The sequence below is a fragment of the Microcebus murinus genome, chromosome X (genome assembly GCF_040939455.1).
Source record: "Microcebus murinus isolate Inina chromosome X, M.murinus_Inina_mat1.0, whole genome shotgun sequence".
NCBI lineage: Eukaryota > Metazoa > Chordata > Mammalia > Primates > Cheirogaleidae > Microcebus > Microcebus murinus.
In genome coordinates, this window is record NC_134136.1 from 32,101,973 (window position 1) to 32,246,151 (window position 144,179).

Sequence of the window (144,179 nt, forward strand, 5' to 3'; positions counted from 1 at the left end):
TTCACCAACAACCCAGTGGATATAGGCACATGTGTCACTCAGATGTGATGTTATCATTTCACTTCCAGAAGTCCTTTTCAGAAGACAGCCTTTCTATGAATTTTAACACAAAATGTACAAAATGTTATCTTACTAACTCTACTTTTGTCATACATTGACAACCTCTTTAATATCTAGCGACTAGATATAAAATTGGGACTCATTTGTCCGGTATATATACAATATATACAATACAGAAAAGTTAAATGAAATGCACATAACGTACAGGGCAATGGATAAGCTGAAATTCTCTAGTGTACACAAGCAAAACACTCTTTGCAATTTCTTCCCTTCTACCTCCCTCAACCTACTGAACAAGTACAGAGAATGTACGGTTCACAGAGGTGGATTAACAGTTCCACTTCCAAACATAATATTTCCCATCAGTTTTTAAAAGCTATTTACAAAGTGTTATTTTACTACTTCTACTTTTAAATACATCAAGCACTTCTAAATATCCAGAAAGACTAGATATTTCATATAAGAACTTGTCCACTATGTACACAGCACTGTTAAAATTGCATGCACATAGCAATGGTTATAATCTGAAGTATTATCTAAATATGACCATTTTGGCCTTGAACCATTCCATTTCCTTCTCTCTGCCTTATATCCAGTGGACAAGTACAGGCATATGTAATGCTTAGAAATGGTCGAACAAATTCATATCCAAAAGTAATTTACAGAGGACAAGCTTTCCTATGAATTTCAACACAAAGTGTACAAAATGTGCTAATTTTACTAACTACTTTATCATACACTGGCAACCTCTTTAACATCTAGAGACTAGGTATTACAAAATTAGGACTCATTTATCTATTATATACACACAGCAAAACAAAATGCACAAAACATAAGAAAACTGATACCTGATAATGTCCAAGTATGAACACACTAGCATACTACCTTTTGCCAATTCCTTCCCTCCCACCTCCTCCAAACCACTGAACGAGTATAGATGGTACTATACTGCTCATAGAGATGGTTTAACAATTCTATTTCCAAAAGACAGTATTTCCTGTGAACTTTAGCAAAAAGATATTTACAAAGTGATATTTTACTACCTCTACATTTAACATACGTTGGGCACTTCTAAACATCTAGATAGACTAGATGTTTCAGGTAAGGATTTTATTTGTCCACTATATACACAGCAGTTGTGAATAAACTGCACACATATAACAGTTATAATTTGAAAGTATCTTCAAAATATGAACATTCTGGCCTAGAACCCTTCCCTCCTCCACCAACCCAACTCAGATTTTGAGAAGACAATCTTTCCTACGAATTTAAAAACAAAAATGTACAGACTATATTAGTTTACTTATTCTACTTTGTCATACACTGGCAACCTCTTTTAACATCTAGAAAGACTAGATGTAAATTAGGACTTGTTTGTCCTTTATATACACTATATTCACAGGTAAGACAAAATGCACAGACATAGGAACTACGGTTAATCTTGCCTCACTATAAGCGCACTCGCCTAGAGCTCTTCCTTGTCCTCCCTCCTCCCCTGAACCCCTGCACAAACACAATGTGTACTACTCAAGAGGTGGTTTGGCCATTCCTCCCCCAAATTTCATATGAATTTTAACAAAAAGGTATTCACAAAGGGTATTACTACTTCTACTTTTAACATATATCAGGCACTTCAGAACACCAAGAAAGACTAGATATTTCAAAAAAGTACTTAGTTTTGTGAACTATATATACAGTAATGAGGAATAAAATGGAAACACAAAACAATGCTTATGATATGAAAATGTCTTCTAAATATGACCAGTCTGGCACAGAATCTTCTCTTCCTTCTCAAGGTTTTCCGCATCATGTTCTTTAACCCACTGAACAAACGTGGACAAGTGTCACTTCCAGAGGTGGTCTAACAGTTCCATTTCAAAAAGTCATTTCCAGAAGACATTTTTTCCCTATGATTTTTTTTTTTAACAAATGGGCATTTACAAGATGTGTTATTTTCTAACTCTATCATACATCGGCAACCTCTTTACATCTAGGAGGATCAGATGTAGTAAACGTTTTCTTTTAAAAGGTTGGGGGGAAAGTTGAGAGCAGCCTTTTCATATTATATACACAGGCCTTCTTCTATAATCGGCCAGTAAATCTTCCCAAAGGCTGGTGGGCATTTCCAAATGTGGTTATGTTTTTTTTTCTTCCGTCTGGTGGCAGAACGAAGACCAACCGCCCAGACCAACCGCCGGAAGGCCGGCTAACCGCTCCACCCGTCGTCATCCCGGCTCCGCTCACCTTCCAGGCCCGTTAAGGCCTTTGTCCGTCCTTGTCAGGACTAAGTAGGGCGCGCCCCGTTGGGACAGAGCGGGCACAGCAAGACCCAGATCTGCGCCGCTCCACGGCCCAAGAAGGTGACCGAGCTTGCGTCCACAGACCGGCCTTCTCGGGCTCTCCAAACCCTAACGGCCCTCCGGCCCTCCCCAGCGTTTGAGCGGTCGCCATGCTTCTCGCCCCGCCACACACGCGGTCACCCGAAGGCGCCGCGTTGTGGAAGCTTGGAAGGGGCTGAGCCTCGGCCGGGCAGGGCTGGGCCAAAAGACCAGGCGGCCGGCGGAGTCCGGCCTCTGAGAGGCCGCCGCCATCATCAGGTCACCAAGGTGGGGTTGCCAGAGACGTTCGCTGTGCTTCTAGGCCTGGGCCTCTCCGGAGGGCAGCCACAGCGAGGGCTCCGGGTGTCTGCAGGGCAGAGGCCGCGGCCCCTCCCGGGGTGGCCTCGCTCACCCGGAGCCGGAGGGAACTGGCCGCTGCGTGTCCCACCATGCTCTGCTCTCTGCCGGAACCAAGAGAATAGATTTTAAATGTTCTCACCACAAAGAAATTATAAGTATGTGAAGTAATGCATATGTTGATTAGCTTGATTTAGCCATTCCACAATATATGCATATTTGAAAACATCATATTACACACCAAAAACATAATTTTTATTTGTCAATTAAAAATAAAATCGGCCAGGTACAGTGGCTCACGCCTGTAATCCTAGCACTCTGGGAGGCCGAGGTGGGAGGATCACTTGAGCTCAGAAGTTTGAAACCAGCCTGAGCAAGAGTGAGACTCCTGTCTCTACTAAAAATAGAAAGAAATTAATTGGCCAACTAAAAACACATACAAAAAATTAGCCAGGCATGGTGGCGCATGCCTGTAGTCCCAGCTACTCGGGAGGCTGAGGCAGGAGGATTGCTTGAGCCCAGGAGTTTGAGGTTGCTGTGAGCTAGGCTGACGCCGTGGCACTCTAGCCTGGGCAACAGAGTGAGACTCTGTCTCAAAAAAATAATTTAAAAAGCAAAATGAGATCATGTCTTATACCTTATCATATAATAAGAATGCTTAGTACATGTCAGTACTTAGGATAAAAGATCAGATAAAAGCAGAAACAAAAGTGACCAAAAACCAGAATATTAAACCGTATATACAGAATGATGGTGTTTATATTAAATATATGTGTAATGTACATGCATACACAGAAAAAACAATGGAATCAAATAACGTGAATTTCAATAGTGATAAAATTGCTGGGCATTGATTTTTTTAACCTCTGCATTTGGCTCAATTTGTACAGATGAGTATGGATAACATTTATGATAAATGTGTAGGCAACTAAAATATCTACTACTTAAGAAGTATTTCAGAAACAAAATAGAGAGAGCCATAAAATTAGTCCTGGGTAAGGAAAACTTTACTCCTCCCTGATTGCATCCCCTTTGTTCTCCTCTAGAGATAATTACTATCCAGATTGAGATGATTATCATTCACACACATAGCTTTATCCTTTTACTCCATAAGAGAGCTTCCTAAACAAAATATTGTTTTGCATATTTTCACTGCTTCACTCAGCTTCTTGAAAATGTAGCTTTAGGTGTTCTGCCATATTTGATGATAATTATTGGCTATTATTCCTGGAATGCTGATTTACCCATGTACTCTTTATCCTCTTCTTTTTATATAAATACTTCTGTAGTTTTGTTTTCTAGCACATTCATTTCTATTTTTACTTTTATCTATTCTTTCTCTCTGCATTGTTTTAGTTCATATTGTGGTTATTTTTCTGGCTTTTGGAATTGAAAGTTTATTTGTTTCCATTTTTATTAACATAGGTACTTAATGCTTAAAAATATTTTCTAACTACTGTAGCTATAGATTCTCATATGTTTTGCTTTCATTATTATTATCATTAAATTGTACAATTTTAATTGATATTTTTATTTGGGCCCAAGATTTAATCAACTCAGGTAGAGTTAAGGTTCATGAATGTTCCATGTTCATCTGGAAGATTGGTGTTTTGTCTAATCTCAGGCTTCAAAGTTCCATATGTCTATCTATAAGATCTACCCTTGGGGTTATATTGCTTAGATCTTCTCTATACTTACTAAATATTTTTTCACATCAATATTCCTAGATTGAGGGAAGTGTTAAAATCATCTATTATTAGTGTGTTTTTCATATTTCTTCTTGCTCCTCTTGTAATTTTTACTTCATGAATAGTTTTGCTGTGTTACTGGTATATAAGTATTAAAAACTAACACCTTCCTAGTGAATTTTGCCTTTAGCATTATCATCTGCTTTTTTGTCTCTTTTAAACCATTTTGTTCTCTCTATTTTTCCCTCTTAAAATATCAAGATTATAAACCTTGATTTTTTAATTGCAATTTCCTGGTGTGTGTTTGCTTATTTTAAATTTTCAGCTTACTTGAATGTCTTTGTTTGTGGTATGTCTCTTGAAAATCAATACTTGTGGATTTTACTTCAATAGGTAATCTGAAAATCTTTTTATTTTAATAGGTAAGTTATACCCATTTATATTTTGGATATGATCAATATATTTGGTTATTTGGGCTCAGTTCTGTTCTATAGTTTATACATACATATAAATTATATATACAGTTGCACTAGGTCTTTCACTAGGTCATCTATTTTATTTGCTCTCTCTTTTTATGTGACTTTATAATGCTGCTGCTCTTTTCTAGGGGTTACTTTTACATTAACTTCTAAACAACTCTAATAATCTCCTTAATATGGAAAGAACTCTTAGTAATGAACAGAAAGATGGGTAATGCCATCAGCACATAATTCACATAAAATGCAATATACAGGCCGGGCGCTGTGGCTCACGCCTGTAATCCTAGCTCTTGGGAGGCTGAGGCGGGCGGATTGCTCAAGGTCAGGAGTTCAAAACCAGCCTGAGCAAGAGCGAGACCCCGTCTCTACTATAAACAGAAAGAAATTAATTGGCCAACTGATATATATATAAAAAAAATTAGCCGGGCATAGTGGCGCATGCCTGTAGTCCCAGCTACTCGGGAGGCTGAGGCAGGAGGATCACTTGAGCCCAGGAGTTTGAGGTTGCTGTGAGCTGGGCTGACGCCTCGGCATTCACTCTAGCCTGGGCAACAAAGCGAGACTTTATCTCAAAAAAAAAACAAAAAAAACAAAGAGGGTGTCTACTTTTTTAAAAAAAATTATGATCTATATGTAAAGCTTTTTATTGATACATACTATTTGTACATATTTATGGGGGACATGTGATCTGTAAAGTTTTAAGTCACAATATTGTTGAAATTGAAAAACACCATCTAAATTTAAACAAAAACACCCAGATTTGTCTGAAAACTTTGGAGAAAATACTTGGAACCCTCACATCATATATGGGGTTGGGACCCATGATTTGTGAAACACAGCAACAAAGGGTTTGGCAAGTAATTTCAACAGAAAATCCACATACAAATAAATATAAACAATAAAAATGTTAAAATATGCCAAAACCAACAAGAACTAATGAGATTTGTAAATTTAAAAGTCCTGAGAATAAAAGTTCAGTGGAAAAGACAAGTTGTAAAGGAACATGGGACTGTGATTGCACTTGTGGAACAGACTGTGTGTGTAGGTGTACGTGTTCGTGTGCACCTCGCCTGCAGGGACACGTCTGGAGAGTATGCACCATCCTATGGACAACAGACACCTTGGGGTCAGGTGATAGTAGTTGGGCCAGCAAAAGATGCAGGATAATTTAAATTTGTAAATTTACTTTTGTGCAGTGTTTGAAATTCTATATTCAGGAAAAATAGTATTTTGATTTAAAAAAAAGGAAAAGAACGTACTTGTGATCAGAGTGACAAAAGTAATGTGCATATATATTCCATATATCCATTACTTTAGAAGAGCATTCATTGATTTAATTTCATGGGGAAATTAAGCAGATAAAAACAACTGAATTCACTCTTTATGTGTAAGTGTGTGTGTGTGTGTGTGTGTGTGTGTGTGTGTGCGCGCGTGAGCACGCCCACGTCTAGCTCCTCTAGCCCTATCTTCTGACATACAGGTCACAGTTGCTGCAGTACCAGGCCTGGACTTCCAATCTCCAGTTTAGATATCCCAGAAAAATGTGCTATTTTTATACCCCATAGAAATGAAAGATACAGAGGGATTGCTGGCCGAGCGTGGTGGCTCACGCCTGTAATCCTAGCACTCTGGGAGGCTGGGGGGGGGGATCACTTAAAGTCAGGAGTTTGAAACCAGTCTGAGCAAGACCAAGACCCCATCGCTACTAAAAATAGAAACAAATTAATTGGACAACTAAAAATATATAGAAAAAATTAGCCGGGCATGGTGGCGCATGCCTGTAGTCCCAGCTACTCGGGAGGCTGAGGCAGGAGGATCGCTTGAGCCCAGGAGTTTGAGGTTGCTGTGAGCCAGGCTGACGCACAGCACTCTAGCCTGGGCAACAGAGTGAGACTCTATCTAAAAAAATAAAAAATAAATAATGGGAATGATTGCTAATCCGATAGGCAACAAATCACCTCTTATCATTGTTTTCATTATAACTCATTTTTGCTACCCTCTAGAATTCCTTCCTGTGTTTGTTGAAAGAATGGTGTTGCTAAACGGGCTAACAAGAAAATAAATTTCTAACTGGCAGCCACTTAGTAGTTAGCCACTACTAACCCTGCCTCTAAGGTTAGTAGCATGAATATCTTTCCTACAGAAATGTTTACCTAGCAATTAAAAGAAGCTGAGCAGACAAAAGAAGGTATAAATCCTCATTAACATTCATCAGAGCTGGTCAATTCACATTCCAAAAGGAAAGAAAGTTTCTGAGAGAGGGGAGGAAAGGGTAGACTATAAGATGGACTGTCATCAAATTCACTACCTGTGAAAAGGGCTTTTTTTGGAGTATTATTTAAGCAGGCTTGAAAAAGTTCCTGAACGGACAACAGGAGTGTGAACTTCCCCTGCTTCCTCCAGATAGTACCAGATGCCTCTTGCTATCAAGAAGAGAGAAGAAACTAATATCTGCTATCAATCTGCTATGTGAGAAACAGAAAAAAAAAAATGCAGCTTCACAGCCACTTTTCTTATCAGTCCACTGAAGCAGATTTTTTTTAAAAAAGCCATTTTTACCCTTTAAAAGTACCAAGCAACTTTTCTCACGGCCTGACATTTCTTTCCTCCCTCTGGGTTGTGGCCACTCTCTCTTTCTCTCTGTCTGTCTGTCTGTCTGTCTGTCTCTCTCTGTCTTTATCTCTCCCTCCCTCCCTTCCTTTCTTTCCTTCTTTCTTTCTCAGGAAAATAAATAAACTTTTACTTCTGTATATCCTAATCACTATCTGAGAATTCTTTCTCCTCCCATGTGTGGACTTCACACCCTAACACGTGTGACATAATGAATTTTGACAACCCCATGTTATTCGGACTGTTCTGATATTCCCTATTGTCTACACTGTGGATGGCAGGTTTTCAAAGTTCGTACACTGCTAAAAGGCACAGTTCAGGGCATACATAGTTCACATGGTTGTTTGCATTGATGATCAAAACGAGTCCTCTTTGACCACAGCAAACTATACTGGGAGAATTCTAGTACTGTGATAGCACGCCATGGCGGGTGTCTCATTGTGAGTGTGTGAGTGTGTGTGTGTGTGTGTGTGTGTGTGTGTGTGTGTGTGCTAACACCCACATTTCCCTCTGCTGCTTCTGCCCCTTGATTGGTTGTGTCTCATTTGGTTTCCCTTCTTAAATTCAGGCCCGAGCAAGCCCCCGTGTCTACTGAAAATAGAAACAAATTAATTGGACAACTAAAAATATAAAGAAAAAATTAGCCGAGCATGGTAGCACATGCCTGTAGTCCCAGCTACTCGGGAGGCTGAGGCAGGAGGATCCCTTGAGCCCAGGAGTTGGAGGTTGCTGTGAGCTAGGCTGACGCCACAGCACTCTAGCCCAGGCTACAGAGTGAGACTCTGTCTCACAAAAAAAAAAAAAGAATTCAGGCCCAAAAGTGAAGAAAGGGAATTATTAAAATATCAGCCGGGTGTGGTGGCTCACGCCTGTAATCCTAGCACTCTGGGAGGCCAAGGCAGGCAGATTGCTTGACGTCAGGTGTTCGAAACCAGCCTGAGCGAGACCCTGTCTCTACTATAAAATAGAAATTAATTGACCAACTAAAAATATATATACAAAAAAAAAATTTAGCCAGGCATGGTGGCGCATGCCTGTAGTCCCACCTACCCGGGAGGCTGAGGCAGGAGGATCGCTTGAGCCCAGGAGTTTGAGGTTGCTGTGAGCTAGGCTGATGCCACAGCACTCACTCTAGCCTGGGCAACAAAGTGAGACTCTGTCTCAAAAAATATATATATTATTCATTATAACCAGATCCTCATCAACATCCCTCACTACATCCTGAAGATAAACCTCTAAAAGGGAAATGCTGGTGCAAATGTTGTGCACCTATGTAGCCTTTTAATAAGTATTACCATACTGACACCCATAAAGGTAGTGCCATTTAAACTCCTCAAGTAGATTCATATGAGAAGGCCCACGAGAGGTGAAGAAAGTACTAACAATGATATACTATCACAGAGGGAAGGCCCCAGACTCTGTTCTAGACCCACTTTCAAAGCCATTGTCACAGTTGTAAATGTGGAAGTGATCAGATGTGAATTGAGTTTTGCACACAAGGGCAACCTGAGGTAGCATGAGTGGACTGGGGAGTGTACTGTCATTGCTTGGAGTTAGAACATGGAGTAAGCAGGGCTGAGATACAGCTACAGTTTTATATATATTCATGTTTATATAAAACATATACATCAAGGACTTGTATGAGAAAATTTGGTCATTACTGTAGTCCAACAGAATATCAGGCCAAAACTGTTTTTTAACAACTTTCTTTTATATAATTTACAGAAAATAAAATTTGTGCATTTAAGGATACAATTTGATGATTCTTAGTAAGTATGTAAAATTGTGCAACCATCACCATAATTAAGTTATATATATATTATTTTTTTAGACAGAGTCTCACTCTGTTGCCTGGGCTAGAGTGCCATGGCACCAGCCTACCTCACAGCAACCTCAAACTCCTGGGCTCAAGCAATCCTCCTGCCTCAGCCTCCCTAGTAGCTGGGACTACAGGCATGCGACACCATGCCTGGCTAATTTTTTATGTATTTTTAGTTGGCCAATTAATTTCTTTCTATTTTTAGTAGAGATGGGGTCTCGCTTTTGCTCAGGCTGGTCTTGAACTCCTGGGCTCAAACAATCTGCCCACCTTGGCCTCCCAGAGTGCTAGGATTACAGGTGTGAGCCACCGCGCCTGGCCTAGTTTTAGATATTTTTACCACCTCAAAAAGTCATACTATGCTTGAATGCAGTCAATCTCTGCTCCCACCCCAGCCCTAGACAGTCACATATATAGTGAAATTATATATATACATAATTCATATGTATTTATAAACAATAAAACAGAACTAAGTTTAAAGGACCAAATATATTGACCATATAAAATATGTAAATGGGTGATTGATTTCTGTTACAAGAAAAAGATTTGCATATTGCCTATCAAAGTAAAATCCAAAACTATTTATTTTCAAGAAACATACCTAAAACAAAGGTATTCAATTATGTCAAAAATTTAAAAATAAATAAATATATACTAAGAAATTGCAAATAAAAAGAAATAAAGAGTTACAACCTTGATATTTAAGAGTGCAGCATTAAGAGCAAAATGGATTTTAAAAGACAGAACATCTGATAATGTTAAAAGGTAATATTCACTAGGAAGATATTAGTTGTTAACACTTATGTACCCAGTCACACAGCAAAAATATTCAGAGAGGAAAAACTACAGGAGAGGCAGCTCTGAACTGCTGAACTGAAAAATTAATTAGAGGCTCTCAACAGCAGAATGAATCAAGCAGAGGAAAGAATCAGTGAGCTCAAAGACAGGCTATTTGAAAATGCACAGAGTGCCGTGGCGTCAGCCTAGCTCACGGCAACCTCCAACTCCTGGGCTCATGCAATCCTTCTGCCTCAGCCTCCCAAGTAGCTGGGACTACAGTCATGTGCCACCATGCCTGGCTAAGTTTTTCTCTATATTTTTAGTTGGCCAATTAATTTGTTTCTATTTTTAGTAGAGACGGGGTCTCACTCTTGCTCAGGGTGGTTTTGAACTCCTGACCTTCAGCGATCCTCCCACCTAGGCCTCCCAGAGTGCTAGGATTACAGGCGTGAGCCACCACACCCAGACTATATTAATGTTTTTAATTATCATATGTACCCTGAAAATATGTATATCTAGTATGCATCAATAAAAAATAAAATTAAAACAAAATTAATATTCACTTAAAAAAGAGTTAGATACTCTTGCTAATTCCCATTTTATAGATGAGAAACTAAGGGACAGAAAGAATGAGGACTTTTCTCAAGACTGCACATTTAGGGAGTGGGACAGCTTGGATTTGTGTTCAGTACATCAGTTACTCAGGGCATGAGAAACTGTCAAAGATTTGTTAAGTGAAAGAAACAATTTGCACAAGCATGCATATTTTAGAATGTCAATAAAAATAATACCAATTATACTGATGTATTTATACAAAAAAGTGGACCTTGTGACACTTGGAGACTATGACCTTGGAGAGGACATTCATTGCAACACTGAGTTCAGAAGACATAATGAAGTAGGATAAGGAGTTAGTGGGGGCCAGGCGTGGTGGCTCACGCCTGTAATCCTAGCACTCTGGGAGGCCGAGGCGGGCGGATTGCTCAAGGTCAGGAGTTCGAAACCACCCTGAGCAAGAGCGAGACCCCGTCTCTACTAAAAATAGAAAGAAACTAATTGACCAACTAAAATATACATATACAAAAAATTAGCCGGGCATGGTGGCGCATGCCTGTAGTCCCAGCTACTCGGGAGGCTGAGGCAGAAGGATCGCTTGAGCCCAGGAGTTTGAGGTTGCTGTGAGCTAGGCTGACGCCATGGCACTCACTCTAGCCTGGGCAACAAAGTGAGTCTCTGTTTCAAAAAAAAAAAAAAAGGAGTTAGTGGGAAGTGAAGAATGTTGACAGGGAATATTGAAAACTCGTTTTAGAGCTTTAACTTTCAAGGGGGAGAAGGAGAGAGATGGAAAGGGAAAGAAAACAAGACAAAAGAGAGAAAGTGGAGAGGAGGAGAGTAGAGGAGAGGTATCCAATCCTGTGGCTGAACAGGTGATAAGGGTTCCAAGGAGGGATTTTTGAAAATCTTTAATTCCCTGAAACTTGGACAAGATTAAAAGTTAATACAAATAGGCCAGGGGTAGTGCCTCTCACCTGTAATCCTAGAACTTTGGGAGGCAGAGGGGGGAGAATGGCTTGAGACCAGCCTGTCTCCACTAAAAATAGAAAAATTACCCGGGTGTGGCAGTGCGTGCCTGTAGTCCCAGCTACTCAAGAGGCTGAGGCAGAAGGATCCCTTGAGCCCAGGAGTTGGAGGTTGGAGTCAGGTCTGATGATACCACTGCACTCTAGCCCAGGTGACAGAGTGAGAACCTGTCTCAAAAAAAGAAAAACAATAGTCAAAAAGTTAATACGAAGAAACCAAGTCATCTCAGATTCAACCTTTGGATTTGCCTGTATATTATTTCATTTTTTTACTCTCTATTTCTACTTTAGAGCTCATGAGATGCGTCCAGTGGATAGTTTGGGTTTTGAGCTCAGTACATATTTAGTTATTAGATAATGAAGGAATGGAAAATTTCATGTCAAGGAAATGCTAGGAAGTATTAGAATTTTGCCTCTCAGGGAGGCAGCAGGTGGCTTAAATCCAGCGTGATGTGGCTGAATAATGCATGATCTGAGGACCCCTGTTCTAGTGAATGCTGGACTGGTCCAGAATATTCCTATAAATATTTTAACATACAGAGCAGTCCAGAAGCAGCCATGAGGCAAACAACAAACCTTGAGTTCTTGGTGGAGTCTATCACAGAGCTTACCAGGTGAGTTCACAGACATGCCTGGCTTCCCAGTGTGGGGAACTGAGTTTTGGTCTGATCAGAGGCATGATGTTGTAAATTTCTGATGACATCCAAGAATAAAGAGAGCTTTCTGTCTCTTAAACTTGGAACTCAAGGGATATCAGAATGAAAAAACAAGCACCACATATACTCACCATCAAATCGGTGTTAACTGATCAATTCTTACGTGCACATATAGCGGTGACATTCACCAGGTGTCAGGCAGGTGGCAGGGGGAGGAGAGGATGTGTATATTTCACACCTAATCCAGGGATGGATACGTTGAAGCTCTGACTTGGGTGGGACAAAGGCACTATGTGTAACCTAAACATTTGTACCCCCGTAATATGCTGAAATTTAAAATAAAAGGACATCGGAGAGAGAATTGCTTCCCTTATCTACAACTCTGTCCTCTCATTAGAAGAAATGATGAGAAATGACTTTTCACAATACCTCTTTGTCCCTGAGGCTCAGCCAACCCCTACTGCTGTGTCCCAACATTTCAAAGGCCATTGAAGTCCGACTCCATGTCATAAACTCTGGACAGATTTTCTCATTTACCCTCTGGGCAGCTCTGTAAGGATGGTATAGACAGTCCCACTTCACAGATGACCAAGCTCCGCTCACAGAGCCTAAGTCACCTCCCCTGATAAGTGGCAGGATTGGAATGAGGTTCCAGCCCTCGCCCTCCATAGGGGACCCTCAGCAGCCTCCCCTTTAGAAGATGGGCTTCCAGGGCTTGAGAAATGGTCAGGTTACACTCTCTTGCTATTGTGTCCCATGGGTCTTGACTCAACAACTCCTTGTGGTGACAAAGGAAATAGGGGAGATAAAATCCCTATCAACAGCTAATTTTGAATTATTCTAAAGTTTCTCACATTTTGTCTTCATGCCTCTTGGGCTCTGAATGATCTAATGTCTCTAGGGGCTGCTCTTATAAATTCCAAAGGTGGTGCTCAACTTTTTAAAAAAATTATGATCTGTAAAGTTTTTGTTGCTGTTGTTGTTGTTGTTTGTTTTTTGTGTATTTTTGAGACAGTCTTGCTCTGTCACCCTGGGTACAGTGCAGTGGCGTCATGATAGCTCACTGCAACCTCAAACTCCTGGGCTCAAGTGAGCCTCCCAGAGTGCTAGGATTAAAGGCGTGACCCACCATACCTGGCCAAAAAAAAAAAAAAAATTCTGTATTAATAAAACACTGAGAATTCTCTGAAAACTTTGGAAAAAAATATTTGCAAACTACAACTCCTATATAGGATTAGTATCCATGATTTATGAAACACACTAACAGATTGGCAAGTAATTTCAGCAGAAAATTTATATAAAATGTACATGAACTTTTAAAATCCAGTAAAACTACAAGAACTAGTAAGATGCAATTATAAATCCTAAGAAGAATATCAAGTAGAAAAGACAAGTTGCAAAAGAAGATGAGAGCTGTAATTCCACTTTTGGAGCAGACTGTGTGTGTAAGTAAACATTTGCATATGCACCTCACCTACGGGAACTTGTCTGGAGAACTTGCACCATCCAGTGGACAACAGACACCTATAGATCAGGCAATGGAAGTCGAGCCAGTGAGAGATGCAGGATAATTTAAATTTACTGAAGTGCTTTTGTGTCGTGTTTCAAATTTTGTATTCAGGAATAAAATGTATTTAGACAAAAACTTGAAAATAGAATGGACTTGTGATCAGATCAATAAAGGTAACATGTACATATATATTCCATATATTCCTCACATTGGAAAATCATTCATTAAATTCAATTTCATGGGAAAACAAAACATTAAAAATGGATTGACTCTGTGTGTGCGTGTGTGTGTGCGTGTGTGTGTGTGTGTGTGTGTGTCTAGCTATTCTAACTCTGTCACCTATAGTACAGTTCACAATTGCAGCTTTATCTTCAGACCAGGACTAGCTTCTGATCTCAAGTTTAGATAGCCCACAAAATGAGTTGGGTTTTTTTGTTGTTGTTTTTGTTTTTTTGAGACAGAGTCTCACTGTGTTGCACAGGCTAGAGTGCCGTGGCATCAGCCTAGCTCACAGCAACCTCAAACTCCTGGGCTCAAGCGATCCTCCTACCTCAGCCTCCCGAGTAGCTGGGACTACAGGCATGTGCCACCATGCCTGGCTAATTGTTTTCCTATTTTTAGTTGTTTGGCTAATTTCTTTCTATTTATAGTAGAGATGGGGTCTCACTCTTGCTCAGGCTGGTCTCGAACTCCTGAGCACAAGCAATCCTCTCGCTTCAGCCTCCGAGAGTGCTAGGATTACAGGCGTGAGCCACCGTGCCAGGCCGAGTGTTATATATCCCAGAAAAATGATAGATACATAAGGATTGCTGCGGGTAAGTCAAAAGTTCCAGAAAACTGTGGCTGGTCCCATTAATCAAACTCCCAACCTTCATTCCTTCGTCCCGGGTGCCAAGTCCCCAGGTCTACTCCCAGAGCTGCAATCCTCGCACTAGCCACCAGGAGGCATCACAACTATTTCCACGCTTGGTCTTTTTTAATGAAAAGAGGTAAATTTTGCAAAAAGGAAGAAATGTCATAAAATTTTTGTTTATTGTGATACTAGTTCTATTTGGGAAAAAATCACATGTATATTAACACAGTTCTATTTCCTGTTGTCCCTAAATCTAGATCGCATTCACTGATGTTTCTCTTCCCTCATCAATGTAAGTTGAGGTGTCCACACTGTTAAGTTCCCTCCCAGAGAGCAGGACATTCACCCTCCCTTACCCACCCCTGTACAGGCTTCCTAGACCTTCTCCCACCTCCTCTCAGTCATCTCCTCTCCAGGACACTATGGACACAGCTGCCCGACCCCGCTCCGACGCCCCCATCCTCTTTCAGTCACCCTGCCCTGCACCGCCCTGTGCCTGCTGGGGACTGCCAAGGTGTGCCAGAGCTGCCTGGTATTTCACCCTATGGATGCTCTGTAGCATGTTTTTACAGTCTTTTCCCACACCTATCAGGGTTTTTTTTTCTTTGAGACAGAATTATAATCGTTCTGCAGTCAGTTTCATAAACTAGATTTTAAGGGAGGATATCATATTTTTTTTGCTCCTTCCACTTCACTGTAGAGAATTTGATAATGGTGGTATGTTGGTGTCATCCTATAGCGTTAAGTCTGAACTGCAGCTTGAACATGGCTGAGCTGGAAGGTGGGAGGGAAGGGCTGTGGCCAAAGCACACCACAAAGAGCTTTCTGGAACTCTGGGTGGAAAAGAGGGCATTCCCAGGGTACAGGGATACAGACAGCCAGCAGACAGAAAATGAAACCTCTTACTAAGCTGAAGAGAGAAGTCTATGTGAGAAGAACAAAATAATCCTTTCTTTTTTTTACCCTTCGAGACCTCTGGATAAATGGCTACAGATCTACATTAGCAAAAATGTAACCTGACCACTTAATGATCTTTGTGACCTGCCTTTGGCCTCATTATGATCATATTTCCATGAAAATACATTTCTGTAATAACATTTTAAATTTCTTTCAAAAAATTTTTGTTTCCTTTTTTCTTTAATCAGCCGGGTGGTTCTTCATGTGGATGCCCCAAAATTCACTTCATTAGTATTCTAGTGATAAAAGTTTAGTTGCTTTACTATCTTTTTCCTTTTACAAGCAATAGTATCCTGCACATCCTGCTATATATACAAAAATCTTTGTAAGCATTTCTGTAAAAAAAACAAAACAAAACAAAAAAAACTTCCTGAAATTGTTCTTTTGAAATCCTGGAAACTATAAAATTTTGTATTAACTTAATGAATTCCAAACACTATTGCTAAATTGTATTATATTCCTTACATCACAGTATGTAAGGAGCTGTATCTTCACACATTGGAAATGTGAACCATTGCTAATCTGACAGGCAACAAATCACCTCTCATCGTTTTCATTATAACTTGTTGCTCTCTTCTACAATTCCATCCTGTGCTTGTGACATAAGTTTTCACAACTCCCTGATATTCAGAATGTTCTGATGTTCCCTATTATCTACACTGTGTGGATAGTGTCTTTTCAGAGTCTGTGCCCTGCAGAAGGGCACACTTCAGGGTACAGTTCACAAGTTTGTTTCCACTGGTTAACTGAGTGTGTCCTCTTGGATCCCAACTCCAAGTAAAGGTATAGAGTTGTGCAAACATCACCATAATCAAGTTCTAGATGTTTCCATCACCCAAAAAACTCTCATCGCACTTGAATGCAGTTAAACCCACACCCGCTCCCAGGCTTAGGAACCACATATATGCTTTGTGTTTCTGTGGATTTGCCTATTTTTGACATTTCATAAAAATGAGCTCATACAATATTTGGTCTTTGACATCTGGCTTCTTTAATTTCACATAACATTTTTAAGGCTTATTCATGTTGTAGCATGTATCAGTACTTCATTCCTTTTTATCAGTGCATAATACACTATACTTTATCCATTCATCAATTGGTGTACACTTTGGTTGTTTCCGAGTTTTGGTGATGCTACATATATTCATGTGAAAGTTTTTATGTAGACATATTTTTTCATTTCTCTTGAGTATGAACTTAGGAGTGGAATTTCTGGGTCATGTGGTAATTCTCTGTTTTGACAATATAAGGAACTCTCAGAATATGTTATTGACCCTGGCAGTCTTGAGGAGTTCAGACTTAGTCTGTTGTGTTTTCTCATGATTAGACTGGGCTTATGGATTTTGAGAAAGAATATCACAGAATTGAAGTGCCCTCCTCATCGTATCATGTCTGGGTTTGTGTGATACCAACATAACATCACTGGTGATGCTGTCACCATGTGGTAAAGGTGGTGTTTGCCAAGTTGCCCAGTGTATAGTAACTTTTTCAATTTACCTATTAATACTTTGTTGTATAGAAATGAGTCACTAAGTCTGACCTGCCCACAGCAATTGGGGCAGAACTGAGTCTCATGGAGGACAAGTAGCTTCAAATACTATTTGGAATTATTCCATGAAGACAGTTTGTCTTCTCATATTCATTTCTTTATTAATTCAAACATTTATGGCCAGGCACGGTGGCTCATGCCTGTAATCCTAGCACTCTGGGAGGCTGAGGCCGGAGGATCGCTCAAAGTCAGGAGTTCGAAACCAGACTGAGCAAGAGTGACACCCTGTCGCTACTAAAAATAGAAAGAAATTAGCTAGACAACTAAAAATATATAGAAAAAATTAGCTAGGCATGGTGGCACATGCCTGTAGTCCCAGCTACTTGGGAGGCTGAAGCAGGAGGATTGCTTGAGCCCAGGAGTTTGAGGTTGCTGTGAGCTAGGCTGACGCCATGGCACTCTAGCCCCGGCAACAGAGTGAGACTCTGTCTCAAAAACAAACAAACAAACATTTATTTATATCAGTATAGATTCATGTATACTTATTTGAAAGTAAGGATTTTTTACTGAATGGAAACATGCCCAAAGAAATTCCAGCATCATGATTTCTGTGGTGCACTAAACAAATTTTGACTATACAGTCATAACTCTGCAAAAGAGTTCCCTCTCACCACAATTATATTTCACTACCATTATATCTTCTAGTTATGGTATATTAGTGCTTTTAGACAACATATTTAACCATGGAAAAGTTCAGAAAAGCATTATAATTTCAGATGATTTCATTGCTTACTTGGTAACCCTTTGAGAAAGTAACAAACAAGGCAAGGTTATTGAAGTGGCCATAAAAAACTTACTTCTAACATAAAGTAAAGTAAACCTACTTGCAAACTCCTTTCAAAGAAGCAAAAGTACAAAATGTTGGGTAAAATATGTGCTTCATTTGAAAGCATATTGTCTATAGCTCAGCCTTCTGGTTATCTGACCGTGACTTTATGGAAGCTATTCTACAACTCTAGCTTTTTAAGTAACTGACAGCAGTACAATATAATCTTTATCTATACACAAGCAAATGAATTCTGTCTTGGGGAAAGGAAACCATTTCCTCCTGGGGAAATACCTGTTTGTCTCTATTTCAGCATTTATTTCAATACTCTCCATTTATAAATGTGACAAAGAGATGGCCATTGTGTTTATGGAGGTGCATTTCAGTGGAGGGGTGGGGGGAACAGAGCCCAATTAGACGAGGTTGAGTACTGAGGTGTAGGGACGTGCAGGGGAATATGAGTTGAGTAATATTCCTTCAATAATAAATTAACGATAGCTTACTGTGACTTTTTTACTTTATAAACTTTTCGACTCTTGTAATAATACTTAGCTTAAAACACAAACACATTGTACAGCTGTACAAAAATATATTTAGTAGAGAGAGGGTCTCAGTTCTTGCTCAGGCTGGTCTCAAACTCCTGACCTAAAGCAATCCTCCAGCCTTGGCCTCCCAGAGTGCTAGGATTGCAGGCTTGACATTTCATAAAAATGGGAAATTTTTATGAAATGTCTTCTCTGCCAAACAAATGTACTTTATATTTCATCTCCTTCAATCCTAACAGCTATTCTGTGATCCTGACACCCACCATAATGACCATTGTTCAGATCAGGGTGCTGCCTTTAGAGGAGTTTATGTAAATCAGGGAGACACCTTTGTTATCTCCTGATCAGCTTCTAACTCTGGAATACTCTAAAGATTTATCATTTTCTCTTGATGCCTCCAGGGCTCTGAATGATCTCATCTCCCTCCAGGCTGACAGTGTTTCCCACAGTGTTGTATAACATTTTTTTAAAAAATTCTAACCTGTATAATTTTAAAATCACATTATTGAAATTAAAAGTCTTTCTAAATGAAAATAACACTAAAGTCTTATTAATACAATGGAGAAAATATTGGCAAAGTACATCTCAAATACTGGGATATTATCCATGATTTGTGAACCACATTCTATAACATGACTGGCAACAACTTTCAACAGAGAAATCTCATTAAAATATACGTGAATAATAAACATGTTAAAATATGCCTAAATTACAAGTACTAATAAGGCACAAATGTAAATTCCAAGAATAATATTACATGGAAAAAACAAGTTGCAAAAAAAATTAGTACTATAATTCCACTTTGGGAAAATACTGTGTGTGTAGGTGTATATATTCACATACACTTCTCCTACACAAACACGACTGGAGAGTATGTGCCATTCTGTTCACAACAGCAGCATTCAGGTCAGAGGGTAGGAGTCAGACCAATGAGAGATGCAGATTATTTTCAATTCATAAAGATACTTTCATATATTGAAATTTTGTATTCAGGAAAAAGCATTTTGATAACTGCTTATGAATAGATTGACAAAAGTAATGTGCAATGTATTCATTAATTTAAAATGCATTCATTGTTCAATTTTATGGAGAAACGAAGTAGATAAAAATTGAATTGATAACGTGTCTGTGTGTGTTTCTGTCTCATTTAGCTTTATCACATGAATAAACACAGACGCAGCTTTACCTTGAATTCAGGCAGGGGATGGAACCAAATCTCACTTTTAGATAGCCCAGGAAATGATAGCTATAGACAAATTGCTACCATGAACTGATTAATTCCGGAAAACTATGATACCTTCTTGCAGTCAAGATCCCAACCTCCCCTGCTCCCTTCCCCCTTCCACTCCCCCCTCCCCTCCCACTCCTCCTCCCCCCTCCTCCTCTCCCCCTCTCCCCCGTTCCCCCTCCCTCCTCCTCCTCCTCTCCCCCCTTCCCCCTCCCTCCCCCCTCTTCCTCTCTTAGCCACCTGGTCTGAGCAGCTCAAAGCTGCAATCCTGCATCTGGCCAACAGATGGCATCCATCTCTATTTTAGTTTTTCTTTTAATAAAAAGGAGTACATTTTGTGAAGAATAACAATGAACTTGGAATGGTTTGTTTACTATGTTAACAATTCAGTTTGATAAAATACACCTGTATATTACAGCAGTTCCACTTGCTGTTCACCCCAAATCTATAATTGCATTCACTGATTTCTCTTCCCTCATCAGTATAGGTTCACGCGTCCGCACTGTAGAGGGCTCCCACCCAGGGAAAAGTGTGTTCACCCTCCATTGCCCATCCCTGTACAGGCTTTCTAGACCTTCTCCCACTCCCTCTCAGTCATTCCCTCTGGAGGACTACAGACATAGCTGCCCAGACCCTTCTCGGCTGCCCCTATACTCTCTCACTCACCACCTGCCTACAGTACCTTGCCCTAAGCCTAAAGGGGACTGCCTAGGTACACTAGTGTTTAATCCTACAGATGCCCCAGTATATGTGTTTACTCTTCTTTTAAATTGTAAACAAATGTGAAACTGAAAGAGATAATCCTTCAAGATGGCTCCTGAGGAGCTAACTAAAGTCAAAACACAGCCAAGTGGCTCTTGGCTGAGTAGAAGTCACACACCTACTTGACTTCCGGAAAACTCACACCTTTTTAACTTTGGGACTTTCAGAGCTCACTTGAGCTAACCAATCAGGGTTCAGCTGCATTAACCAATTGGGCTTCAGCTGTATCAACCAATGATAACTGAGCAAGTTTCAATCCTTCATTTGCATAAGAACCTTTGCTGTAAAACACAGCTCTCATTTTGTTTGCCAGAGCACACTTTGTTTTATTGCTGTGTGCATACTATTTCCAACAGCCAGTCCTTCAATATGGATCCTGACTGGTTATCTAGGTCAAGTTAATGCAGAGCCAAGCAGCCATAGCCAAGTACACCTCAAACTGCACTGAGTTTTAGAAAACCTCCATCTTTTTAACTTGTGGGGTTGAGCTCTACTGACCAATCAAAAATCCCCTGTACCAACCAGAAATCCCCTGTACCAACCAATCAGAAATAAGCACATTTCAATCCTTCATTTGCATAAGAACTTTTGCTGCAAAACCCAGCTTTCATTTTGTTTCTTGGAGCGCACCTTGTTTTACTGCTGCATGCATACTATTTAAAACAGCCAGTCCTTCAGTAGGGATCCTGATTTGGTATCTAGGCTAAGTTAATATGCAGCCAAGCAGCCATAAGCCCAGTACACATCAAGCTGCATTGTGAGTTTTGGAAAACCTGCATCTTTTTACCTTGGGGGTTAAGCTGTACTGACCAATCAGAACTCCTCTGTACCAACCAATGAGAACTAAGCAAGTTTCAATCCTTCATTTTCATAAGTATCTTTGCTGTAAAACCCAGCTCTCATTTTGTTTGCTGGAGTATACCTTGCCTTAATGCTTTGTGCATATTATTTGCCACAGCAGTTCTTCAGTATGGATCCTGACCAGTATAGGGGTCAAGTTAATACACAGCCAAAGAGCCATACGTCAAGTACACCTCAAATAGTACTGTGACTTTTGGAAAACCTGCATCTCTTTAACTTGGCAGTTCAGCTGTACTGACCAATCAGAAATCCCCTGTATCAACCAATCAGAACTAAGCAAGTTTCAATCCTTCATTTGCATAAGAAAATTTGATGTAAAAACCCACCTCTCATTTTGTTTGCTGGAGTGCACCTTGTTTTACTGCTGTGTGCATACTATTTAAAAGAGCCATTCCTTCAATATTAATCCTGACTGGTTATATAGGACAAGTTAATACACAGCCAAGCAGCAATAATAAACCCAGTACACCTCAACCTACTTGTGAGTTTTGTAAAACCTGCATCTTTTTACCTTGGGGGTTAAGCTGTACTGACCAATCAGAACTCCCCTGTATCAACCAATGAGAGCTAAGCAAGTTTCAATCCTTCATTTGCATAAATATCTTTGCTGTAAAACTCAGCTCTCATTTTGTTTGCTGAAGTGCACCTTGTTTTAAAGTTGTGTGCATACTATTTACAACAGCCAGTCCTTCAATATGGATCCTGACTGGTTATCTAGGTCAAGTTAATGCAGAGCCAAGCAGCCATAGCCAAGTACACCTCAAACTGAACTGTGAGTTTTAGAAAACCTACATCTCTTTAATTTGTGGGGCTAAGCTCTACTGACCATTCAGAAATCCCCTGTACCAACCAATCAGAACTAAGCAAGTTTCAATCCTTCATTTGCATAAGAATCTTTGCCATAAAACCCAGCTGTTGTTTTGTTTGCTGCAGGGTACCTTGCTTTACCACTGTTTGCATACTATTTAAAATAGCCAGTCCTTCAATATGGATCCTGACTCGTTATATAGGACAAGTTAATACACAGCCAAGCAGCCATAAGCCAAGTACACCTGAACCTATACTGTGAGTTTTGGAAAACCAACATCTCTTTAACTTGGCAGATCAGCTGTATTGACCAATCAGAACTCTCCTGTATCAACCAATCAAAACTAAGCAAGTTTCAATCCTTCATTTGCATAAAAACTTTTCCTGTAAAACCCAGCTCTCACTTTGTTTGCCAGAGCACACCTTGTTTTACTGCTGTGTACATGCTATTTACAACAACCAGTCCTTCAATATGGATCCTGACAGGTTATCTAGGCCAAGTTAATGCAAACTCAAGCAGTAATAGCCAAGTACACCTCAAATTGCACTGTTTTAGAAAACCTACATCTTTTTAACTTGTGGGGTTCAGCTGTACTGACCAAACACAAATCCCCTGTACCAACCAATCAGAACTAAGCAAGTTTCAATCCTTCATTTGCATAAAAACTTTTCCTGTATAAACCCAGCTCTCATTTTGCTTGCTGGATCGTACCTTGTTTTATTGCTGTGTGGATACTAAGCAGACAGTCCTTCGATATGGATCCTGATTGGTTATGTAGGCCAAGTTAATACACAGTCAAGCAGCCATGAACTCAGTAGACCTCAAGCTGCACTGTGGGTTTTGGAAAACCTGCATCTTTTTAACTTGAGGATTAAGCTATACTGACCATTCAGAACTTCCATGTACCAACCAATCGTTATTAAGCAAATTTCAATCCTTTATTTGCATAAGACCTTTGCTGTAAAACCCAGCTCTCATTTTGTTTGCCAGAGCGCATCTTGTTTTACTACTTCGTGCATATTATTTAAGACAGCCCGTCCTTCAATATGGATCCTGACTGGTTATCTAGGCTAACTTAATGCAGAGCAAAGAGCCATAAGCCCATACACCTCAAACTGCACTGAGTTTTAGGAAACCTCCATTTTTTTAACTTGTGGGGTTCAGCTCTACTGACCAATCAGATATCCCCTGTACCCACCAATCGGAACTAAGCAAGTTTCAATCCTTCATTTGCATAAGAACCTTTCATGTAAAACCCAGCTCTCATTTTGGTTGCTGGCGTGCACCTTGTTTTACTGCTGTGTACATACTATTTAAAACAGCCAGTCCTTCAATAGGGATCCTGACTCGGTATCTAGGAAAAGCTAACATGCAGCCAAGCAGCCATAAGCCCAGTACACATCAAGCTGCATTGTGAGTTTTAGAAAACCTGCATCTTTTTACCGTGGGGGTTAAGCTGTACTGACCAATCAGAACTCCCCTGTACCAACCAATCAGAACTAAGCAAGTTTCAATCCTTCATTTACATAAGTATCTTTGCTGTAAAACCCAGCTCTCATTTTGTTTGCTGGAGTGTACCTTGCCTTAATTCTTTGTGCATATTATTTGCCACAGCCAGTTCTTCAGTATAGATCCTGACTAGTATAGGGGCCAAGTTAATACATAGCCAAAGAGCCATACGTCAAGTACACCTCAAATAATGCTGTGACTTTTGGAAAACCTGCATCTTTTTAACTTGGCAGTTCAGCTGTACTGACCAATCAGAAATCCCCTGTACCCACCAATCAGAACTAAGCACATTTCAAGTCTTCATTTGCATAAGAACATTTGATGTAAAACCGAGCTCTCATGTTAGTTGCTGGAGTGCACCTTGTTTTACTGCTGTGTGCATACTACTTAAAACAGCCAGTCCTTCAGTAGGGATCCTGACTTGGTATCTAGGCTAAGTTAATATGCAGCCAAGCAGCCATAAGCCGAGTAAACATCAAGCTGCATTGTGAGTTTTGTAAAACCTCCATCTTTTTACCTTGGGGGTTAAGCTGTACTGACCAATCAGAACTCCTCTGTACCAACCAATGAGAACTAAGCAAGTTTCAATCCTTCATTTGCATAAGTATCTTTGCTATAAAAGCAGCTTTCATTTTCTTTGCTAGAGTGCACATTGTTTTACCACTGTGTGCATATTATTTGGAACACCCAGTTCTTCAGTATGAGTAGTTTGGGGCCAAGTTAATACACAGCCAAACAGCAAGAAGTCAAGTGCACCTCAAATTGTACTGTGACTTTTGAAAAACCTGCATCTCCTTAACTTGGCAGTTCAGCTGTACTGACCAATCAGAGCTCCCCTGTACCAACCAATCAGACCTAAGCAGGTTTCAATCCTTCATTTGCATAAAACCTTTTCCTGTAAAACTCAGTTCTCATTTTGGTTGCAGGAGCGCAACTTGTTTTATTGCTGTGTGCAAACTATTTAAAACAACCAATCCTTCAATATGGATCCTGACTGCTTATTTAGCCTAAGTTAATACACAGCAAAGCAGGCATAAGCCTGGTACACCTCAAGCTGCATTGTGAGATTTGTAAAACCTGCATCTTTTTAAGTGGTGGGTTTAATGTACAGACCAATCAGAACTGCCCTGTACCAACCAATCAGAACTAAGCAAGTTTCAATCCTTCATTTGCATGAGAACCTTTGATGTAAAACCCAGCTTTCATTTTGTTTGCTGGAGTGCACATTATTTTACTGCTGTGTGCATATTATTTGGAACACCCAGTTCTTCAGTATGGATCCTGACTAGTTATAGGGGCTAAGTCAACACACAGCCAAACAGCTATAAGTGAAATACACCTAAAATTGTACTGTGACTTTTGGAAAACCTGCATCTCTTTAACTTGGCAGTTCAGATATATTGACCAATCAGAACTCTCCTGTACCGACCAATAAGAATTAAGCAAGTTTCAATCCTTCATTTGGATAAAAACTTTTCCTGTAAAACCCAGCTCTCATTGTGGTTGCTGGTGTCCACCCTGTTTTATTGCTGTGTGCATACTATTTAAAACAACCAACCCTTCAATATGGATCCTGACTGCTTATTTAGCCTAAGTTAATACACAGCAAAGCAGCCATAAGCCTGGTAAACCTCAAGCTGCATTGTGAGTTTTGTAAAACCTGCATCTTTTAAGTAGTGGGTTTAATGTACAGACCAATCAGAACTCCCCTGTACCAACCAATCAGAACTAAGCACGTTTCAATCCTTCATTTGCATGAGAACCTTTGATGTAAAACCCAGCTTTCATTTGGTTTGCTGCAGTGCACCTTATTTTACCACTGTATGCATGTTATTTGGAACACCCAGTTCTTCAGTATGGATCCTGACTAGTTATAGGGGCTAAGTTAATACACAGCAAACCAGCTATAAGTCAAGTACACCTCAAATTGTACTGTTACTTTTGGAAAACCTGTGTCTCTTTAACTTGGCAGTTCAGCTGCATTGACCAATCAGAACTCTCCTGTACCAACCAATCAGAACTAAGGAAGTTTCAATCCTTCATTTGCATAAAAACTTTTCCTGTAAAACCCAGCTCTCATTTTGGTTTTATTGCTTGTGCATACTATTTAAAACAACCAATACTTCAATATGGATCCTGACTTCTTATTTAGCCTAAGTTAATACACAGCTAAAGAACCATAAGCCCGATACACCTGAAGCTGCATTGTGAGTTTTGTAAAACCTGCATCTTTAAACGTGGTGGGTTAAACAGTACGGACCAATCAAAACTCCCCTGTACCAACCAATCAGAACTAAGCAAGTTTCAATCCATCATTTGCATGAGAACCTTTGATGTAAAATCCAGCTTTTACTTTGTTTGCTGGAGTGCACCTTGTTTTATCACTGTGTGCATATTATTTGGAACACCCAGTTCTTCAGTATGGATCCTGACTAGTTATAGGGGCTAAGTTAATACACAGCGAAACAGCTATAAGTCAAGTACACCTCAAATTGTACTGTTACTTTTGGAAAACCTGTGTCTCTTTAACTTGGCAGTTCAGCTGCATTGACCAATCAGAACTCTCCTGTACCAACCAATCAGAACTAAGCAAGTTTCAATCCTTCATTTGCATAAAAACTTTTCCTGTAAAACCCAGCTCTCATTTTGGTTTTATTGCTTGTGCATACTATTTAAAACAACCAATCCTTCAATATGGATCCTGACTGCTTATTTAGCCTAAGTTAATACACAGCTAAAGAGCCATAAGCCCGATACACCTGAGCTGCATTGTGAGTTTTGTAAAACCTGCATCTTTTTAAGTGGTGGGTTAAACAGTACGGACCAATCAAAACTCCCCTGTACGAACCAAATCAGAACTAAGCAAGTTTCAATCCATCATTTGCATGAGAACCTTTGATGTAAAATCCAGCTTTTACTTTGTTTGCTGGAGTGCACCTTGTTTTATCATTGTGTGCATATTATTTGGAACACCCAGTTCTTCAGTATAGATCCTGACTTGTTATAGGGGCTAAGTTAATACACAGCGAAACAGCTATAAGTCAAGTACACCTCAAATTGTACTGTGACTTTTGGGAAACCTGTGTCTCTTTAACTTGGCAGTTCAGGTACTGACCAATCAGAGCTCCCCTGTACCAACCAATAGGAACTAAGCAAGTTTCAATCCTTCATTTGCATTAGAATCTTTGATGTAAAACCCAGCTTTCATTTGGTTTGCAGGAGTGCACCTTGTTTTACCACTGTGTGCATATTATTTGGAACACCCAGTTCTTCAGTATAGATCCTGACTTGTTATAGGGGCTAAGTTAATACACAGCGAAACAGCTATAAGTCAAGTACACCTCAAATTGTACTGTGACTTTTGGGAAACCTGTGTCTCTTTAACTTGGCAGTTCAGGTACTGACCAAACAAAGCTCCCCTGTACCAACCAATAGGAACTAAGCAAGTTTCAATCCTTCCTTTGCATTAGAATCTTTGATGTAAAACCCAGCTTTCATTTGGTTTGCAGGAGTGCACCTTGTTTTACCACTGTGTGCATATTATTTGGAACACCCAGTTCTTCAGTATGGATCCTGACTAGTTATAGGGGCTAAGTTAATACACAGCGAAACAGCTATAAGTCAAGTACACCTCAAATTTTACTGTGACTTTTGGAAAACCTGCATCTCTTTAACTTGGCAGTTCAGCTGTACTGACCAATCAGAGCTCCACTCTACCAACCAATCAGAACTAAGCAAGTTTCAATCCTTCATTTGCATAAAAACTTTTCCTGTAAAACCCAGCTCTCATTTTGGTTTAATTGTTGTGTGCATACTATTTAAAACAACCAATCCTTCAATATGGATCCTGACTGGTTATTTATCCTAAGTTAATAAACAGCTAAAGAAGCCATAAGCCTGATACACCTGAAGCTGCAATGTGAGTTTTGTAAAACCTGCATCTTTTTAAGTTGTGGGTTAAACCGTACAGACCAATCAAAACTCCCCTGTACCAACCAATTAGAAGTACACAAGTTTCAATCCATCATTTGCATGAGAATCTTTGATGTAAAACCCAGCTTTCATTTTGTTTGCTGGAATGCACCTTGTTTTACCACTGTGTGCATATTATTTGGAACACCCAGTTCTTCAGTATGGATCCTGACTAGTTATAGGGGCTAAGTTAATACACAGCGAAACAGCTATAAGTCAAGTACACCTCAAATTGTACTGTGACTTTTGGGAAACCTGCGTCTCTTTAACTTGGCAGTTCAGCTGTACTGACCAATCAGAGCTCCACTCTACCAACCAATCAGAACTAAGCTCCTTTTAATCCTTCATTTGCATGAGAACCTTTGATGTAAAACCCAGCTCTCATTTTGGTTGCTGGAATGCACCTTATTTTACTGCTGTGTACATACTATTTAAAACAGCCAGTCCTTCAATAGGGATCCTGACTCCGTATCTAGGCAAAGCTAACATGCAGCCAAGCAGCCATAAGCCCAGTACACATCAAGCTGCATTGTGAGTTTTGGAAAACCTGCATCTTTTCACCTTGGGGGTTAAGCTGTACTGACCAATCAGAACTCTCCTGTACCAACCAATCAGAACTAAGCAAGTTTCAATCCTTCATTTGCATAAGCATCTTTGCTGTAAACACTGGTCTCATTTTCTTTGCTCGAGTGTAACTTGTTTTAATGCTGTGTGCATATTATTTGCCACAGCCAGTTCTTCAGTATGGATCATGACTAGTATAGGGGCCAAATTAATACACAGGCAAACAGCCACACGTCAAGTATACCTCAAGTAGTACTGTGACTTTTGGAAAACTTGCATCTATAACTTGGCAGTTCAGCTGTACCCACCAATCAGAACTAAGCACGTTTCAATCCTTCATTTACATAAGAACCTTTGATGTAAAACCAAGCTCTCATTTGGGTTGCTGGAGTGCACCTTATTTTACTGCTGTGTACATACTATTTAAAACAACCAGTCCTTCAGTAGGGATCCTGACTTGGTATCTAGGCTAAGCTAATATGCAGCCAAGCAGCTATAAGCCAAGTATACATCAAGCTGCATTGTGCGTTTTGGAAAACCTGCATCGTTTTACCTCGGAAGTTAAACTGTACTGACCAATCAGAACTCCCCTGTACCAACCAATGAGAACTAAGCAAGTTTCAATCCTTCATTTACATAGGTATCTTTAATGTAAAAACCAGCTCTCATTTTGTTTGCTGGAGTGTACCTTGTTTTAATGCTTTGTGCATATTATTTGCCACAGCCAGTTCTTCAGTATGAATCCTCACTAGTATAGGGGCCAAGTTAATACACAGCCAAACAGCCATACGTCAAGTACACCTCAAATAGTGCTGTGACTTTTGGAAAATCTGCATCTCTTTAACTTGGCAGTTCAGCTGTACTGACTAATCAGAAATCCCCTGTACCAACCATTCAGAACTAAGGAAGTTTCAATCCTTCATTTGCATAAGAACCTTTGATGTAACACCCAGCTCTCATTTTGGTTGCTGGCGCGCACCTTGTTTTACTGCTGCATGCATAGTACTTAAAACAGCCAGTCCTTCAGTAGGGATCCTGACTCGGTATCTAGGATAAGCTAATATGCAGCCAACCAGCCATAAGCCCAGTACACATCAAGCTGCATTGTGAGTTTTGTAAAACCTCCATCTTTTTACCTTGGGGGTTAAACTGTACTGACCAATCAGAACTCCCCTGTACCAACCAATGAGAACTAAGCACGTTTCAATCCTTCATTTGCATAAGTATCGTTGCTGTAAAAACAACTTTCATTTTCTTTGCTGGAGTGCACCTTGTTTTACCACTGTGTGCATATTATTTGGAACACCCAGTTCTTCAAGATCAGTAGTTTGGGGCCAAGTTAATACACAGCCAAACAGCCAGAAGTCAAGTGCACCTCAAATTGTACTGTGACTTTTGGAAAACCTGCATCTTTTTAACTTGGCAGTTCAGCTGTACTGACCAATCAGAACTCCCCTGTACCAACCAATCAGACCTAAGCAGGTTTCAATCCTTCATTTGCATAAAAACTTTTACTGTAAAACCCAGTTCTCATGTTGGTTGCTGGAGTCCACCTTGTTTTATTGCTGTGTGCAAACTATTTAAAACAACCAATCCTTCTATGTGGATCCTGACTGCTTATTTGGCATAAGTTAATACACAGCTAAAAAAGCCATAAGCCGGATACACCTCTAGCTGTATTGTGAGTTTTGTAAATCCTGCATCTTTTTAAGTGGTGGGTTAAACCGTACGGACCAATCAAAACTCCCCTGTACCAACCAATCAGAACTAAGTGAGTTTCAATCCTTCATTTGCATGAGAACCTTTGATGTAAAACCCATCTTTCATTTTGTTTGCTGGAGTGCACCTTGATTTACCACTGTGTGCATATTATTTGGAACACCCCATTCTTCATTATGGATCCTAACTAGTATAGGGGCTAAGTTAATACACAGCGAAATAACCATAAGTCAAGTACACCTCAAATTGTACTGTGACTTTTGGAAAACCTGCGTCTCTTTAACTTGGCAGTTCAGCTGTACTGACCAATCAGAACTCCCCTGTACCAACCAATCAGACTTAAGCAAGTTTCAATCCTTCATTTGCATAAAAACCTTTCCTGTAAAACCCAGCTCTCATTTGGTTGCTGGAGCCCACCTTGTTTTATTGCTGTGTGCATACTATTTAAAACAACCAATCCTTCAATATGGATCCTGACTGGTTATTTACCCTAAGTTAATACACAGCTAAAGCAGCCATAAGCCTGGTACACCTCAAGCTGCATTGTGAGTTTTGTAAAACCTGCATCTTTTTAAGGGGGGAGGGGGTTAAACAGTACAGACCAATCAGAACTCCTCTGTATCAACCAGTCAGAACTAAGCAACTTTCATCCCTTCATTTGCATAAGAACCTTTGCTGTAAAATCAAGCTCTCATTTTGTTACTAGAACACACCTTGTTTTACCGCTGTTTGCATACTATTTCCAACAGGCAGTGATTCCATATGGATCCTGACTGCTTATCTGGGCCAAGGTAATGCACATGCATAGCCAAAGAGCCATAAACCCTGTATACCTCAAACTGCGCTGTGAGTTTTGGAAAACCTACATCTTTTTAACTTGCAGGGTTCAGCTCTACTGATGAATCAGAACTCCCTTAGTACCAACCAATCAGACTTAAGCAGATTTCAATCCTTCATTTGCATAAAAACCTTTGATGTAAAACCCAGCTCTCTTTGTTGGAGCCCACCTTGTTTTACCACTGTGTGCATACTATTTAAAGCAGCCAGTCCTTCAATATGGATCCCAGCTGGTTATCTAGGCCAAGTTAATACATAGCCAAGTAGCCATAAGTCCAATACACCTCAACCTCCATTGTCAGTTTTGTAAAACCTGCATCTTTTTACCTTGGGGGTTAAGCTGTATGGACCAATCAGAACTAAGCAATGTTCAATCCTTCATTTGCATAAGAACTTTTGCTGTAAAATGCAGTTCTCATTTTGTTTGCTGGAGTGCACTTTGTTTTACTGCTGTATGTATATTATTTGCAACAGCCAGTCCTTCACTATGGATCCTGAGTGCTTATAGGGGCCAAGTTAATACATAGCCAAACAACCATAAGCCACGTACACTTCAAGCTACATTGTGAGTTTTGGAAAACCTACATCTCTTTAAACTTGCAGGGTTCAGGTCTACTGACCAATCAGAACTCCCCTGTATCAACCAATCATAACTAAGCCAGTTTCAATCCTTCATTGCATAAGAACTTTTGTTGTAAAACCCAGTTCTCATTTTGTTGGCTGGAGTGCACCTTGTGTTACCATTGTGTGCATACTATTGAAAGCAGCCAGTCCTTCAATATGGATCCTGACTCTGTATCTAGGCCAAGTTAATACATAGCCATGCAGCCATAAGCCTAATACACCTCAAACTGTACTGGGAGTTCTGGAAAACCTGCATCTCTTTAAATTGGTGGTTCGGATGTACTGACCAATCAGAACTCCCCTGTATCAACCAATCAGAACTAAGTCAGTTTCAATCCTTCATTTGCATAAGAACCTTTGATGTAAAACCCAGCTCTCATTTTGTTTGCTGGAGTGCACCTTGTTTTACCGCTGTGTGCATACTATTTACAATAGCCAGTCCCTCAATATGGATCCTGACTGGTTATCTGGGCCATGTTAATATACAGTCAAGCACTCATAAGCTGAGTACATCTCAAACTGTACTGTGAGTTGGAAAACCTGCATCTTTTTAACTTTGGGACTTTCAGAGCTCACCTGAACCAACCAATCAGAGTTCACCTCCCTCAGCCAATCAGAGCTCAGCTTTAATAACAAATCACAATTAAGGAGTTTTCAAAGCTTGATTTGCATAGACTCACCATTTTGGGAAGCTGAGCAAGTTCCTTAGCTATATAACCCAACCACCACTTTGCCTCTGGAGTGCTTCTTGTTTGACCACTGTTTGTATACTGTTTGCTGTAGTAAAGTCTCTTTCCTCCACATTTCATTTTAGAGAACTTTTGTGCACAACACTTACCAGTTTTTCAGATGTAATCATTCTGTACATAGGTTCATTAACCCTTTAAGTGAGGTATCACTTTTTTGCCCATTTTATAAACATTGCAGAGTTTGGTAATGGTGGTACGTTGGTGCTGCCTTGTGACAGAAGCCTGAATTGCAGCTTAAATATCACTGAGTAGGAAGGTGGGAGGGTGTGGCCGTGGCTCAAGCCCACCCTATAAAGCTTTCTGGAAGTTTGGGTGAAACCAATGCATTCCCAATGTTCATGTTTACTGATGGCCTCCAGACAGGAAGTTCAATCTCTTACTGTCTATAGAGCAAACCTTTACATGAGAGGAATAAAAAGATTTATTTTTATATTTATGCTTTTAGACTTATGGATAAATAGCCATAGACCTATAATTTTTATAACACACATTTACTCCTATTGTGACCGTCTTTTCCTATAAATATATTTCTATAACACTTTTTGATTACTTCCCAACAAAATTTTAATATGTTTAATATGGACTTGCTCTTTCATCATATAATGCCCTAAACTTTACTTCCCCGGTACCTTAGTTGTGAAAATTCTGTTCCCTTACATGGTTTCTATTAATATTACAGATATTAGTATTCTTAACACTCAGCTATTTTATATGCAAAGATCTTTTAAAACATTTCTCTGTAAGTTCCTGAAATGTCCTTTCTAAACAATGGAAATTATAAAAATTTTTATTGACATAATAAATTCAAGATACTGTTACTCTGAGCGTAGGAACTCATAGCATGGATTGAAAAAGTATGCTCAACACAAAATATTAAAATAGTTTTATTGAAAGAAATTTTATTTTACTCTACCAAGCGAGGGAAGGGTGGGATACAACAGAAAGAGAAGTTTCAGCAGGGAGGATAAGGAGTTCAAGGTTTCTATTGGGCATAAAGGGGGGGGGGTTATTCCTGCAAGCCGATAGCAGAAGATGGCTGTGAAGCACCTGTGTCTGTTTTTCCTTTTTCTTCCTCTATTCTGTGAGGCTGGCTCACCAGGGTCCTTAGAATGTGGTCTGTCCAGAGTTGGGGTTGGCCCAAGGCCCCCTCCCTTTATCTGCTCAATTCTTTTCAAGTGCTTTGTAAACAAAACTCTGCAGGTGGACAACCTTAAAGACAGCAACTTGAGCCACAGGTGCTTAAACAAGGGCCTAGGATCTTTCTCTTCAAAGGAGCAATTATGTCCTCTTTTTTCTTTCTGTTAGTTTCTTTTTCTCTGTTAGATAGTGAAAGGTGGCCTTACTAATAACCTATCTAACAGAGGAAAATGACCTAACAGAAAGTCAGGGAAATAAACTCATAGCACATTATTGTCCCTTTGACAAGGAAACTCACAACACAACTGCCTTTTGCTTGTTTAATTAAAAACCTGTGGCCTAACCCATTATCTCCAAGCGTTCTTTCTTAGCCATGAAGAACCCTAAGCAAACAATAGTACAGTAGGGTTGCCAGCTCTCTGCCTCAGTTCCTACCAAAAAAGCAGATTTCAAGGACGTCAATAACCCATCTTCACAGAAAAAGAAAATGATACAAAGAACTCTGTGAAATCTCACAGCTACTTCTGTTATCAGTCTGTTGAAGCAAAGAAAAGGGGCATTTTTACCCTTTGAACACAGCAAATAACTTTCCTCAGCTGCCCCAGCACTACCTTCTACATTTTCTTCAGTGTCTCTCCCTCCCTGACTCTCTCTCTCTCTCTCTCTCTCTCTCCCCCCACCAACCATCTCTATTTTTTTTTTTTTTGAGACAGAGTCTCACTCCATTGCCCAGGCTAGAGTGTCATGGCATCAGCCTAGCTCACAGCAATCTCAAACTCCTGGACTCAAGTGATCCTCCTGCCTCAGCCTCTTGAGTAGCTGGGACTACAGTGCATGCCACCATGCCCGGCTATGTAACCATCTATTCTTGTAGACAGAATTAGGTAAGGTTCCCCTGGAAACCTCAAAAAATGAACTGTATATGTAATTCTCTAACAAAAGACAATTTGATGTAACAAATACTGATGCAGGACTTCACTCATAGTCTCACAGTTCATGGGAATGCTGGGGACCCCCTAACTCCTCCATCATTTAAACTGCACTTTGTCTCCATCTCAATCATTTCTTCATCTATATTCTTTCTTTATTTTCTATTATTTCCAAATCCCTTGCAACGATCCTGCCTTGGGACCTATTTTGCTGGGAGAGTAGCTAACTCTCAGCAATTGTTTTGTTCCAGTGGTTACTTTTATATTAAATCCTTAACTATACTACTTAATACACTTGATATGAAATTAAGTCTTACTGATGAATAGAGAAATGGTCGAATGATATAAACAGATAATTCACATTAAAAAATATAAATACAAATTAAACTTTCAAAAATATACCAAATTACCATAGCTAAAGGAATGCAAATTAATACCCTAGGCTTTCATGCTTAGTGAGAAAGGAAAATTGCTGAAAAATATGTATAATATGATAACTTTGGGAAAAAATATATGTAAATGAACATGTTTTGTGTAATATAGTAATGTGTAGAGCCATGGCTGCCCCTTAATAAATGTGTGTGACCCTGTAGTAGTGAGTTACCCTTAGTGAACCTGACCTCACTCATCTATAAAATGGGCATAATAACATTTACTTCAGAAGCCCATTATGAGGAGAAATGAGCAAACCTACAGAAAATATGTGATACATGACACTTCAATAAATATTTGTATGGTCTCCCCTGTGAGCTCCCTTCCACAAGAGATGGATTAAATATGAACATCTCGGCCGGGCGTGGTGGCTCACGCCTGTAATCCTAGCACTTTGGGAGGCCGAGGCGGGTGGATTGCTCAAGGTCAGGAGTTCGAAACCAGCCTGAGCGAGACCCCGTCTCTACCAAAAATAGAAATAAATTAATTGACCAACTAAAAATATATATACAAAAAACTAGCCGGGCATGGTGGCGCGTGCCTGTAGTCCCAGCTACTCGGGAGGCTGAGGCAGTAGGATCGCTGAGCCCCGGATATTGAGGTTGCTGTGAGCCAGGCTAATGCCACGGCACTCACTCTAGCCTGGGCAACAAAGTGAGACTCTGTCTCAAAAAAAAAAAAAAAAAAAAAAAAAAAAAAAAAAAATAAATATGAACATCTCACAGATATCAATTGGATTTGAACCATCAGGAAAAGAAATGTATACATATTTATATACTGTATAAATATATATATATATATATATATATATATATATATTGGCGCCATTTCTTTGTAGGGTGAGATGCCTGAAGATGGTGAAAATGAGGAAGTAAATTATTTCCTTCTTAATTTTCATTTGATGTCCTTCCTTACCAACTTCTTTTACCTTTTATTTGGACCCTGGACTAACAGCCTGCCACTGAGACCCAGAGAGGAGACAGTAAAGAATGACAGAGCATGGAGATGGGTCTGCTGTATAACACACTAAAATTAGGGGACCTGGACCCCAATACCAGATCTCTCTTTGTGTGCAGGACCATGGAGAGCCACTTCCCCTATGCTGGCCTCAGCCTTTACATAGGAAAATATTGCATATTGCAATGGTTAGGGACATGGGCTTTCAAGTCATTAAAGTGAGGAGAAAATTTGGGCACATTTTAATCACCGTTTTCTTTTCTTTTCTTTCTTTCTTTTTTTTTTTGAGTCAAAGTCTCACTCTGTTGCCCAGGCTAGAGTGCCGTGGCATCAGCCTAGCTCACAGCAACCTCAAACTCCTAGGCTCAAGCGATCCTACTGCCTCAGCCTCCCAAGTAGCTGGGACTACAGGCCTGAGCCACCATGCCCGGCTAATTTTTTCTATATATTTTTAGTTGTCCAGCTAATTTCTTTCTATTTTTTAGTAGAGACGGGGTCTCGCTCTTGCTCAGGCTGGTTTCGAACTCCTGACCTTGAGTGATCCGCCTGCCTCGGCATCCCAGAGTGCTAGGATTACAACCCAGCCTTAATCACTGTTTTCATGATTCTTAGGAAATAAGTCTCCAGATAAATGAAACCTATATGAAATATATGTGTGGGAGTAACTACACAAAAATGATATGGTCTTCAAAATTAATGAGTGTTGAGGCTGGTTATTATTTATCTTTGGACTTGACTATGCTTTCTACATAATGAATTAGTATGGATATCCTTTGAAGTCAGAATTAAAATTCATTAAAAGATTTGTTAGGAAATATTTCACATGTACAAAAATTATAGAATGTAAGATTTCTATGTACTCACGTTGGCATATATAATATTACATATGCAATTAAAACTCACATTGAAGTCTAATGTAATTTAAATCCTCCTTTTTTCTCAGAGGTAACCAATATGCAGAAATTAGGTTTTACATTTTTAAGACATTTCTCTGTAATTTTATTGCATACGTATATATTTGTAAGTGACGTATGCTATTTTTTGTGGCATGGTTTTATCTGTAAATGACTCGCTACCTCATGGAAAAAGGAAGGAAGAAACATGAGGAGAACAAATACACAATCATGTCTCATCGCTGGGACCTGCCATATATGCCTCCTTGTCATGTACACTCTTTCAGACTTACTGAAATAGACACGCTTATTCTCTTAGTTTATGTGCTGTTGGGAGCATGAATATCATCAGCAGATTGTATTTTCAAACCTTTTTTGCCAGATGTGTTCTAAGTCTTAGAGTTTCCCTAGAGCCAACTGGCCTAAAACAATGTCTCAATGTGTCCTCATATAAAACATATTCCCATTTGTCTAGGTTGAATTTTCTGTTTTCTATTCTCACTCTAACTCCTCTAGGCCTGTCGTCTACATCCAGAACCTAACTTGAAGTATGCTGGCGAAAGAAGACAGGGATTGTGTGCTTTAGTTTTCATGTGTCCAGATCACTAACCAAATCCCATTTAGAACTCGATCTGATTTTGTATTGCAAGTGCTGGGCATGTGTAGATTTTCCCTCATTTTTATTATTTTTAATAGCACAGGTAAGTCATTTCACAGGTGTTTTGATTCACATGTGTCGATTGCTCCTGGGTCCCTGAACTGAATGGGACTGTGACTCAACTTTTCCCCCCACACCCTGCTGCTGTGTTAGGATTCTCCCCCTCTGGCAGCTGTGGCGCTGAGCCCTGGGCGATTTCATGCAGCCCCTGCCCCTTTCCCTCCCCTGTGGCAGTCATTGCTTGGTTAAGCAGCTAGGTATACAGATGATCCTGCTGTCAATCCAAGGGGCTTCATTTGGAACAGTGCAGAGAGAAGCATGTTGTCAAACTACTTTCATCTCATGACTTCACTAAAGTCCCAGGATGTGGAGACATCATCTGACTGCTGAATGTAAAGTTCATTGGAGAGACATGCTTGCCCTTCCCCTGGGTGTCTGTAATTTCCCTGAAGCTGCCCAGTTGGGACTGTCACGTGGGGAAAGTCACACGTTAGCTCTGGGACTGCCTTAGTACCTCGTTCCCTTGGCTGAAGCTGAGTCACCTCCCTGTGGGAATGGGTGGTGATAGTTATCCTAATTATTATTTTCACTTCCAAAACCAACACACTTTTGTTGTAGATAAAATGGAAAAGTTAGGAAAGCCAAACAAATATTTCATTAGAAACCATTAAAAGGCTACTGCTTATGTAGAAGCACCGCTAACCTTTGATTATATATACAGTCATGCCTGGCTTAACAATGGGAATGTGTTCTGAGAAATGCATCCTTAGGGGATTTCATGATTGTGCAAACACAATAGAGTGTACTTGCACGAACCTAGGTGATATAGCCTACTCCACACCTAGGCTATATGGTATGGCCCATTGCTCCTAGGCTACAAACCTGTACGGCATGTTACTATATTGAATATGGTAGGCAATTGCAACACGATGGTAGGTATTAGTATATCTAATCATATATAAACACAGAAAAGGTACAGTACAAATATGGTATAAAAGATAAAAACTGGTATACCTATTGGGGGCACTGACCATGAATGGAGCTTGAAGGACCGGAAGTTGCTCTGAGTGAGTGGTGAGTGACGATGAAGGCCTAGGACATTACTGTAGACTTTATAGATACTGTACACTTAGGCTATGCTAAACTTACACAAAATATTGTTTCTTCTATAATAAATTCACCATAGCTTACTATAACTTTTTTACTTTATAAACCTTTCGATTTTTTAACTTTTTGACTTTTTTGTAATAACACTTAGCTTACAACACAAACACACTGAAAATCTGTAGCAAAGTATTTTCTTTCTGGTCAGGTGTGGTGGCTCATGCCTGTAATCCTACCACTCCGGGAGGCTGAGGCGGGAGGATCGTTCAAGGTCAGGAGTTCAAGAGCAGCCTGAGCAAGAGCGAGACACCGTCTCCACTAAAAATAGAAAAAAAAAATAGCCAGACAGCTAAAATATATGTATAGAAAAAATTATCTGGGCATGGTGGTGCATGCCTGTAGTCCCAGCTACTCAGGAGGCTGAGGCAGGAAGATCACTTGAGCCCAGGAGTTTGAGGTTGCTGTCAGCAAGGCTGACACCACGGCACTTTAGCCTGGGCAACAGAGCAAGACTCTGTCTCAAAAAAATATTTTCTTTCTTTACATCCTTATTATATAACCTTTTCTCTATTACATTTTTCACTTTTTAATGTTTTTTATTAAAAACTAACACACAATAGCCTCTAAGACTACACAGCCTCAGGATCATCAATATCACTGTCTTCCACCTCCACATCTTGTTCCCACTGGAAGGTCTTAATGGGAAATAACACATTGTCATCTCCTAGGATAACAATGCCTTCCTTAGGAATACCCCCTGTAGGGCCTTCCTGAGCATTTTACAGCTAACATTTTTTATAAGTATAATAGAAAGAGTACATTCTAAAATACCGATAAAATGTATAGTATAAACATACATAAACCAGTAGCATAGTCCTTTATTATCATTATCAAGTATGATGCACTGTACATAATTGTATGCACTATACTTTTATACGACTGGCAGTGCCGTAGATTACATATCAGCATTACCACAAACACAGGAAGAATGCGTCACCCTAGGATGGTTACAATGGCTATGAAGTCACTAGGCAATAGAAATTTTTCAGTTTCATGATAATCTTGAAATTAGCAAGATAATTACCATCATATATGTGGTTCATCATTGACTGAAATGTTATGTGACGCATGGCTGTATATTGTTTTCATAAATTGTACTATGCAAATATAACCATGCATATTTAAGGATGGAGTGAGATGATCTTCTGCTTAGCACTGTACAAACTGTTTTTTTCCACACACATCAATATGAATGGCAGTCTATGCCAACCAATATAAATTCACATAATAATAAAAATGGCAATATGTTAACACTGATAAAAAAAAAGGATAATATTTATTGCCACCTTCTTCATTTCCAGACACTGCTGTTCATGCTGACCCTATATTTACTCATTTCAACCTCCTCACAACCTATGAGGAGGAGCTAATGTTGCCTGACTTTAAACATAAGGGAACTGAGGCACAGTGAGGGCAGAGCCAGCAAGTGGTGACACTTAGATCTGAACACAGCCTGTGTGGTTCCCAAGTCCCTACATATAGCCAGAATGTGCTACTGCCTCTCATATGATAAGAAGACCAACCTTACTGTCATCAGGGCACAGCACATTAAAACAAATTAAGGTTCCACGTTTCTTCTTAGTTAAGTAAGCAGAAATTTAAAATATTGATAGCAATTTGTGTGGTTTAGAATTTGGAAGAAATATGACCGGTAATGCTGTACAAAGTGCTCTCCCAAAATCTTGGCTCTCTTCCTGTACCTCAGGGATGTTCCAGTTCTATGATACAATGAATAGCTTTCCTATGGTTGGCAACACAGACTCGTCCACCTACTTATGTTTCACAGGCATTTTAAATTTTTGTATAATTGCAAGATAAATAATGCTTATTATTGTCAAAAATGGATGACATCTTTAAAAAAACAATACCCAAATCCTACCACTCAAAGGTAAGCCCTTGTAATTTCACCTACATTACATTCTTCCACAAGTTTTCTTTTGCACTATTTATATATTTCTGTAAGTATGCATGCATGCATTTATATATTTACATACAGAAGATACATCTTGAATTTAGTTTTGTTACTTGTTTTACTCACTGTATTGGGTTGAATTGTGTCCCCCAAAAAATGTTGCAATCCTAACCCCTGCCATACCTTGTCAGTGGGGTCTGTGCAGATGTAATTAAGCTAAAAGATCTCAAGATGTGATTATTTAATGACTGACATCTTTATAAGAGAAAGGAGAGGGCTATTTGACACACACAGAGAAGAAGACCTGTGAAGAGGAAGGCAGAGATTGGAGAGATGCTGCCATAAACCAAGTAAAGCAAGAGCTACCAGAAGCTGGAAGAGGAAGGGAAAGATTCTCACCTTGAGACTTTGAAGGGAGTGTGGACCTGCCTACACCTTGGTTCTGTACTTCTGGCCTTAGTTTCCCACTTATGAACTGGGAAATAATAAATTTCTATAATTGGTTATGGCAGCCCTAGGAAACTAACACATTCACTAACAACATATCACATTGTCATTGCTTGTGAATAAACATTAGTCTATAGCCTACTTTCTCATGTCTAAAGTGATACTAATGCCAATAAGATATCTAAAAATCAATAAAGATGACTAAAATTTATTACATACCATATGAGTTTATGTATTGTCATTCAGTGCTCATAGCACTCTCACAAGATAGAAACTGTGGCTAATCCCCATTTCATAGATGAGAAACTGAGGGACAGAGGGAAGGAGGACTCTGCCCAAGACTGCACAGTTAGGGAGTGGGACAGCTTGGATTTGTGTCGGCTACCTCATCTCCAGAAACTGTCAAACATTTGTTGTTAGGCGAAAGAAGCAGTCTGCACAAGCATGCATATTTTAGGAGGTCATTGAAAGAAATGCTCATCATGTTAATATATTTATACAAAAAACTGGACCTAGCTGCCGGAGCCAGCCGGCGACGTGCGGCACCTGGAGTTAGGGGGCGAGGCTGAGAAATGAAGAGACAATAAAAAGATGGGGACAGGAGGATGGAGTCCTTGGTGACTGCCATGCCTCGTTTATTTCAGTTGCTATATTTATACAGATAAGAACAAAGGAGAAGTGAAATGCATTGGAACAGGTGGTACATGTCTTCATTAAACCAGAAAGCAAAACAGTTCTTGTTTTTTCTCAACCATGCATCACTTTGATAGCCCCTTTCTCTGCTTAAGCAGTTTTCTAATCTACAACTTAACTTTCTTCTGATATCAATAAAGCTACAAATACTCAACTATGATCACTCAGACAGTTCAAGGAAAAGAGCACCCAAGTGTAATTAACAATTCTGGGAAAGGAGTGTGCAGGGCCTCGGGGGGGCTATAAGCTATGAGGGCTGTGTGCACAGGATTACTTCAGTGGCCTTCTATAACTGCTACTGCTATCTCCAGCACCCTCCGTGAGCTAGAAGAAAGGTCAAGAATGTCAGAGCTCTGAGTCAAAGCGCCAGGTGCTATGTCTCAAGGACCCCAGTGTTCCGGGCAGCAACCGCACTTTAACTCTCCCGTGTCCGGGACAGCTCCCAACACCTAGCAACAAAAAGGTGGCTTGAGACCTTGGCAAGACAATGATCATTGGATCATTGCAATCCCGGGACTGAAGCCATAGTGCAGTGCAATAAGGAGTCAGTGGGAGCTGAAGAATGTTAACAGAGAATATAGGAAACTCTTTTTGGTACTTTGAATTTGAAAGGGAAGAGAGAGACTTACAGATAGACACAAGGATATTTATAGAGAAAAGGATCCTGTGGCTAAATGGAGATAAAAAGTTCACAGAGGAATTTTTTTTCAAATCTTCAATTCCTTTAAAGCTGAGCAAATTTGCAAGTTCATGTGAAAAAGCCATCTCATCTCAGATTTAAGCTGTGAAGTTGCCCATATATTCATTTCCCTTCTGACTTATTTATTTATTTTATCTTATTTGCCTTTTATTTTATTGGGAGAATATGTGACACCTCCAGTGCAATAATAGGGGTTTGATCTCAATATATATTTAGTTATAAGTAAATGAAAGAATGGACAATTGTGGAAAGAAATGTTAGTAACAGTTGGATTTTTTTCGCTCAGGGAAGAAGCCATAGTTGAAATCCTGGTGTGATTGTGACTGAATAATGCCTGATCTGAGGACCCTACATTGGTGACTGCAGGATGGCTCCAGAATTTTCCTATAAATATATTAACATATCAAGCAGTCCAGGAGCAGCCATTAGGCAAATACCAAACCTTGCTTCCCTGGTGAGATCTGTCACTGAGCTCACCAGATAAGTTCAAAGACACCCGTCTTCCCTACATGGGGAACTAGATTTGAATCTGATCAGAGGCATGATGTTGAACAGCTCTTATGAGATTATAAAACACTCAAGAGTGTAGACAAGCTTCTGTCTCTAAAACCTGGAACTCAAGGGATATCACAGAGAGATTTGCTTCCCTTGTCTAGAAGCCTGTGTTCTCATTAGGAGAAAAAATGAGAAATAACTTTTCACAATGCCTCGTTAGTCCTGAGGCTCAGCCAGCCCTTGCTGCTGTGTCCCAACATTTCAAGGGCCATTGAAGTCCCACTCCATGCCATATACTCTGAACAGGTTTTCTCATGTACCCTCTGGGCAGCTCTGTAAGGATGGTGTGGTCAGTCCCACTTCACAGATGACCAAGCGCAGGCTCACAGAGCCTAAGTCACCTCCCCAGATAAGTGGCAGGATTGCAATGAGGTTCCAACCCTCGCCCTCCCTAGGGGGCCCTCAGCAGCCTCCCCTTTGGAAGATGGGCTTCCAGGGCTTGAGAAATGATCAGATCACACTCCCCTGCTATTGCGGCCCCACAGGGCCTCACTCAACAGCCCTCTGGGTGATGAAGATGACAGAAAAGATAAAATCCTGGCCTTTGTGCCAAGAGACCTGGGTGCAGGGTCCCAGGAGGTGGTTGATCCCTTAAGGGGTGAGTGGGCTCAGGCAGAAGCTCAGGTGTTGCCCTTGGGATGGGTGAGTCAGAGGAAGCAAAGTAACATGTACTGACCTACTGTAAGCAAATATACTTTAAATTTCATCTCCTTTAATCCTAACAGCTATTTTCCTTTAATCCTTGCAGCCACCACTATGACCATTATTCAGGTCAGGGCGTTAGGTCTGCGGGAGGGTAAAAAGCTGGCAAGGAGTTGGCTAAGGGCAGAGAGTGGGAAGAGGATTGCAGCTAGTAACCAAATTGTGACCAGGAACTGTTCCCTGCTGGGAACATACATTAGTAAAAAGTTCCTAGTAACCTTTAACTGACACAGAGCTCATTACAATCGAATTAACATAACATGGGTGGAGCTTCATGGAGAATTTTGGAAAATACATATGTACCCAAAGGGAAACTGTTATATAACCTACCCTGTGATGTAACCTGTCCTGTGACCTGTTATATGACACCAACATGTACTCACGCCCCAAAAGTGGGAAATGGAAACCAATCCTGCTAGAGGAAAGGTGGGACAAACTAGTGGATTTATAAAAGGCAGCATGTGTTCAGCCTCAGGTGCCTTTCTCTGCTCCTGGAGACTGACCCATTGCAATCTCTCTGGAGGGTATTTTCACTTTGTGTACCTTCCTTCCTTCCTTTCATTCTTTCTTTTGTGTGATAAACTGTTGGTATAAAATTGCTCTGTGTTTGTGATCACTCAGTCATGGGCTCGACTCAATACAACTACTCATTCTTGAAACTGGGAAATGGGGGACCAGTGAACATTCACACAGACGAATCTAATGAGGGTGCTGCTTTTAGGGGAGTTTATGTAAATCAGGGAGACACCTTTGAAATCTCCTGGGCAGCTTCCAACTCTGGAATCCTCTAAAGATTTATCATTTTCTCTTGATGCCTCCAGGGCTCTGAATGCTACAATCTCCCTCCAGGCTGACAGTAAGTCTTCCCCACGGTGTTGTATAACATTTTTTCTTTTTAAATTCTGACCTGTTTAACTTTAAAGTCACATTATTGAAATTTAAAACACTTTCTAAATGAAAATAACACTAAAAACTTGCTAACACTAAGGAGAAAACACAAACTACATCTCGGATAGTGGGTTATTTTCCATGATTTGTGATCCACATTCTGTAACAACATGACAGGCAACCATTTTACACAGAGTAATCTCATTAAAATATAATAAATATGTGAAAATACACCAAAACCACAAGTGCAAATAAGGCGCAACTATAAATTCCAAAAATAACATTAAATGGAAAAGATAAGTTGCAAACAGAAGTTAGCACTGTAATTCCACTTTTGGAAAACACTGTGTGTAGGTGTATATATTCACATACACCTCACCTACAGGGACACGTCTGGAGAGTATGCACGATTCTGTTCACAACAAAAACATCTGGGTCCGAGGGTAGGAGTCAGGCCAATGCAAGATGCAGATTAATTTCAATTCATAAAGATACCTTCATATATTAGTTGAAATTATGTATTCAGGAAAGAAAGCATTTTGATAAATGCTTATGAACAGAATGACAAAGGTAATGTGCAATGTATTCATTAATTTTAAAATACATACATTATTCAATTTTATGGAGAAACAAAGTGAACACAAATTGAATTGATAATGTGTGGGTGTTTCCGTTTCATTTAACTTCAGCAGCTGAATGAACACAAGTGCAGCTTTACCTTCAATTCAGGAAGAGGATGGAACCAATCCCAGTTTTAGATAGCCCAGGAAATCATGGATATAGAGGACTTACTACCATGAGCCAAATAAATCCAGAAAACTCTGATACCTTCTTGCAGCCAAAATCCCAACTTCCTCCCTCTTGCTGAGCCCCCTGGTCTGAGAGGCTCAACGCTGCAATCCTGGATACGGCCACCAGATGGCATCAGTCTCTATTTTGGTTTTTCTTTTTTATTAAAAAGGAGTATATTTTGTAAAGTGTAACAAAGAAGTTGGAATGGTATATTAACTATGTTAACAATTCTGTTCGGTAAAACTTACATGTATATTAAAGCAGTTCCATTTGCTGCTCACCCCAAATGTACACTGCATTCACTGATCTAAATCTTCCCTAATAAGTGTAGGTTCCGCTGTCCACACTGTAGAGGAGTCCCTCCCAGGGAATAGGGCCTTCACCTTCCACTACCCACCCCATACAGGCTTCCCAGACCTTCTCCCACCCCCTCTCAGTCATCCCCACTCTAGGACGCTGGACACAGCTGCCCTGACCCTACTCTGATGTCCCCATCCCCTCTCAGTCACTTCTTACCTGCCCTGTACTGCCCTAAGTCTTATGGCTACTACCAAGGTACATAGAACTGTCTAGTGTTTAATCCTATGCATGCCCAAGTATATGGATTTAGTCTTCTTTTACACTGTGAACACATGTGAATCTAAAAGAGACAATATTTCAAGACGGATCCTGAGTGGCTAACTAGGCCTAAATTTAAAACAGAGACAAGCAGCGACTGACCGACTAGAAGACACACACATACTCTGAGTTCTGGAAAATCCACATCATTTTAACTTTGGGACTTCAGAGTTCACATGAACCAACCAATCAGAGCCCACTGCCTCAGCCAATCAGGTCTCAGCACATTGGCTAATCAGGGCACAGCTGTATTGACCAATCAGAACTCAGCTGTATCAACCAATCAGAACTAAGCAAGTTTCAATCCTTCATTTGCATTAACTGACCAAATTGAAAAGCTGGGCAAGAACTTTTGCTGTACAACCCAGCCCTCGTTTTGTTCTCTGGAGGGCACCTTGTTTTACTGTTGTTTGCATACTATTTACTTAATAAAGCCTCTTTCCTCCAAATTTATTTTTGGAGAACTTGTGTCCACTACACTTATGGGTTTTTCAGACAGAATCATTCTGTACATAGGTTCATACACTGGGTTTTAAGGGAGGTATCATATTTTTGCTCATTGTATACACCTCTTTATGGAGTTCAATATTGTGGGTACATTGATGCCCCCTCGTGACAGAAGCCTGAATTGCAGCTTGAACATCACTGAGCGGGAAGGTGGGAGGGAGGGGCTGTGGCTCAAGCCCACCCTACAGGGCTTTCTGGAAGTTTGAGTGGAAACGAAGGCACTCCCTGTGTTCAGGAATAGTGACAGCCTCCACACAGAAACTTCAGTTTCTTACTATGCTTAATAGAAACCTGTAGGTAAGAGGAATAAAAGATCATTTAGATTTTTATGATTTGAGGCTTCTTGATAAATATCGATATACCTATAATTTTTATAACCCATGTTTGCCCTGGTTATGACCATCATTCAATGTAAATACATTTCTATAAAATATTTTGAATTACTTCACTAGAAAAAAATTTAATATTTTTCATATGGACCTGGTCTTTCATCATATGATGCTCTAAACTTTTTTTTTTGAAACAGTCTCACTCTGTTACCTGGGCTAGAGTCCTGTGGCGTCAGCCTAGCTTACAGCAACCTCAAACTCCCGGGCTCAAATGATCCTCCTGCCTCAGCCTCCTAGGTAGCTGGGACTACAGGCACATGGCACCATGCCTGGCTAATCTTTTATATATGTATATTTTTAGTTGTCTGACTAATTTCTTTCTATTTTTAGTAGAGACGGGATCTCACTCTTCGGGAGGCTGGCTTCGAACTCCTGACCTCGCGATCCTCCCGCCTCTGGGGCCCAGAGTGCTAGGATTACAGGCGTGAGCCACCGCGCCCGGCCTGATGCTCTAAATTTATTTCTCCACTAGGGGTCCCACGTGTGTTCCGGCCCCGCTACTCGGGGGAGGTGCCGGCGCTGCGATTAGTGAGCCTGCCCAGGTCCAGAGTGCTGAGGTGTTCTGTGGCCGCAAAGACATCACCATGCCTAAAGCACCAAAGGAAAAAAGTGCAGGACCGAAAATAAAGGTCATCCATCCGCATGGTAGAAAAGCAGCTAAAATGACAAGAGAGGCCCACAAACAAGAAAAGAAGGAAAAATTGAAGAAGGAAAAGGCCTTGCGTCTCAACCTTATTGGTGAAAAACTCAAGTGGTTTCAAAATCATCTTGATCCCCCAAAAGTGAGATATTCAAAGAAAGATGCTTGTGAATTAATTGAAAGGTATTTAAATCGATTCAGCAGTGAGCTGGAGCAGATCGAGTTACAGAACAGCATCAAAGGCAGGCGGGGAAGGCGGCACTGTTCCCGGGAGACAGTCATCAAGCAGACGATGGAGCGTGAGCGGCAGCAGTATGAAGGTTATGGCCTCGAAATTCCAGACATCGTGAATCCGAGTAATCTGAAAACTTTTAGGGAATGGAATTTTGATCTGAAGAAATTGCCAAACATCACAATGAGAAAAATTTGTGCTGATGACGCATTTCCCAAGAAGTGCAAGAAGAAAACTATTATAACGGTAGACGAAGACTTTCGGGCTTTGGAACGAAACGATGAATCAAGTGACTCAGATGAGGAAATGACTGCAGTGGCCTAATTGTATTTCCTTGAATTGAAAACTTACAGGTTTGAGACCTGTAAGTTACACTAATTGATTATTGTACATAATAATGTTGAGATGCAACATTGTTGAGAATTTGTTATTTAGTTCATTTTTGTACATGATGAGAGTCCCATTTGCAGTTTCAAACATGGTGTTAGGATTTTTATTTAGAAATGAAGATTGCTTTTTCTTTACATTAAATTGATAAAATAGAAGTGATCTGCAAAAACTGTTTAATCTGAATTTTGGGGGTGAGGAGCAATATGAGTGAAGACAAAAAATGTTTTACTTTTTTTCTCATGTGTATTTAGGATTATGTAACCTGATATTTTAGAAAATGGACAGTAACCTGTTTTCTGAAAGGTTCCTGTGGATACTTCTTGAGCTGTGATGACAGCAAAATTGTCTTTCAGCAATTGTGTCACACTAATTCTCCTCTTAAACATTAAGCCTATTTTCTTTTATTATAAAATAAGGGGGAAATGGGATATGGAATTTGCATACATTTATGGAGTGCACATTATTATTTTCTAAGCCAGAGTTAAATGGTAAAAACAACAAACTGATTATTGATCTCCCAAAAAAATACACTTTATTTCATCCATTACCTTAGTTATGAAAATTCAATTCCCTTACCATGATTTCCATTATTATAGACATTAGTACACTTAACCCTCAGTGCCTATATATACAAATATCTTTTTTTAATTCTTTTTTTTAATTATATAATCTTTACATATTTTTTTCTTTTTTTTATATTCTACAAGGCTTCTGGAAATATATATACAAATATCTTTTTAAACATTTTTTATAAGTTCCTTAAGTGTCCTCCCCAAACCCTGGAAACTAAAATTTTTTATTAACATAATGAATCAAAATACTATTACTAATTTATATTCCTAACATCACAGTAAGAAAGTTCCTGTTTCTGCACACTTTAGAAAACTACGAATAGTAGCTAATCTCATAGGCAAAACTCATCCTTCCATTTTGTCTTCATAATAGCTCATTTTGTTGCCTACCAAGAATTCCATCCTATGGATGTGACATAATCAATTTTCATAACCCCATGTTTTCCAGAGTGTTCTGATCTTCCCTATTATCTACATTGTGTAGATGGCATCTTTTCAGAGTTTCTGCCCTGCTGAAGGGCACACTTCAGGGCTTAGTTCAAGTGGCTGTTTCCACTGGTGAGCTGAGTGTGTCCTCCTGGAGCCCAGCAATGGTCTCATGAGAATTCCAGTATTGTGATCACACAACATGGTCAATATATGAGTGTGTATGTAAGCGTGTGGGTGCGTGTCACTCAACACACAGCATTTCCCTCTGCTTCCTTCTGACTTTCCATGGCATTGTGTCCCCTTGGGTCTCCTCCCCTAAATTCAGGTTGTGAACAGAAGTTCTCCAAAAAGGAATTTAGAAGAAAGAGACTTTACTCCAGTGACCAGTTTGCAAATGAGGAAGATACAGAATTCAATATAAAACAAAGGTGCTGGCCCAGAGAACAGGAGGGTTTGTCCTTCAGATCAACTTATGCAATTGAAGGATTGCAACTTGCTTAGTTCTGATTGGTCGATGCTTGCTAAGTTCTGATTCCTTGATGTAGGTAACAGGCTACTGGGTGATTCACGCAGCATAAACAGGAAGAGGCAGCTATGATAGTCCCAAAGTTAAGCAGAGGTGCGGGTTCTCCCGGAACTTAACTGAGTACCTGTGTGACCTCTAGTCAGCAAATGGCTGTTTGGCTCTAGTTTTAATTCAGGCCCAGTCTGCAACTCAGAATTCATCTTGAGGGATTGGCTCTTTCAAGTTTCACAAGGCTCAGAAGTAAAAGAAGAGAATTATCAGAATGGCAGTCCGTAAACTAGATCCTTATCTGCGTCCTTATCTACACCCTGAAGATAAACTGATGCAAGGTAAATGGTTGGTGCAAAGGGTGCGCACCTATGGAGCCCTCTGATAAGTATTGCCACACTGACACCCATAAAAGTAGTGTCATTTAGACTCCCCAAGAGAAGTTATGTAAGAAAACACACAGGGGAGTGAAGGAAGTAATAATGCTGGCATCCTGGCACAGAGAGAATGACCTGGATTTTGATGTGGCCCCACTCTCAAGCCATTGCCACAATTGGAAGATGAGAAAATAATCAGAGGAAAATCCAATTTTACACAAGTGAAACCCAACGTAAGATACAGGTTGGAGTTAGAAGAGAAAGGTTTCTGCTTGGAGGAACATAGGAGAGAGTCAGCAGGGCTGGGATACAGCTATAATTTTATATAAATTACATGTTTATATAAAACATGCATTATGTCACGAGGCGGGTGGATTGCTCAAGGTCAGGAGTTCGAAACCAGCCTGAACAAGAGCAAGACCCCATCTCTACTATAAATAGAAAGAAATTAATTGGCTAACTAAAAAAATATATATATATATATACAAAATTAGCCGGTCATGGTGGCGCATGCCAGGTACTCGGGAGGCTGAGGCAGGAGGATCACTTGAGCCCAGGAGTTTGAGGTTGCTGTGAGCTAGGCTGATGTCACGGCACTCTAGCCTGGACAATAGAGTGAGACCCTGTCTCAAAAACAAACAAACAAACAAATAAATAAAACATGCATTATGGCCTTTGTATGAAAATTTGATCATTACTATGGTACAACAGAAGCCCAGGACCATATGATATTTTTAACGGCTTGCTTACAATTTACAGACAACAAAATACATGCATTTTAAAGGTCAAATTTTATGATTTTTAGTAAATATATAGAGTTGTGCCACCATCTCTGTGATCGAGTTTCAGATATTTCCATCACCCAACGAAGTCCAAAGGTGCTTGAACACAGTGAAACCTGAACACACTCCCAAACCCAGGAACCACACATATGCTTTATGTCCTGTGGATCTGCCTATTCTAGACATTTTCTATAAATGGGATCATACTCTATTTGGTCTCTTGCATCTGACTTCCTTCATCTCTTTTTTTTTAACATCATCTTTTATTATATTACAGTCAATAAATATACTTTTATATATGAAATCATTATAGACTTCATATTTTAAGGCACTAAATCTCCAAAGTTAAGGAACCTATTATTATACTTTGCTCTCTAATTTCTTTTTTCCTTTTTTTTCTCTTCATGCTGCAGTAGTGCACTATGCTCTTGAATTTCAAACACCAGAACATGAGAAGGAAAACTACCGACTTAGTTTTGAATTTGCGAGTTTACATTTAGTAGAATAATTAAGTACCTTCAGAAATCTCAAGTAAGAAATTAATAGGCCAGAGGCCTAACTAATATTCCTGACATGGTTTGCTTATCACTTGGTTTATTCTTATAGGTTTGCCTTTTTATTTACAAATCTGAGTGACAGTTCTAGCTTTAGAGGGTACAATCGAGCTAACAGACGGGACACATCTGCTCACTCTCTGGAACTCTGCATGTGTATCTTGCTTTAAGCTGCTAATCATTCACATCTTGAGCCTCTTACTGAGCAGAGCGTGTTTATCTGTGCACGCACCGTTTCTCTTTCTGCTGGGATGACTTCCTTCATTTCACGTAATGTTTTCAAGGTTCATCCGTGTTGCAGCATATATCAGTACTTCATTCCTTTTCATTGCTGATTAATACACCATATTCGACCCATTCATCAATTGATACTGGTGGCATGTGCCACCAAGCCACCAAGCCATGATCTGGGTTGTTTCTACTCTTTGGCTATTATGAATGAGAATTCTGCGTACACTCAGATACAAGTTGTTAGCTGTTATGTAGACATATGTTTTTGTTTCTTTTGGCAGCGTACCTAGGAGTGGTATGGCTGGGTCATCTAGTAACTGCTATTAGCCATTTGAGGAATGGCCAGACAACTCTTGTAGGCCTGACAGTCAGGAGTACAGGCTTAATCTGTTGTTTTTCTCATGAATAGACTGGCTTTAGGGGTTTTGAGAAAGAATATCACAGAGTTGAAGTGTCCTTCTTATCACATCATGTCTGCGTTTAAAGAACACTCTCAGGATGTCACTGGTGATCACTTTCATCACTTGATTAAGGTGCTGTTTGCCAAGTTTCTCCACTGTGCAGCAACTATTTTCTATCCCTACACCCTGTTCTTTAGAAGTGAGTCACTAAGTCAGCCCTGCCCTTAGGGGGCTTAAACTTCACTTCCTGAAGTGCCAGTAGCCACATATATTATTTAGAATTATTTGATCAAGACAATTTTCTTCTCTCACCGGTTTCTTTATCAATACAAACATGTACTTATATTAGCATGCATTCATGTGCACTTTAACTTTACAGTTGGGATATTTTACTGAATGGAAACAACCCAAAAGAAATTCCAGCATCATGATTTGTGTGGTGCAGGAAAATAATTTTGACCTAACAGTCAAGAGACCACAAGAGTTCCCTCTACCACTATTATATTTGAGCACAGGGCCGGGCTCAGTGGCTCACGCATGTAAGCCTAACACTCTGGGAGGCCGAGGCAGGCGGATCGCTCAAGGTCAGGAGTTTGAAACCAACCTGAGCAAGAGCAAGACCCCCGTCTCTACTAAAAATAGAAATTCATTGGTCAACTAAAAATATATAGAAAAAATTAGCAAGGCTTGGTGGCACATGCCTGTGGTCCCAGCTACTAGGGAGGCTGAGGCAGGAGGATCACTTGAGCCCAGGAGTTTGAGGTTGCTGTGAGCTAGGCTGACGCCACGGCATTCTAGCCTGGGCAACAGAGTGAGACTCTGTCAAAAAAAAGAACAAAAAAAAAAAAAAAAAAAAAAAAAAAAAGAAGGAAAAGGGGAAGGGAAGGGAAGGAAAGGGACTCCAGAAAGTGTAGTATGGGTCCTCTCTAAACTTGACCTCAACATATATCACTGAGAGACACTCTTAACACATTGACTGCCACACTAGGGAAAAAAATTTCCCCAGAGCCACGGTGTTTTATTACAAAAATAGAATAAAAACTTCAAAAACAAAATGATCTTTTCTAATTTAATGGAAAATTTGATATTTTTTATTGTTTTCTCTGTGTGAGTTATAGGCAACTTGAAAAATAGTTCATGCAGCTCAAGGTAAAGAAACGTGTGAATTACATATGCTTTAGCCGGACCCAGGCTCAAAAGTAGAGTGAGTTAAATACAATTCACATGGCAGTGAATGTGTTAATCTCCTAGGCTTGCACACTGTTCTGAGAAGCCCCCAGAGGCCACACACACACACACACACACACACACACATCCATCCTGGAGCCTACATGCTAGCAGCAGCACTTGGAAAACTTGCAGTTTCATGTGCCGTCACTCATTCTTTTGTTTGTTTGTTTTGAGACAGGATCTCACTCTCTATCTCCCAGGCTAGAGCACCATGGCATCAGCCTAGCTCACAGCAACCTCAAACTCCTGGGCTCAGGCAATCCTGCTGCCTCAGCCTCCCAGGTAGCTGGGACTACAGGCATGTGCCACCACTCCCAGCTACATTTTTCTATTTTTAGAAAAATTATTTTTAGCTCACTAATTTTTTCTTGCTCAGCCTGTCTTGCTCAGGCTGGTCTCAAATTCCTGACCTCAAGGAATCCTCCCACCTTAGCCTCCCAGAGTGCTAGGATTACAGGTGTGAGACACTGTGCCTGGCCTCACTCATTGTTTTTAGGCTGCATATGAAACGAGATCCCTTTGCAATAAAAAAAAATACATGTGATTATCAGAGCATCTTGTCTACAAGGGAATTTTTAAAGTCATCTTAATATTGAGCTAAATATGATGACAGTGAAAAAATTTCCACTTGTTATGTCATCAAAGTGTAAAAGAAACTATTGAGGATTCCAGTGTGGTGTGTGTTGGGGGAAGTCTACACTGTCTCATACTGCTTATGTGGATGTCACTTAGTACAACCTTTCCAGGTTGTTTTACCAATTTCTATTACAGTACAGACCTCGAACTGCATGCATCTGAGGTCTGCTTCCTCAAGCACTCATCCTCAGCATGACACCTGTCCCTCACCATATAGGTCATCTAGGGACTCCACTTTCTACAGCACTGGCGCAGGCTCCCTTGTCTTTCTTTACACAGTAGGAAACTGAAGTCCAATGAGGTTCTCTGACTTGCAGAAAGAGAGGCAGGACGAGCAACCTGGCTTCAGAGGTGGAGATACAGACTTCAGTAGTGACCAGAGTCAGCACGAACGCAAGATTGATTGATTACAGTGTGATGTGCAGTTCAGTGTCACACAGTCTGCACGGGGACATGTAGGGTGCCAGGCTCTGCTTTTTCACTCAGTGCAGGATGCTCCACAGCCAGGTTTCTTAACCTCTGTACATCATTGTTCCTCCAGCTACAAAATGGCATAGAGATCACAGCCTTTACCTCCCAGGAATGCTGCGGGAAATACATGACATAGGAAAGCACCAGTGTTCAGGAAACATGAGTCCCAATGGCTCTCTGAGGTCATGGGTCCTGCCCTTGTATGGGACTTTATGTTCCTTCCACCCTATGATGATGCCCAAATGGTCATTCAATTACCAAATAATACAAGGACTTATATAATATTTACTCAGTTCATCAAACACAGATTATGATATTCCCCAGTCTAGATTGGAAAATAGTTCCTTGGAAATCATTGTGTCTTTCTTCCCATCTAAGGTATCAAAAGTGTTTTCCCAGATGGGATCTCACTAATCTCTATATGGAGCTGAGAGGTGTGACCCAAAAACAGCCAACACAGGAGAAAAGACTTACCTAATGCCTTATAAGGTGCCTGGCTCTGAGTGTTCTATTGCATTGTTCTTCTGCAAAGCCTCATGTTGCTGGGTTACATTCTACGTATTTTTCTTGAGAAATTAACATAGAAGATAAAAAATGGGATGAGAAAGTACATGAAATAAAGTTAAATAGGCTGATGGTTTCAATGATTTTCAGCCGTATGAAACTGGTTCAACTATTGCTTTCCTAAGTAATCTGACAAATCACTCCCACACAAAGTAATGACACACGAGTTAATACATGATGGAAACTTATACACTTCCCTTAACACTTCCATGTGATCATTATGTAATCATGCTATTTGGGTTATGCCAAATCTTCTTTAAGGGAAGGCCTGGTATGGGATAGGAAGGGGACTAAGATCTATTGAGTACAGTATGTACCATATGCTGTGTGTGATGCTTAAAATATTTTGTTCTTTTGCTTCTCAGAACAATTGCCTTTAATAGCTATAATTGTTTCCATGTTACAAGTGAGAAAAGGCAAACTCAAAAATATTATGTAATTTTAAAAATTCATGCTGTTAGCATAGAGATCACAGAAATCCTAATCCTGAACCAGAGCTCTCTTCGTATTAGGTACTGCATCCTTTCACTTTGTGGCCAGGCAGGACTTAGGAACAAGTGTTTTTGAACTGTCTGTGCATGTTATCCTTGACAATTCATGCATGTTTGGATGGGCACTAACATTTTTCTCACTGCAGGTAGACATTTTCAATAAACATAAGAGTCTAGATCTCAGAAGAGAGACCTAGGACATGAATTTTTGTTGTAGTGTCTAGCAAATAATATTCACCCAATAAAGACTTGTTAAAATAACAGATCTATGGATCAGTGAAGGGTATCAGATTTAATGCATGTCGAGCTCCTGTAACAAAATATCAAAATTGACAAAATGTGTAAATGGTTCACAGATGAAGAAATGCAAATGGCCAATAATCACAAGAAAATGCATTCTAGCTCACTAATAATTTAAGGAATGCAAATGAAAGCATCTTTTTTTTGAGACAGAGTCTCGCTTTGTTGCCCAGGCTAGAGTGAGTGCCGTGGCGTCAGCCTAGCTCACAGCAACCTCAAACTCCTGGGCTCAAGCAATCCTCCTGCCTCAGCCTCCCCAGTAGCTGGGACTACAGGCATGCGCCACCATGCCCGGCTAATTTTTTTTCTATACATATTAGTTGGCCAATTAATTTCTTTCTATTTATAGTAGAGACGGAGTCTCAATCTTGCTCAGGCTGGTTTCAAACTCCTGACCTCGAGCAATCCGCCCGCCTCGGCCTCCCAGAGTGCTAGGATTACAGGCGTGAGCCACCGCGCCCGGCCCAAATGAAAGCATCTAAATGTCCTTTTATCACCTATCATCTGACAAAATGTAAAAATAGAAGGAACTGAATAAGAATGAAAAAATTCACAGAAGAGAAATGTGAAGTGTATGTGTGTGTGTGTGTGTGTCTGTCTGTCTGTCTGTGTGTGGAGGGGGGTGGGAGGGGGCCCAAAGAGACAAAACAAATGAAGGAAACAGAAACACACCTACAGTTAGAAATAAACTTAGCCAAATATTATAATGACAACAAGCATACAGATGGTTAAAGTAAGAGTGCTCAGACATTTCTGAGGGAGCTTAAATTATTGAAATCAAGCCCCAAGGAATGGATGTTTAAACATGTAATGGAAGGAAAATTTTTCACATGTACAAAACAGGCAGATAAGAGGGATATTGCTGCAGCACTGCTGAGTTTTGTTGTTTAAAAAAGGAAAAAATAAGAACCATTCTAAATATCCATAAATACACAACGAACATGAATAAAGGTTAAGAAAAACATTTCTACTTCTCTATGGGCTTCAGGGCAAATGGAAGAGGAAAAAAAATCTTTAGATTAATTCCAGAATTAGCTGTTAATCAGGAAATAACAAATTTGCCTCCTTGATTTACATAAATTTCCCTAAAGGAAGCAACCTGATCTGAATATTGGTCACGGTGGTGGGTACCTTGAATACCAAGTTTCCCCAAAAATAAGACAGAGTCTTATATTTATTTTTCCTCAAGAAGACACCCTAGGGCTTATTTTCAGGGGATGTGTTATTTTCCCCTCAAAGCCTCAGCTTGCAGCACGCACAGGATGGCCGGGACCTGACAGGGGGAGCTGACCTTGTTGGGGCTGCCCGCACCTTTTGGGTCACCTCTGGGATAGTAGCTGTCACATGGGGCAGATGAGAAGGGCTGCTCGTCTTCTTTACCGCTCTGTGACGAAATGCATGGGTTGTGCAGATGCGCTGCGTAGCCACGCCCATCACTAGGTCTTATTTTCGGGGTAGGGCTTCTATTGTGCAAATGCTTAGAAATCCTGCTAGGGCTTATTTTATGAGTAGGTCTTATTTTCGGGGAAACATGGTAGCTGCTCAGATGAAAGGAGAAGAAATATAAAGGGCATTTGCTTTATAGTAGTTCAATGTATATTACTTTCCTTCTCGCTAGCTCACCTGTTCCAGGGGCAATACCTTGGGTCTAAAAGTCCCTAGCCGGTCTGCCTTTTTTCTCTCCACCTTTCAAAGTCTTCTTTTTTTTTTTTTTTTTTTTTTTTTTTGAGACAGAGTCTCGCTTTGTTGCCCAGGCTAGAGTGAGTGCCGTGGCGTCAGCCTAGCTCACAGCAACCTCAAACTCCTGGGCTCGAGTGATCCTTCTGCCTCAGCCTCCCGGGTAGCTGGGACTACAGGCATGCGCCACCATGCCCGGCTAATTTTTTTTATATATATATCAGTTGGCCAATTAATTTCTTTCTATTTATAGTAGAGACGGGGTCTCGCTCTTGCTCAGGCTGGTTTTGAACTCCTGACCTTGAGCAATCCGCCCGCCTCGGCCTCCCAAGAGCTAGGATTACAGGCGTGAGCCACAGCGCCCGGCCTAAAGTCTTCTTACATTTGTTTTATATATAATATCCAAGGATTTTAGCTATACCTGGCAGGACTAATAGGGAGAAGCAATATCTGTTCCTTCTGGTCCTCAAAACAGAAGTCCTTTCCTCCCTGTTTTAAGTAAAAATGTTTATATTTACATTCTTCCCTTTATTAAAAAGTACCTCCATGCTATTCATACCTTTATGTATGTTGATTTTTTTCCACTTAACATTATATCCTGGCGGCTGGCTCATGCGTGTAATCCTAGCACTCTGGGAGGCCAAGTGGGGGGCGGAGATCTCTCCAGGTCAGGAGTTTGAGACCAGCCTGAGCAAGAGCGAGACCCCGTCTCTACTAGAAAAAAAAAAAAAAATAGAAAGAAATTAGCTGGACAACTGAAAAAAATATATAGGAAAAATTAGCCGGGCATGGTGGCACATGCCTCTAGTCCCAGCTACTAGGGAGGCTGAGGCAGGAGGATCATCACTTGAGCCCAGGAGTTTGAGGTTGCTGTGAGCTAGGCTGACACCACAGCACTCTAGCCCAGGCAACAGAGTGAGACTCTGTCTCAAAAAAAAAAAAAAAAATCATATCCTGGCGATCTCTCCATAGCGATATGTGTAGATTTTCATCATTATTCTTTAGGACTTGCTTAGTGTACACCTTTGTGTGGTTGTATGATTGTTTATTCATCACACAATTGATGAATATTTGTTTCCATTCTTTTGCTATTCAAATACTGCCTCAATGTATACAGTACCTCCTCTTGTTACTACACAGAGGAAGAAATGGCCATACTTTAGGAACTGCAGTAAATAACTGAGAGGATGTTTAGGACTTACGAATTTTTGATGTAGCTGGGCATTTTTTTAAAGTAGTGCTAATTATCTTTTATTATGTGAATTTTGAATGGTTTAACAAAAGGTTTGTTTTTGTAGAGATTTTAAAAGTGGGGAGAATACTAGAAATGACAAATGTTATCTAATGATTACAGCCTTAAAGATAAAAATCCTTGTTGAAACCTTTTTTTAAGTACTAAATTACATAGTCTTAGGCATTAACATGTTTGTGGAAGACTATAGCAAATATATATAGAATAATTTGAGTGAATACTCCCAATTAGGGATTATAGGCTCTATTTTAACTGAGTCACACTGCATAGGAACTTAGAACCTAACTTTTATAGGTTATCAAAACCTTTGCCACCATTGCACAATTTTGTCCTAATATATATAAAACATTGTGAGGCATGTTAAGTTACAGTTTGCACAAGTTCATCTCATTTGTATTTTAGTGATTTTTTTTCTTCTAACCATTTTTTTCCCAAACAGTATATACATACATTCAGCGTTTATTTCGTAGGCAGTAAAAACTATCTGAAGTTATTTCCATTTATCAAAAAGTAATAATTTCGCGATAATTACATACTGATGTTTTTAAAAACCCAGCAGTTACTTTAACTTATATTTAATAACTTGTGTTAATATTGAGTAGCATGAATTCTGCATTGAGAAATTGAATAATATACAACTAGTAGTTATAAGTTCTATCAAAATGAAAATTATTTCTTTCAAAAGATATATTTATATTAGTTCTTGAAGAATAGTCATAACTAGATTAAGATTTGTGTTTCAGTTTAATAGTTTGAAGTGCCTGTTTGGGATGATGATAGGCAATTCAGATGAATTTGGGAAAAACAAAGTTATCTGCAGAAATGTCAATTATAGAGGGTTACCACCACCACCCCCTCAGCTAACTGGGTTACAATAATACTTTATCCAAAAGTTTCCTATTCCACTGTCTTGTGTTTTCATGTTGAAAATACGTTTGCATTTTTCCTTTGAGTGCCAATTTCTTACTAGTACTGTTTCTTAATGTAACATGTTTACCTGGAATGTATTTTAACCATTTTTGTATAGTGTAAACTGAAACATGCACATTTTGTACATTGTGCTTTTTTTTTTGTGGGACATATGCAGTGTGATCCAGTTGTTTTCCATCATTTGGTTGCGCTGACCTAGGAATGTTGGTCAGATCAAACATTAAAAATGACCACTCTTAATTAAAATTAACTTTTAAATGTTTATAGGAGTATGTGCTGTGAAGTGATCTGAAATTTGTAATATTTTTGTCATGAACTGTACTGCTCCTAATTATTGTAATGTAATAAAAATAGTTATGGTGACTAAAAGCAAAATAGTGCCTCAATGAACACCTGTATCTATTATCATATCCATGTCTAACATCTTTTTGTGTCATTACCAGTATAACTCTTAATTTATGTATGTGTGTGTGTGTGTGTATATACACACACATATGTATGTGAGTCAAATTGTAAGGACATATATATTAAATTGCTTGATTTATCAAATTCCCCATCATAGTGATTGTATTAGTTTCCTATGGCTACCGTAATAAATTACCACAAACTTGGTGTCATTAAACAACAGAAATATTTTCTCAATTTTGGAGGCCAAAAGTCCAAAATTAGTTTCACTGAGCAAAAATCAAGGTGTTGGCAGGGCTGCACTCCTTCCAGAGACCCTAGGGGAGCCTCCTTATCTCTCCTAGCCCTTGGTGGCTGCTGGCACTCCTTGGCTTGCTGGTACCTGCATCACTCCAGTCTCTGCCCCCTTGGCCACACTGCCTTTTCCTCTTCTCTCCATTAACCCTCCCTCTGCTTCTCTCTTAGAAGGACACTGATGATTGCATTTAGGGTTCACCTGGATAATCTCCCCATTTCAAGATCATTAACTTAATCACAACTGCAAAGACCCTTTTCCATATAAAGTTAGATTTATAGATTCCAGGAAGTAGGATGTGAATATCACGTTGGGCAAATATTGAGCCTACTACAATGATCATACGATTTGTATCCCTGTGAACAGGGTAGGAAAGCACATGTTTTTGCACAGTCTCATCCACCCAGTGTGTTGACAAACATTGGCTCTTTGCCAATCTAATAGCTGAGAAATGGTATCTTAGTGTAGTTTTAATTTCATTTCTCTTAGGTACAGCAAGCTTAAGCCTCTTTTTGTATGTTTAACCACTTCGGTACGGCGCTCACCAGCCCTGAAACCTTGCCCACAGCCGGCACTCACCATGTGCACGATAGTTTGTGCTGTGCATTGACCACGAATCCATTTTGCTCTTGTGTGATGAGGAAAGCTTGAAAGCACTGAAAGCTTGTTTTACTTTACAGGCTTTACTTGTAATGTAAATCAGAATAGGTAACATATACACATATGTTTTCATTACGTTATTTTTAAATGCTCACAATTTTATTTTGATAAATGAAAAGTTAGAAAAGTCATATCACGGCTGTCGGCTAAAGTCGCTGTGCACGTTCATCTGTGGCTATAGACTGTAGTCGACGCTGGTACCAAAGTGGTTAAAGACAAGTTACTTTCTTCTCTGTTTATATTTCTTACATGTATTTGTTAGGATTGTTGTTTTTTAATGCCTCTATATCGATAAGCACTTATATGGGAGGGATAGTAACACTTTGTTAAAGATAATAGTTGGAGATGTTCTTCCCAGTGTCTTTCTAATTGACTACCATGTTTTTGCCATGCAGTTATCACTATTATGTTTATATCATTGAATATATCAATCTTTCTCCTTCCTGCTCCTGAATATTGATTCTTAGTTAGGAAAGTTTCTTCCACTTCTGGATTATAGATGAATTCACCTATATTTTCTTCTAATGCTTATATAAATTCATTTTTTTACATTTAATTCAGAACCATTTGGAACTTACCCTACTGTAAGATGGAGAAATGGATCCCTTCTTACCTTTTCACTATATGGTTATCTAACTATCACAATTCCACTTCTTAAAATCATCCATCATATCTCCACTGATTTGAAATGCTACCTTCATCATATTCTAAATTTCTAAGTATAATTGTGCCTATGTCAGTGTATTCTATTCTATTACATTAATCTTTCTGTCAATTCATAGGCCAATAAAATAAAAATCTTTTTTCCCCAGTCACATACACCATTCTCTCAGGCATAGAAGGAGATGGGAATTTCTGTTGGGAGGCTGTCAGTTTCCATGCACACTTGGAGTAACCCCTTTTTCATCCAGACTTCCAGAAAGCTCTTGTCTGGTTGCTTGGGCCACAGCCCCTCCCTCCACCTTCCTGCTCAGCCATGTTCAAGCTGCAGTTCACACTTCTGTCACGAGGGGGCACCAATGTACCAACATTATCAAACTGCTTTACAAAGACGTGTTTGCAAGGAGCAAAAAAAATACAGCACCTCCCTGAAAATCCGGCTTATAAACCTAAGTGCAGAATGATTACAATTCTGTCTGAAAAAAACCTGGTATGTGTAAAATAAGACTGTGAAAACATATGCTCCAGGGCATCCATAGGATGAAACACCAGGTAGCTCTACAGCACCTTGGCAGTCTTCAGGAGTCTTCAGGGCAGCACAGCACAGAATAGGCAGGAGGTGACTGAGGATGGAGACACTGAAGCAGGGTGTCCTGGAGAGGAGATGACTGAGAGGGCGTGTGAGAAGGTCTGGGAAGCCTGTACGGGGTGGGCAATGAAGGGTGAACGCCCTGTTCCCTGGGAGGAAGCCCTCTACAGTGTGGGCGCCTCAGCCTACACTGATGAGTGAAGAGATAGATCAGTGAATGCAATATAGATCTGGGGTCAACAGCAAATAGAAATGCTTTAATATACATATAAATTTTCTGAACAGAATTGCTGTCATAGTAAACCATTCCAATACATTTGTTATGCCTTGCAAAATGTTCAGTGTCACTGCAGTGCACCAGAGATTCATAGATGACCCCTCAGCTTTTTGTTCTGTCATGTGGAGAAATGATGGTTCTGTTTTCTGAGATCAGTTGTTCCAAGTACTTTTGAGACAATGTCAAGATATTAGGCCGGGTGCGGTGGCTCACGCATGTAATCCTAGCACTCTGGGAGGCCAAGGCAAGAGGATCATTCAAGGTCAGGAGTTTGAAACCAGCCTGAGCAAGAGCGAGAGCCCGTCTCTACTAAAAGTAGAAAGAAATTAATTGGCCAACTAAAAATATATAGAAAAAATTAGCCGGGCATAGTGGCTCATGCCTGTAGTCCCAGCTACTTGGTAGGCTGAGGCAGAAGAATTCCTTGAGCCCAGGAGTTTGAGGTTGCTGTGAGCTAGGCTGACACCACGGCACTCACTCTAGCCTGGGCAACAGAGTGAGACTCTGTCTCAAAAAAATAAAATAAAATAAAATAAAAAACGAACAAACAAGCAAACAAAAAGATATTAATAATTAGGTTATCCAACAGTGGTTACAGTGAAAAATGAGTGATTTTTAAAAACCATCGAATGATGAATAGGATTCACTTGTAAGATTATGAAACTTTTTTTGTTTTTTTTTTTGAGACAGAGTCTCTCACTGTCACCTGGCTAGAGTGCAGTGGCGTCATCATAGCTCACAGCAATCTCAAGCTCCTGGGCTCAAGCAATCCTCCTGCCTCAGCCTCCCGAGTAGCTGGGACTACAGGCATGCACTACCACACCTGGCTAATTTTTCTATTTTTTGTAGAGATGGGGTCTTGCTCTTGCTCAGGCTAGTCTCAAACTCCTGACCTCAAGCAATCCTCCAGCCTCAGCCTCCCAGAATGCTAAGATTACAGGCATGAGCCACCACCCCCTGCCACATATCTGGTAAGAGGATATATAAAGAATTCCTACAACTCAAGAACAGCTACAACAACAACTAAACTAACAAGGTCACAATTCAAAAATTAGCAAAAGGGTTGAATGCATATTTCTTCAAAGAATTTATACGAATGGCCAATAAGCATGTGAAAAGAGCTCAACATTGCTAGTAAATAGGGAAATTCCAATCAAAACCACAAAAAGAAACCACTTCTCATCCATTGGTGCTATGGTTATTATATACATTTTTAAAAAGTAAAGGAAAAAAACAAGTGTTGGTAAGGTTGTGGAGAATTTGGAACCCTGGTGCATTGCTGGTGGGAATGTAAAATGGTATAGCTGCTGTGAAGAATAGTATGGCAGTTCCTCAAAAATAAAACAGAATTACCATATGATGCATCAATTCTACTTCTAGCCTTCTAGCTACATAGCTAAGAGAATTGAAAGCAGGGACTCAAACAGATACTTGCACGCCAATGTTCATGGCAGCATTATTCACAGTAGCCAGGCCGGGCGCGGTGGCTCACGCCTGTAATCCTAGCACTTTGGGAGGCCGAGGCGGGCGGATTGCTCAAGGTCAGGAGTTCGAAACCAGCCTGAGCGAGACCCCATCTCTACCAAAAATAGAAATAAATTAATTGACCAACTAAAAATATATATTCAAAAAAAATTAGCCGGGCATGGTGGCGCATGCCTGTAGTCCCAGCTACTCGGGAGGCTGAGGCAGTAGGATCGCTGAGCCCCGGAGATTGAGGTTGCTGTGAGCCAGGCTGACGCCACGGCACTCACTCTAGCCTGGGCAACAAAGTGAGACTCTGTCTCAAAAAAAAAAAAAAAAAAACAAAAAACAAAAAACACAGTAGCCAAAAGATGAAGGCAACACAAGTGTCCATTAACAGATAAATTGTTTTTTTTTTAATTATGGTATATACACACAAGGAATATTATTCAGCCTTAAATAGGAATCAAATTCTGATCTACGCTACAACATGGGTTTATAAACCTTGAAAATATTATGCTACATGAAATAAGCCAGACACAAAAGGACAAATATACTATGATTTCACTTATATGAGGTACTTAGAATAGTCAAATTTAGAGACAGAAAGTAAAATAGTGGTTTCAGGGACTGAGTGGAGAATGGGGACTTATTCTTTAACCGGTATAGAGTTTCTGTTAGGGATGATGAAAAAATTCTAGCCGGGCGTGGTGGCTGACACCTGTAATCCTAGCACTTTGGGAGGCCGAGGCGGGCGGATTGCTCAAGGTCAGGAGTTCGAAACCAGCCTGAGTGAGACCCCGTCTCTACCAAAAATAGAAATAAATTAATTGACCAACTAAAAATATATATACAAAAAATTAGCCGGGCATGGTGGTGCATGCCTGTAGTCCCAGCTACTCGGGAGGCTGAGGCAGTAGGATCTCTGAGCCCCGGAGATTGAGGTTGCTGTGAGCCAGGCTGACGCCATGGCACTCACTCTAGCCTGGGCAACAAAGTGAGACTCTGTCTCAAAAAAAAAAAAAAAAAAAAATTCTAATGAAAACAATGATGAAAGGTGGTTTGTTGCCTATCAGGTTAGTAATGATTAATATTATTTCTAATGAGAAGAAAAAACAGACACTTTTGTATAGTGATGTTAGGGATATAAATTAGTACCATATTTTGAATATTGTGTTAATATAAAATATTGCAGTATTCCTGGTTTTAAAAGAACAATTTGAAGAATTTATAAAGAAATGCTGGCCAGGCTTGGTGGCTCATGCCTATAATCCTAGCATTCTGGGAGACAATGGCGGGCAGATTGCTAAGGTCAGGAGTTCGAGACCAGCCTGAGCAAGAGTGAGACCCCATCTCTACTAAAAATAGAAAGAAATTAGCTGGACAACTAAAACTATATAGCCATCAGTATTAGCTGGGCATGGTGGCGCATGCCTGTAGTCCCAGCTACTCAGGAGGCTGAGGCAGGAGGATTGCTTGAGCCCAGGAGTTTGAGGTTTCTGTGAGCTAGGCTGACGCCATGGCACTCTAGCCCAGGGGACCGAGTAAGACTCTGTCTCAAAAAAAGAAAAAAACTTACAAAATATTTGTATACAATATTTGCTTACAAAAATATTTGTATATATAAGAGCATGGCCTTAAGTATACTACTGTTGTAGGGCAGAGGAATTTGTAGGACAGAGGAAGGGCAGAGGAATTCTTCCAATTGTCAGGAATTTACTTGGGTGGGGCAATGAGCTAACCGCAAACCTTTGCTTCTGGTCATTGCTTGCTTGCTACACCGCTGTATGGGGAATTATGGGATGAGGTCATTGAAGCATGGGCGACTGGCCCATCAGGCAATAGAGGGCAACCAACCCGCCAATTATTTCAAAAGGCAATAGTGGGCAACCAATCATTTTAAAGGTCAACGCATGATCCATGCGTAGTCGGCTTGTGCGCAGCTTGTGCACCATGGGGATAAAAGGCATGCCGTTGTTCCGGTCGGGGTCCTTGCCTGCGAGAGTGGCCACTGCGTTGGTGCTCTGGGGCTTGGACCCTGGCTAGCCAGAAAATAAACCTCCTCTTGTGTGATTGCATCCTCGATGTCTCTGCTTTTCTGTCCGGTGGGGCTGTGGAAGGTCGGTCCCTAACACTGTCTGTAATAGAAACTATGGTAAGGGAACTACATTTTCACCACAAAGGAACTGGGGAAATAAAGACTGGGGCATCCCCTCGCTGCAAAAAAAAAAAAAAAAAAAAAAAAAAAAAAAAAAAAAAAAAAAAAAAAATAAAGACTGGGGCATCATCACATGATGAAATACCTGGTCTACATAAAAAATTAGTTTGTTATAATTTAAAATGTCATTTAAAAATATATTTACATGTTCACTACTGTACTTGACTAGTCTTAAAAATATATATATATTTACATGGAAAGATGGTCATAGTAAGTATAAACGCAGGTTGCAAAAATCATAAGTAGTACGAATCGATATTTGCTAATATAGGTCTCCAGTTATTTATCTGTAAGTCCCAAAGCACAAAAATATGCAAACGATTTTTTGTTCCTCTCACACATTTTTCTGTAACATTGAAAGAGGCTTCAAAATCTGTCTAGATGCCGTCAGTATTCCTATCCCCTAGAAACGGCCCTTTTCCACCCAGGATTCCAGAAAGTTCTTTGTGCTAGGTTCAGGCCTCAGCCCCCCTCCCGCCTTCCTGTGTAGCGATATTCAAGCTGCAGTTCAGACTTCTGTCACGAGAGGGCACCAGCGAACCGCCATTATCAAATTCTCTCCAAAGACAATGTCTGCAAAGACGTTTGCAAAGACGTTTCTAGGGGACAGGAATACTGACGGCATCTAGACAGATTTTGAAGCCTCTTTCAATGTTACAGAAAAATGTGTGAGAGGAACAAAAAATCGTTTACATATTTTTGTGCTTTGGGACTTAACGAATAAATAACTGGAGACCTATATTAGCAAATATGGATTCATACTACTTATTATCAAATTCTCTACAAAGACAATGTCTGCAAAGAGCAAAAAATACAATACTGTCTGAAAAAACTGATAGGTGTAAAAGAAGACTGTAAAAACATATACTCCGGGGCATCCATACAATGAAACACCAGGTAGCAGTAGCAGGCTATAGAAAGGTTCCTGAGAAAGGATGGCCGCTGGGCACGGTGGCTCACGCCTGTAATCCTAGCACTCTGGGAGGCCAAGGCGGGCAGATCGCTCGAGGTCAGGAGATCGAAACCAGCCTGAGCAAGAGCGAGACCCCATCTCTACAAAAAATAGAAAGAAATTAATTGGCCAACTACAAATATATAGAAAACATTAGCCGGGCATGGTGGCGCATGCCTGTGGTCCCAGCTACTCAGGAGGCTGAGGCAGGAGGATCGCTTGAGCCCAGGAATCTGAGGTTGCTGTGAGCTAGGCTGACGCCAGGGCACTCACTCTAGCCTGGGCAACAGAGTGAGACTCTGTCTCAATAAATAAGTAAATAAATACTCAGAAGTTTTAGTTCTTGTGGATTTTGCATATTTTAATATGTTTATTGTTCAGGTATATATTTATCTGAATTTTCTGTTAAAATAGTTGCCAACTGTTTTGTTACTGAGTATGTTTCATATATCATAGATACTAACCCAATATCTGACATTTAGTTTGCAAATATTTTCTCCCTTCCTTTAATACAATTTTTAGTGGCTTTTTTTTTTTTCTCATTTAGAAAGCATTTTAAATTTCAATAATGTGACTCTAAAACTATACAGGTCATAATTTAAAAAGAAAAAAAAATTGAAAAACACCTTGAGGTGCACTTACTGTCACCCTGAGGGGGGGAGATTAGAACATTTAGAGCCCTGGAGGCTTTAAGATAAAATGCTGAAATTTAGAGTATTCCAGAGTTAGGAGCTGATCAGGAGATAACAAAGGTTTCTCCTTGATTTACATAAACTCCCCTAAAGGCAGCAGCCCTGATCTCAACAATGGTCATAAAGATGGGTACCTTGAATAGCTGTTAGTATTAAAGGAGACAAAATATTTGTTGAAATTACTTGCCAATCTCTTTGTTACTGTGTTTCACAAATCATGGATCGTAACCCCATATATGAGGTGTGGTTTCCAGATATTTTCTCCAAAGTTTTCAGGCAATTCTTCGTGTTTTTGCTTACATTTAGAAATTGTTTTTCAATTTTAACAATGTTGTGACCAAAACTTTACAGATCACATGTACCCCATAAATATGTACAAATACTATGTATCAATAAAAAAAAACTTCATAGATCATAATTTTTTTTAAAAAAAGATAGACATCCCCTTAGGAACTTATAATGGCAGCCCCCAGGGAAATTACATCACTCGGAGCCCAGAAGGCATAAGGACAAATGGAAAAAACTTGTAAAAACTTCAGAATAATTCAGAATGAGCTGTGGATAGGGAGTTTCTCTAAAGGACCCTGATCAGAATAATGGGCATAATGGGTACCTTGAGTAGCTGTTAGGATTAAAAATGATGAAATATAAAGTACATTTGTTTACAGCAGGTCAGTGCATATTACTTTCCTTCCCTCTGGCCTACCTGCCCCAAGGCCAATACCTGAGCTTCTGCCTGAGCCCACTTCAGGGGACAGCCCATTTAGGGGCCCTACTCTCAGGATTCTTGGCACAAAGGGTGGGATTTCATCTCCTCTGTCATCTTCATCACCCAGAGGGGTGTTGAGTGAGTCCCGTGGGGTCACAATAGCAGGGGAGTGTGATCTGACCATTTCTTAAACCCTGGACGCCCATCTTCTAAAGTGGAAGCTGCTCAGGGTCCCCTAGGGAGGGCAAAGGCTGGAACTCATTGCAATCCTGCCACTTATCTGGGGAGGTGACTTAGGCTCTGTGAGCTGAGCTTGGTTATCTATGAAGTGGGAATGACCATACCATCCTTACAGAGCTGCCCAGAGGGTTAATGAGAAAACCTGTCCAGAGTATAAGGCATGGAATGGGACTTCAATGGCCCTTGATATATTCAGACACAGCAGCAAGGGCTGGCTGCGCCTCAGGGCTAATGAGGCATTGAGGAAAATAATTTCTCATTGTTTCTTCTAATGAGAATACAGACATGTAAATGAAGGAATCAAATCTCTCTCTGATATCTCTTGAGTTCCAAGTTTTAGAGACAGAAGTTTCTCAGTATTCTTGGGTATTCCAGAAGCTCATAAGAGCTGTTCAACATCATGCCTCTGAGCAGATCCAAATCCACTTCCCCATGGTGGTAAGACAGGCCTGTTTGTAAACTCACTTGGTAAGCTCTGATAAGTTATACCAGGAAAGCAAGGAGTGGTGTTTGCCGAAGGCTGCTCCTGTTAATATATATATAGTAATATTTTAGATCCATCTCACAGTCACTAGTGCAGGCTCCTCAAATCCAGCCACATCACGTGAAAATGTCAGTCATCTACTACCTCCCTGAGAGAGAAAAATCTGAGAATTACTAACATATCTGTGACACACAATTGTCCATTCTTTCATTAGGTAATAACTAAGTATGTATTGAGCTCAAAATGTATACTAGTCCACTGGAGATGTTTCATAAACTCTAAAGTAGAAATAAGAAGATAAAAAGGTAAATGAATATATGGCCAACTTTGAGGGTTAAATCTGAGATGAGATGGCTTCTTTCACATTAACATTGTAAATTCTAGACTAGGTGGTGGCTCACACCTGTCTAGCACTCTGAGAGGCCAAAGTGGGCGGATCCTTTGAGCTCAGGAGTTCGAGACCAGCCTGAGCAAGAGGGAGACCCCATCTCTACTATAAATAGAAAGAAATTAATTGGCCAACTAAAAATACATAGAAAAAATTAGCCTGGCATGGTGGCGCATGCCTGTAGTCCCAGCTACTCCGGAGGCTGAGGCAGGAAGATTGCTTGAGCCCAGGAGTTTGAGGTTGCTGTGAGCTAGGCTGATGCCATAGCACTCTAGCCTGGGCAACAGAGTGAGACTCTGTCTCAAAAAAAAAAACATTGTAAATTCCTTAAGTTTCAAGGAATTGAGGATTTTCAAAAATCCCTCTTTTGATTCCTCATTCCCCATCTGGGCCACAGTTTATCTCATTCTCTTCTCTCTCCCTTCCCCCATCTTCCTTCCCCTTCAAAGTACCAAAAAGAATTTTCTACATTCCCTTTCACATTCTTCACATTGATTGCCTCCTTATCCCACTGCACTATGCCCTTTCACCACAGGATTGCAATGAATGTGCTCTTAACAGGACACAATCCACATTTTTTTTTTTTACTAAGTCTTGTTTTTTTGGAATAACTATATTAACAGACTATTACTTTTCATGAGCTCCCAAAATATACATGTTTGTGCAGGCTGCTTCTTTCATTTAACAACAAATCTGTGACAGTTTCCCAGGCTCTGGAGCATGATGTACTGGACATAAATCCAAGCTGACTCATTCCCTAGCTGTGAAGTCTTGGGCAAAGTTCTTACTCTCTCTGTCCTTCAGTTTCTCCCCTATAAAATGGGCAGTATCTGCATCTTTTACCTTGTAAATAGTTGTAAGTATTAAATGACTCATACCTAAATAGCACTTGGAACATAATACATTTTAGCCGTTTTTATTTCTTTTTCTCTATCTTTATTTGGCATTATCACTACTATTCCTATGACTATAGACTGATGTTTACTCAGAATCAATGACCTCTGACATATGTTGTTAATGTGACAAGCAGGTTACAAAACTAAATATAGGATAAGACTTTATCTTTTACAGATAAATATATCTAATGTAAATGCATATAGTTCTGCATAAATACTTAAATATCTGCATAAGAAAACTTCTGAAAGAATATTATACAGATGAAAACATTAGCAGGGCTTACCTATGAGTTGTCTATTTGGGGGTGATATTATTTAGCTCCTTTCCTATCATTTTTTCTTTTTTGAGACAGAGTCTAACTGTTGCTCGGGCTAGAGTGCCATGGCATCAGCCTAGCTCACAGCAACCTCAAGCTCCTGGGCTCAAGTGATCCTCTTGCCTCAGCCTCCCGAGTAGCTGGGACTACAGGCCTGAGCCACCATGCCCGGCTAAAGTTTTCTATATATTTTTAGTTGGCCAATTAATTTCTTTCTATTTTTTAGTAGAGACGGGGGTCTCCCTCTTGCTTGGGCTGGTTTCGAACTCCTGACCTTGAGTGATCCACCCGCCTCAGCCTCCCAGAGTGCTAGGATTACAGGCATGAGCCACTGGTGCCCAGCCTATTTTAAACTATAATAAACACCTACTGCTTTTGCCATTACACACAATAATAAAATGGCAGGGAAACTTAAGCATTCTCAGCCCCATCCACAGGAAAGACACTGACATTTCAGAATGGGGAATGTTCCTGAGGCTCAGAAAGGGAGAGAAGATATCATGGGAGCCTATTCTACAGTATAACAGGATATATTTTCCCCAAAATTCCATATCACACTGATAATTATCAATGCTTTAATTTCTGCCTAGTTAACTGGGAGAAATCAAGGTACTATTATTTGCTTGTATTTTCTTCCCCCCAAATATATATTGAGGTCCTAATCCCAAGTACCTGTGAATGTGACCTTAGGGTCTTTGCAGATGTAATCAAGTTAAGATGGATCATTAGAGGGAGCTCTAATCCAATATGACTTGTGGCCCTAAAAGGAGATGAAAACGCCATTGGAGAAAGACACACAGAGGCAGAACAACATGTGGTGACAGAGGCAGAGATTGGAGTGATGTCTCTGTAAGCAAGGAACGACAAGAATCCATGGCCACCACTGGGACTAGGAAGAGGCAAGGAAGGGTTCTTCCCAGAGATTCAAAATGGGCAACGCCCCCACTAACACCTGGATTTCAGACTGATATACCTTGAGTTCAATGCTTTGGAGACAGAAGGTTCTTGACATTCTTGAATGTTTCAAAAGCATTGCATCCACAGCTGTGAGAGATTAAATTTCTGTTGTTTTAAGCCACAAGTTTGTGGTGCTTTATACAGTAGCTGTAGGAAACTAATACAAAACCTTAGTTTTGTTTAGGTTTTGTTTTGTTTTTTGCTTTGCTATTATTTATAGTAAGGCTAGGTAGGGCGCGGTGGCTCACACTTGTAATCCTAGCACTCTGGGAGGCTTAGGCAGGAGGATTGCTTAAGCTCAGGAGTTTGAGACCAGCTTGAGCAAGAGCAAGACCCCATCTCTACTAAAAATAGAAAGAAATTAGCCGGGCAACTAAAAATAGAAATACGTACGCAAAACATTAGCTGGGAGTAGTGGTGCACACCCGTAATCCCAGCTACTCGGGAGGCTGAGGCAGGAGGATAGCTTGAGCCTAGGAGTTTGAGGTTGCTGTGAGCTAGGCCGATGCCATGGCACTCAACTCTAGCCTGGGCAACAGAGCAAGACTTTGTCTCAAAAACAAAAACAAAAAAAACCCCCAGTAAGTCTGTAGGTCTTATGATATGAGCAGGAGTAGCACGTGCTGGTTAGATGAATTTACTCGGGAGCCACACAGCCTATGTGTAAATCTAAGCATCACCGCTTAATGGCCTTGTCCTTGCTGTGCCTCAGTTCTCTTATGCTTAAAGTCAGGCAGCAATAGCTCCTCTTCATAGGTTGTGGGGAGGTTTAAATGAGCTAGTATAGAGTCAGCACTTACAACAGTATTAGGCACTGAGGAAGTCAAAATAAGCATTAACCATTTTTGTCTTCATTTCACACCTGATTTGACCATTAGTGTTTCTACTGCCATTTTTATGATAATGTGGATATTTACTTATTAGCATAGATTTAACTTCATAATACATATTTATCATGGAAAAGCAATTTACAAAGCTGTAAGATATTATTTCTATTCTGAAATATAATTACATTTGCATAGTATAATTTCTGGAAAAATAAATATTCAAATGTTAACAGTACTTATACATGAGTAATAAAACTTTAAGGGTTTTTAATGATTTTATTCCTTTCATGCATTTTCCTCTTTTTTGAGACAAAGTCTTGCTCTGTTACCCCGGCTAGAGGCTAGAGAGCAGTGGCATCATCATAGCTCACAGCAACCTCAAACTCCTGGGCTCAAGCAATGCTCCTGCCTCAGCCTGCCGAGTAGCTGGGACTCCAGGTACGTGCCACCACACCCGGCTAATTTTTCTATTTCTAGTAGAGATGGGTCCTGCTCTTGCTCAGGCTGGTCTCGAAGCCCTGGGCTCAAGCAATCCTCCTATCTCAGCCTCCCAAAGTGCTAGGATTACAGCCATGAGCCACTGCAACCAGTCCCATTTTCCATTGCTTTCTACAACAAAATTGTCTTGGTTTTGGAAGTAAAAAACAAAATAAAAATAAATACATATCCCCAGCCCTTTCCATAGGAAAGTGGCTCGGTATCAGGTATGGTAACATCCCTAAGCCAAGGGCATTAGGTACTAAGGTAGTCCCAGAACTAATTTATGAGTCAATTCACATGACAACCCCAACTGGGCAGCTTCAGGGAGATTACAGACTTCCAGAGGAAGGGCATGCATGTCTCTCTACTGAATCTTACATTCAGCAGTCAGATGACATCTCCACATCCCCGGACTTTAGTGAAGTCATGAGATGAAAGTAGTTTCTTTCACAACATGCTTCTCTCTGCACTGTCCCAAATGAAGCCCCTTGAATTAACAACAGGCTCCTCTGTTTACCCACCTGTTTAGCCAAGCAGTGACTGCCACAGGGGAGGGAAAAGGGAAGGGGATCCATGAAATCACCCATGGCTCAGCAGCACAGCTGCCAGAGGGGGTGTGGGAATCCTTACACAGTGGGATGCAGGGGAAAAGTTGAGTCACAGTCTCATTCAGCCCAGGGACCCAGAAGCAATCAACACATGCCAATTAAAACACCTGCGAAGTGCCTTCCTTTTGCAATTAAAAATAATAAAGGGAAAGGAAAATATACACATGCCCAGCACTTGCAATAGAAAATCAGATCAAGTTCAAAATAGGATGCCTTCCTAAACAAAACAAGGATTCAGGTAGTAGACTGGACACATAAAAACTAACTTCTGGCAATCACTGTCTTTTTTTACACCAAGATTTCCCAGATTAGTTCCAGCTATACAGGAGCAATAGTATGAATAAAAGATGGGAAATTGGGCCTGGATGATGGAAAGATATTTTACGTTCAAGATACGCTGTAACATTTTTTGGGCTAGCTAGCACCTGGGAAACTCTAAGACTTTGAACACATCACATTTTAAAAAACAGCGGAAAATAGTTTGTCCAGATTCTGTTCGTGTTCCCTACAGCATATAAACTGAGAAAATGGGTGTGTCTGTTTCAGTAAATCTGAAAGAGAATACACAAGACAAGGAGGAATATGGCAGGTCTTACTGTTAAGATGTGAGTTTGTATTTGTTCTTCTTATGTTTCTTCTTTCCTCCTTTCCATCAGATAGCCAGGCAACTATAGACAAAATATGCAACAAAATAATACCATATTTCATGTAGAGATATATATGTATGTAATAAAAGTATAAAGAAATGTACTAAGAATGAAAAGTCCAGGCCCAGTGCTGTGGCTCATTCCTGTAATCCTAGTACTCTAGGAGGCCAAGGCAGGAGGATTGTTTGAGGTCAGGAGTTCGAGACCAGCCTGAGCAAGAGTGAGACCCTGTCTCTACTAAAAATAGAAAAATTAGCCAGGTGTGGTGGTGCGTGCCTGTAGTTCCAGCTACTTGGGAGGCTGAGGCAGGAGGATCACTTCAGCCTAGGAGTTTGAGGTTGCAGTGAGCTATGATGACACTACTGCATTTTACCCAGGGTGAAAGAATGAGACTGTCTCAAAATTTTAAAAAAGGAAAAAATAAATAAAAGAATGAAAAGTCCAAATTCTTGTTAGTGATTACCTCTGTGTATTCACAGAAAAGGAGGATAATGCAAGCAGAATAGACTCTGAGTTTCAACAGTTAATGTAATGTTTTAGTTCTTTTTTTTTTTGAGACAGAGTCTCACTCTGTTGCCCGGGCTAGAGTGCCATGGCATCAGCCTAGCTCACAACAACCTCAAACTCCTGGGCTCAAGCAATCCTTCTGCCTCAGCCTCTCGAGTAGCTGGGACTACGGGCATGCACCACCATTCCTGGCTAATTTTTTCTATATATTTTTAGTTGGCCAATCAATTTTTTTCTATTTTTTAGTAGAGACGGAGTCTCGCTCTTGCTCAGGCTGGTTTTGAACTCCTAACCTTGAGTGACTCCTGCCTCAGCCTCCCAAAGTGCTAGGATTACAGGTGTGAGCCACTGTGCCCAGCCTGTAAGTTTTTTATGTCTAAAATATTTCATTTAAAAGTTGTAGAAAATATAATTATGTCCAGAGATAAATATATAATTAATTAGCAATCCTACCACTTATTAACTTTAAAAAAAGAGTGTCATGTTTATGCATTCCTTGCATTACACTCTCCATGTGTGCATCCATTGGGTATGCTCATTACTTGTGGGTCTCATATATCTAGACACTCAACATTTGCCAGACAGCATGAAACCAGTTATTAAATGATTCCAAGTTTAAACCAAACTCGGACTCCCAAGTCCCCATCCCTAACCATTGGCCAATATAAATTTTTCTATGTAAGGGCTGAGGCCAGCTCAGAGGAAGTGACTGCCCATGGTCCCATACACAACGATGGATCTGGCATTTGGGACACAGGTCTTCTGATATCAGTGTGTTGTAGAGCAAACCCATCTTTATGCTTTGTCATTCTACACTATCTCCTTTCTGGGTTTCAAATCAAGGCTCCTACTCCAGTGTCAAAATGGAGGGTAAAAAGGAAGAGAAGAACACATCAAATAAAAAGTAACCAGGTGAGGATTTGCTTTGTCACTTCCACCACCCTCTGGTATCTTATCCTACAAAGAAATGGTACCAACATTTATATATCATATAAATATGTATATACATTGCCTTTCCCAATGTTTCAAATTCAAATGATCTCTGTGAGATGTTCATATTTAAGTCTTTTGTGGGAGAGAGAGCACAGGGGCTACCAAACATATTTACTAAAGTATTATATATCAGATGCTTTCTGTAGGTTTGCTTATTTTCTCCTTATAACAGTTCTCTGAGGTAAAAATCAACATGCTCATTTTATAGATGAGCAAGATCAGGTTCACTAAAGGTAACTCCCTACTACGGGGTCACACAATGGGAAAGGGTGAGGATTCTTCTCCCATCCCATTACACTGCATTACACTGCACAGCACAGAGATGGCACTGAACTTCCTATGTAATACAGATGAGTGTATGTGGTTTCCTTCTTCTTACATTCCCAAATACTCACTAAAATATAGTGATGCTATTAAGGTTAAGAAATAACCTTCTTGTTAAAGATCAGAAGAGTTGGGATGGGAAGGAAGCAAACACTTGGTGTTGTGGATGATACACCAAATACAGGGCTGGCATCTTGATGAAAGTCTCCCCTTCAACTCCTCATAATGCTTCCTTGAGCATAAGGATCAGGTGTGTGTGTGTGTGTGTGTGTGTGTGTTTAGTGAAATGTGCAAAACAATACTATATATTATTTAGGGAAGCTGTCACATGGAGCAAAAGTATAAAGAAACACATGAGAATGATGATCATTGCATTCTGGATAGTGATTATCTCTAGGGGAGAAGAAGATGATGCAATTAGGGAAGAATAAAAGTTTTCTCTTTAGAGAAAGCTGGACTAATGTCATAGCTCTTTATGCTTTTTATCTGAAATATTTCATAAGTAGCAGAGGTTTCAAGGGATACAGTTTTTTTTTTTATCATAAATACAGATAGCCCCTGGCTTACGGTAGTTCAACTTATGATTTTTTGGCTTATGATGGTATGAAAGCTATACACATTCAGTAGAAAACATACTTCAAATTTTGAATTTTGATCTTTTCCCAGACTAGCAACATGTAGTTGCGATGCTGGGTAGCCTGTAGCAGTGAGCCACAGGTCCCAGTCAGCTACATGATCACGAGGGTAAACAACTGACACTCTATAGTATACTATATTGGGGCATTTTTTGGATATTGTATTTTATGTTCTCACTTGTCATCATGTCTACAAAATGCCCAGTTTCGATTTATGATATTTTCAACTTATGATGAATTTATCAGGCTATAACTCCATCATAAAAAAGTCAAGGGGCATCTAGATAATCCTTACTCATCTCAGCAAATGTTTAACATTGAGGCAAGTACAGAGGTTAAAAATATCAATACCCACCAATCCCACCATTATTGAAATTAACATGATGCTACATTCTTCCAGTGAGTTTTCTTTGTGCATGGATGTGTGCATGTGTACTGTACATGTATTACAGATACAATTCATAAAACTACTATGACCATGTGTACAGTATAGTATCCTGGGGTTTTCTTTTTGTTATTTTCAGGTCTTCTTTTATCTTAAGTACTAACACGTGGATAAGTGTTTCGAATAAATGATAAGGTTTAAAATTTGATCTAACTTTTCTTTTTTAATGAACTTTTTATAGCTGACCCAGTCCCAATTTTTTTTTTTTTTTTTTTTTTTTTTTTTTTTTTTTTTTTTTTTTTTTACACAGAGTCTCACTGTGTTGCCCGGGATAGAGTACCATGGCATCAGCCTAGCTCACAGCAACCTCAAACTCCTGGGCTCAAGCGATCCTTCTGCCTCAGTCTCCCGTGTAGCTGGGACTACAGGCACACGCCACCATGCCCAGCTAATTTTTCCTATATATTTTTAGTTGGCCAATTAATTTCTTTTCTATTTTTAGTAGAGACAGGGTCTTGCTCTTGCTGAGGCTGGTTTCGAACTCCTGACCTCGAACAATCCGCCTGCCTCAGTCTCCCAGAGTGCCAGGATTACAGGTGTGAGCCACCGCGCCCAGCCAAGCTCAAAAAATATGGAATGCTTCACAAATTTGCGTGTCATCCTTGTGCAGGGGCCATGCTAATCTTCTCTGTATCATTCCAATTTTAGTATATGTGCTGCCGAAGCAAGCACTGTAACATCTTAAATAATCTTTTAATGCTTGGCTCAATTCAAGAGCTTTCTGTAGACTTCCTTTTTTTTTTGTTTTTCAGACAGAGTCTCACTCTGTTGCCCTGGCTAGAATGTAGTGGCATTAGCCTAGCTCACAGCAACCTCAAACTCCTGGGCTCAAGCCTCCCACGTAGCTGGGACTACAGGCATGCGCCACCAAGCCTGGCTAATTTTTTCTATATATTTTTAGTTGGCCAATTAATTTCTTCCTATTTTTAGTAGAGATGGGGTCTCACTATTGCTCAGGCTGGTCTCGAACTCCTGAGCTCAAATGATCCGCCCGCCTCGGCCTCCCAGAGTGCTAGGATTACAGGTGTGAGCCATCGCGCCTGGCCTGTAGACTTCCTTTAATATGTATATCAACCACTCTGTCCAAAAGTTATAAAATTCCAGAGGAGAAGGATGCTTAAGGAACATTGTAATACCTGGAAGTATAATCTGTACTTTTATCATTTAGCCTTTGCACAGGTGGTAGGAATAATAATAATAATAAACAATAGTAAAAGACAACAATAATTATAGGGCACATAGTAAATAAAGTGCTTTCTCTAGATCACGCAACCAGCAAGTAATGGTTCCCAGGGTCAAATCCAGGTCATTCTTACCCCAAAGCCCATGGCCCTAACCACTGTTTCTATATTGAGTATCCTTCTGTATTAGACCAGTGGCAAACAAAGGGAAGGGACTCACCCAAATCCTTTGGTCAGTTGATGGGTCTGGCAACTGAGATACAGGTTTGATTACTCCCATCTTCTGTCCAGCTGACCCATTAATATTTTTGGCTCTTCTGTACTATTTCTTCTTCCAGGGACTCAGTAAGAAATTCTTCTACCTTGTCACACTAGGAAAAAAATAAGAGACCAGAAAGTATGTGGAATCAAAGAAATGATGAGATAGGATCAATGATCACTTCTTGCTGTTACATTTCCAGATGCTCTTTGTTTCAAATATGTTTTATGGGGCACAGGTATTTTCTTCAGGAACTAGTAATCTCTCTTCTAAGAATCTATCCCAAGATACAATTCAAAAAGACAAAAGACATAAGCACAAGGTCATTCCTAGCAGAAAAAAATTGTAACAGCATAAGACTAGAAATAAGAGACATTCAGCAATGAGAGATTGATTGAATAATCTAAGTTACATCTACATCTTAGAGTACTATTCAGGTAAAAGAAGCAATGAGAACTCCTTCTCTGTACTGCAATGTAGTGATCTCCAGAATATACTGTTATGTGAAAAAGCAAACTACAAAAAAATGTGTAGAGCTGCAGCTGTCCCATACAATAGCTCTTGGTCACGTGTGGCTGTTTAAGTTATTTAAATAAAATTAAAAATCCAGCCCCTCAGTTGCACTCACCACATTTCAGGTGTTCAACAGCCACAGGTAGCTAGCAACTACTATCTTGGAAATTTAGACACAGATTATTTTTACCTTTGTAGAAATTCTGGGTGGACTCCACTAATATAGAATATGCTACCTTATATGTATAAAATAGAAGAAAGCTAATATAAATACTATATTTGCTTATACTTTAAAATTGGAAGGTTACCGCCGGGCGCTGTGCCTCACACCTGTAATCCTAGCACTCTGGGAGGCTGAGGTGGGCAGATCGTTCAGGTCAGGAGTTCGAAACCAGCCTGAGCAAGAGTGAGACCCCATCTCTACTAAAAATAGAAATAAATTAATTGGTCAACTCAAAAAAAAATTAAAAAATGGAAGGTTATAACAAAAGTTGGTGAAAATCTTTACCTTTAAGAGCAAGAAGGAACAGCCCAGGATGGAAGCTGATGATGTATTTTCTCTTAAAAATAGAATACACATATACTGGCTCCATGCACTGGAAAGGTGAAGAAACATGACGAACCCAGTAGCAATGAGCCACTCTAGTACCTGAATTTAATCCCCTTAAAACATGTCCCATTGAAAGGAACCAGGCTCTCTTGAAGAAATGGTTGATTCCAGGTCTGGGTAGGAACTATACCAGATGAGTCTGGACCAAATTATCACATTCAAGAGTGTGTCAAGAAGACTCAGAAGCCAAGCTTTAAGGGACTCCCAATGGACAAAAATGAAACAATTTGAACATCAAATAAAATAATGATGACCATGGATTAGAACACATCAAACATAAAAATTTAGAGATCATGATAACACTCTAAAAGATAAACAAAACAAAATTGCTCACCTTTGAAGGACCCTATGGAAACAATTCAATATTTTGAAAAGTGGAAATATTGCAAGAGAAATAACTTTCTACTCTTTCTATACATACTATCCCTTGGTATAACCTAATAGTTGATGAGGGGAAGTTTCTTTCATAGAATAATTCCAGCTAATAAAGCAGAAAAACAATTATAGAATTGGAACATTATTACTTTTTTACAACCTTTAATGAATGCAGATCTAAGCAACAGTCTTCAGAGGCTGCAGAAAAATTGAGGTGAAAGGAGAATGGGAAACTTTAAAATGGATGGATTAATTTAATAATACTTAAACCTAGTAATCAATCATAACATCACAAGGGGAGAGGCAACTAGAGCAATGAGCCCCCTGTGTAACACTACAGGAATAAACAACACCACTTGAGGTACTTTTGACAAAAAAAAATTTCAATTGAATGAAGCCTCTGAATCTAATAACAATTTAAAGAGAAAAGGAGGGTCCAAAGGAACATGATAAACAACAATGTAAGGATATTATCAGCAAAATACACAGGACAAAATACTCAGTCTCCTAAGCAAATAAATTAGAAGGTGGAATACCACAGGGTACTCAGATATTTGGTCAAACACTAATCATGTGTGCAGGAGGGTGTTTCCGGATAAGACTAACATTGAATTGGTAGACTGAATAGAGCAGATTGCACCATTAATGTGGGTGGGCCTCATCCAATCGATTAAAGTGCTGAATAGAACAAAAAGACTGAGTAAGCACAAACTCTTCTGCCTGACTTCCTGAGCTAGGATGTCAGTCTTTTTCTGCTCTTGGGGACTTGAATTGAAAATTCAGCTCTCCTTGGGCCTAGGCTGCCAGCTTTTGGAATGCAGCTTAAACCATCAGCTCCCCTGGTTCTCAGGCCTTAAGATTTGGACTTGTACTACCCATCAGATCTTCTGGTTTCAGGCTTGCCACTGCAGGTCTTGAGATTTCTCATGTAAGCCAACTCCCTATAAAAAATAAGTCTCTCGGCCATGGCTCACGCCGGTAATCTTAGCACTGTGGGAGGCCAAAGTGGGCAGATGGCTCAAGGTCAGGAGTTCGAAACTAGCCTGAGCAAGAGCGAGACTCTGTCTCTACTAAAAATAGAAAGAAATTAGCTGGACAACTAAAAATATACATAGAAAAAATTTGCCAGGCATGGTGGCGCATGCCTGTAGTCCCAGCTACTCGGGAGGCTGAGGCAGGAGGATCACCTGAGCCCAGGAATTTGAGGTTGCTGTGAGCTAGGCTGACGCCATGGCACTCTAACCTGAGCAACAGAGTGAGACTATGTCTCAAAAACATAAAATCAGTCTCTCAAACTCTCTCTCTGTAAATATATATTATATGTTGCATATAATATATATGTTTTTATATATTGTATTGGTTCCTTTCTCTGGAGAATCCTGAATAATACAGAAGGACTGTCTTTAAATTAAAAGAGACTTAACACTTCAGAGAAATTATAATTAAACCATAATGAGATGCTACCACAAGTCAATGAGAACAACAAAAATGAAAAGCATCGAAAATACCAAGTGTTGATGAGAATATGGGGCAAGTAGAACTCTCACAAACTGCTGGTAGGAATAACAGATTAGTACCACTTTGATTAACTGCTTGCCGGTATCCATTGAGCTGAACATAGTTATACCATATGACTCAGAAGTGTCATCGTATATTGGTACATGCTCAAAAGAAATGAAAATAAATGTCCATCCAAGAGAACAAACAAAAATATTCACAGCACCATTATTCATAATAAGTCAAAAAGTGGAAAATACCCAAATATCCATAACAAATACAGTGTGAAATGTCCAAATAATATAATGCTTTACACCAATGAGAATAAACAATCTATAACTATAGAAAGCAATAAATGTTAATTTCACACATATTATGTTGATGGAAAGGAGTCACACACAAAAGAGCACATGCTGTATGATTCCAGAAATTTTTCTTCTAACCTCCCAATAGAGTTTTGGGCAGAAGAGGAATATCAACTCATTTCCTTTCCTTTTAAGGTACTTAGTGGCCTTTTTTTTTTTTTTTGAGACAGGGTCTCCCTCTGTTGCCTTGGCTAGATTACAGTAGCATGCCTCACAGCAACCTCTAGCTCCTGGGCTCAAGCAATCCTCCTGCCTCAGCCTCCCGAGAAGCTGGGACTACAAGCATATGCCACCATGCCTGGCTAATTTTTCTGTTTTTTGTAGAAATGGGGTCTTGCTCTTGCTCAGGCTGGTCTTAAACTCCTGAGCTCAACCAATCTTCCAGCCCAGCCTCCCAGAGTGCTAGGATTACAGATATGAGCCACTGCGCCTGGCCGACTTCTTATGTTATCTGTAGCTTAACCTCAGATAAGTGAAGCAAGTTTCTTCTAAGCCCTTTAAAAGTTATTAACCACACATAAGATTAAGAGCTAATACTCTATCTGATAGACAGGCAACTGCGTGTAAGAGATTCAGGCCAGCATCCTAAATGGATGCTCAGTCTGCACCAAATCCTACAGCAGCCACTGAGTCACCATGGTAACCATGCTGGCCAAGAAAAGCTGAGAAAAAACAAACAACTACCACCCCAGTCTTGTTCCTAATATGTGGCAGGAACTGAATAGGACTGACTTGATATATACTAATTAACCTTAAGTATTCTTTGCAATAAATATTTCTGGCAGCTTCAGTGCCATACGAATGTATATATACTCACACACATGCATGCTCACTCATCCTCTCACCACTCAGGATCCCAGGAATTCACTGAGGTGGATTTATTGGTGGGTAAAGAAGTAAAACTACACATGGTAACAAAATCATTTCTAACCACACATATAAAATTGAAAGCTTCTAAACTACGTTCCTTTAGTATGATTTTCTGAAAATGACCTGTAGAATTATATCTGGAAGATTTTCCTCCTTGGTTTCAATATACTGCCAATGACTTCTAAAAGCTGATATGGAAATACAGGTAAATACAAGTTAAGCATCAAATACCTTTTCCATCCTACGGTAGCCTGTGCCTTCAACCAAAAAGATTTCTCGAAGCTATTATTAAACATTTTGATTGCAGACAGTTCAGTGAAAATAATTAGGAATTATATTTAATTATATTATATATTATAATTATATTAGGAATTATATTTAAGAAAAAATGCCATGTATAGCAGCATCAAAAAGTATGAAACATTATGAATAATCTGTCCATAGATATATAATACCTGTACACTGAACACCACAAAATCTTGCCGAGAGAATTAAATAAAATCTAAATAAGTGGAGGACATACTGTGTTCATGAGTCAAAGAGTCAGTATTGTTAAGATGCTGACTCTCCCCAAACTGATCTATAGATTCAGTGCAATCCCAATAAAAATCCTAGAAAAAATTTTTTAAGGAAACTGACAAGCTGATTCTAAAATTCATATGGAAATACAAAGGACCTAGACCTGCAGTCCCCAACCCCCAGGTGGTGGATTGGTACAAGTCCATGGCCAGTTAAGGATCAAGCCATAGAGTTCCACGCTGCTCCCCGTCAACACCGTAGAAAAATTGTCTTCCATGAAACCAGTCCCTGGTGCCAAAAAAGTTGGGGACCACTCACCTAGACTATGAAAGACAACTTAAGTTGGATAACAAGCACTATATAATTTGAAGACTCATTATAAACCTATAAACTCAGTATGCTATTACCATCAAGATGGACAAGTAGATCAAAGGAATAAAGAATCCAGATATAGACTCACAAGGACATGAAAAACTGATTTTTGACAAAGATGTCAAGGCAATTCAGTGGAGAAAGGATAGTCTTTTCAAAATATGGTGCTGGGACAAGTATATCCATATGCATAAATATAAACTATGACCCATATATCATACCATATACAGAAGTCAACTCAAAATGGATCAGAGATTAAATATAAAACATAAAGCTATAAGACTTCTAGCAGAAAACATAGGATAAAATCCTTGTGAACAGGGGTTAAGAGAAGATTTCATAGATGAGACACCCAAAACTACAATGTGTAGTGAAGAAATTGATAAATTGGATTCCTTCAAAGTTAAAAACCTCACCTCTTCCAACTACATGGCTCAGAAAATGACAAGACAAGTTCAGCCTGGGAGAAAATGTTTAAAAGTCATATATTTGGGCCAGGCGCAGTGGCTCACGCCTGTAATCCTAGCACTCTGGGAGGCCGAGGCAGGAGAATCGCTCAAGGTCAGGAGTTTGAAACCAGCCTGAGCAAGAGCGAGACCAGTTTCTATTAAAAAAAAAAAATAGAAAGAAATTAGCTGGACAACTAAAAAGATATAGAAAAAAAATGAGCCGTGCATGGTGGCACATGCCTGTAGTCCCAGCTACTCGGGAGGCTGAGGCAGGAGGATCGCTTGGGCCCCGGAGTTTGAAGTTGCTGTGAGCTAAGCTGATGCCATGGTACTCTAGCCCAGGCAGTAGAGTGAGAGTCTGTCCAAAAAAAAAAAAAAAAAGAAAGAAAGAAAGAGAGAGAGAGAGAACGAATGAAAGAAAGAAAGAAAGAAAGAAAGAAAAAAAGAGGCAAAAGATATGAATATACTCCATTAAAGATATACAAATGTCAAATAAGCAAATGAAAAGATATTCAACACCATTAATCTTAAGAGAAATGAAAATGAAAACTGCAATATTAAACTCCTGTGCAAATAACAAAAATTAAAAAGACTGACCATAAAGCAGTGGAACAGTTGTGGAGGATGAAACTCTCATATACTGCTGATAGCAATGAAAAAATGGTCCAACCACTTTGGAAACTAGCAGTTGTTTACAATGTTAAATTTACATATACCATAAGACCTATCCATTGCACTCCTAAGTATTTATCCTTGAGAAAGAAAATAAGTCTTTTCCAGGAAAAGACTTATTCACAAATGTTCATAGCAGCTTTGTTTACAAGATCTCCATATGGGAAACAACCCAAGTATCTAACAACAGGTAAATGGATAAAACAAATTATGGTTTAGTCATATACTGGAATACTGTTCAGCAATAAAAAAGAATGCATTATGGATAAGTGCAATAAAATGGATAAATCTAAAAATAAATAGGGTGAATAAAAGAAGTCAAACCAAAAATAAAAATAAACATCTCTATGATCCCATTTAAATAAATTTCTAGGACATGAAAGCTAATCTATAATAACAGAAATGCTGTGTTTGCCTGGGGACAGGGCAATAGAAGGGTTAAGGAGGCCAAGTACTATAGAACGAAAATGATATGCCCTGGGAAATAATGATAATAATATTTAGGCCTATCTAGTTATTTTAGGGGACATGGCTGGGTATCATTATAAGAGATGAAATTATATGGCAATTATTATCTTTCAAAATACTGAATTCTTGTACGTGACATTTTGACAATTTTACCTAATACTTGAAAAACTTCTGGCTTCTTAAAAAAATTCATTCTACAATGGATAAAAATGTGGTGACCACTGAAGCATGCATATTACAATCTCAAGTTGCTGGGAGGACTGAACCAACTGTATATTTCAAAACCTATCTGAGAGATACATGAGAATTGCTGATTATTATTTATACAGGCAGAAAATATATGTAAATTTATTGCAAATACATGTTAAACATCAAATTCCTTCCCCCAAATGGACTGTTCATTGCATTGTGACAAAGTAATGCAGCTCTAAGATGGACCTCAAGGGCTCCTACAAAGCATGTAGCTGCTGGAAAGGAATGAAATTCCATCTGCTAAACCTCTTCTCCAATGATGAGATCTAAGTAGCTTCTCTACCTTTAGGCTATGTTGTAAACCTCACAGAAACTATTCTACAACATACTTATGTTCAGATCTATGAACTCACTTGAGCCGGGCTATGTTGTAAACCTCACAGAAACTATTCCACAACATACTTCTGTTCAGATCTATGAACTCACTTGAGCCGGGTACCATATACAAATATCAAATAAGCCAGGGATAGTAGTATTGGAGGTCTCTTGAGGACTGCTGCCCTTCAAATCTGAAGAATCTTTAGCCGCCACCACAACCCAGATACTTAGAACCGCCTCCTTCAGACACGCGATATGAGCTCAGTCACCTGCATGAAGAGCTGCACAGGGAGAGAGAGAATCCAGCAGTCACTATGTTTATTGGAGTGACTGTGTGCCCAGCACCATGCTAGGCACAGGGTTAGTGACCAATGACACTGATACAATTGGGTAATGATCATGACAACCAGAAGGTGAGATGGCTTTCTCACCAAAACCTTTTTCTTCTCCTTTCCTCATCTATCACCTAACAAATTTTAAAAGAAATAAGAAGTGGCCTGAATTCATACAGACATTCATGATCCCACAATAAAGAGCCATGGGCTTGCTCATGTGTTATCACTGAAGGTTCCAGCAATCCTGTGGTGAGCATTTTTTTATGCCCATTTTACAGAGGGGGAAGCTGGGCTCAGAGAGAGTCGTCACCTGTCTCATCCTCCCGCGCCCACCTTTACATGTCAAGTAGCTTTAAGACACCCTGGAGCAGGACGCCACCCTGAGGCCAGGAGGGTCCCATATCTCTCCCTCGCGAGACAGCGGGGTACCGAGTCCCAAAACACGAACGAAGCGATTTGGATCTGGGATCCCTGTGTCTCCCCACACCCCAGGGAGGTTCGGCCCCCACCGCGGGGCACCCGCACCCTCAGCTGAGTCCAAACACCTGAATGAACACAGGACCCTTCTCTTCTCGCCAGGCCATGTTGGTCTCTATAAAAAAGCCGTCACCGTCGCTATGATGACGTCAGGTTTCTATGGCAATCGCAATGCGGCAGGCTTGTTCTCCGCACCGAAAATGCCTCTCAACACAGCCTTTTGTCCCCTTGCCTTTACCTGAAAGCAAAACATCTTCACTCTTTAGGCCACCATCTGAGAAAGCACGACAATTAGAGGAACTAGCCTCAGACAAAGGCGATTCGTGGAAGTCTGCCCAGCTTGGTGGAACAAAGCATCTTCCAGTTTGGAGGGAATTGTGTTTGCTTTAAAAGTGACAGTAGGGGGCCAGCACAGTGGCTCAGGCCTGTAACCCTAGCATTCTGGGAGGCCAAGGCCGGAGGATCACTTGAGGTGAGGAGTTTGAGATCAGCCTGAGCAAGAGCGAGACCCTGTCTCTACAAAAAATAGAAAAATTAGCGGGGCATGGTGACGCATGCCTGTAGTCCCAGCTACTGAAGAGGCTGAGGCAGGAGGGTCGCTGGAGCCCAGGAGTTTGAGGTTGCAGTGAGCTATGATGATGTCACTGCACTCTAGCCAGGTGACAGAGGGAGACCCGGTCTCAAAAATAAAGTGACAGTATAGGATTATCATCAGCACAAAGAGACCCAGGGAGGTGTCCCAGGGCTCTTAGAGATGAAGTAGCCCTCTGAGGGAGCACATGTAAAACTCACACACCATGGTAAGCAGTTAGCTATCTGTGGCAGAAAACTAAGAGACTGTCTATAATCATGCGACTAAGTGACATCAAAAAATGTCATTTAAGGAATCTCAGAATTATTTCAAGGAAGCCAGCCTAAAACAACAAAATCATTTAGTAGGCAGAAATCTCGTCAATTGAAATACACATTGGTTTATTCTGGGGAATTCTTATCTTCTATTCCCAATATTTTCTTCCATGTTGGAGACATATTCACCATCAAACCATTTCCAGCCTCTCTATACATTTACTTTTTCACTATCACAGGAATGGCTTATCTAATTGGTGGGTTTAGGAGAAAGAAGAGTTGCACATTCCTGGTCCTGTCCTTTCAAAACTCTTGGCTGGGCCAGTGCAGTGGCTGATGCCTGTGGTCCTAGCACTCTGGGAGGCCAAGGTGGGAGGATGGCTTGAGCTCAGGAATTGGAGACCAGCCTGAGCAAGAGCGAAACCTTGTCTCTGCAAAAAATAGAAAAATTAGCTGGGTGTGGTGGCACACACCTGTAATCCCAACTACTCAGGAGGCTGAGGCAGGAGAATCACTTGAGCACAGGAGTTGGAGATTGTAGTGAGCTATAAGGACGCCACTACACTCTACCGGGACGGACAGAAAATGACCCTGTCTCAAAACAAAAAACAAACAAACAACAACAAAAGAAACCTCTTCACTGAATGAACATCAGTTCTGCTCTTCCCTCCAGGGTGGCTCTTACAATAAGCCCACAGGTCTACTCTGTTAGGCTTAAAGAATTCACCCTTCTGGCCAGGCACCGGTGGTTCATGCCTGTAATCCTAGCACTCTGAGAGGCTGAGGCAAGAGGATTGCTTGAGCTAAGGAGTTCGAGACCAGCCTGAGAAAGAGCAGGACCCTGTCTCTACTACAAATAGAAAAAAATTAGCCAAATAATTAAAAAAAAATAGAAAAAATTAGCCAGGCACGGTGGAGTGTGCCTATAGTCCCAGCTACCTGGGAGGCTGAGGCAGGAGGATTGCTTGAGCTCAGGAGTTTGAGGTTGCTGTGAGCTAGGCTGACACCACAGCACTCTAGCCCAGGCAAGAGAGTGAGACTCTGTCTCAAAAAATAAATAAAAAGAATTCACCCTTCCCAAACCTCCTATAAAACCCACCCCTCTCCCCTTCCTAGGGGTGTATTAGGCACGTAGCCTTTGTCAAACCCCTAGGGAGATAAAGGAATGCAATGCAAGAGGAGAACTTACTTTCTTTATCCCTCCTGGTTGTTTGAAAAGAATTTATTTACTCCCCCCAGAAAAACCCTCTATAAAACCCAAGACTCTCCTCTTTTCTCTCGTGGACACCTTTTTCAGCCTCCACCCATGTGCATCCAGATGCTCAAAATAAATAGCATTTTGCTACACGTGAAGGCTTCGTGTGTCTCTCCCTCAGCTCCGGACCTAACATACTCCTCTTTCTGTGTCTCACTAGCTCCCCAACTATTCCTATGGTCTTACTTCACAATTCTTGGATCTTTATGGGCCCCCCAAATGCCCTCCTGCTCCTTGTCTGAGCTCTAAACCAACTAAGAAATATGACAAAAGAGTAAGAACAATACATGGACATTATTCCTTATTCCTTCTAAAGGTGATATTAGAGAAAATGACCTAGATTTGCTGGCAAATAGGCCGCCTATGAATGAACCCCAGAATTGGACAGACTTATCTAGTGCTGCATTGAGAGTGTCACAAACACCAAGGACTACAATACATATCTCTCTGCTGTCTGCTGTCTGTGTGCCCAAAGAAAGTGACTTCCTTGCCAAGGGCTATCCCTGTAGCAAGAGAAAGTCTTTCAAGACACCTTCTTTGAGAAACACTTCTCAAAGTAAATAAATACCCTTTATACTGCTTGCATACTCACCAAGCAATCTACTAAAGATACAGCTTTCCATATAGCTCAGGGAGTGGTTTGTATCAATAGCCTCTCATTCCCTTGAGTAGTTGCAGTGGAGGCTCATCCTACAGAAGGAGTTTGGAATTATGTCCTAAATTCCAACAGTAGATTGAAAAGCATACATCATGAAAATTTCCCTTGGAAATCCTTTAAAGAAGGGATTAATTGAATGTTCAAAAACATATACCCACACATAAACCAACACACAAGACTATAGTCAAAATTAAAACAAAGCCCCCCACTAAGTATTCAAGAATAAGAGAATCCCTTTCTTATCCAATGATAACAGATCATAGAAAAAAAAGGTAAGTCACCAAAATCATAATATTTTAGATATCCATTTCTGCTCAACAAAACATCCCCAAAACAATAGCTACTTGTTATCTCTCTGGAGTCTGAGTTGAGTGGGCTCTGCTGAGTGTTTTCTGCTCTATGTGGTGTCTTGTCACCTGGGGCTACTCTTCCCTCAAGGGTGGCTCTGGAGGTGACATGTGTCTGGGACATCCAAAAGAGCTCAGTCACTTGGATGATGACTGGTGCTGGCTTCTATTGGGAGCTCAGCTGAGGCTGTTACCTGGAGCACCTTGGTTCAACACAGAGCCATCCACAGGTATGGTTGCCAGATAAAATAGAAAACATCCATGCAAATTTGAATTCTGGATAAACAATGAATAATTTTGTAATGTAAATGAGATGGCAATTTTATGTGTCAACTTGGCTGGGCTACATTGTTCAGAGATGTCAATGTTATTCTGCATGTTTCTGTAAAGGTGTTTTCAGATGAAATTAACATTTAAATTGGTGGACTCTGAGTAAAGCAGATTGCCCTTGATAATGTGGGCAGACCTCATGCCTGAATAGAGCAAAAGTCTGACTTCCTCTGAGTAAGAAAAAATTCTATCAGATGGCCTTCAGACTTGAACGGCAACACTGAATATTCTCTGATGTCTAGTCTGCCAGCCCACCTTGCAGATTTTGGACTTCTAGCCTCCATAATGTTGTGAGCCAATATTAATCTCTCTCTCTCTCTCTCTCCCCATATACATCTGTGTGTGTGCATGTGTGTATACACACATCATATTGGTTCTGTTTCTCTGGATGTGACATGTAATTTGCTAATTTGAATTCAACTGGGCATTTTGTATTTTTATTTGCTAGATCTGGCAACCCTAAGTGAGTAGCCTGTGAATGAGATTTATTAAACTTTTTTTTTTACAGACAGGATGTCACTCTGTCACCTAGGCTGGACTGCAGTAGTGTGATCATAGTTCACTGTAGTCTCATACTCTTGGGTTCAGAATCCTTCTGCCTCAGCCCACTGAGTAGCTAGGACTACAGGCTCACACCACTAATGCCTGGCTAATTTTTTTATTTTTTTGTAGAGACAGGGCCTCATTATGGTACCCAGGCTGGGCTCAAACTACTGACCTCAAGTGATCCTTCTGCCTCAGCCTTCCAAAGTGCAGGGATTACAGGCATGAGCCACCAAGCCAAGCCTGAATGTCAGTTTAATCACCATCTGAAAGGACCCTTCCAATGAAGCAGGTCAGGTCTGGGGACAATGAGCAGATCAGATTGAAAAAAAAAAAAAGACAAAAGCTGGTGATACCTAGTGTTGGAGAAATAAAAGGAAATAAATTTTCCTATACACTAATGGTGCCACAGTGGCATATCCATGTTCTAAGGCCCATATTTGGGCTTAATAACTTGAATGGCATTTGATGCAGAAGTCCTATTTCCACCAACAAAGGAATTTTCTTACAAGGGCATAGAAAAGGCTTATCAAGGTGATGCTGATGTGCATGCTGGTTAAGGGATCCTGGTTGAGGGGCAGGTCAAGTTGTCCTATGAATACCTTGCTCCAGAGAGGAAAGACACGTTCTATTTAAGATACAGATTACTTAGAGGGGTCCAGCTCCAGGTTCTTCATGTTAATGTCTGAATTTAATCTCATGACAACCCTGCTGGTGAGGTATCAAGATCCTTTCTTCATGGATGTATGTAAGTACAAAGCACAAACTCCTAACCACAGAGACAGAAGGCAAAGAGGTTGTTCACCACACACACTGCCAGAGCCAGGGATAGAGCCTGCCAGCCTGGGCATCTTGAGTTGCTGGTGGCAGATCTTTAGCAAATCAGGACACATACTGTTGAGGAAGTTAATCTCTGATCTCCCTGTGTTCACCTTCCCTGAATTTCCAGCAGGGAACCAGGCTTGGTGCCCCTTCCCTTTGCCTCATGGAAGGTTTATGGCAGGGCCCAAAGCAGAAGCTGTCTGAAGCCAACATTTACTCCATCTTTTGTGAAAACTTAAATTTAAAAAAAGGGCTGGCCGGGCGCGGTGGCTCACGCCTGTAATCCTAGCACTCTGGGAGGCCAAGGCGGGCAGATTGCTTGAGGTTAGGAGTTCGAAACCAGCCTGAGCAAGAGCGAGACCCCCATCTCTACTATAAATAGAAAGAAATTAATTGGCCAACTAATATATATAGAAAAAATTAGCCGGGCATGGTGGCGCATGTCTGTAGTCCCAGCTACTTGGGAGGCTGAGGCAGGAGGATCGCTTGAGCCCAGGAATTTGAGGTTGCTGTGAGCTAGGCTGATGCCACGGCACTCACTCTAGCCTGGGCAACAAAGCGAGACTCTGTCTCAAAAAAAAGAAAAGGGCTGTGCTGCTTGTACCTAGTAGGGAGAGGAAGAAAATTTCTCCCACACCAGGATGAGGCCAGAGTCTACAGGTCACTCTAGTAGTAGGGACCTGAGCACTGCTCCATATTAATGTTTAGGGTAGATCCAGGGAAAGTTCACAGAGGCTGGCATCCAGCCTTGAGACCCATTTTCCTGTTTGGATGGCAGGCTGGATGGAGCAGGGTCAGGGGTCCTGAAGCCAGCTAGGGAAATGGTCAGCTCCACCCTGAGCAATGGGGACACGTGAGTGATGACAGAGGCCTCCCCAGGCTGTATCTAGAGAAGTTCCCACAAGTAGGACTGCTTTGGCAAAGATCATGAGCATTTAACATTTTTAATACTTACTATCTAGTTGAAATTTTAAATCTCTTTAGTAATGTGTATGCCAAGCAACTGTAACATGAACACCTGTTTCTACAGATCTGTGCAATAATGAGTTTCCCAACATTATTAATATTTGCTAATGCAATATCCAATTGTTGGAATGATAGACTACTCTTCATTTTTCTCCATCTATTTCCATTATAAATGACATGTTTCACATGTGCATTTCTAAATGCAAATATAATGGTTCCACATTATCCCTCAGAATATATTCTGGAATAATTCTAGAGTTTGTCAAGAGAATCTGATCAGTGAGTATGTATTATGCTGTCTTTTGTTTAAATTGAAATTGTAGAGTCATGAGAACACCACACACTGCTGGGGGAGGGCAGAGTGGTATAACTTCTTTGCAGAGACACTGGGCAACAACTATGTGAGAAGAAAGCGAGGCCCATCAGCTGCTGCCCTCTGAGGTCTGCCCTGCAGGGAGTCTGGGGTCCCTGTGTACGCCTGGTCATGGCAGCATGGCTAAATATCAACACAGCCTCAAAGTAACCTCACTAGAGAAACCTCAGAAACACCATTTTGAGAGGAAAGAATTTTAATAAATTGCCACTATGGTTTGGATGTTTATCCCCTCCAAACCTCATATTGAAATTGGTTCCCCAATGTTGGAGGCAGGGCCTAATGGGAGGTGTTTGAGTCATGTGGGCAGGTCCCTCATGAATGAATTAATGCCCTCCCTTGGGGGTGAATGGGTTCTCACTCTGTCACTTTCCAGGAGAGCTGGTTGTTTCAAAAAGCTCTGGCACCTCCCCCCCTCTCTTTCTTCCTCTCTCACCATGTGATCTCTGCACAAGCCAGCTCCCCTTCACCTTCTGTCATGAGCGGAAGCAGCCTGAGGCCCTCACCAGGTACAGATGCCCAATCTTGAAACTTCTAACCATCAGAATCATGAACAAAATAAACCTGTTCTCTTTGTAAATAAATGACTCAGCCTCAGGTATTCCTTTACAGTGTCAACCCAAATAAATGACTGAGGCAAAAATCTCAATCAGTGGAGGTTTATTAAGCCAAGATTGTGAGGACACCCCCAGGAAAAATATGAACCACAGACAAGCTGTGGCTATCTTTCTGAACGGGAAGTTGGAACCTTCAGCATTTTAAAGACACACAAAGAGAAGGAAAAAGGAAGAGGGGAGGGAGGCTGCTAAGGTAGTGGTTACATTCTTGTGAGGCCCAAGACTTCTACATTTTACATAAAATAAGCCAGTGAAGGAAGTGTCAATTATGTAGATGTCCCTGGGGAGGTGGAAGAACGTCTGATTCTGTGTTTTCTCCAGTTCTGTCATCTATAAAATAAACTTGTAATTCATTATTAGTGTGGAATCACATAGGCTTTAGTTTTACATGCTAGACATAGGTATAATTTGTGTGTCCTTGCTTAAGGGAGGTTAGCAAGGAATTTCCTTAATGAATGATCTGCAGGGCCAATTCTTACAGGTGCCTAAGGCCTTTACATTCTCTTTTTGCATAAGGAGTTAGGGGGTGACCCTGAGAATTTTCTTTTTACAATAGCAACACTAAATGGACTAAGATAGAAAATTGGTACCAAGGAGTGAGGTGTTGCTTTAAAGATACCTGAAAATGTGGAACTGGATAATGTGCAAAGGTTGGAAGAGTTTGGAGGGCTCAGAAGAAGATAAAAAGACAAGGGAAAGTTTAGAACTTCTTAGAAATTGGTTAAGTGATTATGAACAAAATGCTGACAGAAACATAGACAATAAAGGCCATGCCGATGAGGTCTCAAATAGAAATAAGGGACTTACTAGGAACTGGAGCAAAGGTCACCCTTGTTACACAGTAGCAAGGAACTTGGCTGCATAGTGTCCATGCCCTATGTATGGCTTTGTGGAAGTCTAAACTCAAGAGCGACTAACTAGGACATTTGGTGGAGGCAACAAAGAAATGACCTAAAGGCAGAATTTATAATTAAAAGGGAAGCAGAGCATAAAAATTTAGAAAACTCCCAGCCTGGCCATATGACAGAGAAGGAAAGAGTATCTTCAGAGAGGAATTCCAAGGGTGCAGCCCAGGGACCGTTGGCTAAAGAGAATAGCATGACTAAAAGGCAGCCAGGTGCCAGTAGTCAAGATGATGAAAGAGAATGCCCCAAAGCCATTTAAAAAATCTTTGAGGCCACTGCTCCCATTACCAGCCCAGAGGCCTAGGAAGACAGAATGGTTTCTGGGGAAAGGCCTGGTGCACGACTGCCCTGTGCCACCTAGGGAGGCAGCTCCCCAAATCCCAGCCCCTCTGGCTCCAGCCTTGGCTAAAATGTCCCCAGGTACTGCTCAGGCTGCCACTCTGGAGGTCCAAGCCATTAAGCCTTGGCAGCTTCCACGTGGTGTTAAGTCTGCAAGCACCCAGAATGCAAGAGCCATGGAGGCTTGCCAACTTCCACCTAGATTTCAGAGGCTGTATCAGAAAACCTGGGTGCCAGGGCAGAAGCCTGCTGCAGGGATGGAGCCACCACAGAGGGCCTCTACTAGGGCAATTGCAAGTGGAGCTGTGGGAGCAGGGCCACCACCTTCCAGACCCCAGAATGCTAGAGCCACCAGCTGCAATGCAACACTAGCTTGGAAAAGCTGCAGGCACCAAACTCCAACCTGAACTACACCCAGCAAAGCCATGGGGATGGGGCTGCCCCAGGCCTCCAAAGTCCATCCCTCAAGCCAGTATGTCCAGGATGTAGGAAATAGAGTCAAAGGAGATTATTTTAGAGCTTTAAGATTTAATGTCTACCCAGCTGGGTTTTGGACTTGCATGGGGCCTGTTACCCTTTTCTTCTGGATGCTTTCTCCCTTTTGGAATGAGAATTGTTTACCCAGTGCCTGTACAACCATTGTGAATTAGAGGTAAATAATTTGTTTTTTATTTTACAAGGTCATAGCTGGAAGGAACTTACCTTTTGAGTTGAAGCTGAAATTAGTTAAAACTTTTGAAACTATTTGGATAGAAGACTGTTATGTTGAATGTGCGGACATGAGTTTTGAGAGTGCCAGGGATGGAATGCTATGGTTTGGATATTTGTCCCCTCCAAACCTCATGTTTGATTTCCAGTGTTGGAGGTGGGGGCCTAGTGGGAAGAGTTTTGGTCACTGGGGCAGATTCCTCATAAAGAGATTAATGCAGGCATCCTCAAACTATGACCCACAGGCCACATGCAGCCCGCCAAGGACATTTATCTGGCCCACCAGGTGTTTTTGCCTCCACTGCCTGTCCTGCTTAGCAGCTGACTCATCCCCAGCCCACAGTGCGCATGTGTGGAACGTGCACTGCACTCTCCAACGGTCTGAGGGACAGTAAACTGGCCCTCTGTTTAAAAAGTTTGAGGACCCCTGGATTAATGCCTTCCTGGCAGGGTGGTGAGTTTTCACTCTATTAGTTCCTAAGAGAGCTCGTTGTTAAAGAGCCTGGTACCTGCCCCCCTCTCTTCCTTCCACTCTCACCATGTGATCTCCACACAAGCCAGCTCCATGAGGGCCTGCCACCAAGAGTAGAAGCAGCCTGAGGCCCTCACCAGAGGCAGATGCCCAATCTTAAATATTCCAACTATCTGAAACATGAGCCAAATATACCTCTTTTCTTTATAAGTTACCCAGCCTCAGGTATTCCTTTATAGCCACATTAAACAGACTGAAATAATTATATAAATATATGGCTTATTCCATTAACTCATTAGGACAGCAATGTGAAGAAAGTATGGTGAGTCCCATTTCACAGATGACCAATCTCCAGCACAAAGAGACTAAGACCCTCTCCAGATTAATGGCAGGACTGGAATGAGGTTCCACCTCTTGCCCTCCCCCACAATATAACCAGCAGCTTCCCATTTGGAAGATGATGGTTTTACACTTCCCCAGTGTGGGACCCTATGAGTACTCACTCAACAATCCCTCATGATGAAGAAGAGGATGGTGGTGCCTACAAGAACTTGAGAGCTGCAAATTTCCAGCCTTGAAGGGGGACCATGGTGCGGCCTGTGAGACATAAGAAACCAGTTAATTACTCACGGTTTGAAAAGGACTCTGACAGCGATGATGATTTTGTTTCTGCAACTATACCTTTAAACAAGAAATCCAGACCATGGGAGTTAAAACAAGACAACCCAAAACCTAACTTGAAGACTCTCCAGAGTAAGGACATCCCACTGCAAGAGACAACCCCTAAAAAAAGAATGGCTTTAGATGACAAGCTCTACCAGAGAGACTTAGAAGTTGCACTAACTTTATCAGTGAAGGAGCTGCCAACAGTCACCATTGATGTGCAGAAGTCTCAAGATAAAAGCATTGAAGGACGTGGCAGTAGTAAAACAGAAACAATGAATAAGTCTCCTCATATCTCTAATTGCAGTGTGGCCAGTGATTATTTAGATTTAGATAAAATTACTAAAGAAGATGATGTTCGTGGTGTTCAAAGGAAAAGAAAAGCAGCATCTAAAGCTGTGGTACAGGAGAGGAAGATTCTTTTGGAAGGCAGCAATAGTGACAGTGCTGATGACACTGAACCAGACTTTGCAACTGGTGAAGATTCTGAGGATGATTCTGATTTTGGTGAGGGTGGAGATAATGATGAAGACTTCACTATGAGAAAAAGTAAAGTTAAAGAAATTAAAAGGAAAGAAGTGAAGATAAAATCCCTGATAGAACAGAAACAGAAGAAATCTAAATGCAAATGTAGTGCTTTGGTGACTTCAGCAGACTCTGCTCCAGCTGCTGTCAAATCAGAATCTCAGTACTCAAAAAGGTTTCTCTTTCTTCAGAGGCCTCTAGAAAGCCATTACAAATATTCAGTCCCTCAGCTGAAAGCAAGAGACCTAAGTGGGTGCCACCAGCGGCATCTGGAAGTAGCAGCAACAATAGCGGCCCACTGACAGGAGTGTTCGTTAAGTCTCCAAATCAGAGTCTCCATCTTGGCTTGTCCAGATTAGCACGAGTTAAACCTTTGCATCTAAGTGCCACTATCAGCAGAGTGTAGTAGCAGATTGAGAGAATCAGTTTTACAAGTGTGTTTATATTTGAGGAGGGTATTGTAATATAAAGGAATCCTTTAACATGTTATATAAATGACCTGTACCCATTCTGTGATTGTGCTCTCTGGAAAGCTATTCAAGACTTCAGTAAGAGATTTGTTAATGAGGATTATTTTCTTGTGCCATTTCCTTCTGAAGAGCTATTCTATCTTCCTGTCAGTTTGACTTGGAGGAAGTCCACATCACACGCTATTCTTTTCTGGTAATGTTATATTCCTTTCTAGTTCTGTCTGGTTTATGCACCTTAACTTTAACTGTTCAGAGTTTTTGTGGCAAAAGGAAAAGTCCCCATTTCTTTCAGGAGACATTTCTGAAATCTTACAAGCTACTTAAGCTATATTGTAGTTTTATTGCAGAGATGTTTTGTATTTTAGCCAAATCGTTTTATAGTAAGAATTCAGAATTATTTTATACATTCAAATGGTTCTGTATTATGGCATATGTCTCCTACTTAAAAGTAGATGGTTATTCTATAGCAAATAGAATTTAATATCATTTTATAAAATCTTTCTTCATTGTCAAAACCTTTAATAAAAGTGGAAAAGCTTTGAAATGCTCTTTTTCTTGATACCATTGCATCTACATTTGTCTCTGATTTTCTATATTTCATGATAAAACAAGAGCTCTGCAAAGAATGGTAGCCTTTTTGTTGTAAATATAAACGGGGGGGGGGGGGACCTGTTTCTTAAGGTAATCACTTTTTGTTAAGCTTGTGCTCTGGACAGGAGCTGTCAAGCACTTAGTCATACCTATCATGATGTTAGATAAAATAACTTTTCAGGAAGCTTGGCTCTGAATTTATTGTGAATAAAAATAGTAATGAATATTTTATATTTATGATGAGAATTTCAACCAGCTCCTGATTACTTTTTAATGAAAATTTTCAAATCATGTTAACCATTAAAAAACATATAATATTTAACTCAGTTCTTCTTGTTTTATGGAAATATCTACATTAATGTGAATATGATTTAGAATTATGATTAAAGTGAGCATTTGCCTATTTAAAAAAAAAAAAAAAGAAGAGGATGGTGAAGATGAAATCCTGTCCTTTGGGCCATGAGGCCAAGCTGTGGGGTCAAATGGATTAGCAGGTCTCTAAGGTTAACTGTGGGGAGAAATAAGGGAACATGACAGGAGGTAGAACAAGGGGAAACAGGGCAATGATTGTCCTCCTTTTCCCCAACTCCTCCAAGAGAGGAGAGCAAAAGCTAGCAGGTCCTTCAAGAGCCACCTCTGCTGCTCTCTCAATCTTTGCCCCGTTCCCACCCCTTAATTTCCACCCTTTGTGACTGTACAGGACATAGACAGAAGGCAAGAATTTGGGGTTCCTTGAGAGGGGACAGAAAGATGGGAGGTGCCCAATGACGAGAATGGTGGATCAGGAAGCAAGGCACTGAAATGCTGGCTCATCCACCGAGTGCTTCATGTTCACTTGCTTCTATGTGTCCCTTGCCATCACTGCCAGACAGCAAGGAGTGCACACATGATAGAAATATCTATTTTCCAAGTGAGGCTAAGAGAGTGAAGTGACTTACGCATGAGACAAGAGTATCCCAGAGTTGCTGGCTTGCGTCTGGCACCATATTATATCTTGTCGGGCAGATATAGTACGAGGCTTTCATTTTGCCCCTCAAGAGCGCAAAGGAAATACGCTTCTCGCACATAAAGTGGGGTGGGGCGGGGGTGGCAGGGAGGAATAAGAGGTCAGGAAAACCAAGGAAACAGGAAGAAATGGGGTGGGTGGTGACTTCATTCTCTTACCTCAAACTCCATCATTGAGTCCATGACTCAGTTGACTGGAAATGGTAGAACTGCCTTCTTTCCTTCCCCCAGCCCCATCAGGGCATTCATCCACTATGTAGAAATGGGCCTGACTCACCGGGAAATTCCTGCCAGTGTTTACCTTCTCTCGACATACTCTCTAGGAGAATGGAAAGTATTTACTGTACGCTGGAGAAACTTGACAAGACACCACCTTAACCAAGTGATGAAGGTTAACATCACCAGTCATGTCCATGTCACGTAGGCATCATGTATGCCCCAGATATGACGTGACAAGAAGGGCACTTCCACTCAGGGGTATTCTTTCTTAAAACCCATAACCATCGTCTAATCACAAGAAAAACAACAGACTAAGTCTGTATTCCTCAAGTATGTAAGGGTTGGCCGGCCACGGTGGCTCACGCCTGTAATCCTAGTGCTCTGGGAGGCCAAGGCAGGCGGATTGCTCGAGGTCAGGAGTTCGAAACCAGCCTGAGCAAGAGCGAGACCCCATCTCTACTATAAATAGAAAGAAATTCATTGGCCAACTAATATATATAGAAAAAATTAGTGGGGCATGGTGGTGCATGCCTGTAGTCCCAGCTACTCGGGAGGCTGAGGCAGGAGGATTGCTTGAGCCCAGGAGTTTGAGGTTGCTGTGAGCTAGGCTGATGCCACGGCACTCACTCTAGCCTGGGCAACAAAGTGAGAATCTGTCTCAAAAAAAAAAAAAAAAAGGAATGTAAGGGTTATGAAAGTCATTTGGCAGTTCCTCAAATAGATAAACAGGGAATTACCATAGGATCCAGTAATTCCACTTTTAGGCACATACCCAAGAGAAATGAAAGCATGTCTACATAAAAACTGGTACATAAATATATGCAGCAGCATCATTCATAATAGACAAAAAATGGAAATCATCCAAATGACTATCAACAGATGAATAGATGAACAAAAATGTGATATATCCATACAATAGAATATTATTCAGCCATAGAAATGAGTGAATTCTGATACAGGCTATAATATATTAATCCACAAACCTTGAAAAATGATGCTAAAACAGGGAAGCCAGATGCAAAAGACCAAATATTGTATGATTCCATTTACATGAAATGTCCAGAAAAAGCAAATCTAGATCACAAAATTTATCTGCATTTGCTGAGGCCAGGGGTGTGTGCCAGTTTAACTACATTTGAGCACAGTAGGATTTCTTAGAGTGACTGAATCATCTAAAACTTGATTGTGGATGGTTGTAACATTCTATACATGTACTAAAAAACATCACATCGTACCCTTAAAATTCATAATTTTTATGTCTGTAAATTATATTGGAAGAAATTCATTTTAAATACGACATTGGCTTGGTTTTTTGTTGTACCACAGGAATGACCAAAGTTTTTCATACAAAGCCTCTGATGCACATGTTTTATATAAACATGTATGTAAAACTGTGGCTATATCCCAGCCACGATGTCTCTATGTCCTGTGTTCCTCCAATGACCTTTCCCCCCACCCCACATGCTACCTGAAGTCTGATTCACATCTGATCACTTCTATATCCTCCAATTATGGCAATGGCTTGAGAGTGGGCCCATGACAGAGTCCAGGGCCTGCCCGCTGTGACTTCACTCCTCTCTAGACTTTTTCACATGATTCCACTTTGGGGAGACTAACTGGCACTACCTCTCTGGATGTCAGTATGATAATACTTATCAAAGGGCTACATAGGTACATACCACTTACACCAATAATTTCTTTTGTACAAATTCATCTTCAGGACATAGTGAAGGATGTGGATAAGGATCTGGTTATAAGGATTGCCATCCTGATAACTCCCTTCCTTCATTCCTGGGCCTAAATTTAGGAAGGGAAACAAAAAGGTATAAAAAAACCACGAAGAGGAAGAAGGAAGCAGAGGGCAATATGGTTGTCAGCACACACACACAAACACACATTCACACATTCATACATTAACCAGGTTCTGTTATCCCAGTACTAGAATTCTCCAAAGACAGTGGCTGGGCTCCAAGAGGACACATTCGGCTTACCAAGTGCTAACGGCCATAGGAACTGTGCCCTTCAGCAGGGTACAGACCTTTAAAAGCTGCCATCCACACAATGTAGATAATAGGGAATATCAGCCGGGCGCGGTGGCTCACGCCTGTAATCCTAGCACTCTGGGAGGCCGAGGCGGGCGGATTGCTCAAGGTCAGGAGTTCAAAACCAGCCTGAGCGAGACCCCGTCTCTACCATAAAAATATAAAGAAATTAATTGGCCAACTAATATATATATATATATAAATCAGCCGGGCATGGTGGCGCATGCCTGTAGTCCCAGCTACTCGGGAGGCTGAGGCAGGAGGATCGCTTGAGCCCAGGAGTTTGAGGTTGCTGTGAGCTAGGCTGACGCCACGGCACTCACTCTAGCCTAGGCAACAAAGCGAGACTCTGTCTCAAAAAAAAAAAAAAAATAGGGAATATCAGAACACTCTGAATAACGTGGGGTTGTTAAAATTAATTATGTCACATCCATAGGATGGAATTACAGGAGGCAGTAAAAATAAGTTATAATGAAGACAATAATGAGAAATGATCTGTTGCCTAACCTATTATAGCCACAATGAACATTATTTCCAACTTGGAGACAAAGACACTGTGGTACCATATTGTTAGGAATATACATTAGTAATAATATTCTCAATGTATTGTGTTAATATAAAATTTTATAGGTTTCATGGTTTTGAAAGCATTTTTTGAGCAACACCATAAGGAAATGCTTACAAATGTATCTGCACATATATGAGCAAAGGTGTTATGTTTGCTATTGTTGATAATAAAATGTGGTAAAGGAGCTAAGTTTGTGTCACAAGGTGAAATAAATTTGGCAGCATCCATATGATGAAACATCAACTTCATGTGAAAAAAATCCAACTAAAATTGTGTTGTAATTTAAAACGTTATCATAGAAATGTATCTACATAGAAAAATGGTCATCATAAGGGCAAAAGCAAGTTGCAAAGACCATAAGTGGCCTGGATCCATTTTTGCTCATATGGGTCTGTAGCTGTTTACTGAGAAGACTCAAAACGTAAACATAAAAATGTTTTCTTCCTTTTACATAAAGCTTTCTCTTCAGCATACTGAGCATCTGCACTTTCTGCTTGGAGGCCATCAATACCCCTTTAGCCCGGAAATGCCCCATTTTCCACCCATACTTCCAGAAAGCTCCATAGAGTAGGCTTTTACCAAACAGCTCCCTCCCAGCCCCCAGCTCAGTGACGTTTAAGCTGCAGTTCCAGTTTTTGCCACGGGGGGGCACCAACATATCGCCATCACCAAAGTTCTCTACAAAGATGTTTACGCAATGAGCAAAAAGATATATCCTACCCTAAAACCAAGCCTAGGAACCTATGTACAGAATGATTCAAATTCTGTCAGAAAAAAACCTGATAAGTGTAAAGGAACGCTGTAAAAACACATACTCCAGGGCATCCATATGATGAAATACAGGTATCATGAGCAGCCCTTGGCAGTCCTTAGCAGGCTGACGTAGAGCAACCCTGGGCAGGTGGGAGGTGACTGGGAGAGGATGTGGACACCGGCGAGAGGTCTGTGCAGCTGTGTCCATAGTGTCCTGAAGAGAGGATGACTGACAGGGGATGGGAAAAGGTCTGGGAAGCCTGTACAGGGGTGGGTAATGGAGGGTGAAAGCCCTGCTCTCTGGGAGAGACCCCTCTACAGTGTGGACACCTCAACCCACACTGATGAGGAAAGAGATAGATGAGTGAATGCGGTGTAGATTTGGGGTAAATAGCAAAGGGAAATACTTTAATACACATAAGAATTTTCCAAAGAAAACTGTTATCACAGTAAACCATTACAAGACATTTGTTACTCTTTGAAAAATGTACTCCTCTTCGTGGAAAGAAAGGAGGGGAGGGGAGGGGAGGGGAGGGGAGGGGAGGAAAGGAAAGGAAAATGGAGTTGGAGATCATCATTTGCTTACAACCCAGGATTGCAGCTCTAAGAGTCTCAGAACAGGGGGCTCAGCAAGGGGGAAAAAGGAATTGAGGTTTGGAACTTGGTTGAAAGGCATCAGCCAGGGTTTCTAATGGTAGCAATCTTTCTGTATCTTTCATTTTCTGGATATCTAAAGGAAGATTGGTTCTAGGCCACCACTGAACTGAAGGTAAAACAGCACCTGTGAGTGTGTATTTTGGGTGACAGCTAGAGGAGACAACACAGAAACACACACACAGATACACAGTCAATTCATCTACTTTGTTTAAAAAATTGAATACAATTAATGTTTTACAAATTAATGAATACATATACACATGACCTTTGTCAATCTCTTCAGAAGTATTTTTTGTTCAATTTTTATTAAGATACTCTTCTCTTTAACATAACATTTCAAAGAATATACAAAATTATATTCATAAATTGAAATTATCCTACATCTCTCACTGGCCCAACTCCTACCCCTTGGCCCCAAGGGGTCTGTCATCCATAGAATGGTGCATGTAAAGTTTTTGGCGGTGGCAAAAAGAAAAGACAGAGAGAGAGTGGGGCCAAACAATGTGGCTTTATTGAGCGCTCCTGGGGGAAGTTCACGGGTCCCAAGAGAGGGGGGCCTGAGAAGTCACATCCATTTAGAGGGGGTTAGAGCTTTTATACTGTTTGAGGTGAACCAGAGACTTTTGGAGGGAAGAGCTGGGGATTTTCCACTGTGACCTTTGGCAGTTATTGAGAAACAGGAGAGGCTGGTGGTATTTGCGGAATCCAGGAACCGAAAACTTTCTTATCCAGGTGGACATCCGGGTATGGTTGTTCTAAGCGCAGCCTGGCAGTTGTTTTTGGTGGGTCTGGTCTCGTGAGCCTTTTCTTTTTGATCTAGGGAGGGGAGGGGGCCGGCTACCAGCCTTACATCACACTCTCCAGATGTGGCCCTGTAGGTGAGCTGAACACTAACATGTTCACCTACATAGTCTATTCCAAAAAGTGAAATCACGGTCTTCATCTTTTGCCTCTTGTTTCCACTTATTATAAATTATCATGATTTTTAAATATTTGCATCTTAGTTCTTGTGGGTTTTGTGTATTTTAACATATTTATTGTTTGTGTATATATTTATCTGAATTCTTAGTTGAAATAGTTACCAATTGTTTCGTTACCAAGTATGTCTCATAATTCATGGATACTAACCCAAAATCTGATGTTATTTTCAAATTTTTTCTCTCTTCTTTTAATACAATTCTTAGTGAGTTTTTCTTTTCATTTGCAAAGATGGAAATTTTTTAAAATTTCGTTTTGTTTTAAATTTCCATAATGTGATTTAAAAATGATACAGGTCATAATTTCAAAAGAAAAAAAAAACATTGAAAAACACCACTGTCAACCTGGAGGGAGATTAGAGCATTCAGAACCCTGGAGGCACCAAGGAAAAATAATAAAACTTTAGAGTATTCCAGAGTTAGAAGCTGATCAGGAGATAACAAAGGTATCTCCCTGATTTACATAAACTCCCCCAAAGGTAGCAGCCTGATCTGATCAATGGTCATAAGATGGGGTGTTTATGTTTACACTAGGTCATTTGTACATTTGTTTACAGTAGGTCAGTACATGTGACTTTCCTTCCCTCTGGCTCACCTGACCCAAGGCCAAAACCTGAGCTTCTGCCTGAGCCCACTCACCGCTTCAGGGGGCAGCCCACTTATGGGACCATACACCCAGGATTCTTGGTACAAAGGGTGGGATTTCATCTCTTCTGTCATCTTCATCACCCAGAGGGGTGTTGAGTGAGGCCTGTGGGGCCACAATAGCAGGGGAGTGTGATCTGACCATTCCTCAAGCCCTGGAAGCCCATCTTCTAAAGGGGAGGCTGCTGAGGGTCCCCTATGGAGGGCGAGGGCTGGAACCTCATTGCAATCCTGCCACTTATCTGGGGAGGTGACTTAGGCTCTGTGAGCCTGAGCTTGGTCATCTGTGAAGTGGGACTGACCACACCATCCTTACAGAGCTGCCCAGAAGGTCAATGAGAAAATCCGTATAGACTATAAGGCATGGAGTGGGACTTCAATGGCCCCTTGATATATTCAGACACCGCAGCAAAGGCTGGCTGAGCATCAGGACTAAAGAAGCATTGTGAAAAGTCATTTCTCATTGTTTCTCCTCATGAGAACACAGACATTTAGAGGAAGGAAGCAAATATCTCTGATATGCCTTGAATTCAAAGTTTTATAGCCAGAAGGTTCTTCACATTCTTTGGTGTTTCATAATCTCATAAAAGCAGTTTCACATCATGCCTCTTGAGCAACCCCAATCCAGTTCTCAATGCTAGGAAAACTTGCATGTCTGTGAACTCACCTGTTGAGTTCAGATATAGATCACACCATGGAAGCACAGTGTGGTATTTACCTAAGGACTGTTCCTCACTGCTCTGTGTATTAATATATTTATAGGAAAATTCTAGACCTATCCAGTCACCAGTGCAGGGGTCCTTAGATTTTATCCAGCCACATCATACCAGGATATCAGCAATCTGCTGCCTCCCTAAGAGACAAAAACCTAACAGTTACTAGTATTTCTTTCACACAATTTTCCAGCTTTTATTCACTAATAACTAAATATATATTGAGCCCCATACCTCTACTATTCCATTGGAGATGTCTCATTAAATCCATAGTAGAAGGGAAATGAATATATGAGCAACTGCAAGGTTAAATCTGAGATGAGATGGCTTCTTTGTATTAACTTTCAAACATGTTCAAGTTTCAGGGAATTGAAGATTTTTTAAAAATCCCTCTTGCACCCCTTATTATCCACTCAGTGACAGTATCTCCCATTCTCTTCTTCTCTCTTTCTCTCCTTCACCCTTCAAAGTACCAAAAAGAGTTTCCTATATTCCCTATTAACTTTCTTCACTTCCTTGATTCCTTATGCCACTACCCGGATTTGGTCCCATGAATGCAGAGAATGTGCTCTCTAAGGTCACAAACCACTTTTTTGTTACTAGGTCCAGTGTTGTGTAAATATATTAAAATACCGAGGATTATTTTTGACCTTCTAAAATACGCATGCCTGTACAAACTGCTTCTTTCATTAACAGCAATTTTTGACAGTTTCCCAGGCTCTAGAGTTTGGTACAGTGGGTAAATCCAAAGTGTCCTACTCCCTAACGTGCAGTCTTGGGCAAAGTCCTTATTCTCTCTGCCCCTCAGTTTTTTCATCTACAAAATATGGGTTAGCTACAATACCTATCTTGTAAGGAGGCTGTGAGCATAAATGGCTTAATACATACAAAAGTATTTGGTAGATAAGGAAAAATTTAGTGAATTTTTAAATTTCTTTTTATGTGTCATCACTGATATTACTACGCTTATAGCCATAATAATATAAGATACAGACTGATGTTTATTTACAATCAGTGACACATTAGATATGCTGTTAGTGAGTGCCTTAGTTACCTAGATTACCACAAACTTCATGGCTTAAAACAATAGAAATTTAGTCTCTTACAGTTCTGGAGACCAGAAGTCTGATATGAAGGTGTTAACAGGGTCACACTCCCTCTGAAAGTTTAAGGAGGGAATCCTTCCTTGCCTCTTCCATCTTCTAGTGGAAGCTCATAGCTTTTCTTGGTTTGTGGAAGCATAGCTCCAATCTCTGCCTCCCCTTCACGTCTTCCACGTCTATCCACATCTTCCCTGTGCGTGTCAATTTTCCCTGTCCTTTCTGTTATAGGGATACCGAATCATTGGATTAACAACCTACACTAAATCCAGAATAAGGATCTCATCTTGAGATCCTAAATTTCATGTGCACTGACTCTATTTCCAAATAATGTCACATTCACAGGTACTATAGGCTAAGGCTTAGGCATATCTTGTTGGGGGCTATTATTCAATCTACTATACTGATACGAGCAGGTAAAAAAACTAAAATGAGATCTTTTGTTTATGAATATATAAATGTATCTATATATGCATAAGTATATAAATTCCTATATAAGAAAACTTCCAGAAGAATATACTACAGATGAAAACATTAGCAGGTCTTATCTTTGGGTGTTATGTGAGGGGAATTGTTATCTTATTTCATGTCTTATATTTTCTCTTTTTACCTATAATAAGTACTTATTGCTCTTATAAACAAAATAAAATCACTGGAAAACATAACTATTCTCTGTCTCATCTATAGGAAAGCCACTTACTTCGTACTGGGAGTATCCCTGAGCCACAGGAAAGGAGACTAAACCCTGGCAGCCCCTTCCACAATATTCCAGGATACATTTTCCCAAATTTCAAACCACATTCATTGTTTTCAATATTTTAAATCTCTGCCTAGTCAACTGGAAAAAAACACAATATCTCAGTTTCATTTATTTTGCTTTGCCCTAATACACGGTAGGGTTGTTCTTCTTTTTTTTTTTTTTTGAGACAGAGTCTCGCTTTCTTGCCTAGGCTAGAGTGAGTGCCGTGGCGTCAGCCTAGCTCACAGCAACCTCAAACTCCTGGGCTCAAGCGATCCTCCTGCCTCAGCCTCCCGAGTAGCTGGGACTACAGGCATGCGCCACCATGCCCGGCTGATTTTTATATTATATATATTAGTTGGCCAATTAATTTCTTTCTATTTTTATGGTAGAGACGGGGTCTTGCTCAGGCTGGTTTTGAACTCCTGACCTTGAGCAATCCACCCGCCTCGGCCTCCCAGAGTGCTAGGATTACAGGCGTGAGCCACCGCGCCCGGCCTGGGTTGTTCTTCTCATATGAGAGGCAGTGGCATAACTGGCTAGATGTAGGGGCTCTGAAGCCATACAGCCTGTACATTCAAATGTAAGCCTCACCACTTGCTAGCCCTGTCCTCGCTGTGCTTCAGTCCCCTTATGTTTAAAGTTGAGCAGCAGTAGCTCCTTCTCATTGAATGTGATGAGGATTTAATGATTAAGTATATGTTGAGCCCTTACATTGGTATCAGGCACTGAGGAAGTCACAATAAACATTAGCCTTTTTTATTATCCTTTTTATTATTAATATAATACCTAGGCCGGGCACGGTGGCTCAACCTGTAATCCAAGCACTTTGGGAGGCCGAGGTGGGTAGATCACTCAAAGTCAGGAGTTCGAAACCAGCCTGAGCAAGAGCGAGATCCTGTCTCTACTAAAAATAGAAAGAAATTAGCTGGCTAACTAAACATATAGAGAAAAAATTAGCCGGGCATGGTGGTATATACCTGTAGTCCCAGCTACTCAGGAGGCTGAGGCAGGAGGATTGTTTGAGCCCAGGAGTTTGAGGTTGCTGTGAGCTAGGCTGATGCCACGGCACTCACTCTAGCCTGGGCAACAGAGTGAGACTCTGTCTCAGAAAAAAAATTATATATATATATATATATGATTAGCCGGGCATGGTGGCGCATGCCTATAGTCCCAGCTACTCGGGAGGCTGAGGCAGGAGGTTGCTGCGAGCTAGGCTGATGCCACGGCACTCTAGCCAGGGCAACAGAGCGAGACTCTGTCTCAAAAGATATATATATATACACACACACACATAATATCTAAATAGATCATTACTGTTTATATTGAAGATAGATGCAAAAACCCCCAACAAAATACTAGCAAACCAAATTCAACAGCACATTAAAAGGATCCTTCACCACGATCAAGTAGGATTCATATCTGGCATGCAAGAGTGGTTCAATATATCATGTATTTCACTTATCAATGTACACATATAATAGAGTATTATCCAGCCATAAACAAGAAGGAGATCCTGCCATTCATGTTGTTACATGAATCAACCCAGAGGGCAATATGCTAAATGAAATAAAAGCAGATCAGAAAAGCAAATACTGATCTCACTTATATGTGGATTTAAAAAAGTTGAACTCATAGAAAAAGAGTAGAACGACAGTTGCCAGGGGCTGGGGGTGACGGAAATAAGAAGGTTGTAATCAAAGGGCACAAACTTTCACTTTTAATATGAACGAGTTCTGGGAATCTAATATACAGCATGGGTGGTAATAGATGTTTTAATTTATTTAATTGTGATAATCATTATACACTGTATAGGTATTTCTTTTTTTTTTTTTTTTTTTAAGAGACGGGGTCTCGCTATGTTGCCCAGGCTGGAGTGCAGTGGCTATTCACAGGCGCGATCCCACTACTGATCAGCACGGGAGTTTTGACCTGCTCCGTTTCCAACCTGGGCCGGTTCACCCCTCCTTAGGCAACCTGGTGGTCCCCCGCTCCCGGGAGGTCACCATATTGATGCCGAACTTAGTGCGGACACCCGATCGGCATAGCGCACTACAGCCCAGAACTCCTGGACTCAAGCGATCCTCCTGCCTCAGCCTCCCGGGTAGCTGGGACTACAGGCGCGCGCCACCGCGTCCGGCTGTATAGGTATTTCAAATCATCAAGTTGTACAGCTTGAATATATATAATCTTTGTCAATTAACTATTTTTTAAAAAATAAAGTTTAATAATCTTATCACTGCTTGGTGTTACCTTTCCAAGTATTCTCTCTATTACGTTAATATCAGAGGCATTACAATGACAGAATGGAGGCAAGTAGGTATGGAGAACTAACATTTGTTGAGGGCCTACTACATGCCACATGTGGTAGGTTATTATTTTCAGACTTTTACTCTTCAAATCCTCAAAGCAATGCTCTGAGGTCAACATCATTACTTCCTTTCTACAGATGGGGAAACAGGCGCAGAGAGCAAAAGCAATTCTAAGGAGGCATCAAATGGATACTAGGGTCAACTTGAGGGGCTTCCACTGGCCAATTCTGGGACAATTTGAGCATCAAAATAAATAATTATAATAACAAATGGTAACTCTTTGAGCAAAATAGGAATTTATGGATCATATGAATATAAATAAATATAGCTCTAACAGTCAAACATCAACTAATAAATCTAGAAGAAATGACGGAATTATAAAAGCAACCCTTGACAACTACCATAGTAATAAGTGATTCAAACAAGAATCACAAATGGATTTTCAGTCTGCACCAAATCCCACAGCTCTCACTGTGTCACCATGGTAACCATTCTGGCCAAGGAAAGCTGAGAAAAACACACACACACAGAGCTACCTCCCCAATGTTGCTCCTAAAATGTGCAAAGAACTGAATAGATTGACATGATGCACAGTAATTAATCTCAAGTTTTCCCCAAAATAAACATCCCTAGCAGCAGCTTCAGCAATATAAACCTTCCTACATAACTACATATCCACACACATACATGCTTCTCCCTCTTTTTCTCACACAAGAATCCAGGAATTCATCAAGGTAGATTTGTCTGAGGATAAAAAAGGAAAACTCCATAATTCAAATCTAACCAAACACATAAAGCCAAGAGCTACTAAACTATTTTATTTTAATAATTAATTTTTCTAGAGTTGACTTATAGAATTATCTTGGGCACATTTTCCTCCCTAGTTTCAGTATATTGCCAATGACTTCTAAAAGCTAATAATGGAAATATAGGCAAATGGATATTGTGATGGTTAATTTTATGTGTCAACACGGCTGGGCCATGGTACCTAGATATTTGGTCAAATATATATATATTTATTTATTTATTTTTTTATTTTTTTTTTTAGAGACAGAGTCTTACTCTGTTGCCTAGGCTAGAGTGAGTGCCATGGCATCAGCCTAGCTCACAGCAACCTCAAACTCCTGGGCTCAAGCAATGCTTCTGCCTCAGCCTCCCGAGTAGGTGGAACTACAGGCATGCGCTACTATGCCCGGCTAATTTTTCCTATATATATTTTCAGTTGGCCAATTAATTTATTTCTATTTTTAGTAGATGCAGGGTCTCTTTCAGGCTGGTTTTGAACTCCTGACCTCAAGCAGTCCACTCACCTCGGCCTCCGAGAGTGCTAGGATTACAGGCGTGAGCCACCACACACGGTCGGTAAAATATAATTCTAGATGCTTCAGTAAGGGTGTTTTTAGATGAGATTTACATTTAAATTAGCAGACTAAGTAAAGAAGATTGCCGTCTCCAATGTTTTTTTTTTTTTTTTTTTTTGAGACAGAGTCTCACTTTGTTGCCAGGCTCGAGTGAGTGCCATGGCGTCAGCCTAGCTCACAGCAACCTCAAACTCCCGGGCTCAAGCGATCCTTCTGCCTCAGCCTCCCGAGTAGCTGGGACTACAGGCATCCGCCACCATGCCCAGCTAATTTTTTATATATATATTAGTTGGCCAATTAATTTCTTTCTATTTATAGTAGAGGCGGGGTCTCACTCTTGCTCAGACTGGTTTCGAACTCCTGACCTTGAGCAATCCACCGGCCTCGGCCTCAGCCTCCCAGAGTGCTAGGATTACAGGCGTGAGCCACCGCATCCGGCCTGCCCTCCCGAATGTTGAGTGGGCCTCATCCAATCAGTTGGAGGTCTGAAAAGAATAAAAAGCTGATGTCCCCCAAAGAAGAAGAAATTCTACCAGCTCACTCTTCAGGTTTCATTTGCAATATTGGTTCTTTCTGGTTCACCAGTAGACTGCCTTTGGACTCGAACTTGAACTCTTTACTAAGGCTTTAACCTGTTGGCCTCCCCCATCAAATTTTGGACTCATCAAGCCTCCACAATCACATGAGCCAATGCCTTAAAATAAACATCTTTATGTGTGTGTGTGTGTGTGTGTGTGTGTGTGTGTGTGTGTGTGTATCCATCTTATTGGTTCTGTTTCTCTGGAGAATCTTGACTAATACAGATGTTAAGTATTAAATATCTTTTCTATCCTAGAGTAGGTGTGCTTTTCAAGCAAAAAGATTCTCCAGCAGCTATTGTTAAACATTTGGCTTCTGACAGTTCAGTAAAAATATAATACCTGGCAATTGCAATGAAAAATACTGCCATTTATAATAGCATGAAATACATGGGGATAATCTGTCCACATATGTGCAAGATCTATACATTGAACACTACGAAACATCACAGACAGAAATTAAAGAAGACTTAAATAAATGGAGAGAAATACCATCATCATGAGTCAGAACACTTAGTATTGTTGTCTACTCTCCTCAAACTGATCTATAGATTCAATGTAACTACAATAAAAATCTAGAATATATTTTTAAGAAGAAATCAATAGGCTTATTCTAAAAGTTATATGGAAATGCAAAAGACTTAAACTATAAAAACAACTTTGAAAAAGAACAAAGTTGGAGGACAAACACTTCCTGATTCCAAGATTCATTATAAACCTATAGTAACCAAGACAGCGTGGTATTGCCATCAAGGTAAAAATGTATATCAAAGGAACAAAGTAAAGAGTTCAGAAATAGGCAACTGATTTTTGACAAAGGTACAAAGGCAATTCAGTGGAGAAAAATCATCTTTTCAACAAATTGTGCTGGACAAGTGGATATTCATATGCACAAAACAAACTTTTATCTATATATCATACCATATATAAAAGTAAACTCAAAATAGATCATAGACTTATATATAAAAGCTAGAACTGGGCCGGGCGTGGTGGCTCACGCCTGTAATCCTAGCACTTTGGGAGGCCGAGGCGGGCGGATTGCTCAAGGTCAGGAGTTTGAAACCAGCCTGAGCGAGACCCTGTCTCTACCAAAAATAGAAAGAAATTAATTGACCAACTAAAAATATATATATAAAAAATCAGCCAGGCATGGTGGCGCATGCCTGTAGTCCCAGCTACTCGGGAGGCTGAGGCAGTAGGATTGCTGAGCCCAGGAGTTTGAGGTTGCTGTGAGCCAGGCTGACACCACGGCACTCACTCTAGCCTGGGCAACAAAGTGAGACTCTGTCTCAAAAAAAAATAAATAAATAAATCAAAAAAAAAAATAAAAGCTAGAACTATAAAATTTTTAGAAAAAAACACAGGAAAAAAATTCTTGCAGTTTTGGGTTAGGTAAAGATTTCTTAAATATTATACCAGTAGCAACATCCAAAGCATAAAGGAACAAATTGATAAATTAGACTTCCTCAAAATTAAAAACTCCTATTCTTCCAAAGATACTGTTAAGAGAATGCTATGGTTTGGATATGGTTTGTTTGTCCCCACCGAGACTCATGTTGAAATCTGATCCCCAATGTGGCAGTGTTGGGAGCTAGAGTCTAGTGGGAGATGTTTGGGACATAGGGGCTGATCCCTCATGAACGGCTGGCTTGATGCCACTCTTTCAGTTAGTTCTTGCTCTGATGGTCAGACTAGATTAGTTCCCATGGGAGTAGATTAGTTCCCTAGAGAGTGGGTTGTTAGAAAGCCAGAAGGCCCCTGGGGTTTTGTCTCTTCACACTTCACCTCCCCTTTGACTTCAGGCTTTGACCTAGCATGTGAACCTGACCAGAAGCCAAGCAGATGCAGGTATGATGCTTCTTGTACTTCCCAGCTAAATAAACCTCTTTTCTTTATAAATTATCTAGCCTCAGGTATTCTGTTATAGCAACACAATGGACTAAGAGAATAAAAAGACAAACCACTGACTGGGAGAAAATATTTGCAAATCATGTATCTGATAAAAGATTTATATCCATAATATAGAAAATCTCACAAAGGTTAAATAAGAACATAGGCCGGGCACGGTGGCTCACGTCTGTAATCCTAACATTCTGGGAGGCCGAGGCGGGCGGATTGCTTGAGGTCAGGAGTTCAAAACCAGCCTGAGCAAGAGCAAGACCCCGTCTCTACTATAAATAGAAAGAAATTAATTGGCCAACTAATATATATAGAATAAATTAGCTGGGCATGGTGGCACATGCCTGTAGTCCCAGCTACTTAGGAGGCTGAGACAGAAGGATCGATCCTGAGGAGTTTGAGGTTGCTGTAAGCTAGGCTGATGCCACAGTACTCACTCTAGCCTGGGCAACAAAGTGAGACTCTGTCTAAAAAAATAAAATAAAATAAAAAATAAGAACGTAGACACTCAATAAATAAATGGGCAAAGATTTTAACGAATAGTTCATCAAAGAAAATATATAAGAGGCAAAAAGCACATGAAAAGATGTTCAAAATCATTAGTCATTAGGGAAATGTAAACTAAAACTGCAATGAGATACCAGTTCACTCCTCTGAGAATGCCTGAAATTAAAAGGACTAACCATACCAAGCCTTGGCTAGATTGTGGAAGGTAGAACTCTCATACACTGCTGGTGGGAATGAAAAATGGGATGATCTCTTTGGAAAATAGTCTGGCAGTTTCTGACAATGTTAATCTTATATTTACCATATTATCTAGCCATTGATTTTATTCCTAAGTATGTATCCTAGAGAAAGAAAGTATATGCCCATGAGGAGACATATACAAATATTCACAGCAGCTTTTATTTTTAAAAAAGACTCAAACTGGAAACAACTCCAATTTCCATTAAAAGGTGAGTAGATAAAACAAAATGTAGTATATCCATATAATGAAATTTTACTAAGTCATAAAGAGGGAACTCTTCATATATATAAAACTATGGATAAATATAAAAATAATTAGGTCAAATGAAAGAAACTAGACAAAAAAGAATGCACAACATATGATTCCATTCACATAAAATGATAAGAAACAAAAACTAATCTATACTGACAGAAGATCAGTGATTGGGAATGGGACAGGGAAGCTGGAGACAGGTAGGTGGAGGGGATCACAAAGGGGCAATGAGGAAGCTTTCTGGGGTGACGAATATGTTCATTACCTTGACTGTAATATTGGATTCACCAGAATATATGTATATTAAAACTTATTAAACCATATATTTTAAATATCTACAGTCTATTATATGTCAACGAGGCTCAAAGAAGTATTCAAAATACATTTGTATAATCATAAGTCTTTGATCCAATTAAATAAATCAGCCAAGAGTCCCACTATTATGCTCTTATTGTATATTAACAGATCCACACTATGTGTTTTTTTTGGTTTTTTTTTTTTGAGACAGAGTCTCACTTTGTTGCTGAGGCTAGAGTGAGTGCCGCGGCGTCAGCCTAGCTCACAGCAACCTCAATCTCCTGGGCTCAAATGATCCTACTGCCTCAGCCTCTCAAGTAGCTGGGACTACAGGCATGCGCCACCATGCCCAGCTAATTTTTTGTATATATATATTTTAGTTGGTCAATTAGTTTCTTTATATTTTTAGTAGAGGCGGGGTCTCGCTTAGGCTGGTTTCAAACTCCTGACCTTGAGTGATCCACCCACCTTGGCCTCCCAGAGTGCTAGGATTACAAGCGTGAGCCACCACGCCCGGCCCACACTATGTCTTATCAAATGGTTCCACAACCATCATTTACAATGATATACAATGATATACTGGATGTCTATATCCTTTTTTTTTTTTTTTTTTTTTTTTTTTTGAGACAGAGTTTCACTTGTTGCCCAGGCTAGAGTGAGTGCCGTGGTGTCAGCCTAGCTCACAGCAACCTCAAACTCCTGGGCTCAAGCGATCCTCCTGCCTCAGCCTCCCGAGTAGCTGGGACTACAGGCATGCGCCACCATGCCTGGCTAATTTTTTCTATATATATTAGTTGGCCAATTAATTTCTTTCTATTTATAGTAGAGACGAGGTCTCGCTCTTGCTCAGGCTGGTTTCGAACTCCTGACCTTGAGCAATCCGCCCGTCTCGGCCTCCCAGAGAGCTAGGATTACAGGCGTGAGCCACCGTGCCCGGCCTGTCTATATCCTTTTGAAGTATAAAAATTAAAACTAAAAATACCAGCTGGGCGCATGGCTCAAGCCTTTAATCCTAGCACTCTGGGAGGCCGAGGTGGGCGGATCGTTTGAGCTCCGGAGTTTGAAACCAGCCTGAGCAAGAGCAAAACCCCCATCTCTACTAAAAAATAGAAAGAAATTATCTGGACAACTAAAAATATATAGAAAAATTAGCCGGGCATGGTGGTGCATACCTGTAGTTCCTTCCAGCTACTTTGGAGGCTCAGGCAGAAGGATTGCTTGAGCCCAAGAGCTTGAGGTTGCTGTGAGCTAGGCTGACATCATGGCACTCTAGCCTGGGGAACAGAGCAAGACTCTGTCTCAAAAAAAAAAAATTATTATAGAATGTAAAAAACCATGGTCACCAGGAAAGAATTTGTATTACAATCTCAAATTGCTAGGAAGACCTAACAACTGCTTAGTTCCACACCCATCTGAGAGATACATAGGAATCATCCATTATTATTTATACAGGCAGAAAGTATATGTAAATTTATTATAAATGCATGTTAAATATCAAGTTCCTTTCCCCAAATGGACTGTTCATTGCTTTGTGACAAAGTAATACATCTCTAAGATGGACCTCAAAGGCTCCTACAAACCATGCAGCTGCTGAAAAGGGATGAAATTCCATCTGCTAAATCTCTTCTCCAATGATGAGATCTAAGTAGCTTCTCTACCTTTAGGCTATGTTATAAACATAGAAACTATCCCACAACACACTTCTGTTCAGATCTATGAACTCACTTGAGCCAGGTGTCATATCCCACCAGGGATGGAAGTGTTTGGGTCTCCTGAGGACTGATTTGTTCCCTTCAAATCTGGAGTAGAAGCTTCAGCAGTCACCACGACCCAGATCCTCAGAACCGCCTCCTGTCATGGATGATATGAGCTCAGTCACCTGTACAAAAAGCTACACAGGGAGATAGAATCCAGCAATCATCATGCTTTGTTGGAGTAACTATGTGCCCAGCACCACGCAAGCTAAATACTGGGTTAGTGACCAAAGACACTGATACAACTGGGTGGCGATTGTAACAAGCAGAAGGTACAAAGGGTTTCTCACCAGGGCCTTTTTCTTCTCCTTTCCTCTATCTTTCCTATATCTATCCCCTAACAACAAATTTGAAAAGGAATAAGAAGTGGCCCAATTTTCATACAGACATTCACGATCCCACCATAACCACAGGGCTATGGGCTTGCACAGGTGTTGTCACTGAAGGTTCCAGCAATCCTGTGGTGAGCATTCTCATCCCCATTTTACAGAGGGGGAAGCTGGGCTCAGAGAGAGTCGTTACCTCATTCTCCCGCGCCAGGTCTCTGCACGGAAAGTAGCTCCAGAACACTCTGGAGCAGGACACCACCCTCACATCTCTTTGCCTCAGGAAAACAGCCGGGCACTGAATCCCAAAGCATGAACGAGGAGACCTGGATCTGGGATCCCTGTGTCTCCTCACACCCCAGGGCGGTTCAGCCCCCACTGCGGGGCACCCGCACCCTCAGGTGAGTCCCAGATACCTGAAAGTGGGACCTTGCTCTTCTCACCGGGCCACGTGGGTCTCCATTAAAAAGTCGTCTTGGTAGCCACGGTCGCTGTGATGACGTCAGGTTACTATGGTAACTGCGATGCGCAGGCTTGTTCTCCACACCCGAAATGCCTCCAAATGGTCCTCTGTCCCGCTGCCTTTCCCTGAAAGAAAAACACCTTGACTCCTTAGGCTACGAATGTTACCACCTGATAAAATATACTTATTAGAGGAACTAGGCTGGGAAGCAAATGGCATTTTGCCCAGGTTGTCGGGGCAAAGCATAACCCTGTGGTCAGGAATTGTGTTTGCTTTAAAAGTGACAGCAGGCCGGGCGCGGTGGCTCACGCCTGTAATCCTTAGCACTCTGGGAGGCTGAGACGGGAGGATCGCTCAAGGTCAGGAGTTCGAGACCAGCCTGAGCAAGAGGGAGACCCCCGTCTCTACTAAAAATAGAAAGAAATTAGCCAAACAACTAAAAACAGAAAAAATTAACCGGGTACGGTGGCGCATGCCTGTAGTCCCAGCTACCAGGGAGGCTGAGGCAGGAGGATCGCTTGAGCCCAGGAGTTTGAGGTTGCTGTGCGCTAGGCTTATGCCACGGCACTCTAGCCTGGGCAACAAAGTGAGACTCTGTCTCAAAAAAAAAAAAGATAAATACTCGAGGTGATGGATACCCCAAATACCCTGACTTGATCATTACACATTCTATGCATGTAACAAAATATCATATGTATCTCATAAATATGTACAAATATTAAACATCAATAAAATTTTTTTTAAACTCTAGATTGCAATCTTTTCTTAGCCAAGCATGTGCTCTGCTCTGCCCCCAAGGAGTGGGTCTTATGGTAGGCCCATGACTCTCATCCGCTTTTCTGGGTCTCATTGGCTCCCCAACTATTTCTATGGTCTTGTATTTGCTTGGGTCTTTAAGGTGCCTCCAAAATATACCCCTGCTCCAAGTCTGAGCTTGAAACCAGCTAATAATTCTGAAAAAACTATAAGGAGAACAATATATTGACTTTTATTCCTTATAAAGCCGATATTGGAGAGTCTGACTTAGATTTGTTGGCAAGTGGATGTCCCATTAATGAATTGCAGTATGGGACAGACTTATCCACCCAGTAGTGCTGCATTGGGACAGTCACAAATGTCAAAAACTGTGATGCATATCCGATCTGCTAGCTGCTGAAGGAATCCTGTCTACATGTGCTCAAGGAAAGTGGCTTCCTTGCCAAAGGCTATCCCTGTAGCAGGAGAAAATGTTCCAGGATGCCTTCTTTGAAGATCATTTCCCAAAGGAAATAAATGTCTCTCATTGTGAATGTGATTGGTGTGACATACTCACCAAGCGAACTTCTGAGGATTTGGTTTCTCATGTGACTCATGGGCCATTTGTAGCAACACTCTCTTACTCCCTTAACAAAAATGATTACAGTGGAGGTTCATCTTATGGAAAGGAATTGGAATCAATATTTATTTATTTATTTATTGAGACAGAGTCTCACTCTGTTGCCTGGGCTAGAGTGCCATGGCGTCAGCCTAGCTCACAGCAACCTCAAACTCCTGGGCTCAATCGATCCTACTGCCTCAGCCTCCCGAGTAGCTGGGACTACAGTCATGCGCTACCATGCCCAGCTAATTTTTTGTATATGTATTTTTAGTTGGCCAATTAATTTTTTTCTATTTTTGGTAGAGACGGGGTCTCACTCAGGCTGGTCTCGAAATCCTGACCTCCGGGGATCCGCCAGCCTCGGCCTCCCAGAGTGCTAGGATTACAGGGGTGAGCCACCATGCCCAGCCTGGAATCAATATTTAAATTCCAAGAGTAGGGTGAAAGTCATATCTCACAATTCTACTTTAAATAATAATGAAAATAATTTTAAAATCATGCATCTTATTATGAGAAGAACATAACTAGTATATCAGTGTTATTCTGTAATTCCAATTTGGTATCTTGAAATTAAATAAATCAGTCAGTGAAGAGACAAATATATCTATGCATGTATGTGTATTTCAACATGCATAGAAAAAAAGTATGCCAAGTACAGCCCAAAATGATAGTAATGATTACCTTTAGGCAGTGGGATGGGGGAATGTTGGTCAGGAAAGAGACTTTCACTTTGTCTACCTGTGGGACATTTTAATCCACATATAGATTATTTATATTTATAATCTGCTACAAATCAGTATGTATGGAAGATATTCTTATAAGCAGTAAAGGTACAGAGGAGAATAAAATTGTATTCAATATATACTTAAAACATATTTGTCTAACTCATTGTTTTATTAAAATTAATTTAGGAATGACAAATGGTTCCATATGGCTTAGGATCTAAAAATGCAAAAAGAAAATTACGTTCAGTGGGATACAGCTAAAAATTTAAATAAATGTGATCTATGTTCCTTCTGAATTATAGTTCATTAAGGGAAAATCTTATGCTCTGGCAAATAATAATATCTTTTAAAGAATATCAGAATGATCAGGAACTGTGGCTGGGTATGATTTTTTTAATTTTTTGGTTTTTTTAGACAGAGTCTCACTCTGTTGCCCAGGCTAGAGTACTGTGGCATCAGCCTAGCTCGCAGCAACCTCAAACTCCTGGGCTCAAGCAATCCTTCTGCCTCAACCTCCCGAGTAGCTGAGACTACAGGCATGCGCCATCATGCCTGGCTAATTTTTTCTATATATTTTTAGTTGGCCAATTAATTTCTTTCTATTTTTAGTAGAGACAGGGTCTCACTCTTGCTCAGGGTGGTCTCGAACTTCTGACCTTGAGAGATCCTCCCGCCTCGGCCTCCCGGAGTGCTAGGATTACAGGTGTGAGCCACACTGTGCCAGGCCAGGGGTATGATTATAATATCAAAAGTGTCATGAACAAAAGGAGAATTTCTAGGTGAGCTTGTTTTGAGCTTGTTTCAGATCCATACCAGTGGGGCCATGTGTCTCAGTGACCTTTGTCCTCTCTTAGTAGGGCCTATAGTCTAACCTGAACTCCAGTAGGGATCAGCTGCCTCTCAACCCTCTTCACCCCGGGCAACACACTCGCTGGAGTAAAGGAATTAGGAGAGTCCCACCAGCCAGCCCCAAGTTCTGTCATATGTCTTCATCACCACTGTCACCAGCCTAATATTAGTTTTCCATAGTAAAAAGGATAGACTTCTGTCACTACACCAGGAGAGACTCCATTCCACAGGGCTGCTCCTCATGGCTGTTCTGCTCTGTTCAATTCTGAGGGTGGCATTTTTACCTTCAGAGTCCAACTCCTTCCAGGCTGGCAAAACCAAGGGATCACATGTATTTGCAAACTTTCCAGTGCCTTGCCAGAGCTCAGCAGGTAAAATGCAAACTCTGGCCTATAAGCAACAGGCCCCTGTGCACTCTACCTCCTACCTTCCTCACTACCCTCATCTGAGCCACTCCCCTTCTCATATTCACTCTGTTACAGTGGCCTCCCTCCATCCCAAATGGGCCAAGTTACTTTCCACCTCTGGGCCTTTGTACATGCTACTGCCCCTGCCTGGAAGTCTCTCCTACCCTAGCTTTCTCCTGTTCACGATCCTGTTGACACTAAAGGTAATTTCTTAGAGGGGAGAAATTTCCTTTAAATGTTCCCCCTCCCATCTAAATTAGATCCCCAGTGCTGTTTTCTGGGATATTGGACTTTGCTCCATAAATGCCACATGAGCAAAAGTACTTGACAAAAAGGGAGAGATGCAAGTAATGCATCTCTAATTGAGTATTAATAAATACTCAATTCAGGTATGAGACTCCCATTGACCGGGCTCCCCAGTGTAATTCTCCTTGGTAGCTCAGGAGAGGAGAGAGGAAATGACTCACCCAAGATCCTGTCAGCAGTGAGGGCTTAGGCACTGAGATTCAGGCAGAGCTCCTGATTCTTGCTCCAATGTCCTTCCCTACAGACCCATGGTCACCAAATGCCTTGTCTTTCCTGGAGCTCCAAGAAGATCCCAGATTCTCAAGTCACTGGCACACCTGGAATTGAACCTAATGGACCCTAAAAGGCCATGGGGAAGACACAACCATTCAGTAGGAAAGACTAAGCATTTCTTTCCCATCCCATCCCATCAGAAAACTCATTCTATAACATTCTGTATCACAGAAATGGCCTAGAATCTGTCACATAAGTACATGAGTGTGTTTATTTTTCTTCTCCTTTTAACATTCCCAAAATGCTCTCTAAGATACAGTGATGATTTTGAGATGAATATAAAATCTCACTTAAAGAGAAATATGGAATAAGAATAAAACAAACAAATGCTGCCTGATTATATGTTCTAGATATTCTATTTGGTATCAGGATTTCTTTTTACAAATTATAAAAGTGAGTCTCAGAGAGGTTAAGTATGAGTCCCAGGGCTACCTAGCTACTAAAAGCAAGAGTTGCTACTATAATCCCCATGTGCTTGGCTCAAAGGCCTGTGTTTGGAGCCAAGTATTCAACCTCCTCTTTGAGAAATGTCTATTCAGATCCTTTGCCTGGTTTTTATTTGCGTTATTTGATTTTTTTCCTATTGAGTTGTTGGAGCTCCTTATATTCTTATATAATTAATATATTCTACTTATTAATCCCTTGTCAGATGAGTAGTTTGCAAATATTTTCTCCCATTCTGGGGGTTCTATCATCACTTTGTTTTGTTTTTTTGTTTGTTTGTTTTGAGACAGAGTCGCTTTGTTGCCCAGGCTAGAGTGAGTGCCATGGCGTCAGCCTAGCTCACAGCAACCTCAAACTCCTGGGCTCAAGCAATCCTCCTGCCTCAGGCTCCTGAGTAGCTGGGACTACAGGCATGCGCCACCACGCCCAGCTAATTTTTTCTATATATATTAGTTGGCCAATTAATTTCTTTCTATTTTTAGTAGAAACGGGGTCTCGCTCTTGCTCAGGCTGGTTTCGAATTCCTGACCTCAAGCAATCCGCCCGCCTCGGCCTCCCAGAGTGCTAGGATGCTAGGATTACAGGCGTGAGCCACCGCGCCCCGCCTATCCTCACTTTGTTGATTGTTTTCTTTGCTGTGCAAAGCTTTTTAGCTTGATGTGATCCCATTTGTCCAATTTCGCTTTGGTTGCCTGTGCTTTGAGGGTATTACTCAAGAAGTCCTTGCTCAAACCAATGTCCTGAAGAGTTTCCTCAATGTTTTCTTTTAGTAGTTTCATCATTTCAGGTCTTAGATTTAAGTCTTTAATCTATTTTGATTTGGTTTTTGTATATGGTGAGAGATAAGGGCCTAGTTTCATTCTTCTGCATATGGATATCCAGTTTTCCTAGCCCACTTATTGAAGAGACTGTCTTTTCCCCACTGTATGTTTTTAGCACATTTGTCAAAGATAAGTTCATTACAGATGTGTGGATTTATTTCTTAGTTCTGTAGTCTAGGAGTGACCTTTTGGTAAAGCGCAACATTGTTGAGCAAAACTTACTATTTTGTGTTTTTAAACAGTTTGGACCATAGAAATTTTAAACTAAAATTATGATAGTTCGTTGTAAAAAAATGTTTTTAAATTAGCAGGATACCACACTTCAAAAACTAAAGTAGATGCAACTTTATCAAAATATGGTTCTTTTCATACCAACTGAAGTGGTTCCTGAAAGAGGCTTTGGTTTTGGACACGCTGTGCTTGCTGAGGTCCCCAGGCAGTATCAGGCTCCTGGCAATCTGGATCTCTCTGAAAGTGATGGTTCGAGTGCTTGGTGTACCTGGCCAGGCGGGTGGCCTCATGGGTGATGCCCTTGAAGGTGTCAATAAGAAAATAATTCCTGATGCACATAGAATTTAATGTAATGCCAATATGAGGGTGAACCTGCTTCAGAACCTTGTAAACATAGATGAAGTAATTGTCTCAGTGGCAACTTTTTTCATACATCTTCCCCTTCTGTGTTTTGGAGATGGCTTTCTTAAAGCCCTTCTTGGTAAAGATGGATTTAGAAGAATGCTTAGCCATGATAGACATAGCTTTCTAGTACCTTGGAATGAAAGAGAACAGTGGTTGATGACAGGGTGATGCCCATTTATAGGCCCTGTATTCAAATGAAGTCTTGGGTGCACAAATTATTTAATTGGATGAAATGTAATCCAGGGAAACCCTGCCAATAACCCACACAATATTAAATGTAATTAGATAGTTCTCACACCTGGCATGATCCATTTGGTGGGCATGGGATATTCAGGTTGCCTGAAAGCTTCCTGTAGGCTCCACTGAGAACACTTTTGAAGATCTCATCCATATCAGCTAAACTGTGTTCATTTCAGCTTCAGCTCCTTGAGAGAATCTGACTTCTGTAACCCATGTCCATAATGCCAGAGGAATGATGCTGGCCACATTTGGGCCATTTGTCTACCAGTTCAGAATCTAATGTTGTCCTAGGCTAAGCCACTCTGGCTTGAGCAGAAACTCTCTGACGTGGGGGAGGAGTTTCTAGAAATAAGAGACCTGGTTGATAAACCACTGCCTCTCATTCTGATCAAAGTCTTGAATGACTTTGAAAAGAGGACAAAACCAGTCTCTAAACACAGAACACAAACAAAATAGGAATATTTATTAAAATGTAAAATATTCTTAAACATTAAACAAATTTAAAATTATTTTCCTGACAATACTTAGGTCTGAGAAAAATACTGTAAATTGTATAATTTGTAAATAAATATGAAAGTTTTTGGCTGCAAAAAATTACTAAACTACACATCTAAGTAACCTCTTTATGGAGAAAAAGGAACTAATATAGAAAATATTATTCAATGTATAGGATATCTCTTTCAAACATCTATGATAATACAACTGAAAATATTTATAAGATGTATGAATTTATAGAAAATATAGATTACAGAAATTAAGCCCACCACTCTCCCCAAAAAGCAATTTAAGGACTAAGAAGAATAGAAGAAATTGAGGTCATTAGTGAGCTACCATCCCAAATGGCCAGGCTTCCAAAAGTATTTTATGTTAGGCCATTAAGGAACAGGTATTTTTTTCTATTAATCGAATGGTGTCAGATTATGAAAGGAAAAAAATATAATTTTTATGTAAAGAAAAAAATGTGAATAAAGCATGCTAAAAAGACTTCTGAGCAGTCACATTCATAAATGAGGATACAAAAATCCTACATAAAATATTAGAAATTATATCTGGTATCACAGTTAATGATGAACAAAAAAAGGACAAATCAAGATTCATCCAAGAATACAAAGATGTTTTCATAAAGTGCAAATATGATTCACATTATGATGTTAAATGAAAAAAGATAATCTTTGGTTAATCTCAACACATGATTTAAATTCCTTTGTTAATATGATGAGTTGGGGCCTGGTGTGGTGGCTCACTCCTATAATCCTAGCACTTTGGGAGGCCAAGGCTTGAGATCAGGAGCTGGAGACCAGCCTGAGCAAGAGTGAGACTCCATCTCTACTAAACAAATAGAAAATTTAGCCAGGTGTAGTGGCATGCGCCTGTAGTCCCAGATACTTGGAAGGCTAATGTAGGAAGATCACTTGAGCCCAGAAGTTTGAGGTTCCAATGAGCTAGGATGATGCCACTGCACTCTAGTATGGGCAACACAGCAAGACCCTGTCTGCAGAAAAAAATTCATAATAATAACATGATGATGAGTTGGATAATGTTTGCTTCATAGTGAAATACTAGCATTATCATCATTAGAATGAGGACTCAAAAAAGTTAAGTCCTCTAATCCAGACTACTATCATTACCTGGTATATTAGAAAAATCTTATAAAAGGAATTGAATAAAGGATTTTACTGCAAAGGAGACCTAGAGAAACTACCACAAAATCACCTGCAAGTAAATTGCCCAAACAGGTACCACATGATTGACTCACACATTAGGAATAACATTTGGGAAACCAAGACTCTTTTCAGAGCCATGTGTGTGAATTAAAGAAAGAGCTGTGGCTGGGCGTGGTGGCTCACGCCTGTAATCCTAGCACTCAGGGAGGCCGAAGCGGGCGGATTGCTCGAGGTCAGGAGTTCGAAACCAGCCTGAGTGAGACCCTGTCTCTACTAAAAATAGAAAGAAATTAATTGACCAACTAAAAATATATATACAAAAAATTAGCCAGGCATGGTGGCGCATGCCTGTAGTCCCAGCTACTCGGGAGGCTGGGACAGTAGGATCGCTTGAGCCCAGGAGATTGAGGTTGCTGCGAGCTAGGCTGACACCACGGCACTCACTCTAGCCTGGGCAACAAAGTGAGACTCTGTCTCAAAAAAAAAAAGAAAAAAAAAAAGAAAGAAAGAAAGAGCTGTGGACATGTTTGGAAAAAAGATATATCATTAAGTCACTTCATTTATACCACAATGCTTCAAAATGCTAATGCATGTCAATATGCAATGCAAATGTTTTACCCAAGTTATCCTAGTATACTGGTCTCATACTTGTTGTATTATATGAGAAGGTATTTTAGCATATCAAATCCATGAGGATGGTCACAGTGTCTCTACCATTTTGCTCTTGTAAATTCAAAAAGTAAGTAGAAGCGTTAGTGAAAAAAAACATTAAAAATTCACTATACTTTGGCTGAGATTGCAGGGGTGATTGAGACAGATGAATCTGGTAGGTAGAGAGAAAAACAGGGCCTGATGTTGAAAGACTAGACAGTGTAATGAGTACATTTAATTATTAATCTGGGGAGCAAATGAGGAACAAAGAGACTAAGTGAGCAATCATACTCTAATTCTGTGTTTTATGAAAAAGACTAAGGGAAATGGCTTTAATTGCTGTAAATAACATATTATAAGCAGGAATCCAGGGAAAACAGTATTAATATAATAAAAATGCCACAATATTTTTTGAAATTTATTTTAATACATAACAAAAACAAACAAAAAGCACATAAATACATAAATCAAAAATTTCAAGAAATAATACCCTTAACCAAGCTCTCTGGACTCTGAAATTTCTATTTTATTTCATTCAGATTTATTCTTTTCCAGTCTATAATCTTTCATTTTGAAAAACACAAGCCTTAAGGATCTGCAATTCTGCATGACTTGGGTGATTGGAGTATCCAATGAGAGCAGTGCATGCCCTTGTCTCTACTGGCTCAGCCAATGAAGAACCTCCTGCCATAACTGAGCCACAGCTATTGGCCCTAGGTGTGGGGAGGTAACCCCGCTGAACAAATAAGAGCCTTCATGGGATATTTTGCCTTGCAAATGGAAAAAGAAATTGGTGTGGTTCTTTGCTTGTCAGTTGTTCGCTCGATTGTCTAATCCTCTGCTTCCAATCGTGGTGATTTAAGAACATGAATCCAGGGCTAGCAGTGGACATACCACCTGCCTCATACATCATATTAAAAGAACCATGGTGTCTTAGTCTGTTTGTGCTGCTATAACAAAATACCTGAGACTGGGTCATTAAGAAAGAAGAGAAATTTATTTGTCACAGTTCGGGAGGCACCAGCAGGTTTAATGTCTGGTGAGGAGCCACTTTTTCCTTTCAAGATGACACCTCATTGTTGCACCCGCATTTGGTGGAAAGTGGAAGGAGAATAAGAGCCTACCTAGTTCTTTCCAGCCCTTTTATAAGGTCTCTAATCCTATTTATGAGGGCAGAGCCTTTGTGGCCTAATCACCTTCTAGGGCCCCACCTCTTAATACTGTTGTGCTGGGGATTAAGTTTCAACATGAATTATGGAGGAGACGCAAACATTCAAACCATAGCACATGGTGACCAATTAAGAAAAATAAGGTGACTCTTCCCCCACAAGCTATTTGAATATTGAGTTATTTTACTTAGTTTTTTCTCCTCCAAGCACATATTCCTGAAAATAAAACCCACCATGTAAACTTGGCAGGATGAAATCCCAGCTCCCAGTGCAGTGGCAAATACAATGGGGTTGGTCCTCATTCTTAACCCATCACCACCCTCCTCCTTTTTGATTCTGGCCCATTACTCCTGGATAAGAGGAGAATGAGGGTGGAGTGGAAAGGAGGAAGCTTGAAACAGTAGCCATTTACTCTTTCTCATTATGAAGGACTTTAAAAACAAATCTAGGGTAATAGGTGGGTTTGGGCCAGTCACTGAGGAGGACATTAGTGGAGCATGAGAGCACCCAGACTCCTCTTTACCAGGTCATCAATCCAGTTCTTGCATGCTGTTCTGTGTCCATCTGAGAGGTGTGACAGGCAAGTCCTGCCCCTCATGGCTTTTTGCTGTTGCCATGAAATACTAAAACCTGTCCATAATTTAACCACCCTTGGCTTCCAAGATTTTCCTACACAGAGGTAAATGTGAACAACATCAGCCTGTGGGGGTTGAAATTAGGCAGGAACAATATGGCTTTGGGTACACTTGATACTTGACCAGATATTTTGTAATGCATCATCAGGACTTTTGTTTTAAGAACAAATATTATGCATAGATATTGTGCTTGCTAACACAATTGTGAACAGTGAATTTTATTCCTTCTAGAAACTGAGAATCCTTTCCCAGATGGGATTTTCCCAGAGAAGTGAAGGACATTACCCATGGTCTGGTAGGTTTTGTGTCAGATTTGACACCAGGACCCAGGACAATCTCCTGAATCCCACTGCAGTGTCTGGTCCATCCAATGTGGCATTAGCCTTTGAGCATTTGAACCTATCAGAGGCTCATAGAAACTGTGTTTCTCTGCTTTAATCTACTTCGCAAGAAATATGAAAGCTAATGCTATGTTGATTTGCATGATGTACCTCAATATCCATTTGAGTAATTAATTCAAATTAAAATGCATAAGCCCAAGGAGGATCGCTTGAGCCCAGGAGTTTGAAGTAGCAGTGAGTATGATGACACCACTGCATCTAGCCGAGGCAACAGAGCAAGACCCTCAAAAACAAAACAAAACAAAAATCCCAAAAGGCATAAGCACATTTTCTTCTTAAACTCTAATAGCTAGGGATAACAGCCATCAGGTTGAGTTCCAGGTGCTGCTTCTCCTTTTCCCCTCCCTAAATTTTTACTTGTAGCCTCAAACCTTAACCTATTTTTGATTTCACTGGTATGTGGTTTTATAGGCAGGAAGGAGATAGATAGAGGGATTACAATGGAAGCATCAGTGTTATATTTGTGTATTTATCCCATGTTGTTGTTTGTAGATATAGTTTGTTAATTTTCATTTCTGTATTGTATTATAGGACTATAACACTATTCTTCTGTTGATGAACATTTGCATTATTTTAAGTTTTGTGCTTAATGATCAATCTCGTTCATGTCTTTTGGTGGCCATTACCAGGAGTGCAACTGCTGAGTCAGAATATACATGAATGTTTAGCCTTAGTAAATATTGACAGTTTTCCACAGTGGTTTTATCAACTTATACTTCCACCAGAGTATATGTGTGGGTTCCAGTTACTCTATATTGTTGCTAACTCTTGATAATGTTAGTCTTTTGACTGTTATCCATTCTCCCATTTCACAGATAGGCAAACCACTGAGCCTAAAAGAGGTTAAATACTTTTCTAAAGTGCTAACTCTGCATTCTAGACTCTTTCCACTGCACCAGACCAACAACTTTTAGATTATGGGTTTCCAGCACTCAAGAATTGGGTGTTCCAAAATGACATGTAATAATTTTTCCATGAGTTTAAAATTATATCTATTTTGAGTTACCCCTCATAAATGATTAGAATGATACCTGCACCCTGATAAGCATCTGTATTAGTACTCACTCAACATCATCTTAATGATGATGGCTGTGGTAGTGATTGAAATTAAGCTGTTTCCTTTGGTTTAAGACATGGATTGAAAACTTTTTCTGTGGAGAGACAAACACTAATGGTTTTGTGAGCTATTTATAATTTATTTTACTCCTGTTATTATATTATATCTTTTATACAGGCTTTTCTGGTTACTATTGCTGCATAACAAATTATTCCAAAATTTTGCAGCTGAAAACAATTATTTATATTCAGGAAGTGGTCAGCTGCTAGGTTCTTATTTGTGGTCTCTCATGATGCTGAGGTCAGATATCAGCTAGTATAGCAGCCGTCTGAAAGCTGAACTGGGATGGAAATCCAAGAGGGCTGACTAACATGGCTAGCAGTTACTGCCGTTTGTTAGATTAGAACTCAGCTGAAGCTGTCAACTAAAGAGCATATATTAATACATGGCCTTTCTAGCATGGTGGTCTCTGGGTAGGCTGAATTGTTACATGGTGGCTGAGTCTCCCAGAGTGAGCATTCCAAAAGTACCAGGCAGATACTTCATGGTGTTTTCTGACATACCCTCAGAAGTCACAGAGTGATTATTTACACTGTATTATATTGATCAAAATCGTCACAGGTGCCCCCAGATTCAAGGAGAGGAGACATGGTTCACATTTGTCAATGGGAAGAGTGGAAAGGTCACATGTGGAATGGGATAAATCATCTTTTGAAATTAATATCTTTCCCAAGTGAAGAAAGAGTGCAATCTGCGTACAGATATACATTGGAGCAATGTTGTTAATAGTAAAAGTATAGAACATTTCCAGTGTTAATCAATGAGGGATTGATTAAATGCATTCTGGTAACTCTAAAAAGTAGAATAGGCCGGGCGCTGTGGCTCACGCCTGTAATCCTAGCTCTTGGGAGGCCGAGGCGGGCGGATTGCTCAAGGTCAGGAGTTCAAAACCAGCCTGAGCAAGAGCGAGACCCCGTCTCTACTATAAATAGAAAGAAATTAATTGGCCAACTGATATATATATAAAAAATTAGCCGGGCATGGTGGTGCATGCCTGTAGTCCCAGCTACTCAGGAGGCTGAGGCAGCAGGATTGCTTGAGCCCAGGAGTTTGAGGTTGCTGTGAGCTAGGCTGACGCCACGGCACTCACTCTAGCCTGGACAACAAAGCGAGACTCTGTCTCAAAAAAAAAAAAATAAAAAAAAAAATAAAAAGTAGAATAATATGCAACCAATAAAATGTATAGACTGGGTGCGGTGGCTCACGCCTGTAATCCTAGCACTCTGAGAGGCTGAGGCGGGTGGATCGTTTGAGCTCAGGAGTTCAAGACCAGCCTGAGCAAGAGCGAGACCCTGTCTCTACTAAAAATAGAAGAAAAAAATTAGCCAGGCATGGTGGCATTTTTTTGAGACTGTCTCAAAAAAAAGAAAGAAAGAAAGAAAGAAAAATGCAAATCAAAACCATGAGATACATTTTATATCCACTATAATGGATATAATAAAAATGAAAGATAATAATGGGTATTGGCAAAAAGGTAGACAAATTGGAGCCATCATATACTGTAGGTGGGAATGTAAAATGGGCACCATTGTGGAAAACCGTTTGGCAGTTCCTCAAAATGTTAAACAGGGAGTTACCATATGACTAAACAATTCCATTCCTAGGTGTATACCCAAGGGAAACGAAACAATATGTACACACACAAACTTAAATGTGTATCTTCCTGGTAGCATTATTCATAATAGTTAGAAAGTGGCAATACCCCAAATGTCCATCACCTGATGAATGGATAAATAAAATATGGTATATCCGTAAAATGGATTATCATTTGGCAATAAAGAAGAAAGTGGGCCGGGCACGGTGGCTAATACCTATAATCCCAGCACTTTGAGAGGCTGAGGCAGGAGAATCACTTGAGACCAGCCTGGGCAACATAGTGAGACCTCTACAAAAAAATAAAAATTAAAAAAAAAAATGGGACAAAGTGCTGATACATGCTAAAACATGGAAAAACCTGGAGAATACTGTGCCAAGTGAAAGAAACTAGTCACTAATGATTACATATTGTATGATTCCATTAATATAAAATGTCTAGAACAGCTATATTCATAGAGACAGAAAGTAGATTAATGGTTGCATAGGGCTGGGCGGGGGTGGGAAATTCAAGGGAAATGGGTAGTGACTGCTAATGAGCATGAGGTTTCTTTTGGGGATGATGAAAATGTTCTAAGACTGATTGTGATGATGGTTGCACAACTCTTGAATATATTATAAAAACCATTGAATTATGTACTTTAAATGGGTGAATTATATGGTACGAGAATTATATTTCAATAAAGCTATAATAAAAATGTCATGATATTGATAATTTCAAAGTAGCCTATTACATAGATTTTCTATACAATAGATTGAATTAAGATCACATAATTTTCTTTCTATTATGGATGTTTTTGTATTTATATCTTAGTGCATTTGATCATTTTCTCAAGATTTATTCTAAGAAATTGAATTAATGGATCAAAAGTTATGACAAAATTAAGATTTCTTGATACATGTAGCTAAATATTTACTATGTTGTTAATTATAAAAACTACAGAAAAACACAAATGTGTATATAATGTAGAGAGTAGAGTTCTATGCTTTATATTATTAAATTTTTCTGTTTATTTCATATACATAATTTATATATTTAATAAAATTATACCATATATACTGTTCTACTATTTGATTCCTCTACTTAATAGTATATCTTCAGCATATTCACATGTCACTATACATAGAACTACTTTATACATTTTTTTTTTTTTTGAGACAGAGTCTCTCACTCTGTTACCCTGGCTAGAGTACCATGGCATCAGCCTAGCTCACAGCCACCTCAAACTCCTGGGCTCAAGCGATCCTTCTGCCTCGGCCTCCCAAGTAGCTGGGACTATAGGCATGCACCACCATGCCCAGCTAATTTTTTTTCTGTATTTTTAGTTGTCCAGCTAATTTCTTTCTATTTTTAGTAGAGACCAGGTCTCACTCTTGCTCGGCTGGTCTCAAACTCGGGAGCTCAAATGATTCACCTGACTTAGCCTCCCAGAGTGCTAGGATTACAGGCATGAGCCACCGCACCCAGCCTCAGTTGCATTTTTCTGATGACTAACAATATTGAGCACCTTTTCATGTGCTTATTGGCCATTTGTATATGTTTTTGGATAAATATTTATTCAGGTCCTTTGCCCATTTTAAAATTGAACCAGCCTGAGCAAGAGTGAGACCCTGCCTCTATTAAAAATAGAAAGAAATTAATTGGCCAACTAAAAATATATAGAACAAAAATTAGCCAGGCATGGTGGCTCAGGCCTGTAGTCCCAGCTACTTGGAAGGCTGAGGCAGAAGGATCGCTTGAGCCCAGGAGTTTGAGGTTGCTGTGAGCTAGGCTGACGCCACGGCACTCTAGCCAGGGTAACAGAGTGAGATTCTGTCTCAAAAATAAATTAATTAATTAATTAAAATAAAATTTAGTTATTTATCTTTTTATTATTTGGTTGTAAGTGTTCTATATATTATAGAGATAAGTCCCTTATCAGATATATTACTTGCAAACATTTTCTCCTGTTGTTTGTCTTTTCACTTTCTTGATGGTGTCCTTTGTATCGCAAAAGTTTGATATTTTAATGAAGTCCCATTCATCTATATTTCTTTTGTTACTTGAGCTTTTGGTGTCATATCTAAGAAACCATTGCCTAATCCAAGGTCATGAAGAATTAGACCTATGATTTCTTCTGAGAATTTAGTAGTTTAAGGTTTTACAATTAGGACTTTAATCTATTTTAAGTTTTCTAGATGGTGTGCGTCAGATATCCAAATTCATTTTTTGCGTGTAGATATCCATTTGTCTCAGCACCATTTGTTGAAAAGACTGCCTTTTCACCACTGAATTGTCTCAGCACCCTGGTTGAAAATCAATTGGCTATAAATGTGAGGATTTATTTCTGTACTCTCAATTATATTCCATTGAGCCATATGTCCTTATGCCAATAACCAACCACACTGTCTTGATTCCTACAGTCTTATAGGAAGTTTTAAAATCTGCAAGTGTGAGGCCTCCAATTTTTTCCTTGTTTTTCAAAATTGTTTGTCTATTCTCGGTTTTCCACATTTCCATATGGATTTTGGGATCAGCTTGTCAATTTCTTCAAAGAACTCAGATAAGTTTTTTTTTTTTTTTTTTTTTTTTTTTGAGACAGAGTCTCGCTTTGTTGTCCAGGCTAGAGTGAGTGCCGTGGCGTCAGCCTAGCTCACAGCAACCTCAAACTCCTGGGCTCCAGTGATCCTTCTGCCTCAGCCTCCCGAGTAGCTGGGACTACAGGCATGCGCCACTATGCCCGGCTAATTTTTTATATATATATCAGTTGGCCAATTAATTTCTTTCTATTTATAGTAGAGACGGGGTCTCGCTCTTGCTCAGGCTGGTTTCGAACTCCTGACCTTGAGCAATCCGCCCGCCTCGGCCTCCCAAGAGCTAGGATTACAGGCGTGAGCCACAGCGCCCGGCCTCAGATAAGTTTTTGATAGAGATTATGTTGAATCTGTAGATCAATTTAGGAAACATTTCCCATCTTAACAATATTGTCTTCCAATCTATGAACATAGGATGACTTTCCATTTAATTAGGTATTCTTCTATTTCCTTCAACAATATTTTATATTAATATTTTTGGTATATAAGTCTTGTACTTTTTATTAAATTTATTTCAAAGTGTTTTATTCATTCTGATGCTATTTTCAGTGGAACTCTTTCTTACTTTCCTCTTTGGATTGTTCATTGCTAGCATATAGAAATAGAATTAATTTTCGCATATCGATCTTATATTCTGCCACATTACTGAATTTATTTATTCGTTTCATAGTTCTTTAGAGGATTCTTTGGGGGTTTCTATATACAAGATCATGTCATCTGCAAATAGAGATAGTTCTTTCCTTTCAATCTGGATGTCTTTTATTTCATTTCTCTTGCCTACTCCAGAAAAATCTGTATGTCAGAAAATAAAGCTCTTCATTTTCCCTCAAATATTTAACTAATTATACACATATAATGTCTGTAATAACCTATTTTTTACTACTGGTCAGGAATATTTCCTTATTACCACTAAAAACTTGTATACTTGGATGTGTAAGTGAGCTCTCTTGTTTTGTTCCTCTTACTATATATATTCCAGTAATAGAGTGGGTTAAGATTATAGCTTTGTGTCATTCTGCTTCTTTGAAATGTGAGCTCCTCCATCAGGGATAAAAGAAATAGCACACCAGATAAGAGAAGGTAGGTAGCACAGTGCCTGCACATAAGTGGCATTCTCTAGAAGGCAATACTACATGTGAATGTCCTTTGTGTCCCACCACACATAGTAGTGTCACCACCCATTGGGATGATGGACAGTTAATAAAGGATTGTTTTTACTGCATTTAAGAGCCCAATATATAAGGATTAATTATTTTTATAAACCAAACACCCACAGATAAGCCGGGTAAACAGATGTACTAAGATTATGTAACTAAATCTGTATTGATGGACATTAGTGATATTCCATTTTTTTTCATTACAAACTAAGTCAAGGGAATTTCTACTGTAGTCCCAGTACCAGCCAAGAGTAAATAGTCAATAAATAATTGCTATGGGAATTTTTAAAACAAAATATTTTAAGCATAAGGTTATATTATAGCACTGCATTAACTATCTCCAAGGGTAAATATTATAAGTGGAATTGCTGAGCCAAAAGATCAAATATTTTTATTTTTAAACAATTTATAAAGTTGACCTTCAGAAAAGTTTTACCAACACATTCAACAAGAGCAGGGGAGAGTGCATGTGTCCCCAGTCCTTCAACAAAATCTGTTGCAAATTTTCATGTAATCCAATCTATGAACATTGTCCTTAATTGTTCTTTATTATATTCATGTCATGCAACACACAACAATGTTTTGGTCAACGATGGACAGCATACAATATGACCACCAGAGCAATAGGCTATCCCATATAGTCTAGGTATGTAGCAGGCTATACCATCTAGATTTGTATAAGTACATGCTATGATTTTCCCCCAACTACAAAATCACCTATAGAGGCATTTCTCAGTATCCTTATCATTTAGTGATGCATGACTGTATTTAAAGGCCTTGCATACCAAAGTTCATGTGGAGATAGACTATCCATGTGAGAACAAACGGAGGCTACTTATTCACATCTTGTTATAACAAGCAAGTCAGCCACCATCATTTGAGTTTGATAGAGTCAAAGGCAGATGGGGAGTTGGAAAGCTTTATAGTGAAAAATCCCAGAAGATTTCAGGTATGCTCTGAATGGAGGTTGGCATGAGGAAACTGGAGGCAGTACTAACAGAAGCAAGGCATCCTATGTAATTGGCTAGGGGTACATACTTGCCTTTTTCTTGTTGGTCTCGGGGCAAAAAATTGGGAAGGCTGATGAGTTGATCAAGTCATGAAGATTTCCGCAGAGGCTGTGGTTGGGCTGCCAGGGCTGCTTGCTGCAAAGGTTGTGGGTCTCAGTTCTATTGTCATACGTGGTCTGGTCACTGTCCCTTGTATATTTAGTTTCTCACTTCAGATAAATTAATTGTGTTTTTATTCTTCTTCAAATATAATTTCATTTTTGTGTTCATTAGAAATTTTGTTTGTAAATGTGAGGAAAAAGGGACAATTTCTTTCTTTCTCTTTTTTTAGAGACATTTTCCTAACTTTTTTCTAAAGAGCAATTTTCTACGCTTCATACAATACTTAAGTTCACATTTATACGATTTTATTGGGTGAGTCTACATTCTTTCAATGGAATTTAAGAGCAACATTATCAAGACTCCTCCCCAGAACGCCCCAAACCATTTTTTAAAAAAAGACTGCGATTTTCATTAAAAATTCTTTCTTAGGCCGGCCAGGTGTCTCACGCCTGTAATCCTAGCTAGCACTCTGGGAGGCAGAGGCGGGTGGATCCATCAAGGTCAGGAGTTCAAAACCAGCTTGAGCAAGAGTGAGACCCGTCTGTACTAAAAATAGAAAGAAATTAATTGACCAACTAAAAATATAGAAAAAATTAGCATGGTGGCACATGCCTGTAGTCCCAGCTACTTGGGAGGCTGAGGCAGGAGGATTGCTTGAGCCCAGGAGTTTGAGGTTGCTGTGAGCTAGGCTGACGCCACCGCCACCGCACTCTAGCCCGGGCAACAGAGTGAGACTCTGTCTCAAAGAAATAAAAATAAATAAATAAATAAATTCTTTCTTTGACCAACTTCTCAACCAGAGGGAAAAGAACAAAAAGGCCAGGGGAGGTGAGGAGATACCTGCTGGGAGAGGCGCCTGGGCGGCAGGCGCGGCTAGTGGGCGGGGCGGGGGACTCCGGGCTGCGCGGTCACGTGACGCGCTGGGCGTGGATGTGGGCATCAGTCCCAGCGCCTGCCCTGTCTCCCCGCGGTCTTGTCCCGTCTGCTCTGTTCTCTGGGCTCCTAATTGTTGCTCCCGCTTCTTTCAGGTTAGTGTGAGGGCCTTCCTTGCGGCCAGCGGAACCCTGGAATGGGGCGGGGGGAGAGGGTGCGGCGGGGGCAAGGCTGAGGGTGGGGTTTGGGTCCAGGGAAGCCGGCCCCAGTGTAGACAGAGATGGCGGTGGCAGAACGGTTTTAGGGTGACTGAGGAGAAGCAAGCAGCCAGTGGACAGAGGGTGGGGAAGGCGGACACTCCAAGTATCTATGTCCGCTGTCTAGGCACCTCCTCTTTTCTACCGTCCGTCCATTTTGGAACCGGAGATGGAGGGCTGAGAAATGCCCCTGCAGTGGAATAAACCCCTCTGCCCTTCCGTGCGTAGAGAAAAATGTTGACCGCGAGGGTGGGAAGGCGAGTTGCCTCTAGGGAAGAAGGACTCAGAGATCCAAAATTAGTTTGGAAAACATCCTGGATTGGTGCTCGAGGCCTGGAAAGAAATGGCGGCTGGGGTGCAGTGGAGGTCGGGGAGGAAAAAAAAACGTTGAGTGAGGAGCGCCTGGATTCAGGAAAGGGACCAGCGTCTCTGTGAGCCCACTGAGCGGCCTGTCCCTGCCCTGTCTCCGTAGGTCTGCGTGTCTGTTGTTCCCAGCTCTCTTCGAGGCCTAAGAAGGAGGACCAACCTGTCCAGCATCCCAGCAGGTCCGTGAAGGAGTGGAAGGCAGAAACGGGGACCCAGAAGGGTTGAGAGTGTGGAGGTCACAGCCTGGGCAGAATTTGGGGCCCCACTGCCCAGGCTGAAGGAGTGTAGAGAAGCTGGCTGGGCTTGACAGGGAATGGTGGGCTCATGTATTTGAGAGGAGCGGTGGAGTAAGGGATGGGCAGAAGGCACACTTGGAAGTCCAGCGGGGATAGGAGAACTCTCACCAGGGTTGAGATGCAAGTACTATCCAGACTTGCATTCCACCCCATGCCCTCAATCTCCCTTGTCTCCTCTTTGTCTCCTCTTCCCTCCACCCCCAGCCCCCAGGACAGGAAAAGGAGGGGAAATCTCAACATGGAAAAACTCTGCAGTGAAAATGAAGGAATGCCTTCCAACCAAGGAAAGATGGAAAATGAAGAAAAACCACAGGATGAGGGAAAGCCAGAAGTAGCCTGTACTCTGGAAGACAGGGAGAAGTTAGAAAACAAGGGGAAGACAGAAGATGAGGAAATGTCAAAGGATAAGGAAAAGCCAGAGAATGAGGGAAAAGCAAAAGAAGGAGGAAAGCCAGAGAGGGAGGGAAAGCCAGGGAGTAAGGGAAAGTCAGAGAGCAAGGAAGAGCCGAAAGAGGAAGAAAAGCCAGAGAGTGAAACAAGGGCTGCAGGAAAGCGCCCAGCTGAGGATGATGTACCCAGGAAAGCCAAAAGAAAAACTGACAAGGGGCTGGCTGAGTACCTCAAGGAGTATAAAGAGGCTGTACATGATATGAATTTCAGCAATGAGGACATGATAAGAGAATTTGACAATATGGCTAAGGTGGAGGATGACAAGAGAAAAAGCAAACAGAAATTGGGGGCATTTTTGTGGATGCAACGAAATTTACAGGACCCCTTCTATCCCAGGGGCCCAAGGGAATTCAGGGGTGGCTGCAGGGCCCCACGAAGGGACATTGAAGACATTCCTTATGTGTAGGGCCCCAGCAGGCATTTACCAGGCCCTGTGCTTTAGCTTATACTAATACTTTACCAGGTATCCTCCTATTAACCGGCAGCCTTTAGACTTAACTGCAGTGCTCTAAGTTTCAGTAGCAGATTTTCATCTGTTGCATGGAAAAGATGTTTATGGTGCATTGTAAAATTAAAAAACACATCTTGCAGAACCAAATATGTGGCATTGGTACATTTTGTAAAACTACAAAGATATCTATCTATATATAGAAAACAACTCTGAAAGCAGTGTCCGCTAAAAGATTAACAGTGGTTATCTGTAGGCAATGTTTTTTACTATTCTTTTTTGTTCACCTATCTATTTTCTCCTGCAAACACAGATTACTTTAGTCATAAAAATAACAAAAGATAAAATTGTGGAAAATTCATAAACACTCAGAACTGTACTATGATCTTACAGTGGTAAAATGATAGGTCAAAATCACATTACCTTTGGGACTTGACGCTGGAGCAGTCAACCAACAGTTACTACAGATCCATTGCTGTAAGGGACAGCCTTGCTATCTGTGAAATGGTGAAACTTACCTTCCAGGGCTGCGGAGAAGATCAAATGAGGTATTGAGTGCATGAACTGTGTTGTGCTGGCTCCTACCCTCTCCCCTGCACTGGCAGAACCAGTACCTGGTTAGACACTTAGTGGGGGGGGGGGGCTGTGGGAGGTCTCACGTGAGCCCAGAAATAAATCCAGTCAACCAAGAGGTGGGTGTCACTCTCTGTTGGGCACTTCCTCTTCTCATGGATCCTGTGACCTAAGGCCCCCACCATTGCTGGTGGGCTGGAGACCGTGATGGACCAAAGCAACACTATGTTCAAACAGTGTGGAGGATTCCTCTCTACCTATTAATATAATACAGTTACTTGAACCCACAGGGGTAGTACCCATTTGTCACTTGGGCCTTGATGTTTTATAAAGTTCTTAGAAAACACTCCTTTCCATGTTTTTGTTGATTTGTGTGTGTTTTTGCATATAGTGCTCCCCACTGGATTTAGATACTAGAGATTGAGCCAGGAAAAAAGTCTGAGTGACCAGATGCTGTGCTGTTCTCACTTGTTAATCTCTTGTCTGCTGACACTTTTTTCTTAGGAATTGTCTCCCAGGAAATTCCTGTTAAGCCCTGCCTTACAATTTCAACAGATGCATCTACCTGGGTAATTTGTCCCTCTGGCTCTTAAGTAGCTTTTTATTTGCTTACAGTATTTTTTATTGTTTTTTAAATTTTTATTTATTTATTTTTTGAGACAGAGTCTCACTCTGTAGCCTGGGCTAGAGTTCCATGGCATCAGCCTAGCTCACAGTGACCTCAAACTCCTGGGCTCAAGCAATCCTGCCTCAGCCTCCCAAGTAGCTGGGACTATAGGCACGTGCCACCGTGCCCGGCTAATTTTTTTCTATTTTTAGTTGTTTGGCTAATTTTCTTTCTGTTTATAGTAGAGACGGGGTCTCGCTCTTGCTCAGGCTGGTCTCGAACTCCTGAGCTCAAGCAATCCTCCTGCCTTGGCCTCCCAAAGTGCTAGGATTACAGGCATGAGTCACCACACCCAGCCTACAGTATTTTTTAAATAAACTTTTATTTTAGGACAGTTATAGATTTACAGAATTATTGCAAAGATAATACAGAGTTTCTATTTACCCCATATGCACTATCCTCTATTATTAACAGTCTTAGTATGGTACATTTATCACAGTGAACCAATAGTGATCCATGATTATTAACTAAAAGTATGTACTTTACTCCAATTTCCCCTAATGTCTTTTTTTCTGTTCCAGGATCCCATCCAGGTTACCATATTACATTTAGTCGTCATGTCTCCATAGGCTCCTCTTGGCTGTGAGAGCTTCTGAGACTTTCCTTGTTTTTGATGACCTTGACACTTTTGAGAAGTACTGGTCAGGTATTTTGTACAACGTCCCGAAATTGGGGTTTGCTTGATTTTTGTCTTGTGGTTACACAGCTGTTATGTGATTTGGGGAAGAAGACCACAAAGGTAAAATGCCATTCTCATCACATCCTATAAAGGGTACATACTACACTTATCACTGTTGATGTTAACCTTGGTCATCTGGCTGAAGTAGTGTTTCTCAGGTTTCTCCATGTTAAAGTTACTCTTTTATTTCTCCCTTTCCAAACTGTACTCTTTGGAATAAGTCACTATTGGCAGCCCTCACTTAAGAAGGAGGGCATTACCACCTCCTTGATGGTAGAGTATCTATAAAAATTATGTGGAATTCTTCTGCAGAGGATATTTGACTCTTCCTCATTTATTTTTATCAGTAAAGACTCATGAATATTTATTTTATACTTTAGATAATAATACAGTACTACTTTACATATTTCATTGCTCAATTATTCTAGCTTTGGCCATTGAGATCATTCATGTGGCTCCTGTATTCATTTGACATACCCCCATCATTGTGTTGTGGATGTTTTTTTTTAGTATTTTCTTACTTTCTAGAGGCACTACAAGATGCTCTAGCCTTATCTTGAATGTTTCCCACCTAGAATCAGCCATTTCTCCAACATAAGCTCTGGTATCTTAAGTCGGAGAATGGTATTAAAAAACCGAGATCTGGACCATGCGCGTTAGCTCAGGCCCGTAATCCTAACATTCTGGGAGGCTGATGCAGGCAGATTGCTCAAGGTCAGGAGTTCGAAACCAGCCTGAGCAAGAGCGAGACCCTGTCTCTACTATAAATAGAAATAAATTAATTGGCCAACTAATATATATAGAAAAAAATTAGCCGGGCATGGTGGCGCATGCCTGTAGTCCCAGCTACTCGGGAGGCTGAGGCAGTAGGATTGCTTGAGCCCAGGAGTTCAAGGTTGCTGTGAGCTAGGCTGACGCCACAGCACTCTAGCCCAGGCTACAGAGTGAGACTCTGTCTCAAAAAAGACCCCCAAGATCTGGGTCCTAGGCATACTCATTGCTATTTGGATATCATTGCTTCTAGGCCTTCTCAGTTACCAGAGCAAGGAGATCTGTGTGTATATAATAACCCATATATATGGGTTTCTTTAATATATATGTAAAGAAAATATTTATAGAAATACAAATATTTCTATGTAATTGGCTTTATATAAACCTAAACATGAGTTTATACTGGTGTCTCCAACTACAGTCTACTACTGCATGGATCATTCTCGCCTCCTCTTGCTCATTTTCAACCTTCCATTCCAACTATGAGAAACCTATCTGCCATCAATTTTGTTAATTGTTCAATTCTAGTATATGTGTATAGTGGTTTTAAAATTGTTAATGTGTACCCCTGGAAAACAACTTTATCAACTAGAGTAGAGTGCTATGCAAGTTCCTTTTGCCTTTAGTCTTACAGACTCCACTCATTTCCAAATTTACCTGTGTCAGCACCTTATTCCCCCATCCCTTTCAGTGAAGTTGTTTATACATTTGTAAAATATTTAAATTCTTTTGTCACATTCTGCATTTTGGGAATGCTATTATAAATGATATTTTTAAATTTCAAATTCCAATTATTCATTGCTGGTATATAGGAAAACAGTTGACTTTTCTATATTAATCTTGTATCCTGGGACCTTGCAGCCAGGTGTTTCAGTTTTTTGGCAATCATGTCATCTGGAGATAGTATATTTCCTCTTTTCCAGTCTGCATGTTTATTTATTTTTTTGTCTGTTGCCCTAACTAGAACTTCCAGTATTATTTAGAGTAGGAATAATGAGAAAGGACATCCTTGCCTTGTTCCTGACCTTAAGGGAAAAGCATCTGTTTTCTCACCATTTTTTTTTCTTTTTCTCTCCCCATCTTCCTCCTCACCCATTTTCTCACCATTAATTACAATGTTAACTATAGATTTTTGGAGATATTCTTTATCAAATTGAGGAACTTCCCTTTTATTTTTTTTGAATCAGAGTCTTGCTCTGTTGCCCGGGCTAGGTGGCGTCAACCTAGCTCACAGCAACCTCAAACTTCTGGGCTCAAGCGATCCTACTGCCTCAGCCTCCCAAGTAGCTGGGACTACAGGCATGTGCCACCATGCCCGGCTAATTTTTTTTTCTATATATTTTTAGTTGGCCAATTAATTTCTTTCTATTTATAGTAGAGACAGGGTCTCGCTCTTGCTCAGGCTGGTCTCAAACTCCTGACCTTGATTGATCCGCCCTCCTCAGCCTCCCCGAGTGCTAGGATTACAGGCGTGAACCACCATGCTGGGCCAATTCGGTAATATTTTGATGGGGATTTTTATATTAGTGTTCATGAGATACTAGTATGTATTAATAGAAATTAGGGTAATGCTGGCCTCACAGACTAGCCCGGAAGTGTTTCTCTGCTTCTATTTTATGGAAGAGATTATAGAGAATTGGTATTATTTCTTCCTTAAATCTTTGGTAGAGGTTACTGGTGAAACTTTATGGTCTTGGCAATTTCTATCTTTGGGAGGTTATTAATTATTGATTCAGTTTCTTTAATAGTTACAAGGTTATTAAGGTTACTTTTCCTTGTGCGAGTTCTTATAGCCTGTGTTCTTTGAGGAGTTGGTTGATTTCATCTATGTTAACAAATTTGTAGGCACAGAGTTGTTCATAGTATTTCTTTATTATCTTCTTAATGTCCATGGGATCAGTAGTGATAACCTTTTTTTCATTTCTGATATTGTTAATTTGGGTCTTTCTTTTTTCTTGGTTATACTGGCAAATGATCTGTCAACTTTATTTATCTTTTAAAGAACTAGCTTCTGGTTTCATTGATTTCCTCTGTTTTCCTGTGTTCATTTTCATTGATTTCTTTTCTAATTTTTATTATATCTTTTCTTCTGCTTACTCTAGGTTTAAATTACTCTTCTTTCTTTAGTTTCCTACAGTGAAAGCTCATGTTACTGATTTTAGATTTTTCTTCTTTTTTCATATATGCATTAAGCTAGAAATTTATCCTTGAGCACTGCTTTTGCTATATCTCACAAACTTGGTATGTTGTATTTTCATTTAGTTCAAAATATTTTTACATTTCTCTTGAGATTTCTTGACTCATGTTATTTAGAAGTATGTTTATTTTCCAAATATTTGGGTTTTCCATCTATCTTTCTGTTATTGACTTCTAGTTTAATTCTATTGAGAGCATAATTTTATATTTCTCTCTCTTTTTTTTTTTTTTTTTTTGAGACAGAGTTTACTCTTGCCTGGGCTAGAGTGCTGTGACGTCAGCCTAGCTCACAGCAACCTCAAACTCCTGGGCTCAAGCGATCCTGCTGCCTCAGCCTCCCGAGTAGCTGGGACTACAGGCATGCGCCAGCATGCCCGGCTAATTTTTTCTATTTTTAGTTGTTTGGCTAATTTCTATTTTTAGTAGAGACAGGGTCTCACTATTGCTCAGGCTGGTCTCAAACTACTGAGCTCAAGCAATCCTCCCACCTTGGCCTCCTTAGAGTGGTAGGATTACAGGCGTGAGCTACACTCATTTTATGATTGCTATTCTTTTTAATTTGTCATGGTGTGTTTTTACGTCCCACAATATATTCTTTCTTGGTGAATGTTCTATGTGAGCTTGAAAAAAAATATGGCATTCTGTTGTTGGATGTTCTAAAAATTAGATCAAGTGTCAGCTCAAGTTGATTGATAGTACCTTTCAAATCAACTATATCCTTATTGATTTTCTGCCTGATTAATCTGTCAATTTACTGACTAGCATTTGAGTGTTGAAGTCTGTAACTCTAATAGCAGATTTGTCTATTTCTTCTTTCGGTTCTCTTGGTTTTTGCCCCACATATTTTGACCCTCTATTATTAGGCGCATACATAATTAGGATTATTATGTATTGCTGAAAAATTCTCCTTTATTATAATGTAATGTAATGTCACTTTTTATCCCTGAAAACTTTCATTCTTCTGAGGTCTGCTCTGTCTGTATATAGCTACTCCAGCTTTCTTTTGATTAGTGTAGTATGGTATATCTTTCTCCATTGCTTTATGGGTAACCTCTCAAAATCTTTATAAAATGGACTTCTTATAGACAGCATATATTTAATAGTTGGGCCTTTTTCAATCCACTGTGACAATTTGTCTTTAATTGGTGTCTTTAGACCATTCACATTTAAAGTGATTCTTGGTATATTTGGATTAAGATCAACCATGTTTGTAACTATTTTCTACTT

General features: G+C 40.4%; 1 protein-coding gene, 1 long non-coding RNA gene, 1 other non-coding gene and 2 pseudogenes across 4 annotated transcripts; 3 read left to right on the forward strand and 2 right to left on the reverse strand.

The window, feature by feature from the left end:
• Positions 1-2,752: 2,752 nt before the first annotated feature.
• LOC105884193 (uncharacterized) lies at positions 2,753-88,116 on the reverse strand. The gene is made up of 7 exons (XR_012915944.1): positions 86,476-88,116; positions 85,704-85,876; positions 78,277-78,427; positions 73,921-73,992; positions 54,467-54,558; positions 11,722-11,859; positions 2,753-2,839 (listed from the first exon to the last, which is right to left on the reverse strand). It is a non-coding gene; the product is annotated as an uncharacterized LOC105884193 (long non-coding RNA).
• On the forward strand, positions 47,018-47,880 carry LOC105884192 (translation machinery-associated protein 16 pseudogene; annotated as a pseudogene).
• LOC142866017 (U6 spliceosomal RNA) lies at positions 77,441-77,547 on the reverse strand. The gene has a single exon (XR_012916090.1). It is a non-coding gene; the product is annotated as a U6 spliceosomal RNA (small nuclear RNA).
• Positions 88,117-96,175: 8,059 nt separating the features above from the next.
• Positions 96,176-97,182, forward strand: LOC105884190 (RAD51-associated protein 1 pseudogene; annotated as a pseudogene).
• A 39,087-nt stretch (positions 97,183-136,269) lies between these two features.
• Positions 136,270-138,216, forward strand: TCEAL4 (transcription elongation factor A like 4). 2 transcript variants are annotated; one of them, XM_012787914.2, is made up of 3 exons: positions 136,270-136,404; positions 136,979-137,051; positions 137,373-138,216. In XM_012787914.2, exon 3 carries the CDS (start codon positions 137,407-137,409, stop codon positions 138,022-138,024), a length of 618 nt encoding a protein of 205 aa, XP_012643368.1. In that variant the 5' UTR covers positions 136,270-136,404; positions 136,979-137,051; positions 137,373-137,406; the 3' UTR covers positions 138,025-138,216. The 2 variants fall into 2 exon arrangements, with proteins under 2 accessions (XP_012643368.1, XP_012643366.1); XM_012787912.3 differs by lacking the exon at positions 136,979-137,051 and having other exon boundaries at positions 136,293-136,404.
• The last annotated feature ends 5,963 nt before the right edge of the window (positions 138,217-144,179 follow it).

Excerpts from the sequence above, each read along its gene's own strand:
- TCEAL4 (XM_012787912.3), top strand. The coding sequence starts at position 136,307 with ATGTGGGCATCAGTCCCAGCGCCTGCCCTGTCTCCCCGCGGTCTTGTC. Across the intron at positions 136,405-137,372 it reads GTTGCTCCCGCTTCTTTCAG|CCCCCAGGACAGGAAAAGGA; the intron begins GTTAGTGTGAGG and ends CTCCACCCCCAG.